General features: G+C 39.4%; 1 protein-coding gene and 1 long non-coding RNA gene across 12 annotated transcripts; one reads left to right on the plus strand and one right to left on the minus strand.

The window, feature by feature from the left end:
- Positions 1-11,268: 11,268 nt before the first annotated feature.
- LOC117409221 (transducin-like enhancer protein 1) lies at positions 11,269-80,040 on the plus strand. 11 transcript variants are annotated; one of them, XM_034014909.3, is made up of 21 exons: positions 11,269-12,050; positions 12,557-12,657; positions 13,270-13,333; positions 13,435-13,479; positions 30,087-30,149; positions 35,147-35,251; positions 50,710-50,917; positions 52,104-52,120; positions 58,043-58,159; positions 58,399-58,452; positions 61,184-61,336; positions 61,664-61,808; positions 62,290-62,480; positions 68,422-68,492; positions 68,969-69,218; positions 74,522-74,769; positions 76,372-76,519; positions 77,055-77,205; positions 77,463-77,539; positions 78,981-79,035; positions 79,307-79,433. In XM_034014909.3, exons 1-20 carry the CDS (start codon positions 12,027-12,029, stop codon positions 78,993-78,995), a joined length of 2,247 nt encoding a protein of 748 aa, XP_033870800.1. In that variant the 5' UTR covers positions 11,269-12,026; the 3' UTR covers positions 78,996-79,035; positions 79,307-79,433. The 11 variants fall into 11 exon arrangements, with proteins under 11 accessions (XP_033870800.1, XP_033870798.1, XP_033870796.1 ...); XM_034014907.3 differs by lacking the exon at positions 78,981-79,035 and having other exon boundaries at positions 11,270-12,050; positions 35,147-35,221; positions 79,307-80,040; XM_034014905.3 differs by lacking the exon at positions 78,981-79,035 and having other exon boundaries at positions 11,271-12,050; positions 79,307-80,040.
- A 41,610-nt stretch (positions 80,041-121,650) lies between these two features.
- LOC131705125 (uncharacterized) lies at positions 121,651-132,624 on the minus strand. Its single transcript, XR_009310202.1, has 3 exons — positions 132,502-132,624; positions 131,529-131,625; positions 121,651-121,725 (listed from the first exon to the last, which is right to left on the minus strand). It is a non-coding gene; the product is annotated as an uncharacterized LOC131705125 (long non-coding RNA).
- Positions 132,625-144,179: the final 11,555 nt, after the last annotated feature.

Below are 144,179 nucleotides of genomic sequence, written 5' to 3' on the forward strand. Positions count from 1 at the left end.
GGTGGGACAGGTCTTCTCCTCTCTCCCTCCTTACTCTTTTCTGTCCCCTCCTCACTCTCCTCACTCTCTGTTAACACCTTTGAATTTCATGCTGTCCAACTAACCTCTCCCTGTCAACTCCTGCTAATAGTACTGTACCGTCCCCCTGGACCTCTCGCTCACTTTCTCGATGAACTCGACTATCTACTCTCCTCCCTCCCCTCTCTGTCTACCCCAACTGTCCTATTAGGTGATTTCAATGTCTATCTCTCTAACCCCAGACACTCTGGATCCCTCCCTCTCCTTCACTCTTTCAACTTCTGTCTTTCTCCATTCCCTCCTACCCACAAAGCTGGCCGTCAACTGGACCTCACCTCCAGGGCCTGCTGCCCCTCCACCCTCTCTGTCACTCCCCTGGACCTCTCTGATCACTATTTCATCTCTTTTTCTCTGTCTCTCTCATCTCTCCCTGCTCCTCCTACCCCCACTGTCACCTCTCGCCGTAACCTCCGCTCTCTCTCCCCCTCTATCCTTGCCTCCACCGCTCTCTCTCACCTCCCTCCTATCGACTCCTTCTCCCAACTCTCTGTAGACTCTGCTACCTCCACCCTCGTCTCCTCCCTCACCTCCTCCCTTGACTCCCTCTGTCTCCTACCCTCCCCTCCCCAACCTTGGCTCTCCTCTGTGCTCTGCTCAGCAAGAACCACACTGTGATCTGCTGAAAAGAAATGGAAGAGAACCAAACTCCCTGCTGTCCTAGACCTCTACCACTCCCTCCTCTCCTCCTTCTCCTCTACTCTGTCCTCTGCTAAATGTTCTTATTTCCAATCTATAATCCGAGCCTCCACTAATAACCCACGTAAACTATTCTCTACCTTCTCTTCCCTCCTAAACCCTCCCCCCTCCTCCTCCCTCCTCTATCTCCTCTGATGACTTTGCCTCTTTCTTCTCTTCTAAATTCTCAGATATTCGCAAACTCTTTAACACCTCTCCCTCCCTCCCAACCCCTACACCCACTGTGTCCCATACTAACTCACCCTCCTTCTCCACCTTCTCTCCCCTCTCAGACTCTGAACTCTCCTCCCTGAACCAGGGCCACAAACCCACCACGTGTGCCCTGGACACCCTCCCCACTCACCTCTTTCAAGCTGCTGCTCCTGCTCTACTTCCCTCCATCTCCTCCCTTCTCAACACCTTTTTTTCCGGTCTCTTTCTGCCTTCAAACAAGCCTCTATCACTCCCCTCCTCAAAAAAAAAACCCTAGACCCCACCTCCCTCCAGAGCTACCATCCTGTCTCCCTCTTACCCCTCCTCTCCAAAACCCTCGAGCAGGCAGTACACCACCGGCTCCCTGTTTTCCTGTCCAACCACTCTCTCCTCGACCCTCTCCAATCTGGCTTCCGCTCTGCTCACTCCACTGAAACCACCCTCCTGTCTGTTACTAACTCACTAAACTCTGCCCGAGCTGCCTCTCTCTCCTCTGTCCTAATTCTCCTCGACCTCTCTACTGCCTTGACACTGTCGATCACTCTATTCTACTATCCTCTCTCGCTGACCTGGGAATCTCTGGCACTGCTCTGGCCTGGTTCTCCTCCTACCTCTCCAACCGCACTTACCAGGTAACCTGGCGTGGAGCAACCTCCACACCTTGCCCTCTCTCAACGGGAGTCCCCCAAGGGTCAGTCTTGGGTCCTCTCCTGTTCTCTCTCTACACCCACTCCCTGGGCCCCCATCATCGCATCTTATGGTTTCGCATACCGTTTCTATGCTGATGATGCTCAGATTTTCCCATCCTGTATCTCTACCTGTCTGTGTGCTATCTCCTCCTGGATGCACTTGCATCACCTCAAAATCAACCTCTCTAAATCTGACCTCCTTTTCTTTCCTCCTCCTCCCCCACCTCTGATCTCTCTATCTCCATGCCTCTGGAATCTACCACACTCTCTCCCTCCTCCTCAGCTAAGAACCTCAGAGTCACCCTGGTCCCCTGCCTCTCATTTTCCCAGCACATCTCCACTCATGCACTTGCCAATTCTTCCTGAGCAACATACGAAAAATCCGACCCTTCCTCACCAACTACGCCACCCAGCTCCTTGTCCAGGCCCTGGTACTCTCCCGCCTAGACTACTGCAACTCCCTTCTGGCTGGCCTCCCGGGGTCTGCCACCCGTCCGCTCCAGCTCACCCAGAACTCCGTATGTCCCTAATTGGGATGATGAGCAATTTATTTCTAGCTTCTTGTCATCTTTGCCTGATCTGAATTCCCACATTTTGATCCAGGGGGGCGACTTTAATTGTTGTCTAAACCCCACTCTTGATCACTCAAAACACAAAATCTATTGCTCCCTCAAAATCCACCCTTGCTATTCAGTCCTTCCTTGATAATTGTGCAATTTCTGATCCCTGCCGTTTCTTTAACCCTACAGCCCGAGAGTATTCTTTTCTTCCCCCACATGTCCACCATACATTCTCCTGCACTGACTATTTTTTTTTTTTTTTTAGATAACAAGCTTCTCCCTTCTGTTCACTTATGTTCTTATGATAGTATTTTGGTCTCTGACTATGTTCCTCTTTTTATAGAACTAGCGTTTCCAGATCAGGCAGACTCTCATCTTCCTGGGTGCTTTAATTCACAGCTACTTTCCGACCCAAATTTTGTACAATTAATTTCCTTACAAATAGATTGTTTCATTAGGACAATACCCCATACAGCTTACTGCTTTGTTTGGCGTGGCACCCAGCCCTATTTAAAATCAGTAAAATCAGACACCATAACGTTTGTAACTCTCCTGGCTAGGCGCTTAATTTTGCTAAATTGGAAGCAAGCAGCCCCGCCCACTCACATCTGCTGGATTAGAGATGTGTTGCATTTTCTCAAATTAGAAAATATTGAGTTTACTCTTCGTGGCTCCACTTAGAAATTTTATACGGCAACCTTTCTTATCTTATTGTGATTGCCTCCTGCTCCCATCCCTTTCTTGATTCTCCCGTTTTGGTTGGCTGATGCTTTCTCTGATTCGCACCTAGAAGACCTACTGTTTCCCTCTGTCATTCTTTCCTGACTTCTCCCTCTCTCCCTTCTCTCTTTCCCCTCTTTTCTCTTATAACTATTTGCTGACTTCTGTAATTGATGGTAAAATGTATCTCTTGTCATTATTATTATAAAACCAATAAACAGAATAAAAAAATAAAAAAAGGTTGGTCGTGATGGCACTGTTATAAATCTTGGCCTCCATGCTGCAGGAAGGGGTCAACAAAATGTTTTGAAGGACCCATTCCATCCACAAAACGCAACATCTCTGAGAGCGTATTGAATACTTTTCGTTTATTGATAGACAAGCGTATGCTTTGCCACATACAACGCTGCGCTGAAGCTGAAACCCACTGCAACTAAATGATGATTCCTGGTCAATGCCCTTGGAGGAATTGGAAGCATTGATTGCACCATTGTTTGTTCGTGGCGCATGTGGTGCCACCAGCCTGTCACTGGACAGCTTCTTGTCCAGTAAGTGGTGACCTTCTTTTTTCCAGAGAAAATGGCACAGAATCGCTTTTGTGAAATTATAATTTTTTTTGCATTTCGATTTGAAGACGACCAGAAGTGTGTGCCTTCAAAATGATAAATTTGCCCTGCAATCGGAAGTTTGGAACCACTTCATTGATAACAGCATTCTCTACTACAAACCGGGAGGGAACATTACAGTGGATGAGCAGCTTTTTCCAACAAAAGAAAGCTGTTAGTAGACTCAATATATGTCTAACAAACCTGACAAATTTGGGATCAAGTTTTGGCTGGCGGCGGAGGTTCAGTCCAAATATTTGGTCAATGGCTACCCTTACATGGGCAAGGATGAGACTGTTGCCCAGTTAACCAAAGGCTGGGTGACAGTGATATTTCAACTAATGAGACCCTATTTAGGAAAAGGGAGAAATGTGACCACTGACAATTTTTTTTTACCTCATTGCAATTGGCAAAAGAGTTGAAGATATAATCAAGCCTGGTTGGAACTGTAAATAAACAAAAGAGACCTGCACACAGCGCTGTACTCCTCTACAATTCTGAAGCACTCTGACTGCACAGAGACCTGCACACAGCGCTGTACTCCTCTACAATTCTGAAGCACACTGACTGCACAGAGACCTGCACACAGAGCTGTACTCCTCTACAATTCTGAAGCACACTGACTGCACAGAGACCTACACACAGAGCTGTACTCCACTACAGTTCTGAAGCACTCTGACTGCACGGAGACCCGCACACAGAGCTGTACTCCTCTACAATTCCAAAGTTTTACAATACAACGAAGTATGGAGTTGACATTTTAGACCAAATGGCATGGAAATACTGGGTGAAAGCTGGGTCTCGCAGGTGACCTGGCCATGTGTTTACAATGTATTGGGTCTCACAGCCATCATCTCTTTTATTCTTTACAAAGAACAGAACGAGGAGAAATGATATATTACATCTAGCTGAAGAACTTCACCAGAAACATTTTGAACAGAAGAGTGCAAAGCAGGTACCCGCAGCTGAAGGTAGAGACCCCGGTGCCAGCCACAAGCGACAACAATGCCAGGTTGCCAAATGCAATAGTAACAAGACTCTTGATAGCTGTGCCCAATGCACAAATGCAGTGTGTGGAAAGTGCACTGCATATGTGGAGAAGCGCAACATTTGTGGATTGTGCAAATATATTGCGATTTGTATATAAAACCCATTTTTATGTTAAAATGTTTGTTTTTTATTTGCATAGTTTCAGTTGTGTATTTGCACTTTTATGTCTGTATATAAACCCATTTATTTTCGTTTTTTTCTTATTTACATCATTTCTGTTGTATAATTTCACATATACATATACTTGTATATACACATTTCTTTTCATATGTTTTTTTATTTGTTTTATTTTATATTTTTTTGCAGTTGTGCTTTATATAATATGTCTATATAAACCCAGTTCTGTTCAAATGTTCATTTTATTTACAGTGTTTCGGTTGTGCTGATGTTTTATATGACGTGCCTGAATAAAACTATGACTTATATCCGATTGTTTGTCCTTTCATTATAATATTTGTATTTAATACGGCAGTCAAATTGACCACTCATGGTAGTTCTAGCTATGCCTATAACTCCGGTAGTTATAATGTTAAACTGTGTTGTTTCTTTCTGTGGTCAATAATTAGTTGTATATATGAATCCCAAGCAGAATTATACAACCTCCTACACTTTGGCCGATTTAAGTTTATGGCCTTAGTGCCCTCTACAAATTTACTGAAGTAAGGCCATGTTGGCCTTGCCCTTTTTGTTGCCAATTTAGAATCCTGTATATGGGCTAATAATATTTAGAGAACTTTAAAGGATTATATAATAAAAACATAAATAAATACATTTCTTGTGTGTTTTGTACAATTCTTAAACCTACTTTAACAAACACTCACTCAAGAATAGTGCAAACAGGAGATACTAAAGACAATCAAAGTAGGCAGAAAATTTGAACCAATGGTCTGCATTGGATTCTGATGTAAAGAAATATTAGTTCATATGTCTTTTGATTAGCCTGCACATTGGAGCTGCCATTATCTGGTTTTGGAATTTAAGAGATAGGGAGATATAGATTATACAGGGTTCGATTAAATAAGACTTCTCTGTGATTCCCTACTGAATAGACAGTTATCTGTAGTTACATTTTGCCTGTAAAGTTGTAAATCATTCTTTAGATGTATAGACAACTGTGTGCTACACATGAGGTGTCAAGTGTTTGTTTCTGAACAGGGAAGGTGCCAGTTGTGACAATAATGAAGTGTTTATACAATCTGTTATCTGAATTTTCCATAGATTTGTTATAGGGGGTCTGGATTGAAGAATTACAGCTCACAAGTGAAAAAAAGATGTCCTGGTATGAACAGGTGGTTTGATTGAATTAACAGTGTCTTAAAGAGGTGGGGTGGAGTTATCACATGTGTTACATTGAGTGTGAGCAACTGCTAGGGGAATTTAGCAACAGGGTGGAGGGTTATGTTTTTATATAGAAGGGACGGCACAGCAAGGACCTACTTCACTGTTGAGATTATTTGGTTTAGTACACAAATAAAGGCAGGGTGCTACAAAATTATGCTTTATGTAAAGAAAACATTAATGGTGTGATGTGGCAAAGTGGTTTGAGGGTACAGATGTAGGAGTGATGCGGTGCACAAGGAAGAGACAGAGAGTGATAATCCAATCAGAAAGTGATTTATTTTGTAATCTAGGTCTAGTGACCTGAACCCTTTGAGTAGTCTCTCTCTACAAAACTCCTGATCACATAATATTGTAACACTAGGTTTCTGTAACACCATTTATTGGTCTCTTGTGCCCTCGGCCAGATATTGACTGAATTACATATAACAAACTGACACAAAAATGTCAACAGTGTTTGTAAACCGGCAAAATTGCTCAGTGAGAAAGAAGTATTAGTAATAATACTGAATTCAGATTCAGATTTAAATTCAAATACATACAATTCTTCCACTGAATCAGATGTCAGTGAGTGTGTCAGTGAAGACATAAGCGAAGAATATTTACCATCAATATCACGTGACAGCGAAGAGGCGGCGCCCATCTCTGTGCATTGCTCCATGCTTCAAGGAGTATCATACGCTGAAGCATTAGACACTCTCACTCCCTCCGCCCCCACAACCTGTTTACCTGGATATGATTTATTCATCTCTCTCTCTCCCTCTCTCTCTCTCTCTATCTCTCTCTCTCGCCTTTTTTTTTGTTAGGATGTGTTGTTTTGGCTGATCCACCCCATTGTTTATTGCCTACATCTTATTTTTTAGTCAAAATCTTTCCCTATGATACGTCTCCTGCACCGGAGACTCGCCTTTTTCCAGGCTGACTGACTTCCCGACCCAGGGAATGAACTGTCAGGCCAACCTGTCCAAAGCCTTTCCCTTTCGCTACTTAGTACCCTCACAGGTCGAGAGGGAGATTTACAACCACAACTCATTATATTTCCGTCACAGTCCCCTATTAGTACTGTCACTCATGACCCCTTGGTAAACGATTGCAACCGCTGCTCCAATCCATGGCTGCCACATCGTTTCCCTTTTGGGTCGATGAGTTAATGTACCGGAGTTTTGCCCCCTTTCTAGATGACCAACTTCCCTTTAACCCTGGGAATGAATTGTCAGGCCAACAAGTTCAGGGTACTCTGTTCCCTTCACTTAGCGTCCTCACAGGTCTGGAGGGAGATTTACCACCAAGAATCATTCTGTTTCTGTCACGTGTGTAATAAGGTGTGGCAGAGAACGAATGGTGCTTGGTGTTAGATCTCCCTCTCAACCTGTGAGGGCACTGTGTAACGGGAACAGAGTGCCCTTAACTAAATGGCACGACAATTTATTCCGTAGGGTAGGTGGAACTTGTTCATTTAGGAAAGGGGCGCAGCTACGGTATCCAAACTCAATAACCCAGACGGTAAACGGTGTGGCATCCGAGGATTGGATGCAATGACAACCACAAGAGACATTAAGCAACTTTATGTTAAAAGCGCTTACAAATCAACCAGTGGTCATATTGAAGTAATCAATAACTGGAATTAATACAAAATAACTACATCACGACTGACAGCTGTTTTCTGCACAGTGACAAGAAGATGTCGTCTGGATATAAAGGAGGTCTATCACAAAACTGTACAGCTGAAGCTGAGCGCTTACCTACGGTTATGCATGTCAAGACATAATAATAATAATAATAATAATAATAATAATAATAATAATAATAATAATAAAACAACAATTGGAGGATGCAAGGATATAAATAGGGGACTTAGCGTACGTGAGCCTTTCTTGGTAAATGGTTAGTGTTGAAAACCTACAAGGAGTCTGTGTGCTGTTCCGTGAACGGTGAGTTTTGTCTTGTGTTTGTTAGTGTTTTGTTAACTGTCGTCTGTTTTTTTATAGACTACCAGTTGCACGATCCGGAGCTGTAGCAAAAGCCAGCATAAACCTGGACATCACTGTCACCCCTGCATTTCACGGAGAACTGTATTACACCAGTTGCATGTATTCACTATCACTAAGAACTGTGTTTGTGTTTTGTGTTTAGTGTTGGTGTGTAAAACTGGACTTTTGGTTACAGGTTAAAGCCGGGGAATTACAAATACCAAGTGATATACGCTGCTGTATAACTCCATCATTATTATTTACAGGTGTTTGCCATAAGGCTCTGGACATTGTTAATTAAATCAATAAATACCCTTGCACCTGGAAATCATTGTCTGTCTGTTTTGTATCCGCTCTGCACTGCACTCACCTGTATTCACTTACCACTTTGCCACATAAGTTGTTTTTTTATTGATATTGTATAGTGTGGAGAGAAGTACTGTACAGTATATGGTAAGGCTTAAGAGAGGACTTCTGAGGAGAGTTAATTTGAACATTTGTTTTTGTAACAAAAGGTAAAGCAACATTTCTTTATTTTTGTTTTTATTTGTTCAACATTGATTCTCCTATTCAGATAATGGTTCAGTCATTTTATTGTGTTTACAATAGTCTACTTGTTTTCAGGGATGGGGCTGCATAAGAGACTAACCCTAATGAGTTCATAGGCAATAGGGAGGAAACTTGTATAATGTTTCTTGGGTGGCTATCATTAGGTATTCTCAATTAAAGTACAAGTGGTTCAAGATTATATGAAATCTAATATTTAGTCTGCTTTTAGGAAAGATGTGTGGATTCATTTTACTGGGCTGTTTAAAATAATACTCTCAGAGGGGTCTTATTGCTGAGTCAGGCATGCCATGGGTCAGAACACTACTTAGTAAAACCAAATAGTCTCAAATGGAAAGGGATCTCTAAATAAAGACATACGCAGCAGCAAGTAAACTTTCTGCTGACCCTTAAGTGAAAGAATGCTTAGAAGGCCTAACATACTAAAGGGACAGGTGGCATTCAGCTGCTGGCTCTTGAGTACTCAGAAAGAAAGAAAAAATAGCTTGAAATGCAGCTCAATGTTTTCATCTAGGACACCTGAGGTTAAACTGCTTGAAACTCAAATCACAGCTTGAAGCTGTGCTGCATATGAAAGCTGGACACCTTCAATAGCATGAACATTGTTGCTGCTCTTGTAGCATATTTTTCTGGCTTATTCCCTAACCCTCCATGTTTCACTGAAATGAAGCAATGTCTCATTTCAAATTTCTATTCACATACATTACGTCTCCTGTTTTTCATATGTATGGTTTTCTAATGCAAAGAGTCACTGGTTAGGAACATTTGTGCCCTCCGTGGAGTCAGCATGTGCCAGCCAGTTCTCTGTTCTTCATGATTATGCTCAGGCCTGCAATGACAATCTCCACCTCAGTCTCCACTCATATACAGTAGCATTCACATTGCACAGGGGAAGCTAGCACATTCATTTTGAAACTGCATTGGATCTGTTTTTGAAAAAACATCCCCTTGTCATCTTGTGATGGGATGGTGTAACTATGGATCTGGCAGAAAAATGGTCAGCTGGTGATGCCACTGTCACATGTCATGATAAATAGCATTTATAATTAGTGCTGGGACAAATATTCGAACAAATATTTTTTGACATGTATTTGGATACAAAAATCACACACATATATATATATATATATATATATATATATATATATATATATATATATATATATATATATATATATATATATAATCAGTTTGGCCACTGTTGGTTCACCGTCACTGGTTAAATTGGACTGACCAAAGTCCAGCAACATCGGGCCAATGCTTTTGCTCATTGGCCTGACGTTTGCCTAATAACACTGAAACAGCATTGAAAGCCAGCCCTGGTTCAATGACATAAAACACCATTGCACCAACACCATACTGCCAACCATGTCCCAATGGCATTTAGCTCATTGGTCCAATAACAATGAACCATCATTGGCTCAACTACAGCTCACCAACCACAACCAATGTCCAACCATATCGACTTACTGCCATCGCTGGCCCAATGCTTGCTGGTTATCTGGCTCTTGAGCATCTATTTAAAAATTTTAGCCAGCAAAAGTAAACATTGTCTTCTCTATGGAAGGCCATCTGGGTCAAAAACGCGTTGTGCTGCTTAGAGCAAGTTAGAATCTCATGGGACAGAAAAAAGGCACAAAGTATTCTTTAAGCCTGGGATATTTTTCTACTTTAACATATTTTAACGTCTTGCTGTAAAATAAAGGCACACACACAGGGGCCACTCCCCCTATTCCTGCTGCTATGCTGTCTCTGCCTGCGCTCAGAGCAATATAATGGCTTTTATTATTTTTTGAAAACAAACGAATATCCAAATGAATATTTTAATTATGAGCAAATATCTGAACGTGAAAATCCTGTGTTCGTCCCAGCACTATTTATAATTAATTGTTTGAATAATTGTGTGGTGATTTGAGGTTCACCTATCCATCCTATATAAATGCAATGGTAGATTTGGTACAAAACAGGCATGTTTCTTACAGTTTCCTATTATGATTCAGCAATCATAATTTTAGGAAGGGAGTTGTAACCAAAGTATTATACTTTGTAGGGAAGATTTACATTTTCTCTTGAGTTGGGTTTATTTTCAATGTATACTATATGCTTTTCATATGTAATTTGTAATATTCTTTAAATATATGGTGTGGCAGTATGGTCCAGTGGTTAAAGTCCAGGACTTATAACCAGCAGTTCACCGGTTCAAATCCCACCTTTGCTGCTGACTGACTCACTGTGTGACCGTGAGTAAGTCACTTATCCTCTGCAGATGAGATGTTAAATCAATGTTCTATTGTAAGTGACTCTGCATATAATGCACAGTTCACAGCCTACCTCTGTAAAGCACTTTGTGATGGTGGTCCACTATGAAAGGTGCTATATAAAAATCAAGATATTATTATTATTATTATTATTATTATTATTATCTGAGAAGACCGAAGAATTCAATTTTCTTGAGATACAGACATCCCTATGCAACAAGCTTCTTAAAGTGTAAACACAAATGTAGCGCTTGCAATATCGAAAATAGGTAACGCTGTATTATTAATCGCCTATCTCTTTAAGAAGTACACGCGCCCCACGTTACTTTGATTGACATTTGAGGATTGTCACTCTCCCACAGACCGACCTTCTCATTCTTCCACGCCAATCTCAGCATTACCGACGTTTCTATTGGTCAGCACACTCTGTTGCTGAGTGTAATCGACAAGCATGGATTCTTATCTAACAATTCTATTGGACAGATACTATAATTACGTCACAGCCCCACGTGGATGCGCAATTTTGATTGGATCCAGTTAGTTTTCAGAGGCAGTCCCATATCTGGTTAGTACTGCGAGTGTGAAACCGCGTGTTAATGTAAGTAGTGGGATAGTGTCGGGTAGGGAGAACTACATTGTTTTTCCGAATAAGATTAGATGTATTTTGCTTTTTTTTTTTTTTTTAAACAAACAAAACATTTTTAACTTTTTTCTTTCTTGGATATAACTACTAAGTACTTTTGTTTGTTTGTTTTAATAATATTATCGGGGGGTCTATTTCCTTGTATTTATGTAAACATTTTAATTTAACCCTCATTGTGGCTGGGGCTCATTGACACTAGATTTTAAGTCGGTGTTGCTGTGGACTTGTACAAAAAAGACATTTCGGTGTGGCATTTTTTTTTTTATCACCTAACTGGATAACCCTGCAGAGAACCGTCGCTGCGTTGAAAATTGTATTCAAAAGAGAGTTAAAGGTGGACTGCTTCCATTGTAGTCCAGTTTTACTACTGCCATTGGACAATCTTTAAAACCAAGGAAGGCCCAATAATATACAACTTCGTCTTAGGGCTGCAACGATTAAGAAACGCTTGTTTTGTTTTGCAAAGGATATATTTATATGTGTGTTTGCTGGGAGGACTCGAGTGGGATTTCTTTCCGGTCTCTCTTCTTTTCGCAATCCAGGATGGTTTTGTCACAGTTCTGAGTTTCCCGTGTGTGCTCCTAAATTTCTCGTGAACCTGGTTGAAATATAAACCACCGAGAACCGAGCTTCAGGAGGAGCTACGTAGTCGAAGAAGATATGTTTCCTCAAAGCAGACATCCCGTAAGTGTACAAACAACCACACAAAGGAAAATGGGGGAACTACCCTTTCTGCCTCACGGTTTCCTTACGAATATTTAACACTTTTTTTCTGAACTGAAAAAAAAAAAAAAATTATAATAGTGAGGTTCATGCAACTAGGCGATGTGTTTCACTATTTATTCTTGTGATGCTAGGTTTAATTTGTTTCGTTAATGATACAAATATTGCCCCCTTATAGTACTATAGCACATTACACTTAGTTTACCTTTTGATTTTACTTGCGTGTGATACGTTGTGTGCTTTCTATTTATTTCAATTATTTACGTTTTTAATGAACAAGCAGCGCGCATATTTTTCTCTCGTAATAACGCAGAATACACATGCTTATTTTATTGTGTAATCGTAGCTGTGGATGTGTAAGTATATCAAGGGGTTTATGTATTTAACCTCATGTAACTCGAATAATATTCTACTCCTCCTCCCCCTCCCAATTTCCTTTCTCTTATCTTTCTACCCACCTTTGACAGACGCCGCATCAGCCTGCGGGACACCCCTTTAAATTTACTATCCCCGAGTCCTTGGATCGCATAAAAGAAGAATTTCAGTTTCTACAAGCTCAGTATCACAGGTGTGTGCAGTTATAATTTACATATCTGTGGTCTACTGCATTTAAAAAAAAAAAAAAAAAAAAAAAAACATTTCGTGTTATTTACAGTCAGGACATTTCGGTTGTTGTCTGCGGTAGGTACACTGTGGTTAAGATAGGAAACCAGAGGGTGGCGTTTGGAGCCAGTTTAAATAAACTTATAAAACAATATATATATATATATATATATATATATATATATATTGTCTTTTTTTAAATGGTGTTAGTTATATAGTTAGATATTTTTGCTTAATCTATTAATGGTTGGTCAGTGACAAATCGTTTGTAGGAATAGTAGGCAAAATACAAATGTTACCAACTTTGGGAAGAATGTAATTCAATATGAGAAATGCAACACATTATACCCTTTGCGAAGTCCTAGTTGATCTGAAACTGTTTCTACCAATGCTCGAATGCGTGATTTAATCAATGTAAGACCATGTACATGTTCAGCAGAAGTATGAACTTGGTGTAATTTAGATTAGGGCTTGTATATATGCCTGTACATGTAAAGTTTAAACAATAAAGGTTATTGTCTTCCTATTTCACACAGCAGTGTTTGTATTTTAAAGAGCTTGTACTTTTTTCTGTTAGTCTGAAGCTGGAGTGTGAGAAACTAGCCAGTGAAAAAACAGAAATGCAGAGGCACTATGTTATGGTAAGTTATCTTTTTGCATAAAATGTGTTTGCTGTAATGCTTTGAGTGTTCGTTTGAGACTACAATACCAACTGATGAATTTCAACATTATTTATTCACAGTACTATGAAATGTCTTACGGGCTCAACATTGAAATGCATAAGCAGGTAAGTTTAACCTCAACACTTGATAGTTAAAGCCAGAACCTGAAAGAAAATTAGGAAAGTTCTGTGTGGACATGTACTGGTGTTGACGTTTCTTTACTTTACTATATATATATATATATATATATATATATATATATATATAGTTAATTAATTAATTAATTAATTTAAACATTACAATAACAAAAAGGGGATGGGGTGGAACAATGCTGTCTCCAAAGCATTGCTTCTTGCAGTGCCAGTGTTGGATAGTCTGTAGTGTGTCTTTGTATGGTAGGAGTAAATTACAAAACAGACAGTGAAAGACAGTTCTCAGGTTGAAGTTCAGAAGGTCTGGTGATTGCTTAATGCATGATTTTGAATTGAGTTGTCATCTTTTGCCAAATAGACTTATGACAGGGTGGAAGTGCTCTGTGGTTATGTTGACGTTTACTTTTTCATCAAGATCCTGGCAACAATGAGTTTTTTTTTAAAGAATTGAGCTTTTTAAAAATTATCGTTGGGTGAGATGCCCAGTTTCAAATGTACAATGCAATTCTTGCTTGATGCATTTGAGTCTCCTCTGAGAACTCTTGTTTCATTAAATTAAAGAGCATGGCTGACTGGCGAAGGACAAGGCAGATTAATTGATTAGTGAAGGCTTCAGTTTTTCTCTGTGCTCAGACTTTTATTAAGCAAATGTACTTTAAATACCCAGTGATTTTCTTTGCTGGCTACTGTTCAGGCTCACAATGCGAGTAAAATAGGAAAGTGTTCAATTGAAGACAGACCAGATGAAACGTTTTAGAAAATGTAACAGTTTCTTACTGTATTTCTACATCTGCTAGAGCTAAGATATCAGAACATAAAGAACATTTTTTTTTTTTTTAAGGGACATTACACCTGTAACAGTGTGTGGAAAGTGTCTTAGTTCAGTGCTATTTTTAAATGTAAGTAATTTAAGAGTTGAGTGGAAACATTTTGTATTTTCCAATCATGTAAATAAATATGTTTGTTGTTTTATTGGAAACTGGAAGAGTATTGTAAATATCCTCTTGAATTTGTATAGTAAGAGATCTCCTGTAGGTAGATGTATGTATATTGTAAGGTGATTTTTGAGCTGTTTGACCTAATAACTGAAAGTGTTCAATTTGAAGGAAAACGTAACTTAGCATACATGGAAGCACTTCAGCAATTGGGTTTGGATAATGTAAACATTCTTGCATTTTGTGTTAATGTATTCCAGGGGGAATGGTATCCACCAGTTTTAGTTATCTATACAGATGAATTGCAGTAGATCGAAGAAAACTCTGATATGTACTATGATACATTCTAGCAGCTCTGCAACCTGCATAAATGCAATCCAGCCTTTCAGGCGATAACAGACAGTGTTGCGGATCCTGTGGAGGCGTGCCGCATGAAGTAATCATAATTTTTATTAACTGGTGACGTCTCAGCCCAAGGGTGTAGCCAGGCTCGGATTGATGCCTTTTCGCTGACTGATCACCAGTGCGTCCTAAGTGCTCATTATGTTATAGAGAGGGCCTTTGCAGCTCTCATTACATTTGACAGGAATTCTCTCTGGGGGTAAACTGGGCATTAGCTAGGCTCCTGGCAGGCTGAAATTATTCTTTTTATGGCATAAGCAAATGCTAGCATTCACTGTGAAGAAAATGTCATTTTGACAATGTCTTTGTTACTAGGAAAACGCTCGGCTGTGAAACTTTTTTTTTTTAACCTCCTCCATGGCAAGCTTGTCTCCTGGGCCGACTCAATGCTCACTCAGCGTGATGGCCTCCTGTGGGTTTGCAGAGCTGTTTCTGAAAGCTTTTATTCAGGCATTCTGCTCATTCATGGTGGTATCATATTCAAAAAGTGTGCTTTCCCATACAGATCCCCATCTAGAAGATGAAAGAGAGAATTCAGAACTACAGTACACACTCGCTATAACGCCCTTCATTATAACGAACCTTCGGCTAAAACGAACCTGACCCCTAGACCCCCAAATCAAAAAACAAAGATAATATAAACACTAGGGGTGCACGATAATACTGGTGTACCGGTATGTAGCTATATTCATCAGGGAATACAATAACCGGTATTTGAACAACAATACCAGTATTTTTGGTTAAATTGATTCAGGGAAACATCTACTGGAAATTGTCATCTATTATCTCGCAAGATAATCACTTCCTGCGAGAACTTGTAATGTGAGCAGTGCTAACACAAAAGAAAATATGGAAGCAGCACACAGAGATTTTGAGCTGCAAAGCAAAGTCACGTGAGAAATCATTTCCTAACAAACTAATCTAAAAAGCATGGCTATATAGCATCAAACATTGCAGCATGTTTATGCTGGCGGTACCACCAACCTTACATACAGTGGTGTAGAGTCTTACATTTTAAAGTACCGGAACGACAATTAAAATATAGATTTTTGTAAAACAAATTATACAAATTCACGCACCCTTGATAAGGGTTTTGAAAGCATCCAGCTGGTAAATGTTGTCTTTTGTGGTTTTGTATTTATTTTTTTTACTATTTTTATCATGCATGTTTTTTCTATTCCTTTAGGTTTATAAGGTCATCTCCAGCACAGAACTTCAGTTACCATGATGCCCTGTATAGTATATCACGTCCGCCCCCCCCCCCCGTCAATTCTTTCTGGAGCTCTGCATCCAATAAAATTACAAATTACACAAACGCTCAGTTATTTTTTATTCGTCACCAATTTAAGAACTGTATCAGTGCAATTTTTATTGTTTTTACATGTATTTTTAAAGACTATCTGCTGACAGTTCTGGACAGTGTAATTTTACACTATATTCTGAAAAAAAACTAAGCAAAGCAAATACTTAAATATTTTATAACATTACTTATTATTATTATTATTATTATTATTATTATTATTTTAAGTAAATGTGTAGCACTTATTTATGCTTTTGTAATATATATATATTACATCTTAAAAGCAAGATCAGTCATTTATTCCAAACCCCGGGTCTCTGCACTGACCGATTTTATATAAAGCCACTTTAAACTCGTGTTTATGGCCAGTCATAGGATGCACTTTTGAAAAACATGTTTAATATAAAATGAAAATAAAGATTTATAATAAAAATGTAAAAATGACATTTAAAATCAATGCTTTTAGAGAATTAAAACCAGCATTGTTTTTTCTGTTTTTCAAATTTAGAGCACATGCACGTATTTCAGAGGATCCAACAAAAATTAGTTACTGGACATTTCATATGTGAGTTTAATTCGTCATATTACATTCTGACAGGTTGATTCAATGGTCCTTTCATTTTGCATTTAGTGTAAGCATTTAAATATGCAGCAGTTATTCCGCTCTTACCTGCGAGTACACAAAGCGTTTCAATGCTACACGGTTTGTTAAAGGCTTTTACAATACAGATTGTGCATGTCCAATCTGCCGTCTGTAGTCACGCCTCTCTGGTTGTCCCACGCCCTCTAGTTTTTACTGGTGTCATCCCGTTGTGTCCCAGACATATAACATCACACTACTGGCATTATGGCCTCAAAGTAACAATGCGCATGTGCAAAGGCTCTGAAGTGCTAGTACTTCACAGAATTGTAAACTTGGGTGCTTTTCTGCAAAGGAGAATCTGCCCCTAACCAATAAGTCATCAGCTCTGCGTGTTATTCTTTCATGTCGCTTCTTTTTGTTTCGGCTGCTCAGTCAAGTGCTGCGAGGCCGAAACAGAGTTGACCGCTTAGAGCCTGGAGGAAGGGCTGCCCTCGGCTACGGTTTTACTGAGTTTCCCACTAAAAAATAAAAAATATGTGAGTAGGGGGTTTTTCCTTACCCGAGTGCTGAGCGGTTCATATTTAGTTCTGCAGGGTACGTGATCAGGCTAGAGAAGCTGGGCTCTCTCCCTCAATGCAGTCATGCTCTGGGGGACAAGCTGTGTCTCGGCTGCTGATTTTCATGAATTTCAATATTTGGGGGATAGGTGGCCTCGTCTTTTTTGGGGGGAGGTGGCTTATAGTCACTTTCTATCTGCGGCACTGGGATGCATGTAACTGTTCATGTATTTCCAGCCGGCCTCGCGCAGGTAGCCGTCGGGCACCCACAGACGAAGCCTCCGGCCAAATTTATCTTTCACTCGGCCCCGAGTGCCCTCCACAGTTCATAAATCATCTTGCAAATGCAATCATCATCATCATTCATTCATAGTGGATTCTCCATGCTGAAAAGGCTTTTCTCACTAGTCTAATGATTTCTATTATGTAAACGAAAGTGGTACCACGTGTGTTATCAGTTGTTTCAACAGTATGAATATAGTTGTCACATATTGTAATTAATGTATAAGATAAATGTTAAACAATTACATTTTGTATTGTATAATTTGTGAATGATTTGTTCTTTTTGAACGGCTCATACGGTGAATCCTAGAAATCGGTTCAGAATTCCATTACATTACATGACATGATGAGTCAAGTTACCAGCCCAACAACTCATGAAATGATTCAGAAATTACTTTTGAATCTACCGATCATTCAAGACGGAATTGTTTTGCTTCAGTGAATCAAACGAACAAATCTTTTGAACCGATTCACCAACTGAATCAAACGAATCGAGTCGGCAAAGAAATTTGAACTGCACATTACTATGCCGCATACAGAACCTTTAAACCCTCTTAAAAAATCTTGGGTTATACACCACACCACTAGTCCAAAACTTAATTACAAGCAGCACTGAATAGCCCGTAGCATAGGAAAAGAGTGTGCTTCACTGAAAAATCTGCAAACATGCCCACCAGCCTAAACCAAGCCATGCACCGCTGGGTGATGCGTAAGCAATAAGATTGTCATCTGATAAGCAGAAACAACTCCATGAACCGGCGAAAAAGTAACCACTGAAACACTATTAGGAGGCAGTGTGGTCCAGTGGTTAAAGTCCAGGGCTTGTAACCAGAAGGTTACCGGTTCAAATCCCACCTCTGCCACTGTGTGACCCTGCTCCATCCTGTGGATGAGATGTTAAATTGGAAGTGACTCTGCATATAATGCACAGTTCACAGCCTCTATAAAATGCTTTGTGATGGTGGTCCACTATGAAAGGCGCTGTAGAAAAATAAAGATTATTATTATATCTTAGCCATTATAGTGTTTTTTAATACATTAAAATGCGCTCACTGCTGTGGAATTCAAGCATTGAATTGACCTATAATACTTTAAATTCCATAAAAATGACAAAGCACAGTTTATATATGTAGATTTTATCAGCATCATTTGCTGTTGAATTCCAGTATGTATCGCAATACATATCGCTATATTGTCTTCAGTATTGCACTATATTGCAATACGGATCCTCAGTCCGACCCACCCCTAATAAACACACACTGTCAACATCCCGGTCTGTATGCACAAGATGCTACCTCTGCAGTGAAGTCAACTCTTTTGTCTTAATAAAAGCGTGTGGCTGTGTAACTATGCCTCTGAAAATGAAAATCATTTTATGTTGCAACAAAGCTGGAAACTACTGTATGTTGATCGTTTGAAAAAAGGAGTAACACAGGCATATCTCTATTGTGGATATATGTTGTCAAAAAGCACTTTTTGTTTTTTTGGATTGTTCAGCAACCATGCGGCAAAGCAAGATTGTTAAAGGAAAAAAATAATAATGGAGGATCTTTGAACTTCATGTCATGTCGGGTTGATTTGGAATAAAAGCTCAGTTTAGGATTCTTGCATGTTGGATTAAGAGGTGGTGCACTTTGAAATGATTCATGTCAGATTGATTTTGAATAAACGTTCAGCTTCAATTCAGGATTCTTGCTTTTTGTACTGCGTTTTAATTTTTTAATGAATAGGATAAAGCAAAGGCAGAATACTGCATAGATGAGGCGAACAGGTACATGTAATTCTACAATTAAATTGATCTAATTTAATTTACTCCAACAGTTTATCGTTCATTTTGATTGTCCTTTCGCTACAATTAACCCCTCAATATAATGAACAAAAGGCTTGGACCACAATAGGTTCGTTATAACAAAGGTGTACAGTATCTTGCTTTCAATAACGTAGGTGCCAGCATTTTGTGCGTAGGGGGTTATGTCCTGTTTTTTGACTGACATCCTAATGTGCCAGGCTTCAGGCTCTTAATTAAAATACAGGTTTGCTAGATTTTTGTTTTGTTATTTACAATGTAGAAAAAAAAATGCCTTTTTATAAATCTATTTCAATTCAAGGAATATTGAAGTACAATTTTTAGTAGTAGTCATTGACCATAAAACGATTGTTTCTGGGTTGTCAAGTGTTTAATCTGCGAACCAAATCAGTTGGATCACAGCTTTTTTGATGGTTTGCCTCCTTTCAAGATTTCCTATAGGGGCAGGTGTGGACATTTGGAGGATATGTCACAAAGGGTTTTAGGGTCACTAGTCTGCATATTGCCACTCTGTTCTAACAGAGTTTAAATGTATTCATGATTTTAGTAGTTTTAACTGTAAAGTTCCATGACATTTTCTGGCCTCAGTGGCTGTGAAATGTGTGTGATTTGTAATACAGGGTGATTAGAAAGCAAGTTTACCACATGCCTTGTAGTAAACTTACTTTCTAATCACCCTGTATATTAGGCTGCATTTTTATTTGTTTAATTTATTTATTTATTTTGGTATCTCAGCCTTATTTCTTCTTGTGGCATGTCTGGATGCTTAGAAATACAAGTAATAGGGGCTCCCGAGTGGCGCATCCAGTAAAAGCACTCGCTAGAGTGCAGGATGCGCTCTATAGCCTGGACGTCGCCGTTTCGAATCCAGGCTATTCCACAGCTGACCGTGGACGGGAGCTCCCAGGGGGCGGCGCTCAATTGGCCAAGCGTCGTCCGGGGGGAGGGAGGGTTAGGTCGGCAAGGGTGTCCTCGGCTCACTGCGCACCAGCGACCCCTGTAGTTTGGCCGGGCGCCTGCGGGCTTGCCTGTAAGCTGCCCAGAGCTGCGTTGTCCTCCGACGCTGTAGCTCTGAGGCAGCTGCACAGTGAGTCTGCAGAGTGTAAAGAAGCGGGCGGCTGACAGCACACGCTTCGGAGGACAGCGTGTGTTCATCTTTGCCCCTCCCGAGTTTAGCGCAGGGGTGGTAGCAGTGAGCTGAGCCTAAAAATAATTGGGCATTTCAAATTGGGGAGAAAATAATAAAAAACTAATTGGCAACGACTAAAATAAAAAAAAAAGAAATACAAGTAATGTATTAAGCAAGGCCTAACAATTCAACAGCTCAAGATGTTGTTTCTTGGTATTTAATTAATTAATGACCTTATTGGACTCCCCTGTGTTTGTATTACTTGTGCAAAGCTTATGAGCATCAGACATTAATAGACTTGCTACACTGAAGAGTTGCTGTCAGCAGGCATTACAGCAATGCCCTTTTATTTTTATCAGCTGTGACTGCTGTCTGCTGCCTGGAATAATTCAGGAGATAAAGCTTCCTGTGTCTAAAGCCTGGGTTGTTTAGGTGTAAGATTAGTTTTTGGTCTGTGGCAAGCAGCCAAAGAAGAGTCTTTGCTGCTAAATCCCATTGATAGACCCTATAAACTGCTACAATGAATGTTTGCATCTTGCCCTTTTCCGTGACAGCTGTGTGGACACCCATTATTCTGCTGACCTGTCTTTGACTGATTTGCCATTCCTTGATTGGTGCCCTAAGGCCATTGTAATAGTTTTTAGCCCACAACCTCATCTTTCTGGATCCATACTGATTATTTTAGAGGTCAACTGTGTATTTCTGTGAAATGAATTCTCTGCTGTATAGGATATTACATGATTGTCTTGTAGCGTTTAAAAATACTTATTTTATAAACAGACTATTATACATTCTAATATACTGAGCATCAAAAGAAACATCACTATTATAACACATTTATTTTCGAAAAAAAACAAGGTATATAAATGATGGACATTGACGAAATGTTTTTGGTTTCTTTTTAATCACTTGATCATTCATCCTTGACCATGACATGCTTGAGTAACTATGACTGAAGCATATGCACTTAATCACCTAATTAGTGAGACAGTTGATTGGACACTGGACGTGGAGTGATTTCAGCTGTTGAATTGCAAGCTTGAATAAAAGCAATAAAGAAAATCACAGAAAAAAAACATGCCACGTCTGTCAAGAGAGCAGCGCCTTCGTGCAATCGGCTTGTTGGAGGCTGGACTAGGGCAGCGTACTGAGGCTTGCCGTCTTGGGTGCTCACAGCCAGCAATTTCAAACCTGGCAAGATGGTATAACCAGACACACTCTGTCAATGACAGGCCACGAACTGGGAGACCATGAGTCACAACACCTACCCAAGATCGATAGATACTTTTGATGTATCTTCGTGATGTCAATTGTTAATCGGCACAATAAAAAGTCACTGCACCTCCTCTAAAACAGAGTTTGTCATTTTTCAATCACATCTAGTGAAGTTTATCCAAATATAAGTGATAAGTTTCTTTTGATGCTCAAATATAAGTGATGCCTTTCTTTTGATGCTCAAATATAAGTGATTCAATTCAATGAACCTGCCTTACAATAAATACATAAAATAGGCCTTCATCACATTTTATTCCTGTAGCTGTGAGATTTTATTTGAAGACAAATTAAGTAGTGTGTTCTCTTTTTCAAGGAGGACTTTTACCAGAGATTAAATATTTAATATGAAGTGGGTTTAAACAGCACAATTAATGACTTCATTTTTAATTTTTTGGGCGGTTTTACAGCAAAAAAGCAATATTGATGCACTGTACTATAAATTGGTTATGGAGTCATGAAAACATTACTTGTTGTGGTTAATTGATTTTGATAACTACATAATATATTTAATTGTTGGTACCAGTCATATAGAACAAGTCTGCATTGTGATTAAAGGGGAGGCAGAAGATTAGAATGGGTTGGATAAATCTGGCTTGCTTTAGTGCATTATACAGATCAAAGGGTTGAAAGCAAATTATAGGCTTTAGTAATACAGGGTTTTGAAGGACAAGGAGATACAAATCTTGGATACTGATTAGTTATGTAATCTAATCCAAAAAGCTTTTCAGCGCTTCAAAATGAATGCTCACAGTTTGATCACTGAAATCCAAACATGATACGATCCAGCAGCATCACCGCTCCATTTGTTAAATACTTTTTTTTATTCAGGTTAAGAAAATGAATTTAGGTCTTTATTTATTTTGCCCACCACCCCACACAAATGTCTTTCATGTTACTGTTTTGTGTCAAGTTAGCACAAGTAACTTAGATATATATCATATTTAACAAAAGCTTTTCATAATAATTATAAAGTAGTTAATTTTATCAGTGGATCTGCACACTTAATACATTTATATCTTTTTGTAGGGTCCTTTGCACCTGTTCTCTGGGCACTTGAGATTGTACAGAGTAATTGCAGGCCCTGATATTGAAGATTTTGATCTCCCTTTTCTCATTGGGTACAGTTGATTTGCTAAAGGGTGCTATAGGTGACCTGAGATTTTTCTCCATACAGGATTATACAATAGTTCCATCAATACCAGAGCTCTACTATCATTTGGAAAACTTTCTACTAGAATCTCATTCCAAGCAGTCTTTTTAAGGGATCAAAATATCTCGACAAAAAGTTGTTGGGATTTTTTTTGTCTTGAAGTAAAAGGAGAGTTGGAAGTAAAAAAAATAAATAAATAAATAAATACATGCATGTGTATAAAGCTGGATCCACACCTGAGCGATCAGTTGCGAAACTTAATTGCATGCAACCAAGTCGCTTATGTGGACGTCCCTGCAACCAGTTGCGAGCAGTTGCGCAACCAGTTGCTTGACAGAGAACTGCTCTACTTTCCAGGCAACCTCCTGAGCGACTTCTGTAGACACAGGTGATCACGTGGCAATTCGCAAACTCTGATTGGTTCTTATAATGCGGACTGCACGGCTTGCATATTAAGAAGCTCTAATTTTAAAAATGTCGGCGGTAAAAAAAAAAAACCAAAAACATACAACAAAAAAAACCTGTTTCCTCCAGTTTTTACGCGGCTTTGTTTTTTTCTTTAGGGAATATGGCATTTAAAATAACAGTTGAAAAAATAACAGCCAACTGTTCCTCGTTAATTACTCGACACATTACCACCTGTGTCACCTCGGTTGTAAAAAAATAAATAAAATAAATACAATTCTAAACTTGTAAACACGGGAGAAAAAAAAACAAAAAACGTGTCAACTCGTCAAAAACAAACAAAAAAAACACTTCACCTTGTAGATAGAATAAAAATGTAAAAAAAAAAAAAACTGTCACCTCAGTTATCATAAAAAAAATGAATCTTGTAGACGCGGGAACCTTGTGGCACAAGTAATTGCTCAGATGTGGACACTGCAATTCGGGAGCAATTGGGTTGCGCAACTGATCGCTCAGGTGTGGACCCGGCTTTATAATGAATGTAGCTCTGTGGTTAAGTATGAATGCGTATAGTTAATGCGTGCATGGTCCTAATGTTTAGAAAATATACATTTTCACGGTTTTCAACGTTTAAGGTATGTGGCACTTACAAGGTGGTAGAGGCATCAATTTCATTGTGGTGCGTAGCCCCCCCCCCCCCCCCCCCCCCCCCCCGATTTAAAATGATGCATTCTGGCACAACTTTGGATGGTTTAAGATCAACAAGAAGAAAAATTGACTTTTGGAGTATCAAGGCCCCTGCAATACAAGACTGTCTGTAAATGTGTGTGGAATTGTGTTCAGTTGTAATATGGGCAACGGCATTCTGCAGCTTCCATGCTCATCGTTAGTCAAGTCCTAATCTGACAGCATGTACTGTAACACAGACAGCTCTTATGATTACAGTTATATGTACCAGTTTATTTTTCAGTAAAAACAAGTTTAAATTGCAGTGCGTTTATTCTGCTATTTGATATTAAATACACCACAGCAAGCACACTGTCATATTTTAGATATTTTCAAGGGCAGTTTATTTTACTGCAGTCAAGTAAGCTGCAGTGCATTTCATTTGTAGTTCTCTAAATATATATTTTTTCTTCTCAGCAGTACACTTTCCAATTACACAGTTGCTAGTATTTATATGCGTTCTGTCCGACCCTAGCCATTCCTAAAAGTGTTGTTGTTTTTTTTTTTTTTTTTTTGCAAATGTCTTTTTTAAATTCTTTTACTTTTGTATTGCTAAATTGGTGTCTAAAGTAAGTTGCTCTTCCGATATATTGCATGATACATTTAGTGGAAAATTTTAAACGAACTAGGTCGACTTCACCTGAATCTTTGTTGTTGATCGGTGTAATGCAAGTTACTGTATCTCACTGCAGTGTATGCTGTGGCTGACAGATCTGGTGTTCATGAAGTTACAACAATGTTAATTAAATCGGGCTTAATAAAGGCAGGAGCCCTGGATTCTTAGCTGTCAAAATTTACGGCACTTTTGTATCCTATCGATGCCTTGAGTAAACAGTCACTCGTTTCTAGCTTTATACGAAAGATGGCCAGTCAGTGTATTGACAAGGCCAGACACAATAGAAAATGGCATTGGGGACAGAGCCATGGGGATTTGCAGTAAATATATTACAGACCACAAGTGAATTGCCAATACTGCTTGTTTAGCAGTTTGCAAGGGCAATGATGGTATGGATTTTTGAATTGGAAGGGAATGTCTATGTTTCTCTCTCTCTCCCTCTGCTGCTGCAGGGTATTGGTGATGGCTGTGTAGAAATTGTCTTGAACTAAATGTAGATTTTGTTTCTGTGTGACACATGAAAGCCCCTGTGGATTACTGAGAGCTGTTGAAGGTGGCAGTGGCGCATAGACAGACTTCCTGCTCCTTAGATGCTGTTTATGGAGCTGTAGCTCAACTGGGCAATCAATACAAATCTTCTTCTCTCTGAGGGCCATAAAGCAGCAAAAGCAGGGTCAGGATAATGAGAGGGCATTTGAAACCACGGGTCATGAGCTTCTCACAAAGGCTGTTCTACTCTTTAGTAATCTGATGGCATCCATTTTTAAATGTTTGCATTATTGCTGACATTATATACAAGTTTGTCTTATTTTAGTAACAGTTGCTCCAAGGCATGTATATTTTTACAACTGATAATTTGACTGCATAACAAAGCCTTCCTTGGATAGGGGATGGAAAGTTATAATTGGAGCTCTCAATCGATTTTTAAAATTTTGGATCGGTTAATTTTTATGTATTAGTTGATTTAATCGGTAGGTTAATCTGTGCACATTTTTAATAAAGGTAACGATATTATAGCAGCTGCATAGTAATACAAAAAAAATAGATAGAATCTTTTTTAATTTTAGTAAATGTAACACATTTTCACAGAACATCAGTTGTTTACATAGCTAGGTACTTGGCTTCCTTCTGTACTTCTGCATCCAGCAGAACCTGAGGCACCGAAGAGATTAAGCTGTTCAGAATCTGACAAGTGACTGCTTAACATGATGTCGTAGTCAGAAAGCAGAAAGTAATTCCACATAATTACCTCTATTTGAAGAATTGGTGCCTTCATCAGTTCAGGTATTTCTGGTGTATACCTCCCATTTTTTTATTGAGTTCTTAAATTGATTTATAACCAAATCGACTACAATGGCTCATTTTTTTTAATTTGTAAAAAACAATTTGAATATTACTTCGAAGTTCTCAATATAATTCTTAATAACTGTCTCTATAATAAGCTATCGCACAAAATTCAGCTATGGTGTTTTATTTTTTATATATTTTTTTAATTCAGCTATGCTTACACACCCTACGATACCATATTTGTCCCGCCTCTGCTCGCATGATTGGGCACCTGTATAACAAGGGGCAGATTTTTGACTCTCCCATTGGTTAAACCTACTAAAGACCTTCACTGTTTGTCCCGCCTCTGCTCACTTATGATTACACTGCTATGAAAATGCAGATCTTCTATTGGTTGATTTTATTATGTACAAAAAACTGCATCATTTTAAATAAAAAAAAAAGTAAAAAAAATCTGCAATCAACTCTTTAGTTGATTAATCAGGGCAGCCCTAGGTATAGTACAAAAGTAGCTGATGTGGTTGCAAGTTACACACGTAGTTAGAAGTATGCACTCTGAAGTTCATTCTGCTGTCATAGGCAGTTGACTATTTTCACAGCTGTTGCATGGATGGGTCCTGATACCACCACTGCATATGCTTTCGTCAGCGATTTACATTTCACACAACAAATACTGCGATTTATTAAAGATCTCCAGCAATGCACTTCAGGGCTTTTTTCTCCGGTGGTGCCGCATCACAATTTAAGCAAAAATAAAATTTTGTAAACAACATTAATCCAGGATGAGTGCATCTGAACACCTGGGCTTGAACTACTTTGCAAGTCGTCATGGAAAGGCTGCAGTTGATGGGGTTGTGGGCTGTGTTAAGAACAGAGTATGGACTGCAGTTTTGGTAAAGAAAGCTATGGTGAACAGTGCCAGTGCATTTGCTGAGTGTGCTAAACAAGTGACAGATAATAACATAAATGGAATTTTTATTCCAGCAGCTGACATCGAGCCAACCAAACAGGTTAGTTAGTCCAGTGGGCAAATGGTGTGTGTATTTATTTATTTATGTATGTATTTATTTATTTATTTATTTATTTATTTATTTATTATTTCTGCCAGAAGTGCTCTACTTTAAAGTGGTGTGTGTGTTATTTATGTGGATAGGCAGTTGCTTACCCCACTTATTGGCCAAGTGTAAATGTCAACTTTAAAAGCACGTGTGGTGTGTGGTTTTTATTTTTGGTTTGATGTAATGTCTGTCACAGTCAACTAATTACCACCAATTAGTTTTTTTGCAGTAGATTTTTTTTTTTTTATTGAAGACATTCAGAGGTACTAAAAAATGTATGATTTGATAATTTTATAAGTAGCCAATTCACAGAATTCTAGCTTTCAATTGACAGTTACAAAAATCTGTGTTCTGAGTAATGTCCGTCACCCTGCTAATTAATCGATATCTACCTTTAACAACTGCATTTGGTTTCAATTCTGGAGTGGTTATCATAGCTGGCAACAAGCCTCGTATACTGTGCAGAAAGGTTCTGGCATAGTGTCCAACTACAGTTTGGAAAACTCCTAAATGTTGTGTGTTTTGTAATGATCATCGCACACGGTTTCACCCATATGTGTTCTCTGTGATCAAGTTGAATTAAAGTGAAAGGTCTGCAGTTTTTCATTGGGTAGAATTGGTTATTGTATAATAATGGCTTGTTGTGGGGCTTTGTTCTGCTTGCATTTTAATATACTGTAAGATTATCATGTCGGTAGTTGGAAGCCCAGCAAGATTCTGCAGCCTGTTGATTTTGAAGGAGGGTCCTGACTTGCTAAAGATGTGAAGACTGAGTCCCAGTGTCTTTGACGACTGCTTTACTCTTGCCAGTTGGCAGAGGTTCAGCACAATTCGCAGCTGCAGGAGGATTGTTTACCCTGCCTGCTGAATAGATGCTGCTTTCAGCCCATCTTGCTCGATATATTTGACCTTTTTTCGGTGGCAGGGGGGTGGAGCCTATTTTACAGTCAACCATTTGTGCCTTCTGTACCAAAGGCTTTTTTTTTATTTTTTAAGAATTTGTCATAACCAGTGGAAATCTGAAATACGTTTGGAAAGGATGATTTTTCTAGTGATGTCACCTACAAGTTAATGTGGCTGTAAAGCTGAGATCTATGTGCCTACTTTTCAATAGCTATTACTCAGGAGGCCAGCAAATTTGATTGGCTGCTACTATTCTAGAAGAATCATTCGATATTGAGAGCAACTGAAAGATAAGATATCCAATTACCCAAATACTTTGCAGGGTTAGCCAACGTTGCCATGGAGACAAGAGTTGGAACAAATTACATTTTAAGCATTGAAATATAATCTTAATGTGCATGGGAATTGGAACATTTGACAGTGGCACTTGGGTGAATTGAATCTAAGCTTGAGTGTATGACAGTGATGTGCTGCTGGTATAAAGTTTCAGTGGCACAGCCTTCCCTTTTTTTGCTGCTGCATTTTTAATAAGGGACATAAGTTGTATATACTTATTTTAATATACCCCCACCCCCTTTCCTCATGCTGTGTTGAGTTAATGTAAGTAAATCGTATTCTGTATTTAAGGTAGGAAGTTTGTCTTTGTAATCCAGAGAAGAGGACCATTTTCTTTTTTCTGTCACCCAATCATGCTTTTCTGTATCTGTACAACTTTTTTCTACCTGCTACAAATTTTCTCCTTACTCAATTTTATGACTTCTGTAACCCAAGCTATCTGGATAAAACTGAGGCAGGTTTTGTTTTATACTTTTAAGTTCCTAGGCTGTCAAAGATGTAAGATACAGATGAATTATGCATTAACTATACAGAACATCAAATGTAATATAGAATGTTGGTTCATTAAAGTGTTTAGTTTTTAATTGGAAACATATTGCAGCCAACAAAGTAATAATAAAAATAAAGGTAGAAAGCATCACGTGTACTACTTAATCATGCAAAACACAGCAGAATTCCTTTGTGTTAATTTTAATGATGCTTAAAAAAGGAGGCAAGCACTTAAGTCGGGGGGCCTGCCAAGGTTGTCATTTGCAAATAAATCAAAAGGCCATTGCTGTAGCAAGAGCTGATAATGAAATTGCTTTGTCATTCTTTGATAGGCCCTGCTTTTAAGCCTGCTATTAAAAATGAATTCAAACATTCAAGAGGCTCTGCATTAGGAACATAAACAATTAAAGGCACTTGAGATGTTCGTGTAAGAGCTGCCAGGCAGATACAAGAGCTTTCTCCTGGAGGTACAGCTCGCAATCTGCCTTGCCAGAGAGCTAAATAGAAAGCTCAATTAGTGTAGCCAGGCCCAGTCAAGCATCTTTCAATGCAAGTTTATCTTTCACCCCCACCCCCCCCGTTATTTTAAATGCAGTGCACTTGAAGTCCATCAATCAGTGCACCATGGCTGTTCACACAGATGGAGCATCAATGCAGATACTTGTGGAGAGTAACTCTTAAGAGATTTTTAATAAGCAACTTGAAATAGAAAAATACATCTTTCATCAGTTCATGGCAAACAATGTACCTTATCTTATGGAGGAGGAGGTGAATTGATGTTCCTGATTCAAGTAAGGTAATGGAAGCAGAATTATGAAGGTGGCTTTGATGCTGCTCCGAAAATCTGACATGCACCGAACATTGCATCTGCACTCTCTTAAATACCTAACTTGTGTGCTAACCAGAAAAGCTGGATACTGAGAGCCCACATACTGTAATCTGTTTTAAGGCTGTGTGCATGTGCTGCTATGCATTTTATGTCTGTATATCTGTTAAACTTGAGCACTGTAGCTAATGAACTAATATTTGAGAAGTATTACTGTAGGTCTTATCAAACCTTAAAATGCTGTTTGAGTATTGGAGTACAATATGTAACTTTTAAAAAGGGAAAGTAGCATTTAGCTTGTAATCCTAGGGAGTAGACACCACTGACTATAGAGAACTAGACTTTACTTTCTGGAGTGGTGTCACTGTCTTATGAATTTCCGTAAATCAATGCCTCTGTGTTTTAAAAAAAAAAAAAAAAAAATCAAGCATTTTTTGATTGGGATAATAATTGGTTTACTTAACACATCTTTATGCTTTGTTTTGTTGACTGACTATTTTCTTTTTCTTGACAGACAGAGATTGCAAAGAGGCTGAATACTATCTGTGCACAGGTCATCCCGTTTCTGTCTCAGGAAGTAAGTCAATCTGTTAATGTGTAATAGTGCCTTTTTTTAAATTTATTTTGGTGTGGGTGGGGGTGGGGGGGGGGATCAGGATTTGTATCACGTCACATGAATCTGAGGAACATCTGATACCATTGCAGCTATACAAGACTCCTGGGGTCAATTGCAGCAAACTAAAATGAGTGTAGTAACTGTGGATGATCCCGTGGTTGGTACGTAGGACGGTAATAAAGTAGTACGCAACTTAATACCAATTGCAATGAACTGCTCCAGATAGACCCCAGCTGCGTACTAAAAATGTTCTCAATTACAACAAACCCAAAATTACTACGGTTGCCTCCTAGAGGATGCTAAAACACTGTACTAACTTAGTCCAGCATTGACTTTAGACTAAAGTTGTGGTATTGTACTAACTCTTGAAACAAATGTGGAGAATCTCAAACTGTTTTGTCAACATTTATGGAACCAAACTATTTCAAATATTTAAAATGATTTGAAGTCAAAATGTTTGCCAAAGTTTAATTCTTCTTCAAATCATAGCCTAGACCTATGTTTAAAAAAAATTAATAAATAAATTCAACTTCCATATATTCTTAATTGCCACGATGCTTGTAATTACACCTTATATCCTATTTGTAATGGTAATGAACGGTAGTTAAATACTATATTGTGGATGGATATTAAAATGAGTGTAAAACTAAATAGGGTGCCGTTCATTATTCAATGATTGTACGACGGCCAATGCATCTTGTGATTGTTTGTTTGTTTGTTTGTTTATTGTGTCCTCTTAGAAATAGTTGTAGGTATATTATTGTGCAGAAGCTCATTAAATCTAATGATGTAATCATTCAGCGGTGTTCAATTGTTTAACAAGCGCTTCCCCTTATAAAGCAGTCTCTTGCCTTTATCTACACCTGCTTTCGTGATGTGAAGCGAGAGACTTTCGTATGCTCGGCGAGTACAGTCTGCCCAATAATATCCACCCGTTATACATGCTGGTGATTTCATTTACACCTTTTAATATGGGCTACATCTAAACAAATGCATTTGTTTTATGTGTGAATTGATTAATGAGGACTAATGACAGTTTAGTTTTTTTCAATTACGCACTTCATTCATTATAATGCTGCTTTATGAAAATGAGATTGTACATTTGATTTAATAGTGCAAAATGTTTGTATGCAATTCAGCCTATTTACTTTTGTGCATCAATTAGTTTCGGTACTTAATTTGCATATGTAACAAAACATAATCTTTAAGATCAAATTAATAAAAAGCAATGTTCTTGGAGGAAAAATAACTCCTAGATGTTTATAATTTTATAGTTATATAAAACAAACTCATATTTTGAACTCCCCCTTCAGTTCCTGTTTGGTAACATGCTACAATAAAGAGCTTAATCCTGTGCTGCATGCTAAGGTTGTGTATTAGCTAGTCCCCAACTTTGTTCTGCATCATTTTTTTGTTGCAATTGATACTAAATTAGTACGGAACTGAGAATGATCCCGAGATAGTGTCATACTAGCCAGTCCGCAGCTTAGTACGCAGCTCTGTATTAAAGGCGGTCACCCATCAGACGTTATGCGGCAAGTGGAACTGTGCGTCAAAATGAATAGAATCTGTACTGTTTGATAAGTAGCTTTCATGTGACAGGCAGCACTGGAGCGGTACAAAATAAATGATTGAATCCTATTTTTTGTGGTTTGACGCGTGTCAACTAGGGCATAGAGCAATCAGTGAACAGCTTCAGTGTACCTGGTCCAGCAGGGTTAAGCAGTATCCAAAATGATGGAGGAAACAATACTACTTGTTGTTAGAAAAATACCTAGAGCTTTGACAAAGGGCATCACAATTACAAAGATACAGATTTGAAAGATAATGTGTGGGAGTCCATTTTGAAGGAACTGGCTAAGCCTGGTATGTATGATTTATTGCCATACGTGCTGAAATATCATCATAGAAGACACTCATAATTTCCACATGTTGTCGAATATGTACCAGTATTCATCCTAGTTTTGCCATTGATAGCAATTTTGAACAGTTGTATAGATCTGGCAGTTTTCAAACCTGTCGCATCGCCTCTGTCTCTTCTGGTGTGTCTGGTCATGTCGCTGCAAAAGTGTCTAGTCGCCAATTAAAAAATCACATTGCGTCTGGTTTGCGGAGACGTTTTTTAAATTCCAAACATCACTGCAATTGACCCCTGCTGATTACTGTAACAGGACTGGGAGGTATACTTCACATACAAAGCAGTACAAAAAGTATGGCGTCTAACTGGCATTCATCAGTGAGTTTTAGTTAAACATTTGTCATTATTTTAGCTTATTTAGCTTATCTTCCTGCCTAAGGAGTTTTCTTATACTTCATGGTAGTATTATGGGGGGTTTCCTTTTATTTTGCCTAAAGAATTGTACATGTCTAACATACCTCAATGGAATTTCTAGAAATTTCTCAAACAAATAATTCTAGTAAAAATTACAAGATTATGTCTACAATTTTTTTTTTTTGCATTTTTTTTTTTTTTGCAAAACTCCAAAAATGCTAACTCAAAAGTATTCATACCATTTGATGCTATGATAATATTTTTTGAGGTGCTAGAAATTTCAACGTGATAATGCAGAACCTTATTCTAGAAAAGTCTAGAAAATGCTGGATTGTAGGTGAACATTTTTAGAGCGTATAAAAGGGTTAGGCATAGGATGATTGCTGTCATAACCAGCAAGTCAAAATGGGGGGGAAAAAGTAAAGTGTTATCTGAAGACCTTAGGCAGAATTATTTATTGTCATAAAGATGGAGAAGGATACAAGACGATTTCCAAGCATTTGAGTATCCCAATTTCAACTATTGTTTCTATTATCAAGAAGTACAAGACTCATGGTACTGTCACAACGCTCCCTCGGTCTGGAAGAAAGAAGGTTATTTCACCAAGAATAAGTAGAAGAATTGTGAGGAAGGTTAATAACAATCCAAGATTGTCTGCAAAAGATATTCAAAGTGAATTGGCTCCAAGTGGGACTGAGGTTTCCATTTCAACCATAGGTCGAATATTGCATCGAGAAAGTCTCAATGGTCATAGACCAAGGAAAAAGTCACTCAAGAAAACGTCACTAGGACAATCGCTTAGTTTGCAAAATGACATTTGAATGATGGATATTTCTGGTCAGAAGTTTTGTGGAGTGATGAAACAGAAATCAAGCTATTTGGTCACGCTGTTACATTTGGAGAAAGTCTGGTGAGGTGTACAAAAAAACGAACACCATACCTACTGTCAAGCATGGAGGTGGTAATATCCTTCTATGGGGCTGTTTTTCCTCTGATGGCACAGGAAATTTAGTTCCACTATGTGGTAAAATGGATTCCCTAGCATACCAAAAGATATTGGCCTACAAAACTTGGTTTAAAGTGCAACTGGACGTTCCAACACGACAACGATCCAAAGCACACATCAAAATCTACTTCAAAATGGTTAAAGAAGAATAAAATCAAGGTTCTGGAATGGCCTAGTCTAAGTCCTGATCCTAATTTGAGAATCTTTGGTATGAGTTGAAGAAGGCTGTGCATAAGAGAAGTCCTTAGAATTTGAATGAACTGGAACAATTTTGCATTTGAAGAATGGTCAAAAATCTTTGAAGAATCATGCCAAAAGCTTGTTGACAAATATCCTAATAATTCAATAGGTTATTAGCTATTAATTTCATTTTCCTTGTCGGGGTATGAATACTTTTTGAATTAGCATTTTTTGAGTTTTGCAAAAAAATTGCTAAAATACAGTCTGCTAGGGACAGTCTAATAGTGGCCTCTTAACACAGGTGGTTTAAGAGGGCCCATAACTTATGAATTTTCTATTTGTCTCTGACATGCTTTCCTGTTATGTAAAGCCAGAAGATGTAATATGAACAAAAGGAAGTATGTAATTTAATAACATTTCATTTAGATAATGCATTTACAAAACAAATTATTTTGTCAACGTAATGAATGCTTGCCTGTCTCGGGTCACACAAAATGTTTTAAATGCCTGTGTCGGCATTTCAGGTACGTGTTGATTAATTGAATCCTGAAACCAACACCAGCATAAGCATACAATCTTTTTCGGTTACTGCGCACGTTATTTTCATAAGTATGGCTTGAATTTTTTGGTGTTTTAATTTCCTTTTAACGGTTTGCCTTTAAGTCTTAAGCTGCTACATCCTAATTATGAGAACATTCTGTTAAATTAGCAGGAAGGAACAACACAAAACGGGCACATTGGAAGCTACCTAGTTCCCAGGCAAGTGCAAGAACAAAATGCAGTAGCATCTGGGGGAAGTGATTTAATGTCATTGCTTGCTCTTGTGTTCGAATAATAAAGGTGAAACAGAATCAGCAAGTCAATCAGGACATCAAGGCAAAAAGTGACTTTGTTTAGTAATTAGCAGCTTAATTAAGATATTAAATCAGCTCAAAACACGTTCACATGAACAAAAATAAAAACCTAAAACTTCAAGCCCTAGTATTTTTCATTTCAAAATACTGTATCTGCGTCTTACTTGTGCAGTTTTTCTGGCACTTACTGTCTTTACAAGTTTAATAACTTTAATTCTTTCGTCTAGGGAGGACCTTTTGTTTATCCACATTTTCTCTCTTCCTATACAAGAGCGCTGTTTTACTGATTATGGATAAAATACTGCTAAAATGGTTACCGTATTCCTTGTGCTACAAAAGATTTTTCTTATAATTTGAGAAACTTGTAGAAATTATACATTTTCGGGTATGTAAACGTTTGACTACAACTGTGTGTGTGTGTGTAAAATTGATATATATATATATATATATATATATATATATATATATATATAGGTAGAGCTCAAAGAGTCAGCTGCCCAACATTTCAATATGTTGTACATATCTTTCTCAAGGGAGCATATGTACAACATATTGAAACGTTGGTCAGCTGGCTCTTTGAGCTATATATATATATATATAATAAATATGAATGCAAATTATCTAAACTATTTTTTGTTTGTTTCAGCACCAACAACAAGTTGCACAAGCAGTGGAGCGAGCCAAGCAAGTGACCATGGCAGAACTAAATGCCGTCATCGGGGTACGTGGCCTTCCAGGTCTACCTCCTACAGTGTGTACAACTTTCTTTTTCTTATTCCTGGGGTTTGTGGGTAAAAATGGCCCTTCCTAGCGGTTTTCTATCAGTATAGTTTGGGGACATGACCCAGTGGTAGGAACAATAGGTGTGCATGCGCTAAAACCAGAGCTATCGGCAGCATGAAAGATCTCCTAAGAAATTTCATCAAATTAGGATATTATCAGTAAACGTATATAAACGAACTGGTTCAGTTGACGCCCTAGCAATGCATTAGTTTGCATGTTAATAATGGAGCCATACTAGTTTCATTATAGTCCTTCTGTCCAACTATTAAAGTGGCTATAGGGGAGGTGATTACCATGAATGTAAAGTAGAAATTAAGAAGGCAGATGATAGGAAGCAGTACAGGTAATTTAGCTTGCACTCCACTTAAACTTTAATTAGGACTGGTTATTAAGACCCCATTAACTAAATCAATCATACTCATTACTCACTTTTTCATTTCTTATTGCTGGGGTTTGTGGGTAAAAAAACACTCGGGTGCCAGTGCAGTTGCCTTATAGTTTCCTCAAGTACAAAATAGTGAAGACTTGGGTTACAACTGATGAATAGACCATTAGCTGGGAGGCTCAGTAGTATTTCTGTTTTCTACTACAGCAAATGTTTTCTCCGTGTATAGAAGTGCAATCTCAGGGTATTGTATAAATTAATTTAACACTTATTTCCCTCACTGGACGAATTAAAAAAACAAATGAAATTTAGAATTTGTGTACAGTAGTCTCCGGCTAAGAGAACACCCCTTGGGAAGCAAGCAAAGTGTTCTTAAAGCCAGTGTTCTCAAGACAGCGTTAGCCACCAGACACAATATAAATAAATAAATAAATAAATATGTATTACTTTCATGACGCACATGCATCAACATATTAAATTAACTGTATAAGTAAAAGAAAAAGCAATAGGCAAGTGTATGTTAATAAACTATAATAAAGTAAGACAAACTAACGTTAATAAACTGTCAAACTAAATTCACACAGCACCCCTACACATGTTAAAAAATGCAGCAGCAATATACAAGACATGCACATTATTTAACAATGGTGAAGCAACTCGCCAGAACTGGAAAGGCCAATTGTTTGGCGACTTGTGTCTCATTTTCAGGGTTTTTTCAAGAGCTCGAACAATTTCCAGCTTTGTGTAGCAAGAGAAACAGCGGCACATTTAGCCGTTTTGGTTACAGGCCATTTTGTAGCGATGAGGTGCACTCGTGGAAATCAAAATACAAAACGAGGCAATGATATGACAGCGCGTCTGGAAAGATTTAATAAACCAATCAGTGTGCCTCAAGTTTTTGCATGATGAAAATTTTAATTTAAGTTTGATGTTGATGAGTTATCAGGTTACAAGACAGTACTATAGACAAACATTCCTAAACATCTTATCTTGTGTGTAAATGCATAGAATTGTTATTTTAAAAATAAAACGCAAAAAGGAAAAACTTTTTTTTTTTAATTTGGATAAACTGGGCAGTAGCTTTTCCTAAGAAAATATGACAGATTGCAGAAATAGAAAAGCAGCTAATCAAATTTGAACCATCTACGGAGCAAAGTAAGTCGTTTTCCAACACTAAAACCTGAGGACATCAGCTTACTAGAGGGAGTGACGACCAAAAATAAAAAGAAAACACCTAAATCCACAAGCTAAACCATGCAGATTGTCCTGGCTTAGATTATGTAAATCATAAGAAGCCGATTTTAGGAACAGATCTGAAGAAACTGTATGTCTAAACCGCTACTAACTTGCTCTATAAAGTGTGGTTCAAGATACAGTTTTTATTTTGTAGAAGAGGAAACGAAAACACAGCTAATCTCTGTTGTACTTACTGATGGCACTGGCCGTGAGTGTCACTCAAACATTAGCATTACAGACCAACAATCACCAAGCTGGTCTTAAAGTGTGTGTGTTATATTATTTAATCTAACTAACAAGACACATTTAAATTGCTTGAGGGTGCCTTATTTCTTTTAATTTTGCAGCTTTGTTTTCTTTCTTTCTAACCAGCTGTTTCCAGTCTTAAGATCTCTAATTATATTTGAGTACAATGGGTTTCATGCTCTGGCACATGCTTGATTTTGCTTGCAATAGTTTGTGTGCATCCTGACAAACTGCAGCAGTGTAAAATTGGGTTGACAATTTATTAGACCTTTGCTCCCCTTCATTGCACATGCAATGTGTCAACCTGTCTCCCCAGGGGAGGAGGCTGCGGGAGCCTGTCTTCTCCTAGCAGCAGCTGTGGCCGAAGTAAACTTTGCCTAATTTGACAGCAGCTGTCTGTATTGTTTTGGCACCTGACCCAGTGGTAGGAACAATAGGGGTGCAAGCTCTAAAACCACAGTAGCGTTTAAGCCAAGACGAGAAGTAGGTGTTTGATGGTTTAGGAGCAAGTTAGCTGCTGCCATGTTCAACTGCTTAAAATCCATCAACTTGTTAGTACATTTGCAGCCATTTTAGTGTACTGCTGATTATATACAGTGCCTTGCATAAGTATTCACCCCCCTCTGACTTTTTTCCATATTTTGTAGTGTTACAACCTGGAATTAAAATGGATTTAATTAGGATTTTTGTCACTGATCTACACATTAGTCCATAATGTCGAAGTGGGGAAAAAAAATTTACATATTTTTCAAAATTATTTACCAACAAAAAACTGAAAAGTCTTGATTTGTATAAGTATTCACTCCCTTTGCTGTGACACCCCTAAATAAGCTCTGGTGCAACCAATTGTCTTCAGAAGTCACATAATTAGTTGAATGGAGTCCACCTGTGTGCAATTAGTGTCACATGATCTCGGATTAAATACACCTGTTTCTGGAAGGCCCCAGAGTTTGTTGGAGAGCATGTCTAAACAAACAGCATCATGAAGACCAAGGAGCTATCAAAACAAGTCTGGGATAAAGTTCTGGAGAAGCACCAATCAGGGTTGGGTTATAAAAAAATATCCCAAACTTTGAACATCCCCCGGAACACTGTTAAATCCATTATTAAAAAAATGGAAAGAATATGGCGCAACCGCGACTCTCCCTAGAGAAGGCCGTCCACCAAAACCCAGTGACCAGGTAAGGAGGGCATTAGTCAGAGAAGCAACCAAGAGGCCGATGGTAACTCTGAAGGAGCTGGAGAGATCCACAGCTGAGATGGGACAACTATAACCTGTGCGCGCCACAAAGCTGGGCTTTATGGAAGAGTGGCGAGAAGAAAGCCATTGCTGAAAAAAACCCATATCAAATCCCGTTTTGGATTTTGTCAAAAGGCATGTGGGAGACTGTGGCGGAGTGTCCTGCCCCTATGGATCTATTTATTATTATTTTTATTTTTGTTTGTGGCACGGATAAAAGCGCTGCGTCTTTTGTTATTGTTTTTTATATTTAAAAACCCTGTGAGGATGTGTGGCTGATCAGCTACTGGTGTCCTGCGTGGGACAAAACAACGCCTCCAACAGTCGGACCAGGAAGTAACTGAACCAAAACAATGGATGGGCGGGTGAAACTGAACGCAACGGCGTTCAGCTGATTTATTAACCAAATAAACAAAACAAAAGATTTAAACAATCAACAAAACACAAAACAAAAAGGCGCGATGGCCAAACAAATAAACAGAAACAAGTATATTTTAAATATAGCAATTGTTTTTTTTGCTTGCTCTCCTGTGTTCTCCCGTACTCTCCTCATTACACTCAACCCCGCAGCACTGACAGCTGCAGGTTCTTATACTCTGGCCGAGGGGTTAACTAGTTGTTAATTATCTTATTACCCCTTGGCTGCAGTCTGCACGCGTTTGGTAAGGATGCGTGACTGTCAGCTAGTTAAATAATCAGTAGCTGATCAGCCACGCATCCTCACGGGGTTTTTAAATATAAAAAAACAATAACAAAAGACGCAGCGCTTTTATCCGCGCCGCAAACAAAAATACAAATAATAATAAATAAATCCATAGGGGCGGGACACTCCGCCACAGAGACACAGCAAACATGTAGAAAAAGGTTCTCTGGCCTGATGAGACCAAAATTGAACTTTTTGGCCTTAGCACAAAATGCTATGTGTGGCGCAAAGCCAACACTGCTCATCACCCTGAGAACACCATCCCCACTGTGAAGCATGGTGGTGGCAACATCATGTGATGGGGATGCTTTTCATCGGCAGGGACTGGGAAACTGGTCAGGATTGAGGGTAAGATGGATGGAGCCAAATACAGGGAAATTCTAGAGGAAAACCTGTTTCAGTCTGCAAGAGACCTGGGACTGGGGCGGAGGTTCACCTTCCAGCAGGACAATGACCCTAAACACACACCCAAAGCTACACTGGAGTGGTTTAAAAACAAGAACCTGAATGTCTTAGAATGGCCCAGTCAAAGCCCAGACCTCAATCCAATTGAGAATCTGTGGCAAGACTTGAAAATTGCTGTTCACCAACGGTCCCCATCCAACATGACAGAGCTTGAGCAATTTTGCCAAGAAGAATGGGCAAAAATTGCAGGATCCATATGTGCAAAGCTGGTAGAGACTTACCCAAAAAGACTCACAGCTGTAATTGCCGCCAAAGGTGCTTCTACCAAGTATTGACTCGGGGGTGAATACTTATGCAACCAACAAATGTCTTTTTTTTGTTTAACTTCTGTGTCACAATAAAAATATTTTGCACCTTGAAAGTGTTAAGTATGTTGTATAAATCAAATGGTAAAAATCCCAATTAAATCCATTTTAATTCCAGGTTGTAACACAACAAAATGTGGAAAAGTCCAAGGGGGGGTGAATACTTATGCAAGGCACTGTATACAGGTCTAGGAGAGAGAACTCCATTCAGCTGTGAGTAATTAATTATTTATATATTTGTCCTACGTTCTACTGCCCCCCTTCATAACGCCACCCTTGCATACCGCCAGCTATTCTCTCTGAACAAATGTCACAAATATAGGAGGCTGTGTGGTCCAGTGGTTAAAGCAAAGCGCTTGTAACCAGGAGATCCCCAGTTCAAATCCCGCCTCAGCCACTGGCTCATAGTGTGACCCTGAGCAAGTCACTTAACCTCCTTGTGCTCCGTCTTTCGGGTGAGACGTAATTGTAAGTGACTCTGCAGCTGATGCATAGTTCATACACCTTAGTCTCTGTAAGTCGCCTTGGATAAAGGCATCTGCTAAATAAACAAAATAATAATAATAATAAAGTGCTATTTTTATCCGTTATAATCGCCATCCCGCTGTCTGCCACCCGCCAACTTCCCAAACCAAGCAAGTGTAAATATAAATCCCTCATTGTAGCACCAGTGAAATAATCATGGCCAATTAAAACAACAAAGTTATGCAGTTAACCTTTGACTCGCTTTCCTAATTGGTTGTTAACTGAACGTTCATACCAATGTCAAAAAAGAAAGTACAAAATGGCGAGTCGACCCTACATTTAACACCAGAGCAAAAGAAAACAAATCTGCATGTGTGCATCTGAAAATAATAAAGCAAGACATTGCAAATGTTTTCTCGCCTAAGTGAGACATACTGTTAATTGAAGGACAAATGGAGACATTGTATTAGATAAAAAAAAATGGCTTACCTTTTTTTTTTTTTTTTTTTTTTATAAATTTAGTCGTCGCCAATTATTTTTACCCCGGTTTTCATCCCAATTTAGCATGCCCAATTATTATCTGTATCCCCGGCTCACCGCTCGCAACCCCCCCGCCGACTCAGGAAACGGAGGCTGGAACACGCGTCCTCCGAAACGTGCTCCTTCCAAGCCGTCATTTTTCGCACTGCAGATCCACAGCAATGCTACCAGACCTATAGTGCCGGAGGACAACACAGATCTGGCGGCTCCGCTGCAGAGCCACAGGCGCCCTATCGGCCACAGGGGTCCCCTGCCGACCTAAGCCCTCCCTACACGGGCAGCGCTCAGCCAATTGTGCGCCGCCCCCTAGGAACTCTCGGTCACGGTCAGCTGTGACATAGCCTGGATTCGAACCAGCGATCTCCAGGCTATAGAGCACATCCTGCGAGGAGCGCCTTTACTGGATGCGCCACTCGGGAGCCCGAAAAATGGCTTACCTTGATGGAACGGGTCGATTTGTTTAACCTGAAAAAGGCTTGATGCAGTCTAAAATAAGTGATGTTTAAAAACCACAGTAAAAATAAATAAATAAACGGTAAGAGGTTTGTTTACGTGCAAGTTTTGCACAAATGAAGGCTGGCTTAAACGAAAGCATCAGTTTTGTAAACAGCAGAAATAGTTTGCTAATACTATTTTAATATGATTTTTTTATGAAATTGTTTGACACATTGAGTGTTTATGTATTTATTTTAATTATTTATTTTTTAATTTTATTTATTTATTTATTATATATATATATATATATATATATATATATATATATATATATATATATATATATATATATATATATATATATATAGACGTGCTCAAATTTGTTGGTACCCCTCCACAAAAAACGAAGAATGCACAATTTTCTCTGAAATAACTTGAAACTGACAAAAGTAATTGGCATCCACCATTGTTTATTCCATATTTAATAGAAATCAGACTTTTGCTTTTGATTTTTTATTCAACATAATATTGTAAATAATAAAACAAATGAAAATGGCATGGACAAAAATGATGGGACCGCTAACCTAATATTTTGTTGCACAACCTTTAGAGGCAATCACAGCAATCAAACGTTTTCTGTAGCTCTCAATGAGACTTCTGCACCTGTTAACAGGTAGTTTGGCCCACTCTTCCTGAGCAAACTGCTCCAGCTGTCTCAGGTTTGATGGGTGCCTTCTCCAGACTGCAAGTTTCAGCTCTTTCCATAGATGTTCGATAGGATTCAGATCAGGACTCATAGAAGGCCACTTCAGAATAGTCCAATGTTTTGTTCTTATCCATTCTTGGGTGCTTTTAGCTGTGTGTTTTGGGTAATTATCCTGTTGGAGGACCCATCACCTGCGACTGAGACAGAGCTTTCTGACACTGGGCAGTATATTTCGCTCCAGAATGCCTTGAGATTTAATTGTGCCCTGCACAGATTCAAGGCACCCTGTGCCAGGCGCAGCAAAGCAGCCTCAAAACATAATTGAGCCTCCTCCATGTTTCACTGTAGGTATGGTGTTCTTTTCTTTTGAAAGCTTCATTTTTTCGTCTGTGAACATAGAGCTGATGTGACTTGCCAAAAAGCTCCAGTTTTGACTCATCTGTCCAAAGGACATTCTCCCAGAAGGATTGTGGCTTGTCAATATGCATTTTAGCAAATTCCAGTCTGGCTTTTTATGTTTCTGTCAAAAGTGGAGTCCTCCTAGGTTTTCTTCCATGGAGCCCACTTTCGCTCAAAAAGCGACGGATGATGCGATCAGAAACTGACGTACCTTCACCTTGGAGTTCAGCTTGTATCTCTTTGGCAGTTATCCTTGGTTCTTTTTCTTCCATTTGCACTATCCTTCTGTTCAATCTGGGGTCGATTTTCCTCTTGCGGCCGTGCCCAGGGAGGTTGGCTACAGTTCCATGGACCTTAAACTTCTTAATATTTGCAACTGTTGTCACAGGAACATCAAGCTGCTTGGAGATGGTCTTGTAGCCTTTACCTTTACCATGCTTGTCTATTATTTTCTTTCTGATCTCCTCAGACAACTCTCTCCTTTGCTTTCTCTGGTCCATGTTCAGTGCGGTGCACACAATGATACCAAACAGCACAGTGACTACTTTTCTCCATTTAAATAGGCTGAATGACTGATTACAAGATTGGAGACATGTGTGATACGAATTAAAGAAACTAATTAGTTTGAAATATCACTATAATCTTCTTTATCTGTGGTCCGACAAAGACACCGGCTTTGACCTTTGCCTCAGACAGCTTAGGGAAAAAGTCTTGAAGGCTGCCGACTCCTTATCTAGAGCTCTGACAAATTGTTTCATAAGGCCCAATTTGATGTGCAGTGGTGGCATCAGCACCTTCCGGGGGTCCACCAGTGGCTCCCACTTGACGTTGTTCCTCCCCACAGAGAACTCGGTCCGCTGTGGCCAGTCCCGCCTGTGGTAGTGCGCCTTGGTGTCCTTGCTGTCCCAAAGGCAAAGATATCAGGGAAACTTGGTAAAACCGCCTTGGAGACCCATCATTAATGCCACCATTTTGAAGTCTCAAAATGCGTCTGCCTGATGCTTGCAGCCTCTTGATGCCATCTCAGAAAAATGCAGATATGTATCCACTTAGGCAGCTAGAACTAAACTGAACTGGTGGGCTTAAGGCCCCTGTATTTATACTACTATTTATATTACTGGAAAGTTCTAGAAATTTCTAGAAGTTACTCCAAGTTTACTCAGCACTGAATCTATCTGGAATGTTCTGGAAAATAGGTAAATTTCAAAATATCACTGTCCTGGTCACAAAAGCAAAGTTTGTGAGGAATAATAGCCATTTTCTATACTTTTGAGGCATAAGCAATTAGGAAATAACATTTTCTACCCAGGAACCAAAAAAATAAAATAAAAATTGTTACACGGTGAAATCACAGAAAATGTGAACAAACATACAGATAAAAAAAGTTTTCAGTATGAAACGTGACACACTGTCAAAATTAAAACATTACAAATTTAGTATCGGGTATGACCTTCCTGAGCAATAACACAATCCTCGCAGCATTGACGCATAGACTTGATCAGCCACTGGATAGACTGCTGTGGGATGTTCCACCACTCTTCCTGTGCAGCTGGTGAAGGTTGGCTGGTCGCGGTTGTCTCCTGTGGATGGCACTGGCGATTTGGTCCCACAGATGTTCTATTGGACTCGGGTCAGGAGAAAAAACTGGCCACGACAAGACCTTGACATTGTTTTCTTGAAGTTGTGCAATTGAAATCCTAGCACAGTTTGGTCATGCATTGCCTGCTGGAAAATCGACACTTCTGGATTGGTTTGCAGGAACGGAAAAACTGTTGCCTCAAGGACTTCGTCAATGTACTGCTGAGCAGTAAGGTTGCTGTCAATCTGCACCAAAGGCATTCTTGTGTTAAAGGGGATTCCTCCCCACATCATCACACTTCCACCGCCCCATGGTTGGCTTAAACAGCGCAACAGTCAGCATAACGCTCACCACGTCTCCGCACATATTGTCTTCCGTCAGGTCTGTGAAGGCCAAAACGGCATTCATCGGTGAATAAAACACTCCACCACTGTCTCTGCCGCCACCTCAGATGTTTTCTGGCCCTCAGAAGACGACGATTTTCATCTCTCGGCTGTCAACATGTTACCCCTGAATGGCCTCCGAGGCATGCAAATAATTTTCATGCAGATGGTGAGCTACAGTCATTCTGCTGATGTGCAGGTTATTTTTTCCAGGAGTGTGTCGTGATGTAGCCACTGCAATCTGAAAACGATTACACAGATGGATCAGTCAGATGTGATGGTCCTGGGCCAGTGTGGTGACCTTCTTTCAAGATGTGGCCTGTCCCTCACAGAGACGGTTTCCTGGTTTCTCTGGACTAGTCTGCTGATTGTTGAAGCAGAACATCTCATTCTTCGAGCAACTTCTCACAGACAGGCCGCCTTCAATCATGCCAATAGCAACCAGGCGATCTTCATTACTCAGGCAGGGCATGGCCGTTTTTATGAAATTGCATGACTTGAGCTCAGTATTTTGTTATTCCAAGGAACAATACTACTCGGATATGTGGATTCCGTGATCCAGATAGTGAGTGGGGAGGGGGGATGTGTGTGGTGTTGTGTGTGGGTTGTTTGCACCGATTCTGACATTAAAACTCAATATATCATAGTGAGATTAATCCTTTTTTAAAATAATAAATGTGTTTATTTTTTTATTTAAATTGTTCCTCTTTCGAATCCACTCTCTTAATGTAAACAATTTAAAGAGATGGCAAGCAATTAAAAAAAAAAAAAAAAAAACTTAGCTGTGGTCTTTTGAAGCTGCATGTTTCTGGTTTGCCGTCTGTGAAAATGATCGTCTGGGACCAGAGGGTATGTTTGAAACCATGACTGCTTCACCTCTCTGTGAATATCACGGTCATATTTTAGTTGTGTGTACATGGTTGGTATTCCTTGGACTGCATCTTTAGGAACATGATTCTGTTCATTTGTCTATACAATTTTTTTTTTTTTTTAACATGTCAAGAATGTTTCCGTTTGGATGACATGTTTTTAAAAAATATATATATTTTTTTCATAAGCAGCGCTGTCCGCTGACTGTTTCTAATTAGAACCTCTGTCACCCATGGCATACTTTTTACGTGAACATGCTAAAGGGCTTTCATTAAGCAAAAGGAAATCAAACTAAATTAATCTGTATTGAATCATCTACCAGCACACATTGAAAGTAATCGTGCTGGCAGTCTTACACAAGTACATTTTTCAAAGCCTTCGCCACCATGGCGAACTTCGTGAAAAATAGTTGAGCCACAAGGGAAAACATTTCGCTTGTGGCGAGTGGCTAGCAGGAACTTGGCTATATTCACACAATTATTGTTTTGAGATTCAGCTTTTATTAGGAGCGCCCCTAAATCACTGTTGATACACCCCACAGGATTTATTTACATATCAACACACTAAACCGCTCACGTGACACTACCTGCAATGGTGCAGTACAAGGAGCACATACAACACAGTGTACAAAAACTTTGGTAGGATCTACAATATCTCAACTAATCTTCTCTGTTGAATAATAAACTAACATTGCTGAAGAGGTTGATCATGATGGATAAACAGTTAGGGTGGATATGGAACGGATGGATTGTGTGTGTGTGTATATATACACACCGTTTAACAGTGTTTAATCAAGTTTACAAATAGCCAGTTTTCTATTATTATTATTATTATTATTATTATTATTATTATTATTATTATTATTATTATTATTATATATATTTTTTTATTTTTTTTATTTAGCAGACGCCTTTATCAAAAGCGACTTACAGCGACTAAGGTGTGTGAACTATGCATCAGCTGCAGAGTCACTTACAACTACGTCTCACCCGAAAGACGGAGCACAAGGAGGTTAAGTGACTTGCTCTGGGTCACACAATGAGTCAGTGGCTGAGGTGGGATTTGAACTGGGGACCTCCTGGTTACAAGCCCTTTTCTTTAACCACTGGACCACACAGCCTCCTTTCTACTGCCATGCCAGTGTGTTGTTGGGGGGGGGGTTGTGTATATCTGGGCACTGTTTGTGCAGGTCTAGTAGAAGATGGATGCATAATAGTGGGCACCAATATCACACTATACCTCTATCCACTGCTTTGGTCAATGTCTAGTGTGACATCCACATGTTTGTTGGGTGTTGGGTGAGGAACTGCATGCAGGGCAACATGAGGGGAAGTGTATATGTATGGTAAATCATGAGTATAATATGATATGCCTTTTAAGAGCAACCAGAATTATCCTGGGTTTAAAAGGCATGTTGTATGCAGACAGGCTAAAAGAATTGAATCTATTCAGTCTTGAACAAAGAAGACTACGCGGCGATCTGATTCAAACATTCAAAATCTTAAAAGGTAGACAATGTCGACCCAGGGGACTTCTTTGACCTGAAAAAAAAAACAAGGACCAGGGGTCACAAATGGAGATTAGATAAAGGGGCATTCAGAACAGAAAATAGGATGCATTTTTTTACACTGTGAATTGTGAGGGTCTGGAACCAACTCCCCAGTAATGTTGTTGAAGCTGACACCCTGGGATCCTTCAAGAAGCTGCTTGATGAGATTCTGGGATCAATAAGCTACTAACAACCAAACGAGCAAGATGGGCTGAATGGCCTCCTCTCGTTTATAAACTTTCTTATGTTCTTATGAATCTATGTCCTAGCATAACTTATGGCATAATAGTCTATTGCAAGGGAGGAAAGGGTGATGGGCTGCCATTGGTATCCATAGTAACATGGATAGGGGGAATGGGAGGACTTTAAGAACTGGACACCCATGTGACAGATGTATGACACAATGATATTGTCACTAGCAAAAATGGTACACTTGTATAGGTACACTTATGAAACTGTTTACATGGGCGAGGTGGAATGTGCTGTGTCAAGTCAGTTTGAGAGGGCAGTACCTACAACACAGGTCAACCAAGAGTTATTGAGTGTCATACTGGATGAGCAACAGAATACAGTTTAATGGGAGGGATGGCCTCACCGTCACAGTTGGGCTGTATACGTTGTTCTGTATTCTCCAGTGTTTTAGGACTATGTTGGCAGATAGGACACTCATGCATTTTGTGAATGTCCATCCTTATGCTGTGCAGATGGATGTCTCTTGTGTTACCTGCAGAGAGTTGTATGTTCTTAACTGACGATGGCTGTCTGTGGTTGCTTGTGTTGCCTTGCCCCTTCTTTTTGCAAAGAATATATGTCAATCCCCCAATGTAACAAACTACTTGGTTATTCTAGGGAAGCATTTATGTAAAGTTGCTGAAATAGTTAATCAAGGCTAATTAGCCAAGTTGTACAGTGTAGTTTTCAGTCTTTTCTTACAAGCGGCACTTTCTTCTTAGTTATTTTTATCAGGGCTGTGGTAATTACCAGCACTGAGCAGTGTGGTCTTTCTGCATCGCCGGCCCCAAGCTGGACACAGCTCTTGCTCTTTGAGCGATGATAGTAATTGGTGTTGGGGCAGACCTGTTACTCGGCCTGCACAATTCTTTTGACAGGTGTCTAGTTTTTAATTCAGGGCTAATGAGCTTGCCCAGTGGACTAAAAAAGCCCTACCAGCTTCCTTCAGTTGTATGTCCTTCTGTTTTGTTTTACAAAGGTTAGGGAGCTGAGCTACTGTAGGAAGGTGATTTGCGTATCAGTTCAGTTTCATAATGAGCTTCAGCACAATTTTCTGTTGAGCTAAAATTGGCAAAAGGTGATGTTTTGCACGTTACATGATTTTGATTTTGGGAAGTCCTAAAGCTCATCCTTAGTCAGTAAAGTCCTAAAGTAAATATTGCTAAAAGTGGTTGTAGCAAACACAATTACACATCATGCTCTTGTTTTTCACTATAAAGGGTTCAGAAGAGCAGTTTTGAAAGACACGCGCCATGGTAAACATGTGTCTTCCTACTAAAACGTGACATCTGGTACTACCAGGGCCAGATTAACCCATCACAGGGCAAACTTCTGGGCCCCTACCTTTTATTATATGATTAACAACAAATAGCCTATTTTTATTTTATTTTTGCAACAGATGTACTTTTCATTTGTTATTCTGCACGGTTTTGATCAGAAACGGTCAATTATGCCGAATTATAGTGCATTAATGATGATGAAAGTTTCACGCACTGCTCTGAACTGAACAACTGACTGAATCTGACAGAAACAGTTCAATTGAAGGCGGTGTACTAAATACATTTTAAAATACATTCAGAAAAACCTGAAGCCTACTTCAAATCCCATAGCGGAGCTTGATAATCACCTTTCCTGAATTTACTGAACAAATATACAGCAGTTTGAATATGGACAAGAACACCATATGTTGATTGTTATCCAATTTAAAAAAAAAAGTGATACTTCTAAATACGAGGGTGCTCAAACTTTTGTCCGCTAACTGTACTAGGTCTTCTATAGTCCACACACCTGTATAAAACAAACATACCTGTACATTGTCATGTAGTTAAATCAGGGTTGCCAACCTTGTAATTTTTTCTTTTTACGGACACATGCGTTAATTAAGCAAATAACATCCAAGCATGCTTAGGGTCATGTATAAAATGCTAGACAGGCTTGGTTGCCTATAATTATGGCTAGCATGGCTGCCAGAGGAGACCTCAGTGACTTTGAAAGAGGGGTGATTGTTGGGGCGCGTTTGGCAGGAAGCTTCAGTGACCAAGACAGCTCAACTTACTGATGTTTCACGAGCAACGGTATCTAAGGTGATGTTGGCATGGAACTCCGAGGGAAAGACATCATCAGCAAAGGGCAACAGTGGACGGAAGTGCATACTCCAGGATCATAATATCCATGTATTCATTCGAAGTGCAAGGTAAAACAGGCGAGCAACTGCAGATCAATTGACTGCAAATTTCAACCTGGGGCGCAAGCAACCAGTTTCATCAAAAACGGTCCGCCGAGAACTCCACAGAGCGGGATACCATAGTGGCCCAACGCCGTATTAAGTAACTTTACATTGGTGTTTCCATTTTTTGTCCACTACCTGTACATTATATAATAGGCTAGTTTTGTGTACTTACATTTCTTTAGGTCTTATTTACTTAGTCATACATGGACACATTTGCAGACTGGATTTGCTTCATTGGTCTGAAGCTGGTGCTGTTTTTAACAGCAGTCTTGACAGCCAGAATTCTTTCCAGAATGTCTGTAGACAGTTGATTTCTTAAGTCTGTTTTTAAAAAGGTTCAGCTGAGAGAAAAAAACAAATTCTAATACTGCAGTACTGTGTGGCAAAGCCAACATATTAATAGCAAACTTGGCAAGTGTAGGAAAACGTGGCTCTCTGCTAGGTGTAGACAAGAGTGCAATTTTGTGCCAGTTTTCCTTCAGCTGCCAGATCCCATCAAGTAAGTCTCTTTGGTACTATGTAAATTCCATTTTTAGGCTGTCCAGCATATTTCCAGTAACAATCTGTGGTAAAAGCATTGCAAGCTGGACAATGTCCATTAGTTACAGTGGGATTACCACTGGCTCTGAAACTGCCGGTTGATGCTCAGAGGGTCCGGGTTTTACTAGACTTTACCCAATGCCAAGTCCATGTACTGCCAGATGTAAGGTGACTTTTTTAATTGGATAATTTATTACACATACTATTTTCTTTAAATTCATCGGTTCTCATTTCATTTTCAGCGATCTGATTCACCAAATAAGTATGTGTAATAATTAGAATTACAACACGTACTAAAGTCAAATTATGGCCTTCCATAGCTACCTGGTTTTTCACACTCTCCAATAAAGAGAGTGTTCGTTCTTCAGGGTCGGGTATAGGGACAGTGTCAGATTTGTAAGAAATCTTTCTAATGCCCCCCCTTTGCCGCTTGCATTCTTTTCTTATGTTCATGCTTTGCTGCCCCTGAAAGAGACATTGTTTGCTGTATTCCAGCAAAATCAAACTGACTGACCTGAAATTTACTTGTGTCAGCGCACAAAACTGAGCGAGAGTAAGTTCCTGGTCAGCCAGTTTGATTTTATGTGAACACAAGTGAGATGCCCTGCCTCAGTTGAAATGTCAGTGAGTGAAGTTCTTCCAGTTTGCGTGAAATTCATTATCTGTTTAAGAAAATAGTTTTCATTTTCGGCCCCTCATGACTTTGGGCCCTAGGCAGCTAGTTGTCTTCCAAACAGAGATTTCTTTATCCTAGTGCAGAACCAGTTATGTTTTTAAAATGAAGATGAATGTATTAAAATGTGTTTCTTTTACAACTGTTCATTTGACACCTATAAAGTAAATGGATCTCCTTTTGATTGTTATGCATGCAAGATCACAAATTACCATACTCTTTTTACTATGCCCATGTGTGTCCCAGCAGCAGCAGCTCCAGGCCCAGCACCTGTCCCATGGCCACGGCCCCCCAGTGCCTCTCACCCCCCACCCTTCAGGACTGCACCCTTCGGGACTGCCCCACCTGGGCAGCAGCGCGGGCCTCCTGGCTCTTTCTAGTGCTCTTGGTGGGCACCCTCATCTGCCAATTAAGGATGATAAGAAAAACCACCACGACTCAGACCACCACAGAGGTGAGAGGCCATGCAAGTTTGATTAGGACCTTTTGCAGTTTGAACCTCTTGACTTCCCTTTTTTTATTTAATTTTTTGTATATATAAATATTACCTTACGCACCTGCTTGAAAATCTGTAAGACTGTTGAAAAAAACAAAGTATGGAATATATTTTTTTACAAGTTTAAAGATTTTTTGGGGGAAAAGGGGGTGTGGTTGTACCTTTTGAAGGTGGGGGAGATTCCAAACAATGGTTTGCACTAGAATTAAGTTTTCTGTTACAGTGTTTTATATTAAGTGGACCTGAGAGTCCACTTTTCTCTGTTCAAAACACAAATCAGGCTTTCAAAAGACTGTGCAGCCCTGCTGAAATAAGTTTCCTAAAGGCAGAGGTTGCACATGTCTGCATTTTTGAAAGCCTGGTGTGTGTGGTTTTTTCTTTTTTTTTTTTTTTAAATGGAAGTGCAGCAGGCTGGCTGAACTGAAGCAGATCTGTGAACCAGATGTGAAGGGAAAGCTGTGACCATTTGTGAAATCCTAGTTGTCTATGCTTAATCTCTGCTCTCATTAATGAACTTAACGTGGCTAAAAGAATAAATAAGACATAATTAGTATCAGTGATATTTCAAGGCTACTGTGAATATTTCATAGACTAATATCGGATCGTCTTTGGAAATGGTCAGGGCATCACTTGTAATTTGTAGTTAAAATTACGTCCTCATGCATGCTTTCTTTGTTCCATGCTGTGGCTTTAGAATATATGAAAATGGTACTAATGGAAAGATGATGACATGTGAGCCTATAGTGTAAGGACATCTGTTATGTTTTAAACTTGCAGGTTATGTGAACCTAATTTTGTGCTAATTTAAATTGCAAAGTCTTTATTTTTTTTGTGCAATGAATGACCAGCAATTGCACTTTATTTATTATTAATTCATTGAACAGTAATTTTATTGAGTTATTTCCTAGGGGAAGGAGATAGGTATGATAAACTGTAACTATACTGTTATTAAACCGTAAGTGTAAAAAAACATTTTCAGGAAATTGCTGTATCAGGAATGTGCAATGATTTCTATTAATAAAATCTGCTTAAAAACTTGAATTGGCTTGTGTTTCTAATTCCTTTTTTTCTTTGTTTTCATTTATTTTTGCACCTTGTTACTGAACAACCATGTTTGTGCTTTTCTTGGTTACTGCGGAAACAGAGAAAGAACCAAGCACAGTAAGTACACTAATATACTACTAATGCCTTAAGTTCACTAATCACTCCCACATAAGCGTATGTTTAGCAGGTAACTTGAAATGATGCAATATTTGTTGCCTGTAGTTACCCCTACTGTACCCATCACATCTATCTAAAGCAGGTCACTGTAAAATTAAGCGTGTGGGAGTATTTGAAAATACTGTACTGGGACATGGTCGCTTGGTCTTGTTGGTGGATTGCAGGCCATTGACAACATATGTAAAAAATATATACAACAGAAGAAGGAACATAGAATACTTCATGTGGTTGTTTTGCACTGAAATGTAGAGTAATTATAAACAAGATTTGTAGTGCAAACCTGCAGTGTATAGATGTTTTTAGGTTTGTGATTTTAAATAACATTAGTTTACAGTAGGCAAGCAATCAGCCCCCCCCCCCCCCCCCTCCACATGAATGTATTCTTGCAGAAAAGGCTTTTGTACTAAATAGCATCCATGTGCAAATAACATTTTCAGTCTTACCTTCGGGTTAAATTATCTGAATTTAATTAGAAATTCATCAATCATTCAAACTCTACCAGTTTGGTCCTGACACCAGTTTTTTTTTTTTTTTTAAAAGACGGCTTCACGTTACAAAGCATTTGATGCCCATTTTTGCTTTGAGGATTTAATGGCAAAATCTGTCAGGTATTCATTTATCATGTGCTCTCTGACCTGTTTTCGCAGCACATTGTGAGATTATAGAAATACAAATGTTCTCAAAAGTGCTGCCACATTAAACTCCATTGTATCACAGGGCCTTAGAGGCATTTGCCCTAAAAAGGGTGGTATGGTAATATCACACTTGTCCTGTCTCTTTTACAATAGGGCAGTTGATGTGAATTTGCACATGTTTAGGCACCAAATGTTGATTACACTTATGGACAAAGCTCTTTAGAAACATGTAAAGAAGCATATTGGTTTTTCCTTATTGCAAATTTGGTGGGTGGGAGGGAGGAGGAGGAGAGGGATGGAGGGGAGGTCCATGTAAGCATGACTCGCCTAGCAGAGTTTGTATAGAGCAAGGACAGTAGTGTATCAAATCCAGCTGGGGCATCTAACAAGAGTGAAAAATAAAGTTTTCTGCCTGAAACGTTCTGCTTGTGTGGTTTGTGACACGGGCACTAATGCTGCTTGTAATTGAAAGGCTGGAATTCCAGTGCACAAGGTAGACATTTCTGTAATCATGATTGTAGCGTTACAGTTAATACAAATATCGCCTCCACCTTTTTCACTTGGGTTGGGAAAATAAACTTCCTGCAAATGTCATGTTCAGAGGCTAAAAGCAGTCGGTCTCATGATATAGCAACCTATTGAGCTAAAATTGTGCCTTTTCTTCATTCCAAAAAGCTAATTTACATAATCAAGTACACAAATGTTTCAATTTGCACCAGGTGCAGCTTCAAATCAAACAAATTGTTACAAGAGCATAATGATTATCTAATTGTTTAAATGTGCAGCGTAGAAAGTTATTAGTCAACAGTGCGAGTTCAGTGGTGCAGAAACTGCATTATGCCTGGGTCAGGCTGTTGAGGATAAATGAGCTGTCGGGAGCTCCCGGCCTGTTTCTCAGACATGCTTCCTTTATTTCATATGAGTTGGAGAAAAGTATTGCTCCCCCCGGGCCACCTGGCAAGGCAGCTGAGAAAACGTATATAAATAATGGACATTATATCCACGTAGAGGAGTTCGGTTCACACACACACACACGCACTGCATTCATAATTGTTTTATTTATTTATTTATTTCCCACTGATTGCTTTTTTTTCTGTAATTTTTGTTGGCAGGAACGTTACCCCAAGAGCCAGACTGCCTGTTTATACACAGTCTGGCTGCAATGACATGAAGTTATGAGATATTAAGCCTTTCATTCTTCAAATCCAGATTTAAGGAAGTTTTTTGTTTGGTCGTTACTTTAGTAATAAAACTGTCACAGCTCTTGTAAATTTATGACTGATTTATGTTTGGGGGAGTTTAGTTATGTAGAATAGACGCATTAAAGATGTAGTATTTCTACTGAGCAATGTAAAGATCAAATAACCTTTCACTATGACATTACACATTATTGCATTGGTTAAAGACAAGCAGAAGTTATAGTGTACATAAGGCATGGACACAGGGCATCTTACTTGAAAGCTGGCAAATAATAATAATAAAAAAAATAAAGAATTAAATTCAAATGGCCAACTTTGAAATCTGAGTGCAAAAGCTGTTCAGAAAGAAAAATCAGTAAGTTGAACAGACTAGAAGGCTAGCATGTTTTTAGCAGTTATAATGCAATGTTTGGTATAAAACTGCTGACAATGTTATGGAACAAGATGCTCTTTAGCCCTTTACCTTCAGCAAAATGATACATGAATTGGATCAAACATAGAAAGTTAGCAACCAACTAGATATAATTATTTTAATAACTTAATTTACACTGCTACCCACAATTAACTTACCAACTTTTTGTTTATCTTCTGTTGTGTATCTCTAGTGATTTGTTCTGACTTGTTGCAATATATGTCTGTGGTATTATATTTAGGAATACACACAAGGAGGACAATCATACATTTTTTCGTAGATAATATTTGATAAAGTCCATCCTATTTGTTTTGTATACAACCATTGAGGTGGTAAGTTATTTGCAGTGAAAATCAATCTCAAATGTATTGATTTAGATGGAAAATGTATTCAAATCCTACTTCCCAGTAAGCTGCTACAGTAAATGTTTTACAAGAGTATATGCAATAGATGTTTGAATTAAGATTCTAAGAGCTTTACAGTACCCTCAGGCATGGGCTTAAATACCGGCCTTTAAATTGCCTGGTCCTACAGTGTGGGCAATCTCTTGGCATTCATAAGTGTAAAGGTTTTAAACCATTTGCAAGTTGAGCTGGTATTGAGAGGGAATTGTGTTTTTCAAGAGCGGTAGAGACCTTCAGGTTAACAGTTGAAAATGATCAACACAAGGTATTGAGAGAAAAAAAAAATATATATATATATATATATATATATTCGGGGGGGGGGTCGGGTCGGGGGGTGTGGGGGTGCAAAAGAAAACACCCATTTAATGGCAGATTTCTATTGTTGCTTGAGTCTGAGTGATAAATCGCCACCTCGGTGATGTGTTGACTAACATGATATGGCCTTAAATAAACCTTGCCTACAGTATAGTACTTTGCCCTCCCGAACCATATTTTAAATGTGTATATATTAAAATGACGGCTAAAATTGTCACCAATTTAAAATGCTTGGTGAAACCTCTAAACAACAGCAATGGGGTTGAGTTGGAGGCACGAAGTGAAGCCGAGTGCCTTCATACCAACAAAGCCATAAAAAAAAAAAATTGTATATTCTTCCGCTTTGGAGAAATAATAGTCTATCAGACATGGTTAAACTGGAGGTTTTCAACATTTCCAACAATAAATCCAATAATAGAATACTATTTTATCCCAGCTGGTATAAAAGTAAGTAATTGTAGTCCTGTCCAGCTACTTACCTCAAATGCCTGCAGCTAGTTGCAGGCTTTGCAGTGTGCTAGGCCACGACGGGGGATAACTAGCCAAAACGGCTAAAATAACATTAAAACATGGCTAAAACGTAGCGATTTTATATATATATATATATATATATATATATATATATATATATATATATATATATATATATATATGCATATACACACTGCTTTTACACCGATTGTAAGTCGCCCTGGATAAGGGTGTCTGCTAAGAAATAAATAATAATAATAATAATTTTAGGGAGAATGATCAAGATAAATAAGTGAAGGCACAATACAGTAGTAATAAAAAACTATACTCAAGCTCTCCGTTGCAAGTTTAATACATTGTGTATTGATAATGTATTAATGAAACTGTGATTGGACAAAAATAAGTTCTGCCATGCATTAAACTATATTTATGCACGGTTTAAAACCCCTCAGCAGCCAATCAGTGTGCATCTTCCGAACATTCGTTTTATAATATATATTCACTTTAGTCCTTTAGGTGTCAATGGCATGTAGTTTGTCAATTCTTCTTGTACAATAAACTGTAGTGGGTTAGGGTGTCTGAAGATGGAAAATTGCAATAATTAAAAAAAAAAAAAAAAAAAAACAGGTTCAGTATGCACAAATGGCTTTTATAGGATGAAGTAGTACAATGGCATTCTATCTAAATTCAGTAATACAGTACATTCATTTTCTTGGTACTGCATAACTTTTGCCAGATACAGCTAATCTTGCAGTACTGTACGGATGCATGCCTGACGGGTGGTGCATGATGTGAGTTACGGGGGGTTCACAGCATTAAAATAGTTCACATGAACTACTGTCTGTATTCCAGGGAGCTGTACCTTGGGCTACCAACTAGTTGTAAAGGTAATCAATCAGTCAGTCTTTTTTTATACAGTGCCTTTCACAGTGGACCGCCATCACAAAGTGCTTTACAAGATACAGTGAAAAACAATGCATAATACATTAAATACAAGGCTAGGATGTGAAAATTCTAGAACATTGTGGATTCATGTGTCGTATAGAATCATGAGTATAAGATAGTTAAAAAAATAAAATAAAAAAAAAATGCTGTGAGTTAGATTACATTTCATAGGGAGTCTTGTCTGTGTTCATGCAAGAGAGACCTCTGGCAACCTATTGGGCTTGACTGGCCATGAATGAAAGATAGCTTAGTATACTGTTACTGTCCCAGAAGCTGACAGACAACTAGTTGGTATTCTGTGTGTCGCTCCTCAGGACTTTAAATATTGCATGTATTTCTATTTATGTGCTGTACATGTAGAGCTTTAAAACAGTTGTCTGTCTCTCTTGTCATCCTAAATCATTATTTACTAGGATGATTTTTGCACTTTAGATTGGCTTTATTTATTTAAATACAATGAATTCACAGCTATTAAAACAAAATGGCTGCAGGACTGTAAAACATGGTGTAAGAGTATTCTGGCAGCCTGCTTTCTCCCTTTTTGTTTTACACAATTTTCTCTTCCAAATGAGGGTTTAGCAGAACCTTGTGTGAAGGTTTTTTCACACAACTTATTCAGTATTGTTCACAGCATTTAACACATCACTGAACAAATTGCCCCCTTGGATATGCTAATCTTGCACTTAAAAGAACTCATTGTAACATGTTTTAATCCTTTAGCCAGAGATGGGAATCTAAGGCGTGCTAAATTGTCGTGTGACCTGAAACATAAAAATTGCTTGTATTTCGCGGGTCAGTGATCATTTTGTGAAATCTTTTAAAAAACGCACCCTGTTCATCTTCGTCTTGATGTGGAACGTTGCTATAGATTTCCTTTTATTTCTGTTTGCTTGCTTATCAGCGGCTTTGTTTGCAGTTATTTAATCACATTTCACTGTGAATTTTTTATTTTATGTATAATATATACAATGTATATTTTCCTATGAAACCATATGGGACCTGTGGAGTGGTTCTGCTATATTAATGACTGTTGGTACAAAAATATTATTATTATTTATAATCTCTTTGTGAAACCAGGCTAAGCTAGTTTGTTGTTTCTCTTGAATTTCCTCAATAAAATAACAGGAAATGTGAACTATTTTGATCTTTCTTGTTGCAATACATAAACAGCTTCTGAGCTGAGATATTCCTGAGGAATCTGTTCTCTAAGCACATTGATTTTTGAATAGAAGACAAGTGAATAGTGACTGACCTGGAGTTTGAGTAGTTTGGCTTCACAGTGAATAACAGCCCCCCTCTTTTGATGGACTGGATTATAGGGGAATAAAAGGCTACGCCTCTTGATGGGTTAAATTATATGGGAATGGAAAGCTATGTAGGTGTCACATTTCTAAAGAGCCTTTCACATTTCTTTTTTAATGAAGGAGCCCTGAACAAATTGTTTTTAAATAACACTGACTTTTAAATTGTGTCTTTACTAGAGTAATTCCTTGATGGTCCCCGAAAGTCTGCGAGGCTCAGATAAACGTCGCAATGGACCAGAATTTACAAATGACTTGAAGAAAAGAAAAGTTGAAGATAAAGATTCGAGCCATTACGTAAGCAAATTATTTAGAATTTTACAGAGCTGCGTTATTGAGTTGATCTGCTACTGTAGTTAGGATAACTTTTTGTTTCATTTTTAGGACAATGTTTTTAATTAACACCAACTAGTATATTTGTGTGTGTACTTTTGGTTTCTAAAATGCGATTTGTAGCTGAACTAATCCATACGCAAAGTTTTTCCAGCTATTACTGTTCTAACTGACTGTTGCATAAGAAGTGTCTCTATTTACAGGACAGTGACGGAGACAAAAGTGATGACAACTTAGTAGTTGACGTTTCTAATGAGGTTAGTTGTGTTTTTTTATTATTTTTTTATAAAGAACCCTCATAAGTGGGTTTGTGACATCTCTATCTTTGGGGTAGTCCGAAATCAATATTAAGGGGCATATTACAGGACAAATATTTTAAATTGGATCAGGGGTGTGCAATTTGTATCGCCTAACGCCCGGGACAAGAAGATTTGTGTGAGGGTCAACAAAGTTTTGCCGTTATACTTTGTCCATCAGACAAGTAGTTTAGTTTATTTTTTTTTATTTTATCCTATCTTCGTTCTGTTGCTAGAAAGACACATCGTGTATATTTTTATAGCGAGCCACACAAGTTTCTTAAAACTGAATTGCAGAAGTATTTATGTCCCACCCCTATCACTGCTGATTGGCTAGATGTGGAAGAAGCTGATCTTTTATTGGTTGCAAAGAACCCCAGAAATGGCTGCCTGAGAACTTCCGTCAACACCCAGACTAATCTTTTAAGCTTAAGGTATTACCGGTATTTAAATTGTTGTGTAATCTTAAACTAACAGGAGTTTAATTATAATAAGCAGCCTATAATGTGTGTACTTGTTGATGTTTAAAAAATAAATAGAATTGTGGAAGTTTACGTTTAGAAGCATTTCAAGAAACTTTCCCTGGCAAATGTAGTATATAATATATATATATATATATATATATTTTTTTTTTACTAGGCAGTGTTGTATGTATTGATTCAGTGGAAAAAGCAGGCAGAAGCTATTTTTATATTTGAATAACGCCCTCACTATGTTGAAGTGAGGTGGGATCACAGGGAACCTTTTGTGTATCTTGAAGAATTTAGTGAACCTGTCAAACTACAAGGCTAGATCTGCCCCTGTTAATCACCAATTGATTGATTGTGTTCACTGTTAAATAAAACCAAAATCCTACAAGTTATATTCTACTTTTTTTTGTGTGTGTTTTGTGCGACGGGAGGAGGCAAGTAGATTCTTTAGCATTTTGTCCCTTGGACATCCAAGTGTGTTTTTTTTTTTTTGTTTTTTGTTTTTTTTAAATTGCACACCCCTGTAGATATTGTGTTGAGTAATATCAGCATTTGTCAGTATTGGTTTCATCTGTCCTCGAGGACACTTGAACATGATACTTGAGCACCATTCATTGCCAGCTCCTGGTTACCAGCCAGACTTTGCTAATAGCAGTGAGTATTTTGTGTTACTTTACCACCACCCCTCCCCTTTCTGAAACTAGAAACTTGCCCTATCCCAGAGGAAAGTGGCCTCTAGCATGCAGTGCTGTGATCTGGATTCTTATTGCATCTATGCCTTCTATTCCAGCCATTCAGAGCTGGAATTTGAACCTGTGACCTTATAGCTGCAGATGCACATCACAGAGCTGTGTGTCTACATCTTGATCCTACTGGACTGCAAAATAACAAAGGTTTAAAAGCCTGATCAAATATGCCATGAGCTGGAACCTAAATCGGATCAAATATGTGATGAGCTGGGACATAAAACCATTAAATGCTAAAGTTAGGTGCTGCAATTGTTTGCTGTCAGCGTTGTATAGTGTTCTAGTATTATATTTGGGTTTATATGTATCGTAAGTAATTAACACTGCTGGCCTTGTCCCCAGGTGGACCTCAGAACAGACTGGGACATAGTGGACTAAAAGTAAAAAGGATCACTTGCCTTTTGGAACATTAGTCTTTCTTAGCTGTAAAGGACTCAAATCGCTTTAAGTTGTATGAGGTGGCATTTCTGACAAGTGTGTCAAATACGGCTATTTGAAGGGTCATGTTTTGGCACGTAAGGAATCAAGTTGCGGCGCAATGGGTCATGGTTGGCGAGGGAGGGGTCAGGTTATGCTGCGCGAAGGGTCGTGTTTTGGCAAGGGAGGAGTCGTATTATAGTGCACAAAGGGTCATGTTTCGGCGTGGAGGGAATTGGGTTTTAGCACAAGGGATTATGAGATATAGAGCTCAGGAGAAATGTTTTGAGTCAATGGAGCCATGTCACATTTTGCAGATTTTTCGCTGTTTAAAAAAAAAAAAAAAAAATGCATCAAACTTTTTGCTCAAGGTCTCTTGAAGAAAACTGCAACATTGACAAATTATAACGGTACGTAATTATAAAAAATGCTATTTTCTTATCTTGTCTGTGAAAATGTCAGTCATTGTATGTGCAACATGTTAGTCTGTGAGCCTCAGTTGTCATTTGCAATTTGACTGAAGTATCTAGTGCAAAATAAATATTTATACCTGTGAACACTACCAAGTGACTGTAAAGACCTCCATATTCCTGAGTAAATAATGTGATTGAGGGTGGGGGTAAGCTCGGACCATCGCCCCGTTACAGCACAGTAACATGACCTTTTACGCACCATATTTGACACACTTTTGTCTGAAACGGTACCTCATACAGTTGTGCTATATTTCCAGAAAGAAAGCTCTTTAAAAAAAGTTTTCTAATGTATGTAAATCCAATTCAAATAAAGTGTGCATTGATTCATGTCTAGAATTGTTTAATGACTTAAACAATGCTGATTTGAGTTTAGCAATGGCTAAGATAAGTCAATTGAAACATCCCTGGTTGGAAAAGAAATGAAAATTATTAAATAAATGATTGAAACCCTCATGGTGATTAGCCTCCTGGCAAATGTAACGTCTTCTCTGAGATCAAGCTGATCTAAGACTGAGGCTGACACCTGTGATGGAAGCTACTTCTTTAGGCTGTGTCTATAATAAAGTCTGTGCCGTTACCCTTCCAGGACCCTGCTTCACCACGAGGTACTCCTGCTCACTCGCCAAGGGAGAATGGTGTGGACAAAACTCGCCTGCTGAAGAAGGATGCTTCCAGCAGTCCAGCATCGACAGCATCCTCAAGCAGCTCCTCGTCCCTCAAGTCCAAAGAAATGAGCATGGTAGGTAGCGTCCGTGAAGCCAGGCTTGTGGCTTTTTTAAAAAAAAAAAAAAAAAAAAAAAGGAATCCTAAGGCCCTGGGAAAAATGACAATAGTTGGTGACAGAGGTTCAGTTCTTGGCTAGGTGCTTAAACTGTTACTGTATATGGCAAGGTTCCAGATCCTGATGGTGTGTGTGTATGTGTGTTAATGCTTTCAGCATTGTGTGAATTTGTGAAATTTTGTTTGCAATCAATGGTACCTGGTGCCTAGCATCTCAGCTGCTGTAGTGATACATTCTGTAATATGGTTTGGATTAAATATAACTCTGTTTGTTTACTGATTCCAGCATGAAAAAGCCAGTGCGCCTGTGTTAAAATCCACTACACCAACTCCTCGCCGAGACGCGTCCACGCCAGGCACCAGTGCCACCCCCAGTCTGCGGCCCAGTCTAAGCAAGCCTCCATCCATGGAGCAACTAGCGAATCATTCTGGTAAGTATTTTACACCCAGTCATACTTTATTATTTTTTATCGTCAAACTACTTGTGAAACTTGTAATTTTATTTTTTTGAGCTAGTCAAATAGTCCAGTTATGAATCCCTGTTTTGGCTTTTTGTAAGCATTCGTACACGTTCCTCACTAATGTACCTCATACAGTGAAAGGGGAACCTGCTCTTGGGGCGACAAGGCAATTTAGTTCTCCATGTGCATTTACTCAGGCCCCTTTTTAGAGCAACATGCATTGTTTATTTTGAAATGGTGTCTTTCCACTTAAACAGGTGCATCTAATTAAGTCCCAGCTTAATTTCCACTTACATCCATGTTTTGAATTAGACCTGTGCACTTCAGCTTGCCTTGATGAGTAAATAAATGCAATGATGAGTGCCGCACTTCAGATAAACATTGTAGATACATTTTCTTAGCTGTAATGTGAATTGCAAATATTGTATTATTAGTGATTGTATCTCTTCAGCTGCAGGGTTGAGGGCTCCTTTGGCAGTCCCAGGTCCCTATCCTGGTCCATTTGGTATGGTGCCCCATGCTGGGATGAATGGAGATCTGACCAGTCCAGGGGGTGCTTACGCCAGTCTCCACAACATGTCACCTCAGATGAGTGCTGCTGCAGCTGCTGCAGCAGTGGTAGCCTATGGACGCTCCCCCATGGTAATTTTATAATTTTTGGAAAGCATGCATGTTTTGTAAGGGGGAGTGAAAATTGTGAATAAATGCTCACTAAACAAGTCATCTTTTGGTTTTACCCCTCAGTAGACCTGCAGCTAAACTCTGTTCTGTGAAGTTGTTTGAATTTAAATGAAAAAAAGTAATTTTATGGTTACCAGCAACATAAGCCAAACACTTTCTGCTGCTTTTGTTTTATTGGTTGAATGCTTGAACAATACTTGAATATTTTGAACGGTCAAATACTGGATTTATATCGTGGTTAATAGTATCCTTTTATATTGAGTGTGAATTTGTAGTAAAAGTATGGTATGCATTGCATGTAGGGGACAATAATGAAGCTATTATTATTATTATTATTATTATTATTATTAATATTATTAATAATAATAATAATAATAATAATAATAATAATAATAATAATAATAATTTCTTAGCAGACGCCCTTATCCAGGACGACTTACAGTCGTAAACAAAAATACATTTCAAGAATCACAGTACAAGTATTAATACAATTAAGAGCAAGATAAAATACAATGACTTCAGTTCTAGTAAGTACAAGTATATGACAAAATACAATATTGGAGCAGATAAGTGTTAGTGATAGTTACATCAGGATACGATTACATGCAAAATACTACAGATTGAATAAAACTTACAGGACAGTACTCTGTAAAGTACAGGATTAAATGCAGTAAAATAGGGGGCAGATAAGTGCAAGTAAAGCGCATTAAGGAAGAGTGATAGTGTCCAGAGGGAAAAGAGTTCTACAGGTGCTGTCTGAATAGGTGAGTCTTGAGGAGGCGCCGGAAGGTGGTCAGGGACTGGGCAGTCCTGACATCTGTAGGAAGGTCATTCCACCACTGCGGGGCGAGGGTGGAGAAGGACTGGGCTCTGGAGGCAGGGGAGCGTAGAGGAGGTACAGCCAGTCTTCTAGTGCAGGAGGAGCAGAGAGTTCCAGTCAAAAGCAGTTGTGTGTGTGTGTGTGTGTGTGTATATATATATATATATATATATATATATATAAACTGCTTTTGAAAGCAGTTAAGAACATAAGAAAGTTTACAAACGAGAGGCGGCCATTCAGCCCATCTTGCTCGTTTGGTTGTTAGTAGCTTATTGATCCCAGAATCTCATCAAGCAGCTTCTTGAAGGATCCCAGGGTGTCAGCTTCAACAGCATTACTGGGGAGCTGGTTCCAGACCCTCACAATTCTCTGTGTAAAAAAGTGCCTCCTATTTTCTGTTCTGAATGCCCCTTTATCTAATCACCATTTATGACCCCTGGTCCTTTTTTCTTTTTTCAAGTCAAAGAAGTCCCCCGGGTTTACATTGTCTATACCTTTTAGGATTTTGAATGTTTGAATCAGATCGCCGCGTAGTCTTCTTTATTCAAGACTGAATAGATTCAATTCTTTTAGCCTGTCTGCATACGACATGCCTTTTAAACCTGGGATAATTCTGGTTGCTCTTCTTTGCACTCTTTCTAGAGCAGCAACATCCTTTTTGTAACGAGGTGACCAGAACTGAACACAATATTCTAGTTGAGGTCTTACTAATGCATTGCAGAGTTTTAACATTACTTCCCTTGATTTAATTTCAACACTGCTCACAATATAGCTGAGCATCTTGTTGGCCTTTTTTATAGCTTCCCCACATTGTCTAGATGAAGACATTTCTGAGTCAACATAAACTAGATCTTTTTCATAGTTCCCTTCTTCAATTTCACTATCTCCCATATGATATTTATAATGCACATTTTTATTGCCCGCATGCAATACTTTACACTTTTCTCTATTAAATTTCATTTGCCATGTGTCTGCCCAATTCTGAATGCTGTCTAGATCATTTTGAATGACCTTTGCTGCTACAACAGTGTTTGCCACTCCTCCTATTTTTGTGTCGTCTGCAAATTTAACGAGTTTACTTACTATACCAGAATCGAAATAATTAATGTAGATTAGGAATAGCATAGGACCTAATACTCATCCCTGTGGTACACCACTGGTTACCTCACTCCATTTTGAGGTTTCTCCTCTAATCAGTATTTTCTGTTTTCTACCTGTTAACCACTCCCTGATCTATGTGCATGCATTTCCTTGAATCCCTACTGTGTTCAGTTTGAGAATTAATCTTTTATGCGGGACTTTGTCAAAAGCTTTCTGGAAATCTAAATAGACCATGTCGTATGCTTTGCAGTTGTCCATTTTCAATGTTGCATCCTCAAAAAAGTCAAGTAGGTTAGTTAGACATGATCTCCCTTTCCTAAAACCATGCTGGCTGTCTCCCAGGATATTGTTACAATATAGTTAATTTTCCATTTTGGATCTTATTATAGTTTCCATAAGTTTACACATAATAGAAGTCAGGCTTACTGGTCTGTAGTTACCTATTTCGGTTTTGTCTCCCTTTTTGTGGATCGGTATTACATTTGCAATTTTCCAGTCTGTCGGTACAACCCCTGTGTCAAGAGACTGTTGCATGATCTTGGTTAGCGGTTTGTAAATAACTTCTTTCATTTCTTTGAGTACAATTGGGAGGATCTCATCTGGCCCAGGGGATTTGTTTATTTTAAGAGTTCCTAGTCCCTTTAACACTTCTGCCTCTGTTATGCTAAAGTTATTTAAAACTGGATAGGAACAGGTCGACATGTGGGGCATGTTGTCCGTGTCCTCCTTTGTAAAAACCTGTGAAAAGTAATCATTTAATATATTTGCTATTTTTTTTTCTTCATCTATTTTTTTGCCATTTGGGTCTCTTAGACATTTAACCTCCTCTTTGAATGTTCTCTTGCTGTTATAATATTGGAAAAACATTTTGGAATTGGTTTTAGCCCCCTTAGCAATATTGATTTCTATCTCTCTTTTGGCCTTTCTAACTTCCTTTTTGACTTGTGTTTGCAGTTCCAAGTACTCTTTCTGTATGCTTTGTTTTTGGTCCATTTTAAATGCTCTGTAAAGTGCCTTTTTTCGCTGAATATTTTTTTAAATTGATCTATTAAACCATTTTGGCCATTTTGTTTTAGATTTAGGTTTGTCTACTTTTGGTATGTAATTGTTTTGTGCCTCTAGTACTACATTTTTAAAATACAGCCATCCTTTTTCTGTGGATGTTTTCTCTATTTTACTCCAGTCTACTTCTATTAGTCTCTGTTTCATACCTTCGTAGTTTGCTTTTCTAAAATTGTAAACCTTAGCTTTAGTCATTACTTTGGGGGTTTTAAAAAATACTTCAAATGAGACCATGTTGTGGTCTGAGTTTGCCAATGGCTCTCTGACCTCCTTTTTAGTTATTCTGTCTTCATTATTTGAAAAGACTAAGTCAAGGCATGCCTCCCCTCTAGTCGGTGCCTTGACAAATTGTGTTAGGAAGCAGTCATTTGTCATTTCCACCATTTCAATTTTGTCCGTCGTGCCCCCCATCGGGTTTTCCCATTTTATATGGGGGAAGATGAAATCCCCCATTAGTATGGCTTCTCCTTTTCTACACACATTTCTAATGTCATTGTAGAACAGATTATTTTGCTCTGCGTCTGAATTTGGCGGTCTATAGCATGCTCCTATTATGCCTTTTGGATTTGTGTCCGTTATTCTGACCCATATTGATTCAGGTTGTTTTCTTCGTCCAGATTTAACACCTGGGCTTCAAGACTATTTCTTATGTATAGCGCTACCCCTCCGCCTCTTCTGTCCTGCCTGTCTTTCCTATATAGTGTGTACCCACTAATATTATATTCGTCTCCATCACTCTCAGACAACTAAGTTTCTGTAACACCTGTCGCATCGTAGTTACTTGTTAGTGCAGTAGCTTCAAGTTCTAACATTTTTTTTTCTGAGACTTCTAGCATTAAGATAAATACAATTAATAGTGGTCTTACCTGAGTTGTTGCCCTTGTTTTGATGTGGTCTCCCTTCTGTTTTTTTTGTTTTCTCCCCCCTTCCTTTCTAGTTTAAATGCTTCTGGACCGCCTGAAGGATCCTTTCTCTGAGTAGATTGGTTCCTTTTCTGTTTAAGTGCAGTCCGTCCTACCTGTATAGATAGTCCTTGTTGTAGAAAGTGCTCCAATGTTCAAGAAAGGTGAAGCCTTCCTGTGTGCACCACGATTTCAGCCATGCATTTTGATTTTGTATTTCCAGCTGTCCATATGGTCCTTTGCAAGACACCGGCAGTATCCCAGAAAATACCACAGTTTTGGTCTTGTCTTTTAATTTCCTTCCTAGCTCTCTGAATTTGTTTTGCAGATCCTGGCCTGTCTCTACCAATGTTGTTTGTACCAATGTGGACGACTACTACCGGGTCGTCTCCTGTTCGTTCTAGGAGCCTGTCCACATTCTCAGTGATGCGCTTGACTGAGGCTCCTGGAAGGCAGCACACTGTTGTAGTAAGGGGGTCCAAACTGCAAACTGAACTTGCTGTGTTTCTCAGTATGGAGTCCCCAACAATCATGACCTCCCTTCTTTTTGCTGCCTGGCCAGCACTGTTTATAGCGTCCTGGGTGTTGTTTCTTTCATTCTCTTGATGTTGGTTTTGGTCATCTAAATGTTGAAGTGGCTCAAATTTGTTGGCTGTCTGGATTTCTGGTGGTTGTGTTTGACGAAGTTTCTTTTTTTCCCTCCTTCTGCCTGTTTCGACTCTCTTCCATCTCCCTGGTGGCTTTCAGTCTGCTAGGGGTGCAGACTTCCATGAATTGTGGGTGTGTCAGCTCCTCAAGCGCCTGTTGCTGTCTCATTTCCTCCAGCTCCTTTTCTAGCAGGCTTATTCGCTGAAGCAAGTCCTGGATCGTGCGGCACTTTACACAAACTTGGTTGAGCTCTGTTGGGTTTTCTCGGATTTCCCACATCATGCAGTTGTCACAGATTACTGGCTTGAAGACCATGTTTTTTTTTTTTTTTGTTTTTTTTTTAGTTTAGTGTAGCTTCTGCAGCTGTCAACCTGCTTTCAAACTGCTTCTAACTGCGTTGTACTTGTCCACTCGTACTTCTCACACGCTGTCGCTTCCACACGCTGTCACTGGGAAGCCTGTCTGCCTTTGTTTGTTTTTGTGCTGCGTGCTCCGCTCCTCCCCAGTGTCCCAGAACGCCGCGGGATTTGAATGAGCTGCTCCGAGTTTCAGCTTATCAGAAAAATACACGCAGCTGCAAAGTTGTAAAAGTCCTAAATAAAACAAACCTTATTTAAAAGGACCAAGGTGAGCTGCTCTGTTTTATTGGATTTCCCCTAGGCAGGTTTTCTTTTTCTTTGCCTGAAATAAATTATTGTTGATTGGGCTATCAACAACACAGTTTCCAGTTCAAGGAGGCTGTGGTTTGGGTGTTGGTTTTTATTGGACTTTTACAGTAAGAAGGCTTGATCTCATTACTATAAAGAATACATTGTAATGCTTTTGGCTCTTTCTGTTATTGTAGTAGTAGGCAGTAGGTAATCAGGATTTCAGTAGGTAATCAGGATCATCTACTCCCCTGGTTCCAGTTCTTTCTTTTCATGACTCCATACCCAAATGGTTGACTAACCCTTGTCCTTCTGGGGAGGATTTATTAAAAAATAAACATAAAAATTGATTTCTTGGGGCAGACAACCAATTTAAACATTGTTTTTTAAACACCCTTCTTTATTTGCTCTTGTATCTAGGTTTACTTTTCAAATTGTTCTGAAATGAAAAACATACATCTACATTGTGTATTTAACTCTTGCTACAACCCGTTCTGTGCACAGCTGCTTTGTAGAGCCATGATGAGTGGTATTGTAATTGTGTACTAGTCTGCAACTTGATTTGTAAAGTGGACATTTTGCTTGCTGTCTGTATAAATCAAAATAGTTAACTGGAGGGGTGGGATAAAGATATAGGGGCTAAGAAATGCCACGGGCAGATGGTTATTTCTTGAGGTGCTTTCGGATTTATGAACAGTATTTGTTTGTTTTGGTATTAGGTTGGGTTCGACCCACATCCTCACATGCGAGGAATTCCTCCAAATCTGGCAGGCATTCCTGGCGGAAAACCGTAAGTAAACTTCACTTTTAAAAACAAACATTTGCTTTATTTTTGGTGCTTTTATTTATGTAGACTGATATTTATTATGAGTTTTTAAGTAAGGTCTGCAATGTGAGCAGTTGTAATTATGGGCTCTTTCCAATAGATTGCTTATAGTTTGTATAATAGTAATAATATCTCATTGATGATGGAGGAAACCAATGCCTTTTTCTTTATAAATGTACAACTGCACGTAATGCAAATGGAAGTCTCCTCTTTGCTTTGTAATGCACCCATGTTATTAACTCTTATTGAAAGTTTACATTTGTGTACAGGCCAGGAAGGACATGTCATATCTTGCTTAACTAGTTACTTGCTGCTTCTTAGATGGTTCCCATCATGTGAAAAAGAAAATTACAACAAACCAATCACACTAGAAAAGTACAGTACAATATACAAAAAACTATTCCATAGTTGCTGATGTTTCCGACTTGCCTTTCACACAGAGCATACTCGTTTCATGTGAGTGCGGACGGCCAGATGCAGCCTGTGCCCTTCCCTCCTGATGCTCTGATTGGTCCGGGGATCCCTCGGCACGCCCGTCAGATCAACACTTTGAGTCACGGAGAGGTGGTGTGTGCAGTTACCATCAGCAATCCCACTAGACATGTGTATACTGGTGGCAAGGGCTGTGTGAAGGTCTGGGACATTAGCCAGCCAGGCAACAAGAGCCCAGTGTCTCAGCTGGACTGCTTGGTAAGTGAATAGGACATACTGTTCTGGAGCAGTCACTCCTTGGAGACTGAACCAGGAAATGGTGGCATTGCCTGGGTGGATAGACACTTTATTCGCAAATAAGTAAGGGGCTGCTGGTTCTGTTTTCTGTTGTTGGACAACTATACAACTAGGCAACTATTTATTTATTTTTCTATGCACTGTCTTTTTGAATGTGTTCTTTTGGAGAAAGATGAACCCAGACATTTGTTACTAGGTTGAACTCGTTAGTTATGTATTTATTTTTTTAAACTTCTCTCGCTACATAATAAATACAAAAAACCAACCAGTACAGTTATATGATCTGTCTTTTAAATTACAGTCACATAAAACACATTTAAAACTTCACACAACATAAGAACATAAAGTTTACAAATGAGAGGAGGCCATTCGGCCCATCTTGCTCGTTTGGTTGTTAATAGCTTATTGATCCCAGAATCTCATCAAGCAGCTTCTTGAAGAATCCCAGGGTGTCAGCTTCAACAACATTACTGGGGAGTTGGTTCCAGACCCTCACAATTCTCAGTGTAAAAAAAGTACCTCCTATTTTGTGTTCTAAAGCCCCTTTATCTAATCTCCATTTGTGACCCCTGGTCCTTGTTTCTTTTTTCAGGTCGAAAAAGTCCCCTGGGTCGACATTGTCCATACCTTTTAGAATTTTGAATGCTTGAATCAGATCACTTCATACTCATCTTTGTTCAAGACTGAATAGATTCAGTTATTTTAGCCTGTCTACATACGACATGCCTTTTAAACCTGGGATAATTCTGGTCACTCTTCTTTGCACTATTTCTAGAGTAGCAATATCCTTTTTGTAGCAAGGTGACCAGAACTGAACACAATATTCTAGATGAGGTCTTACTAATGCATTGTTAATTTTAACATTACTTCCCTTGATTTAAATTCAACACTTTTCACAATATATCCGAGCATCTTGTTGGCCTTTTTTATAGCTTCCCCACATTGTCTAGATTAAGACATTTCTGAGTCAACATAAACTCCTAGGTTTTTTTGCATAGATTCCTTCTTCAATTTCAGTATCTCCCATATGATATTTATAATATACATTTTTGTTGCCTGCATGCAGTACCTTACACTTTTCTCTATTAAATGTAATTTGCCATGTGTCTGCCCAGTTCTGAATGCTGTCTAGATCATTTTGAATGACCTTTGCTGCTGCAACAGTGTTTGCCACGCCTCCTATTTTGTGTCGTCTGCAAATTTAACAAGTTTGCTTACTATACCAGAATCGAAATAATTAATGTAGATTAGGAATAGCAGAGGACCTAATACTGATCCCTGTGTTACACCACTGGTTCCCTCGCTCCATTTTTAGGATTCTCCTCTAATCAAGCAGGTTAGTTAGACACAATCTCCCTTTCCTAAAACCATGCTGACTGTCTCCCAGGATACTGTTACCATACAGGTAATTTTCCGTTTTGGATCTTATTATAGTTTCCATAAGTTTACATATAATAGAAGTCAGGCTTATTGGTCTGTAGTTACCTGGTTTGGTTTTGTCTCCCTTTTTGTGGATCGGTATTACGTTTGCAATTTTCCAGTCTGTCGGTACAACCCCTATGTCAAGAGACTGTTGCATGATCTTGGTTAGCGGTTTGTAAATAACTTCTTTCATTTCTTTGAGTACTATTGGGAGGATCTCATCCGGTCCAGGAGATTTATTTTAAGAGCTCCTAGTCCCTTTAACACTCATGCCTCTGTTCTGCTAAAGTTATTTAAAACTGGATAGGAATAGGTCGACATGTGGGGCATGTTGTCCATATCCTCCTTTGTAAAAACCTGTGAAATTTAATACATTTGCTTTTTTTTTCTTTGTTGATTTTGCTATTTGTGTCTTAGACATTTAACCTCCTCTTTAAATGTTCTCTTGCTGTTATAATATTGGAAAAACATTTTGGAATTGGTTTTAGCCCCCTTAGCAATGTTCATTTCTATCTCTCTCATGGCCTTTCTAACTTCCTTTTTGACTTGCGTTTGCAGTTCCAAGTACTCTTTCTGTGTACTTTGTTTTTGGTCCCTTTTAAACGCTCTGTAAAGTGCCTTTTCGCTGAATATTTTTTTTAAATTGATCTATTAAACCATTTTGGCCATTTTGTTTTAGATTTAGATTTGTCTACTTTTGGGATGTTGTTTTGCGCCTCTAGTACTACATTTTTAAAACAACAGCCATCCTTTTTCTGTGGATGTTTTTTTCTATTTTACTCCAATCTACTTCTGTTAGTCTGTTTCTTACCTTCATATTTTGCTTTTCTAAAATTGTAAACCTTAGCTTTAGTCATTACTTTTTGGGTTTTAAAAATCACTTCAAATGAGACCATGTTGTGGTCTGAGTTTGCCAGTGGCTCTCTGACTTTTGTTTTAGTTGTTCTGTCTTCGTTATTTGAAAAGTCTAAATCAAGGCATGCCTCCCCCCTAGTTGGTGCCTTGACAAATTGCGTTAGGAAGCAGTCATTTGACATTTTCACCATTTCAATTTCGTCTGTCGTGCTCCCCACCGGGTTTTCCCATTTTATATGGGGGAAGTTGAAATCCCCCATTAGTATGGCTTCTCCTTTGCTACACACATTTCTAATGTCATTGTAGAACAGATTATTTTGCTCTGCGTCTGAATTTGGCGGTCTATAGCATGCTCCTATTATGCCTTTTGAATTTTTGTCCATTATTCTGACCCATATTGATTCAACGTTGTTTTCTTCGTCCAGATTTAACACCTGAGCTTCAAGACTATTTCTTATGTATAGCGCTACCCCTCCGCCTCTTCTGTCCTGCCTGTCTTTCCTATACAGTGTGTACCAACTAATATTATATTCGTCTCCATCACTCTCAGACAACCAAGTTTCTGTAACACCTATCACATCGTAGTTACTTGTTAGTGCAGTAGCTTCAAGTTCTAACATTTTGTTTGAGACTTCAAGCATTTAGATAAATACATTTAATGGCTGTCATACCTGAGTTGTTGCCCTAGTTTAAATGCTCCTCAAAGAACAACATCACATACATACACAGGGCTTCTTCAAATAATGATACAACAAAATTGTTAATGACGATGGAAAGTCTCTGATCTAAGTCCTACTGGCAATGCGTTCCATTCTGAAACTGCAGAAAAAAATAAAATAAAATAAAATAAGATTTCCTTCCAGTAGCACGTCTTACCATCGGTATTTTAAAATATTTGGTACCACAAACATTTCGTAGCCTGTAATCACAAGTAAACTCCTGGAACCGACTACTCAAACAGGCAGTTTGTTATGTGCCCCTTTAAAAAGAATCTGATTCCAGTGAAAGTTTCTTCTATTAGCAGGTGACACCAAGTTTAACCTGGAATACAAGGTACAGTGATGTTCTAAAGAAGTACTCTGAAGAACAAATCTACAAATCCTGTTAAACACTCTATCAATCTTCTTCAGCGACTCCTTACTAGCAGTCATGTAAATCACATCATTATAGTCCAGAATAGGAAACAAAAGTTGCTTAGCTAATTTAAACCTTGCAGTGACACTAGCCATACAACAATCCAAGTCTTCTCCCAGTTTTACTACATATTTTATTTTGTGTTTTTCAAATTTAAGGGTTGTATCCATATTGACACCTAAGTGTTATTATTATTTATTTATTAGCAGACGCCCTTATCCAGGGTGACTTACAATTGTTATAAGATATCACATTATTTTTACATACAATTACCCATTTATACAGTTGGGTTTTTACTGGACCAAACTAGGTAAAGTACTTTGCTCAAGGGTACAGCAGCAGTGTCCCCCACCTGGGATTGAACCCACGACCCTCCAGTCAAGAGTCCAGAGCCCTAACCACTACTCCACACTGTTGCCCCTAAAAAGTAAACTCTCTTTAAAAGTATCAACTCTCTCTAAAGGTGTATTATTACAAGTAACAATAATACATTTGGAATTATTATTTTGTATTGTTTTGTTTTTTTTTTCATTTAAAATCAAACCATTTTTATCATCTGCATACATATGTACAGAACTTTTACTGCAGACAGTAGGTATTTCATTAATAAAAATAGAAGATAAGAGGCCCAAGAATTGACCTCTGAGGGACACCTAAGGATACAGGCATAAAATCAGATTTCCTCCTGTCAAAGACAGCAGCTTGAGAAGGTTCTGATAAATATGATTTAAACCACAACAATGTAGTAGCCGGAACTCCAAGATTTATTAATTTATTAAAGTATTCTATGATTAACTAAATCAAAGGCCTTTTGAGAAGTCAATACAAATAGCACCAGTTATTTTCTTTTTCTCTGTAGCTCAGTATATATCATTTGTTAATTTCAGCAATGCTGTCGTTGTCGAAATGAGCTTTTCTAAAACCAGATTGATAATTAGTTAATAAATTATTTGTTGTTAAATAATCAATCAGTTGAATTTGGACAATTCTTTCAATTATCTTTGATACAACTGTTAAGACAGATATTGGCCTGTAATTGCCCGGAACAGGAACATCCCCACTTTTTAAGATTGGAAATACTAGAGCTTGTTTCAACTGATGAGGCATTGCACCAGACATTAGTGACATGTTAATTAACATAGTAAGTGGACTTTTCAGGGCATAAGCAACAAACTTAAGGAGTTGTGGTTCTATCCCATCTGCACCTGCTGTTTTAGTAACATCAATTTGCGTTAAATGTTTTATATACTTTGCCCTCGCTTACCGGTTTAAATTTAAAACATAACTCTTTGCCATGGTCAGTAGAAGTTACAGCAGAAGTTTAATTTACCTCAAATTATATGGAACGTTCATTTTAAAGAGCACCAGTATGTCAACTACACAATTTAATGCAGCTTCAGTACTCCACTTTTCTTTTCTCTTTTTTATATAAAAAGAGGGGAGTGGGTGCTGGAAGGATTACATAGCTAACAAACAATGCTGTTCTTGGATTTGATTGCTCTGGTTGAAGTATCTGCTCTTTTAAAGCTCAGTTCCAGATAGCTAGCTACAATTGACCAGTCTGAGCAGGTTAAGGGCAAATAAAATAGATAGCTTGCAGAGTGTGTTTATTTAAGAAGGCTAATTCACACAATAATAGTCACATAAATCACAGTGTGATTTATTATTCCACTGCCAAAATTAAACTGTGCCCTTGATCTAGTAGCATTTTTTATATTCCCAGTATTGATGGTAAAGGGCCTTGAAAGCAGCGTGCTTTATAACTAAAAAGGGTACTCTAGTAAATTACACTAGACTGGCATCTGATAATGAGATTTATGGAAATGTTGATTGTTTTGACAAACCTGTTACAGAACAGAGATAACTACATCCGCTCCTGTAAATTGCTGCCTGATGGATGCACCCTGATTGTCGGCGGGGAGGCCAGCACATTATCCATTTGGGACCTGGCGGCTCCCACCCCACGCATTAAGGCCGAATTGACGTCCTCGGCTCCCGCCTGCTATGCTCTGGCCATCAGTCCCGACTCCAAGGTGTGCTTCTCCTGCTGCAGTGACGGCAACATCGCAGTCTGGGACCTGCACAACCAGACACTAGTCAGGTGAGACCCTCTACACCACCCAAGACAAATATCTAGATATCTGAATGCTAGTTAACAGCTGATGGAGACATGTTGGATAAGGTTTTGTTAACTCTTTTTGCACCAAATAGGAATATGTAGATATAGCAACTATCCGTGGCTGGGAATAGTACAACTGAACATAAATTAGGGACTAAAAGCTACTTGTGTTCCAAAACTTATATTAGTGCATCCAGCACTCAAAATACGGTTTTGGGTCTGGGAGTAACTTACCCTCTAGTTTTAACACTGAGAGTAAAATGTATTTTCAGGGGGTAAAATGCAACATTACCTAGAAGTCATGAGTAATCTCGATTTAAATACAGTACTGTACAATCTTTAATGGTAATGAGGTAGGAATTAAAAAAGAGCCTTCCATTTTAACTGCAATGTTACTTTGAACTCTGTACAACAACTACACGTGTGTTCTTCAAGGTTCTTTATCGGTTTTCTTTTTAGTGCGCATTTTGGATTTTTTTATGTGTAAAAACAGCAGGTATGCAGCCTCTCTGCACCGCTGAGTGCATCTATGTGTAAATACGTCAAGTCATTTTCAATTCTGCATCTTAAATTCCAAAAAGTTTATGATGTTTTTTTCAGGGAAACTCTTTTTGTGTGGTTGTTAGTTTGAAAAGCAGTCAAGCAAGATTTAAACCTATGGACTCTGAACAGCCTATAGGCCTGTGGCAGGCTAACTAAATAAACAAAACAAAAGATTTGAACAAAACAACAAAACACAAAACAAAAAGGCGCGATGGCCAAACAAACAGAAACAAGTATATTTTTAAATATAGCAATTGTTTTTCGCTCGCTCTCCCATGTTCTCCCGTACTCTCCTCTGTACACTCAACCCCGCAGCACTGACAGCTGCAGGTTCTTATACTCTGGCCGAGGAGTTAACTAGCTGTTAATTATCTTATTACCCCTCGGCCACAGTCTGCACGCGTTTGGTAAGGATGCGTGACTGTCAGCTAGTTAAATAATCAGTAGCTGATCAGCCACGCATCCTCATGGGGTTTTAAATTATAAATAACAAAAGACACGGCGCTTTTATCCGCACCGCAAACAAAAATACAAATAATAATAAATAAATACATAGGGGCGGGACACTCCGCCACAAGGCCATATGCTAAATCATATGCTGTAGTTTTATCCCTGTTTTATATTCACAATGTACCATTCACTTTTAGCCAAAACTTAAGTTGTAAGTAATATTGTTTACTTTTTTTTAGATAACATTCTCCATCTTATGGTCATCATACTTGTCTGTAAATGATATATGGTCATTTAATAGTTTAACATTAAATCCATTGATTGGAACTATATAAAATAGATCAATAGATCATCATAAATATTTTCTTTTCATTTTTTTTCATGCACCCTGGTTTGCTTTAGTCACACCTGGAAAATGTTTACATATTGTAAGCACACTTCATGTTGTAGCAGAATTTGTTTATTCAAATGCATCTCCAGACATTGGAGAGAAGACATGTTTTAAACCGAGTCCAAAACTAACAACATTACTGTGTTTACCTCCAACTTGGACAGGAAATCTTTTTATTCAGCTGTTATTTATTTTATCAGGCAATTCCAGGGGCACACGGATGGAGCCAGCTGTATTGATATTTCCAATGATGGCACCAAGCTGTGGACGGGAGGCTTGGACAACACAGTCAGGTCCTGGGACCTCCGAGAAGGAAGGCAGCTGCAGCAACATGACTTCACTTCCCAGGTAAGCTAGAGATCAAGGTGACGGAGAGTTTAATAGTAATGTACCTTGCCTTATCTTACAATGTAGGGGGCAGTACAATTGTTGTTCTAAGAGTATTGTTTTATTATTTTTTTGGAAATACGAATGAAATCTGCTGGCCTTTTGCATATGGAATAATAACAAACAAATTAAGTAACTTTGGTGTCATTTTGAAGCCTAAATATTTTACTAAGCAATGTATTTTAAGTTGTTAGAAACAATAAAATACAGTATTTGCAGTTGACAAGAATAGATTTAACTGTTTCTTTGGCTTAGCTATGTTATTAAAGGGCTAGTCTGCTCTTAAACTTTACCTTAGGCGGAATTATATGAAAAACATCTCAGCCCATTCTACACCATCAATAAAAAAAATGTCTAGCATATTGAAGATCATCTTAAAAGTCTTAACACCGTATCAACTTGGATAATGTTAAATTGTTATGCTAGAAAGTTTTGAAATGTTTTAGCTACATGATTTTACAATGACTGGATTGGTTAATGCATTGTCTTCTTTTAGATATTTTCCCTTGGGTACTGTCCAACTGGAGAGTGGCTGGCTGTGGGAATGGAGAGCAGCAACGTTGAAGTGTTGCATGTGAACAAACCAGACAAGTACCAACTGCACCTCCACGAGAGTTGTGTACTATCATTGCAGTTTGCTTACTGTGGTAAGAATTAGCAAGCTGACCCAAATGTTCCTGCATTATGTTTTCAGAGTGTCTCTGAGCACTTGAGCACTGTGTACAGAAACATCTAGCCAATTAATATATTTCTTACAGCAGTGTTTGCCAAACCACAGCAATTAAACAGGCATCAATTTGTTTTTACAAGCGAGGGTTTGCGAGTGATTTAAATTTGTGTTGGTTTTTATTAGACTATGAGTAATTTTGATTAGCTTGTTTGTTCTGCTTTTTTATTCCAATAGGTAAGTGGTTTGTGAGCACTGGGAAAGATAACCTGCTGAATGCTTGGAGGACACCCTACGGAGCCAGCATATTCCAGGTAAGACTTTCATAATTTGGGATCTATCTGGAAGGCCTGTTTGTTTAAAAGCTGTAGTTAGCAGACCTGGGATAAATATTGATTTTGAAAATTAAAATATTTCAAGTTTTATTTGATATGATTCTAAGTATAAATATTTAAAATGTTGGGAATATTTATAAATATTCAGATATTTTGATTTCTGTTTCAAATATATTTATACATGTTTTACAATAACATGAAACATTACATTTTATATTAATCTTTTTAGTATTAGCATTTATATTTACACTAAATATTATCTAGTTACGCAGCATGCATATTTACTGTTTCAAAACATCTATAACTTGAATCATCATATGATTTAAATACTACTGTTCAGTATGGCCTATCCATATTGCTTTCCACTGCTTGTTTTAAAGACCCTCAAGAATGCTAATGTAATTGCGTAACAAGCACCTACCCTGAGATGCACGAGGTTTGAGGCAGATTTCACTGAGATGCCAACTTGTTGTTTACAATATTTATAAGTGGCTTTTAATTTCAGAGGCATTGTCTGGTATAATGAAATGCAAAGCAGCCTTAGATCTAGGAAATAACATGTTGGAAACATAAGCAAGTAATATGTGAGTGACTTGAACTGAAGACAGGCAGCTTATAAGACAGTGTGGTCCAGTGGTTAAAGTCCAGGGCTTGTAACAAGAAGGTCACCGGTTCAAATCCCACCTCTGCCACTGACTCACTCACTCACTGTGTGACCCTGAGTAAGACACTTAACCTTGTGCTCCATCCTCTGGATGAGATGCTAAATCAATGTCCTATTGTAAGTGACTCTGCATATAATGCACAGTTCACAGCCTACCTCTGTAAAGTACTTTGTGATGGTGGTCCACTATGAAAGGCGCTATATAAAAATAAAGATATTTTTTAAGATGTTTGAGAAGGTTTTCAAATGAGGAGACCTGTTAGTTTTTACAATTTCAAAATAAACCAATTACCCAGGTGAAGAGACAAGAGCTATAAAGTGAGGAGTTAACTTTTTAAATACAGGTAATGGTTTGTTTTGTGGTGCTCATGGCAGGCGGCTTTTAAACATGCAACTGTTGAGACATGATGAGGAGAGATGGAAATAAACAGTTATATTTTCAGAAGTGTTTCTTGATGCAAACAACTGGAACACACTTTTTTTTGTAATTAAAGCTAATTATTGCACGTTAATGTCTGCTTATATAGATACACTTTAGCAGTAAAATAATTGACTATCTGTCATGATTATTATAGACATTTTCAGAATTAATCATCTGTAAAACTTGGCATGGCGAGACAATTCAGCAGTAAAATATCAATTTACTTTTAATTTGGAGTCTACCCATCTATTCATGTCCCACAGTGGCATTGGGGCTCAGCTGGTTTTCTCATGGCAAGATTAATATGCCTACAGTGTCTGTCTCCTTTTCATTAGGAGCCATCAGACTGAATGGAAATGTAGGTCCCCAGTGGCATTTTTTTCTAACCAGGTATGATTAAACCTGCAACCTTCATACTGGCAGACAACCTGCCCTGCAGTACTTATTTTAGACTGCCGGAGGGGTTGAACCTGTTATCATGAGATTAGCAACAGGATCAAAGTGAGACTTCAAATGACTATAAAGAGGCAGAGTGCTTTTTTAAAAAGATCACACTAAGTAAATGGCTTCTTAAAGGTTCACAAATAATATATATACTGCCATCCAGAGCTTTTCACTTATTCATATAAATGTATATATCTTTTTGTTGTTTCATTCCCAGTCGAAGGAATCGTCCTCCGTGCTTAGCTGCGATATCTCTGTGGATGATAAATACATTGTCACAGGCTCCGGGGACAAGAAGGCCACCGTCTATGAAGTCATCTACTGAATACCAAATGCTTTTTTGTACCTTATACATCTGGACTGGGCCAAAGCCAGGATGCTCCAGATAGATTAGGACCCTGTAGCTTTCTGGGAGTGCAAACTGCTCACTGTGATTGATTGATTGGTGATTACAGCCAAGAGACACACAGACATACAAGACACATCACTTAGGTTTGGGGGGTTCGTCATGTCAGTGGACTGGACAGGAGAAGGTCTCAAAGAATTTCTGAAGAAATTAAGATCAGGACTTGTTCTTTCTAGATATTGGGAAGAATGTGAATGCCTTTGTGACCTCAAACACTTGCTATTGCCTGAGTCTGTGTTTCCTATTCTTTCAGCAACTATTCTGTCTAATTGTAGAACAGTGGGTTTCTCAGATTAACTTGTTCCTTTTATTTTATTTTATTTTTTAATTTTTTTTTTTCATCTTGTGATAAGTTTTTGTATTTGTTGAAGGTCAAACATCTGTACAAATTGTAAATATTTGGTTTATTACAGTAAGGGTTTTAGTAACAACAATGTTTTGTATGTCTTTCTTTATATAAAATAAAGTAACATATCAAGGTTGAAATACTATCTAATATAATTTAATGGATTCATCTACACAATAAATGTTCTTTTTCTAACAAACGCTTCTTGTCATTAAGGTTTTTATCTAAGCTACTACAAATTGTACAATTGATTTAAAAGTACAGTATATAGACTGTACATGACTTGTATAATGGGGGAATCTAGGTGGTGTATACCAAATCAGTTTTGATATTAAATTAGTTTTTGTTTTATATAGATGATTGAATAGATACTCCCTGAACAGCTTAAGTTCATTTTTCTATAAGTATCTACAAGAACAGTGTAAAACAAAAAAAAAACTTTATAAGCAAGGTGTGTTCTATCCAACAACGCCTTTATTTCTATGAATACGGGAAAAGTGGTCGTTTTTTTTTTAGAAACGACAACACATGTATAATGTATGTTCGATGCATTAAAACATAATTTTGTAGAAAAAGGGACAAAACTATATTTGACATTTAGAACATTTGGAAGTTAAAATTAACAAATTATCTAATGTATTCTTTTCAAGTAAATTATATACAGTATTAAGAAAAAAGGTACTGTATTAAATGAATCTGTTTTAAAGTTGCAATATCCAGTTTCTGCACACAAACCTGACTGTTTCCGCCCTTTTTAAATTTTGCTATTTTTAATATAGAGCTTTTCTTTCAGATAGATTAATGGATGAGATATCTAAGTACTAGCCATGATGACAGAACAGGTGCACTACACAGGGGTAGATCTAAATAAGGGTTGCCAGATTTCTGACACAAGAAGCGACCTTATTTATTTATATATAATTAAAACTTGAATTATTATTTTATTACTCTGTTACTAGTAAGTCTACTAAGTTTCATTCATTGTGTTGAGTTTGAAAAGTAGTCGGACTGACGGACCCAAATTTAAAGTTGTAAACCAGATTCATTCTACTGCGTCTTTTTGAGAACTTGTACTGTATGATAATTTATAGCACAAAATAGACCTCAAAACCACTCAGGGATGCTAGATATTTATTTGACACACAAGTTAAACAGTTCTACCTAGAACTGCCACGTGGGTCAATGTGACCCATGCATTACAATACATGTCTTTTTTTTTTTTATATATATAACTTAAGATATTCTATTTTTTTGGTTGTTAATGCAGCAAACAAGACACGCCCCCTCCTCCTAGCACACGTGTTTGTTTGTTTTTATTTCAAGTCTTTCTTTGTTTGTAGACTGACTACGAGACAGAGATTGCTATGATGGTGAATTTGTCAAGATGCAAACTCAGTGAAAGTCTAGCTGCTTATTTTTCAATGTACCTGGAGACATCAATCCTTAGTTTTGTTCCACAAATGCAACTGGGAATATATCAGAAGGAAATATTTAATCTTGAAAGTTGTCATTTTGATTGGAATAAGGCAAACTGCACTCAGATGCATACAGCAAACTGAAATGACAGGTACAGCAATGTATGTGCCTAATATGAAATGTATATTGTATATTCTTTTTTATATTACAATTAGAAAAAAAACACATTTTGGTTTTACAGGTTTGTATGTACCAGTTTAAACGTGTTTACACAATAGTGTTCAATGGAACTGTGTGTTTACAAATCAGGTCCTGGATGCAGGCACAGTCAGCTTGGCAGACGCGTACGCTCCTCCATAGAGTACAGTGACCCACGTGGCGGTTCTAGTGTTAAAATACATTTTCATATTTAGTGTACAGTAAGCAGGCAGATGCGGTTTTCTGCTTTCCTTGCAGACACTTTTTCAGAAGTTCAAAAGACCCCGCTTTCACTGAAAATGGAGTGAAGGACTGGAAAAATCTAAAGAAAAAACTTCAGAAACATTCATAATATGGCACCACAAACAGTGTTCTTGTGAGGGTTTGGGCAATTTATTTATTTATAACTGTGTTTCTTGCCATGGCATGACAAACGTTAGGTTACTTACTGTAAACTTGGTTCCCTGAAAGAGAAGATGACCACCAATGACATTACCTATGGAATATGCCTGCCCATTAGGTAGGTATCGCTGAGCTCTCTATACCAGAGCTGCCGATAAGCCCCTTCCTGGGATGATGCACTCGGTCCCGCCCACCGAGGGGATAAAACTATCATCCAAAGGAAGCCATTTCTCTTTTTACATCGAACCCGTGAGGGCGACCGATGTGACCTCGCATTTGGTGGTCGTCTTCTCTTTCAGGGAACCAGGGTTATGGTAAGTAACCTAACGTTCCCTTTTAATTTGAAGACCACCACCAATGACATTACATATGGGATAATGTATACAAGAGCCGTCGAGAGGGAGAAGGAACGGCAGCATATAAGGGAGGCACAAGCACTGTCTAACCCAGAGGTTGGCGGTGTGAACTTACAACCTCAAGGACCCTTGTGCTGTCAGAAGGCAAGGCAGGGTCTACCACATTAATGCGGTAGAACCTGGAGAAAGTATGCGGTGTAGCCCAGCTAGACATAGTACAAATATCAGACATCGAGGCACCTCTGAAGAGGGCCCAAGATGTAGCCAATCCTCTAGTGGGTGCAAACCAGCTATTATACACAGTCAAGACTGTATCCACAATCCAATATGACAGACGCTGCTTAGAGAGGGTCTGTCCTAGGGTCCGTGTCCTGTGACAGACGAAGAGCTGGTCAGATTGATGCAGAGCTCTTGTCCTATGCACATAGCATCTCAATGCCCACACTGGGCAGAGGAAATGTAATCTCTCATCCTCCGTTGAAGCAAACGGAGGTGGGTGGAAGGACTCCAATTACGCAGGCGAGGAGGGCGCTAGGACCAGAAATATGCTCGTTACGGTTTTCCATGCAAGTGTCGAATAAAATGTCGCTGCGAGTAAAAAATAAAACCACCTCTAGCGAGCGAGCTTGTCATTCGAATAAAAAGTTCTTAAAATCGACTTAATCTGTTTTCCACAGCATTTGTCGCATATATTTTCTTATTCGCATAAGTTTTACCGAGCTTAAAAGTTGGATGGAAAAAGGCCTATACTTTGTTGTTCAATGACGCGTTTGGTCGCGTGACTGTACAGGACCACACTATCTCATGGGATGCAGTTTCTCATGCTACACCGGCATTTCAACTCCAACTCCCATGGCTCTCTGTCTTGCAATGCGGTTACCCACACATGTGACACGACTGCCTTGTCACAATACCGTTTAAATGTTGATCAATGTGAAGGAATCTTCATAAAAGTACTATATATTGATGTTCAGTTCAAATTTGCCGTTTTGTCATTATTCTGAGACAGAAAAATGCCAAACCCTATTATAGTGAACACCCTGATATAACAAACATTTCTCCAGGTCCAGTGGGGGTTCGTTATAGTGAAGTTAGCCTATATATATATATATATAAAAAAAATATGTGTGTGTGTTTTTTTTATTTTTTGTTTATATTGTAAAAAAATCTAGGGAAGCAGCAGTGAGCCTTTGTAAAAGCCTTTTTTTTTTCTTAATTTAAACTACCCCGGTGTTCATTTTCACTGATTTAGGATTTTTTTTTTCTAGCTTAAATTAGTCTGGTATGGGTTTCCTTGCATTATGCTTAGTGACCCATATCAATGACCTCATGAGGCACAGTTCTTGTTTTTGAGGGGGAGAGAGATATTTCTTGAATGATTACATAGACATTTCCACTTGGGAATACTAGTCTTCTGTGGTGGCTGTTGGTCACAAAGCCCATTAGTTTGCTGCTGTCTTGTTTACAATGAGGTTACTGCTGGAATGCTGAGCAGGGGAATAATGTGAGGGTTGTGACTGGATGTGTCTGGAGGGAGGACCACACTTGTATACAAAGAGACTTTCACATGCTTCAAGGTCAAGTGTATGATTTTAAACAAAGACCTTTTAAAACTAAATCTCTCACCATGTTTGCAGCTGAAGAAAATTCTTATTAATCCATTAGCCTTGTCTATTTTGTATATGGGAATAAAGAGTGTAAGAGAAACTTTGAGGGACATATCATTTCTGTGTATTTAAACTACTTTAGCAATAGTCACTGTTTGTAAGGAAATGTGCAGTGACTTTGTTTTGCTCACCTCTTACAAGGAATATTTTCTAGTACATTTCTTACTCACATTTTCAGCCATAGAGTCTCTCTTAAAAGGCTGATGTTGTTTACTTTTTGGTATAATGATGGCTATGCATGCCTTATTTCCCACTTCATGGAAACTGTGCATGTGTTTGCCGAAAAACTAAAACACGGCATTTAATCCTTGAATTACTTGCTTAAAAGTTTCCTTACCAAAAAATAGAAAGTGCATGTAAATGGTATTGTTAATGTCAGCTTTGGGCTTTGATGCTTTAATAATACCATATGTAACTTGGAGTATTATTATTATTTGTTTATTTAGCAGACGCCTTTATCCAAGGCGACTTACACAGACTAGGGTGTGTGAACTATGCATCAGCTGCAGAGTCAATTACAATTACGTCTCACCCGAAAGACGGAGCACAAGGAGGTTAAGTGACTTGCTCAGGGTCACACAATGAGTCAGTGGCTGAGGTGGCATTTGAACCGGGGACCTCCTGGTTACAAGCCCTTTTCTTTAACCCCTGGACCACACAGCCTCCTAATTTTGTAATTTTGCCTAATTAATATTGCGGTGTAATTGGGACTTGGAGACGTCACGGTTATAGTTTTAAATGTTTAGGAAGATATGAGATGTCAAAGAAAGGTTTTGACTTCTTTGTAAACAGCCTCTAGATTTATGACATCCTTTAGCATTTACTACTGTGTGAGTCCAATTGTATAATGTTTTATATCATATTTGGTTTGTTTTTATTAATTCAATTCAAATCTTTATTATTTAACCAGGATTTAGAACGCATGGGGATGTACATTCAATTTATGTATAGTAACAGTATGTATAGCACATCATACGGTAAATTGAAACAGCCCATTTTGTCTTCAAACACAATTTGTATAATGCAAAATTGGGAGTCTTATCAATGGCTACTACTGGATTTTTTCCCCCCAGAGAAGTTGGTTGGTTGTTCAAATGTATAATAATAATTTTAAAAAATCAACAGTTCACTGACACAGTGAGGAACTGTGTGAACAATATTGGGAAAAAAATCAAACATTTTTAGTTAGACTGTATGTCAAGTCCCTGACTCTCATATAATTCAATACTGATAGTCATGAAGTAATTCAAAACAAGTTCCATGCAAATATTTTTTCAAATATTTTGTACAGCTGCTATATAACATTATGCACATTCTTTTAGGCTGCCACTTCTAGTGTCCTTATTTATTCAACAGATGCATTTTATTTTTCTTTCCAACATGGACCGTGGCATTGTAAACTAGACTCACAGTCTAAACATTTCATTTGATTATGTATATTGCAATTATACTGTTACATTGATGTTAGGGTCTGCTGTAGCATGTTAAGGAGAAACAGTCCCTGATGATTTTGTCCTACCTAACTCATGGGAGCACCAGCCACTAGAACCCTGTGGAATCCCCTCACGGAGATTGACAACTTTGCACAGACAGCACACAAACCTGCTCTATACTATATGATTCACCTTGCACAACACACAATCTCGCCTTTACCAGGTGAGCCATGCATGGCTTGCATATATATATATATATATATATATATATATATATATATATATATATATATATATATATATATATATATATATATATATTTATTTATTTTTATTTATTTTTTCTTTGTGTGTTAATAGCGCTATGATGGATGTCAGTTGGTGCACATATGAAATCTAGTTGAAACCAGTTTTGTTTAGTAACAACGTCAAAGCAAACAGTAAGTTTCAATCTTTATGGTTTCCAATTTTCTTTATTGCAACGATAATTAAAATATATTGTTGAATACCTTTAAAGGATTAGGCCAAATACTGTATATATATATATATATATATATATATATATATATATATATATATATATATATATATATACAGTGCTGTGAAAAAGAATTTGCCCCCTGTCTGATTTTCTGCATTTTTGCACATTTTTCACATTGTATTTGGTCAGATTTTTTTTGTGGGTTGTAGTAGTATATAGAGTCTGAGAGAAAAAATGAGACCAAAGTTTGGTGCTTCTTTCATTTGTTTGGTGTGCAAGGTAATCAAAAATGCAATCTTCAGGTGTGAAATTTATTGCCCCCTAGTTAACTCAACCCAATTAAAAGGATAATTAGGGTTAGCTGTTTGATTACTTTGGTTAACAACCAGGCCTGATTTGGGCCAGCCCTGCCCAATATAAATCTGACTAACTTTGGCCCTTACCATCAGAGTGAAGTTGTCAGCACACAGGTTCTAGAGGCACATCATGCCACGAACAAAAGAAATTCCTGAAGACCTCCGGAAAAAAGTTGTTGATGCCTATCAGTCTGGAAATGGTTACAAAGCCATTTCTAAGGCTCTGGGGCTCCACCGAACCACAGTCAGAGCCATATTGTCCAAATAGAGAAAGTTTGGGACAGTAGTGAATCTTCCCAGGAGTGGCCGTCCTGCCAAAATCTCTCCAAGAGCAAGGCGTAAAATCGTCCAGGAAGTCACAAAGAACCCCAGAACAACATCCAGGGATCTGCAGGCCTCTCTCACCTCGGCTAAGGTCAGTGTTCATGACCACCATCAGAAAGACACTGGGCAAAAATGGGATTCATGGCAGAGTAGCAAGGCAGAAACCATTGCTCATTAAGAAGAACATGAATGCTCGTCTCAAGTTTGCCAAAAAGCACCTGGATGATCCTCAAGAGTTCTGGAACAATGTTTTATGGAAAGATAAGTCAAAAGTGGAACTTTTTGGCCGACATTGGCCCCGTTATGTCTGGCGAAAACCAAACACTGCATTCCACAGTAAGAACCTCATGCCAACGGTCAAGCATGGTGGTGGTAGTGTCATGGTTTGGGGATGCTTTGTTGCATCAGGACCTGGACGCCTTGCCATCATTGAAGGAACCATGAATTCTGTTCTGTATCAGAGGATTCTTCAGGAGAATGTCAGGCCATCTGTCCGTGAGCTGAAGCTGAAGCGCAGCTGGGTCATGCAGCAAGACAATGATCCGAAACACACAAGCAAGTCTACATCAGAATGGTTGAAGAACAAGAAATTTAAAGTTTTGGAATGGCCTAGTCAAAGTCCAGACCTAAACCCCATTGATATGTTGTGGCAGGACCTGAAACGAGCAGTTCATGCTCGAAAACCCACAAATGTCACTGAGTTGAAGCAGTTCTGCATGGAAGAGTAGGCCAAAATTCCTCCACGGCGCTGTGAGAGACTAATCAATAACTACAGGAAGCGTTTGGTTGTAGTTATTGCTGCTAAAGGTGGCGTAACCAGTTATTGAGTCTAAGGACGATTACTTTTTCACATGGGGGTATTGGGTGTTGCATAACTTTCTTTAATAAATAAATGAAATATGTATCAATTTTTTGTGTTATTTGTTCACTCAGGGTCCCTTTTATCTAATATTAGGTTTTGGTTGAAGATCTGATAACATTCAGTGTCAAAAATATGCAAAAATGCTGAAAATCAGACAGGGGGCTGTGGCAGAGCAGGGCTCTGCCCTTAGAAATACTGGCAGGGAAGGAGTTAAATTCTCCTCCCTGCCCAGATTGATTGTGTCAGGTGGGAGCAATCAGTTAATTAATCATGCAATTAAGGATCCAGCCACAGGGGATAAAAGCCAGGGGAAAGGCCCTGGCTAGAGAGAGAGTTCCAGAAGGAGAGGAAGCAACTGTTTGTCTGTGTGTGTTGTTTTGTAAGTTTCTGAATCCAGTGAAGGCAACGCCCAGCCTGGAAGCCTTATTCTTGTAAGTTTTGTTTTGTGTATTTTGTGTTTAGAAACCTTTTTGTTTGGCCCTCGTGCCGATTTATTTTGTATTTTTGTTTATTAAAAAAACTTTATTTTGAACTTTCACACTGTCTCTGAGTCTCAACCTCTGTCATCCTTGTCACAGGGGCAAATACTTTTTCACGGCACTGTATATATATATATATGTGTGTGTGTGTGTGTGTGTGTGTGTGTGTGTGTGTGTGTGTATATCTATATATATATATATATATATATATATATATATATATATATATATATATATATATATCTCTATATATATATATCTATCTATCTATATATATATCAAAAAAACTCACATTCCAGTTTTTGTTTTTCCTTTAACCGTTAGGAAGCAATAGTATCCAATATCTTCCTATATTTGTCATTTATAGCAGGCAGAGAAGAATCATTCTGTTGTCTTCTGTATCACAGCATAACACAATTTCAATCCGACTACTAACCTACTACTTTACTATACTGAGGTTTTTTTTACTGTGTACTAATTAAATACAATGGGTCCACTGGTGAACATAGCCGCTCTCCATGCATTCTTCCAACTTTCTTTGTGAAACAGACTTTATTTCGTGCAATACTAAGACGATTTCTCTTTCTCTTCACACTAACACGTCTTCTCTCTTCAGGCTAACATGGTGTCTCCTCGTCTTCGTGGGAGGGGTTTCTCTTTTATAGTCCCAATAGACAGGCAGACGTCAAACAAGCTATCATTGGTTAATTGTCTGTCACTTCCCTTTTTTTCGCGCACAAAGTCCATGTCCTCCTTTCCAAAAATCGCAAAACTGAGGATCATGGGCAATGAAGTCTATTTGAGACCTTAATACATTTTTTGAAATGTATTTTAACCGAGACGCCATACAATAACCACAGTGGCATTTCCATCGAGGGTTACACTCTGAATTCTCGAATGCATTCCCGAATAGACTGTCTGCTGTCTCTTTTTCAGTCATGGATCACTACACAGCCCCGCAAGCCTCTGATTTAATCACGTAAATCTGATTATCAATTAAAATTTGAAATCTCTATTCACCTCACTTTTCTTTCTCTGCAGAATCGAATTCTCGAATGGTGTCTGGACTGGACAATCTGCCTATCATGCACTGCTGCCGCAGCATGCTACCGCTGGCCGGGCATACAGGCTTCTGAAGCTATTATCCTCTCTGCATGTATTGCCACAGCTGCCTCCCATGCCCTCTCCTCCCCCACTACGACTGCCGCAGCTCCCTCCCGTGTTGTGAATTTCTCGGTTTACTATGTACTGTCGCATCCGCCGTTTCTTCAGCCACCAACTGCCTTTAAAAACCAAGATTTCTCGCTTAGAACCTGTCCCCTTACACGCATCCGCCATCACAGCAGCATCTGTCACTCCCGCTACACCCCTGCAGTCCAGCAGAAAGAAAAGCTACTTGGTGAGCATAAACAGAAATGGCTCCTTCAAAAGCTGTTTGCTCAGGGTAATCAGAAATTCTGTGCTTTGCTAGGGAGAAAATGTGATATTGGTTGTGAGAAGTATTTACAGGAGCGGCCACCCTGCTCTGTGTCTGCCCTGCTATGTGTTCTGTCAGCAGTCTGTGTTCTGCAGCAGTTCTCTGTGTTTACATTAACATCACGACTCCGCCGGTCTGTCTACATTAATTGTGGCAGCATGTATTCACGACACCTTGTTCTGGCTTCCAGTGATTCTCTCTGCAATCTGGTAGTGGGATGTCTTTTAAGGTTAGAAATTAAAAGGTCAGTTCTGTTGTCTGTCTAAATGCTTGTTTACCTCCTCCTCTGGGAGGGCTCAAATGATGGCTTACGTGGTGGTGCGCGCACATTGAATCATGGGATTGTTTGTCTTATCCTGCTTGCTGTGTGTTTTGGGTGTACTTGTTTGTTCAATCCCGAGGCTGCCAGCTCGGCCCCCGCTGACCTATTCAGGCTCCAGAATTAGTAGCAACACATTCATTCATACTAAAAAATTTCATTACAGCCGCGCCCCTTATGCTCACGACTATGTTTGTTCTGTCTACATTAATTATGGAGTGGCAATGCTTTGTTACCCACAACTCTGTGTGGGCTCCAATAATGGTGCCTGTAGGCATACTCACATTGAAATATGGATGCGCGCATTGAATCATGGGTTTGCACGATTGAACCATGGATTGGTTGTCCTATCCTTGCTTTCACTATGCTCGCCCGGTGCTGCAGCTCCCATTTATTTTCACTGCTGCCAATATTTCACGTTCATGTCATCTCGTTTTACATTATAATGCTCCCTATGCATTCTGCTGCCCTTGACCAGGCAATTTATTAAGCAATATTATTTTTCTCTTTCAGCAGTAGCCATAAACTCTCAACTGAAGTCGAAAGCTACAAGCCCATTGTAAGATAAAAGATCACTGTCACGGGTCGACCTCTGGCTGCAGAAACCGGCAACTTGAAGTTCAAGCAATACACAGTTATTGCTGTGTGTGGTTTCATGGGGCTCATTTACAGTATTTCACTGTCTTAAAATATCTATCTGAAGGCATCACATTGGCTCTGACACTCCCAGGGTGGGGGATGGTAAACCTGCAGGGACTCCTTCCCCTCATTGCGCAACAGTGAACCCTACTGGCCAGACACTGAGCACATTCAGAATGGATAAAAAGCAGGGCTGATCTCTGTTCTCTGGGATCGGTAACCTGCCCACCTCTGCTCTGGATTGCTCAGCCTAAAAGTGATTCTGGCTTTAGGCTGGTGAGATTGGAGGATGCTCGCATGCCCTCGGAGCGTTTCTGCTGTGTGGGGACTTGCTGCGGTGAGCAGAAAAAACATATTTGGACATTCCAAATTGGGGGAAAAGTAAATCAAAATAATAATTGGTCACTCTAAATTAAAAACTAACAAAAAAAGATATATCTTATGTCCAACATAGTAGTGCTAGTATGCCCGGAGTGGGGACCATCTCTCTGACGGGACCAGAAGTTTCCTCCCAAAAAACGCTTTTTTTCCCTCTCCACTGAACGGTGAGATTAATCTTTAATTGCCTATCCAAAATATATATATATATATATATAATATATATATGTTCAATTTTTCATTGATTTGCATTGGTGGCACAGTTGCGGGGTGCCGGGGATCCTTTTGTGGGGGAAAGCGAAGCTGACTTCCCACTGCTAGCTTCGTCCTCCTCCAGGATGGTTCTCAGCTAGACAAGGGAGACCCCCCAGTTAAATCTAACTCTCTGTCGTATTCCTATTTTCTCACCTCTAGGTTCCCCTTGGGGGAAGTATCAGTTACTCGGTGATAGGTTCGGTCTCAATTCCATGCGGGCAGCTCTCCGCGAGCTGAGGGGAATCTCCTTACTCATATCTAAGTCACAAAGCACATCTCTCCTATTATCAGTTCCCGAGGTTTCTTTCTTCTCGCAGCCCTCGCTCATGTCCAGTGAATTATAGGGACTACACATTGATATGCACAATATTATAAGGGTCTGGATACAAAACAGCATGAATCAGAAGAGAATGTAACCATCTTATATCGTCTGGGTTCCAGATTCCCCAGTGTTGTCATTTTCATGTAGAATGAGAAAATGTACTATGTTCGGAAGACATCCTGATGATATCTGCAGTCAATTTTACATTTTGCACATTATGAAAAAGGGTGTGCTAACTAATTAAGCAATAGAACCCATCTGGTAAGGCCCGTCTCATGCCATTAAATGTCCTGAGCCGAAGGTGAGGGCATTTAACATAACGAGAAGGGTGTTACCAGACGGTAAAGCCCTCTTCATTGGGTTCTATTGCTATTAGAAAATGGATACATTAATAAAAACATTTAAAGTTTTCTGTTTGTTTTTTTTTTTTTGTGATTTTAGTACTATGTTTTGTGGCTACTGAATACAAACATTTTCCTCATTATTCCACGAATAATACGGTTTGCTTAGAATTCCATGTGTGCTCTGGTAGCCTTTGGGCTTCATTTTCTCAGTGGTGGACAATGTTGTGCCCTGGGTATTTCCAACTCCATAAATAATACCTTAATACTAAAAAAAAAAATCTACTTACATGTAGCTGTTCTTTAGTTCAGGTACTCGTTCACAAGGGCGAACATTAACTGTTTATTAACTGTTTGTAAAATATTTAAATTAATAAAAGTACTGGTAACTTCTTATTTTTTTTATTAGGATTTGAGTGTAGGTTTGTATTGTGTAAATGTAAGTATAAGCTACTGTTAGTTCCTAAAATTTATTTTTAAAAAAAAATCGTAATTAAAAATATCTTGTAGCCTGTGTGTTAATGCTGTTCGTGTCGTTCAGTAACTTGTTCACAGTGGAAAGTGTATTCAAAGCCTCTTCCTGGCTGAGAAGAGAGCACCGTGCCTGTATTATTATTATGATGTGCTGAAATAAAGTTGCTGAAAGTAACTGCATCCAGTTGTTTGATTTCTTCCAACTAGTCATTCAATCCGGAGACTAGCTACTACTGTGGTTACTGTATTGCCACTGACAGGAAACACTATTCTCAATTAAAAAACAAACAAACAAACAAAAAAACGTTATTTGTTATACCTCATTTAACTAGATAGAATGAGCATATAGGACAGCGAGGAAGCTGATTTTGTGTACATTGACAGACAACATTCAGAGGGCATGTACAAAAACTGAGATTTTCTGTCCTCAAGCAGAAAAAGGTCAAATCCACGAGTACTGTATTTACGTATTTTCCGGCGGATTGATTTGGAACAGTGATTAAACATAATTTGAAAGAGAATGAGGTCCTTTACCAGAGATTAAGGCCCATATATTGACCAATCAGATTCAAGGAAATCTCTGATCCTTTTTCTAAAAAGACATTAAAATCCAATATGCACCTCTACACTTCACTGAAACAGTCTTCATATTATGCAAACCAGGTTTGGATAAAACTCCTGGGTAACACCTTGAGGAAAAACACAAAACAAAACTTAATACAGTATTATTAATTTGTTAAAATAACATTGAATAAAACAAAAGCCATTGAGATATAAAGAAAGCCTGCAGTATTGTGACTTTCCAGGATTGGCCATCCCTGTTATTGAGAAAACCCTCCCCTCCTGCACCTATTTGAATTACTAACACTTGTTGCCAAGGGTTATCCAAATTCCTGTATTGGCAGCATACTGAATGAACTTTGCAATTTAAATGTGAAATTTCTAGCTACATTTGACATGTTTACATATACATACATTTCCAGAGCATTACAGAAGCAGTCACCTTCCATGAAAATGAAAAGGCAATTGCAATTCTTAATACTGTATCTATTTTTACCTGCCCCATTTCCCCTACTACAGTGTTCAGAGTGTGTGTACAAAATCAATAAGAAAAACACTACATGCATATTTCATTTTGTTGAATCGTTTAAAGCAATAAACAAACTATGTTGCAGTCAAATCATGTAGCAACTGTACCATTATAATACATATTGGTAAACATAACACTGATGTTGGGCTAACCCTCATTTCAGAGTCTGTTATGTCGCTAGCATCCCCCTTAGTGTCAACACCTCTCTGAAGCCGTCCGGGAGGGATTTCAATCAAACCGTGGGTCTGATTTATACTGCCCAATTAAGAGATATTTGTTACAAGATGATTTGCAGTTATAACAAATGAAGTAGAAAACGGGGAAAAAATTGACCACGAAAAAGTGACTCAGATTGCTGGATGATTTTCCACTGGTATGGGGTAAAATAGCACAAGGCTGTAAATGCTTTCTTACGCAGATTACTAGCTAGGTGGCAGAGAAGCAATTTTTTCCCCATGTGGCCACCCGCTGGCTGTCAACTCCAGCTCCTGTCACAGCCTATTAGCTTCCTGAGAAAACTGGTGGGAAATTGCCTGCAGATTGCAGGAAATTGCATCTCCAGGCCCTAAAAAAATGTGCAATAGCACACTGGCACTCCCGGAGCTGCTATTAATTCCATACAAAAAAATGACCTTTGGCTCAGTGGGAAATTACTTTGATAGGAGGAGTGTGCAGTCCAGGTTTATGTGCAGTTTTATGTAGTGCAGGGGTGTACAATTCTGGTCCTGGAGGGCCGGTGTCCCTCCTGGCTTTTGTTCCAACTGTGTTCTAAATTACTTAATTAGACCAATAATTGGTCCAATTAAGTAATTTAGGGCAAGGTTGGAACAAAAGCCAGGAGGGACACCGGCCCTCCAGGACCGGAATTGTGCACCCCTGATGTAGAGGAAGTGGCTGGGTAAAATGGGGGGGGGGTACATCTTACCAGGAGGAGGCACCCTCTTGTCAAGATGTTTTACAACATTTAAGAATGCATTTTTTCTTTGCGGTTATGTACAAAAAAAAACCCCAAAACGTATTAACTGTTATTATAACCTCATTGATACAAAGCAATGTGCTTGATGAGCGTTTGTTTCACAATTAGCGGGTAGACAATCAGAAGGAGAGGTGATACCTTTTATTGGACTAACTAAACAAAAATTAATCACAAGCTTTCAAGTCATAATACTTGTCTTTGTCTATCATTTCTGCACTGATACGGCTACTATTTCACCTATCAACAATTAGCAGCAGTGGCGCTGGAACAATTTTTATAATTTTTCTCCCATTGCCTTTAAAACATGTAATGCAGAGAACACAATCACTTTCCTTAACATAGTGCAGCAACGACCATTTTTCAAACCAACCAGACGGGTGAATTTTTCTCCCAAAGCACCTCGCAGAGAAATTGTAGTCTGGCTTTGTTTGAAATTGCTGATCCAGCGGCTCCTGTATGGCTGCGATCACTGCTGACTGAGATGGACCCCTGATGGGAGTTTCCTTTACAGGAATAGGGCAACTTGTGTTGTTAGTATTGCTCCACAAAGCAGCACCCGATAGCAGCAGGTGTGATGAGCTGATTTTGGCAGGTGGTGCCGCTGAAGAATTTACAAAACAATTTGATATTCTTTGTTGGGACATTTTCAATAACCATTCTACTGTATACAAACTCCTAATGCGTTCCACCTACTAACCGACTTGTGAGATTGCAACCCATGGGATTTATAAAGTATCCCGCCCCTGTTTGACAGTCAGCGCTAATTGGTCTATTATCGTTTGTGTTCCAAAGCAATGTAAAAAGGCGCAGTGCATTACACACACAGCTCATAAGATTCACGAAGCTAGCAGCATTTACCATTGCACCAGCAGGTGCACAGCAGCCCAGTAGTTCAAGCTGCCGCACTCCCAGCACCCATGATTAGCAGGGAAATTTACCAACAAATGAAATGGATCCCCAATGGAAGTGCCAATATAAACAATAGAAGCCAATTTAAATACACTGAAGCTGTTTAATCTAGAAGTGTCATCCAGATGTTAAAATGTATTGTGAATGACACTTTTGTTAACACTTATGAATTTATCACTTCATTGTGATGACATCATTAATTTCCACTTGTAGCAGCATGCCAAGTGACTTCAATTATGAAGTAATTTCATTCCACTAACTGTGATTGGTATAGTGGTAGATTATATTATGTGATGGTGGACATGGAAAATGCAAGAATTATTAGAGTGGACAGAACCACAGAAGCTAGTGCTTTTCTTAAAAACAATTTCCAAACAGCACACTATGTTTTTTTGTTTATCCACCTGTGACAGGGTAGATGAGTGGTGACCGAAACCGAACCGAAAAACACTGACACCAGGCAGTACTGCAGTTCAAAGATGCGGCGTGCGCCGTTTATTCAAATAATACAAAAAGAAATAAAATGTTTCAACAAAAAGAAACTTGCTCACAGAGCGAAAATTAAACAGTAAACAAAAACAAGTCATGAACACAAAATAATAAATAATCCAGGTCAGGCTGGGCAAATCGCCTTCACTGTTCTTAGATTTTTTTTTTTTTAAGTGTTGTTTTTCTCTCGCTCCTCTTGCTCCCACTCTCACTCCTAACACACCCACCCCATGTGTAGAGAGCTGCAGGCTTTTATGCAGGTGACCATCTCCTGATTAGCAAACAAATTAATCACTTAATTAATTCGGGAGATGGCCACCTTCTACACGAGGTTTTTAAATTACTGTGGATGGGACTACTCATCCACGCTACTAAACAAAAACAAACATTTGGCTCATTTAAATACATTGCTAAATAAATTCAAAAACAATAACAAAACACACGGCGCTGTGTCGACACACTGCCTATACCTTTAGGATTTTGAATGCTTGAATCAGATGACCGCATAGTCTTCTTTGTTCAAGACTGAATAGATTCAATTATTTTAGCGTGTCTGCATATGACATGCCTTTTAAACCCGGGATAATTCTGGTCGCTCTTTTTTGCTCTTCTTTCTAGAGCAGCAATATCCTTTTTGTAACGAGGTGACCAGAACTGAACACAATATTCTAGATGAGGTCTTACTAATGCATTGTAAAGTTTTAACATTACTTCCCTTGATTTAAATTCAACACTTTTCACACTATATCCGAGCACCTTTGCTGCTGCAACAGTATTTGCCACTCCTGATATTTATGTGTCGTCTGCAATTTTTACAAGTTTGCTTACTATACTAGAATCTAAGTCAATAATGTAGATTAGGAATAGCAGAGGACCTAATACTGATCCCTGTGGTACACCACTGGTAACCTCGCTCCATTTTCAGGTATCTCCTCTAATCAGCACTTTCTGTTTTCTACATGTTAACCACTCCCTAATCCATGTGCATGCATTTCCTTGAATCCCTACTGCGTTCAGTTTGAGGATCAATCTTTTATGCGGAACTTTGTCAAAAGCTTTCTGGAAATCTAAATAAACCATGTCATATGCTTTGCAATTATCCATTGCCGATGTTGCATCCTCAAAAAAATCAAGCAGGTTAGTTAGACACAATCTCACTTTCCTAAAACCATGCTGACTCTCCCAGGATACTGGTACCATATAGGTAATTTTCCATTTTGGAACTTATTATAGTTTACATATAATATAAGTCAGGCTTATTGGTCTGTAGTTACCTGGTTCGGTTTTGTCTCCCTTTTTGTGGATCGGTATTACATTTGCAATTCTCAACTTTGTAAATAACTTCTTTCATTTCTTTGAGTACTATTGGCAGGATCTCATCTGGCCAAGGAGATGTGTTTATTTTAAGAGCTCCCTTTAACTCTTCTGCCTCTGTTATGCTAAGGTTATTTAAAACTGGATAGGAACAGGCCGACATGTGGGGCATGTTGTCCGTATCCTCCTTTGTAAAAACTTGTGAAAAGTAATCATTTAATATATTTGCTATTTTTTTTCTTCGTCTATGATTTTGCCATTTGTAGCTCTTAGACATTTAACTTCCTCTTTGAATGTTCTCTTGCTGTAATAATATTGGAAAAACATTTTGGACTATTTTTCTTAATTGATCTATTAAACCATTTTGGCCATTTTGTTTTAGATTTAGATTTGTTTACTTTTGGGATGTAATTGTTTTCTGATTTCTATTAGTCTCTGTTTCATACCTTCATAGTTTGCTTTTCTAAAATTGTAAACCTTAGCTTTAGTCATTACTTTTGGGGTTTTAAAAATCACTTCAAATGAGACATATGGTGTGGTCTGAGTTTGCCAGTGGCTCTCTGACCTTTGTTTTAGTTATTCTGTCTTTGTTATTTGAAAAGACTAAATTGAGGCATGCCTCTCCTCTAGTCGGTGCCTTGACAAATTGTGTTAGGAAGCAGTCATTTGTCATTTCCACAATTTAAATTTTGTTAGTATAACAGATTATTTTGCTCACCGTCTGAATTTGGCGGTGTAACAGGGGAGATCTGTGCTGACTCTCTGGCGTATGCGGGGTTCTGCAGGAAGAGGGCTGCAGTCTCCTAAGATCCGCCTGTCAGTCATGACGATGACACCGAGAGGTGGGGAAGACGGTGTGTTGACTTTCCTTTCTCCGAGTTGCTGAGAGGCGGGCCTTGGGGGATTGCTTGGCCCATAAGAACTGCGCTTGGTTGTGCATTCGGGGGGCTGGAGAGAGGATACCCCGTGACGCTGGAGAAAGACGTCAGTGTAAAGAAAGAGCAGGCAAGCACGGCTGAGCGAGACAGCCTGCCTTAAAAGAAACCAAAAATAAATAAATAAATAATTACATAGCTGAGGGAATGTGTGTAGTTATACGGGGAACTCTGGACACCCTAGTGTATAGAAAATAGCGGCACGTAGGTCGGAGGCCCGTATTGACCGACTTAGCGGCAGTGGGGGCACTACGTAAGCAGCACTTTTTTTTGTAGTTTTATTACTGTGTTTTCTTTTCCCTTTTTTTGTTTTCATTATTATTTTTGAGCACTTATATGTGCATTGGACTAAATACCAGTATTGGTAACCTGGTGGTCCTGTTTACTGTTGCCAGTATTCAGGCCACGGACAACATCGCCCTCTATGGGTAAAAATAAATCAGTGCGTCTGAGCGGCGTTACAAATAAAACCTTCTGTCTCCCATGTGTGTCAGTGAATTGCCCACCACCCTTCCACAGGTGGTCTATAGCATGCTCCTGTTATTATGCCCTTTGAATTTTTGTCCATTATTCTGACCCCATATTGATTCTGCATTGTTTTCTTTGTCCAGATTTAACACCTAGGCTTCAAGATTTCTTATTTCTTATGTATAGCACTACCCCTCCGCCTCTTCTGTCCTGCCTGTCTTTCCTATACAGTGTATACCCACTAATATTATATTTGTCTCTCAGACAACCAAGTTTCTGTAACACCTATCACATCGTAGTTACTTGTTAGTGCAGTAGCTTCAAGTTCTAACATTTTGTTTCTGAGACTTCTAGCATTTAGATAACACATATAAGAAAACCCAGCTGTGGATTCCTGAAATTTCCACAATGTCTTACCCAGTATGTGCATAGAACTTTTTTATGTTTAATAGTGATTCCTGACTCCAATCTTCATTTTGTGATAACCATAAGTTAATATATTGTGTATAGGGTGTCAGCTTCGCTTCACAATTTTGTTTTACACAAAAGTCTGCCATGTAATGAAATATACAAATACTTCTGCCTCTTTATACTAAAGTTGCTATAAATGTACGTTATATATAGTACATTTCATACTGGAAAGTGGATTCTTAGATGTGTCATCAGAACTATATATATATATATATATATATATATATATATATATATATATATATATATATATATATATATATATATATATTAACCCTATTAAAAACTCATCTATTGTGAGATGACAAGAACACAAATATGTGTAGAGGAGAGTAAATAGATTAAAAGGACAAGGAGGTGTCTTTCAGGCAAGTCTGAGCAGGACAGGCACAGCTGTGCAGGCTGTTAGTATGCTGTTATGGATGATTGCAATGTAAACATGGCATATGTTTGTTAATGAACCAGTCCATAATGAGCATAACCTTCAATTGCAATGATGCAGCATCTTGTAATCTCAGCAGAATCAGACCGTTTGAGCTTTGAAGAATGGTCAGAGAATTTTGTTGGAAATTGTAGGATATGTGTTGAAAACACAAATATTGGCTAAATATGTCTTAAAAAAATATTTATTTTAAAAACTCATAATATTAGATTAAGGGCATGTGTCAATATAACTAAATATGTATATATTTTACAAATATTTCATAATATGGTTATGAAAGAACAAGCATCACATACAAGTTTTATACTTACTGTATACACAATAGAAAGCATTATACTTCAGAGAGCATGATTTCATTACTGAATTATTAGAACACCATTTCAGAAACGAACTTGTTTAAAGTAAACAGAGCAAAGAACATAATTCCAAAAAAATGTAATATGTATTACCTTCATAGATGTCACATTGTCCTATATGAAACATGCACACGTGAATTTGATTTGTAATGGTATTATTTTCATAGCATTTTTTGCTTCTGGAAATGTATGTTCTTTTGTATTATTTTTATAATATGTATTGTTGTTTTTTTCTGACCTATTCTTTTAGTCATTTTCATCATTTCCAAGGTCAAATTAATAATTAGTCACATATGCATTACATTACAATTGTTGCATTACAGCCTTTTTGTCAACCCATCATAGAAAATCTGAATTGGTTTTAATTTTAATGGTCCATAAAATAGCTGTGAGACTTCAGGCGGTTGATGTAAATCATCCCCAAGGTAATGACAATGTTAATCTGCTTGACATGCACATTTCTTGTTTTCCATTTCTTGTGTTTTTTTCTTAACTATTTACAAAATTATGTTTTCTTTGTACATTATAAATTCAATGGGAAATTCCTCTTAAGAAATTGTAAATACAAAACCTATATTCTGAAGTGTTTGTTTTACAGTATATCGGTTGGGTGAGCAGTTTCTCTGACTGAAGCTAAAAAGCATGAATGAAGCAGGCCTAATGGTTGATCAACCTGTGAGGTCCATGTGTAAGCCATGTGAAAGACGGTTTGATTTTGTGTTTCTTTACAACCCCCTAAGCAGTAGTAAAGCTGAAAATTGGTCTATCACACATTCCTTGCATTGAATGATAGCACAGCCAAATAAATCCTTCAACCTAAACTTTCAGCATATATTTATTCAATGAAATGCACCACATTAGGTAAATTGCATAATGTTTGGGTTTAGAAATGCATCTGGTTTGCAGTGAACCATTGATTAGTTAATTTGTGAACCTATTATAAATGATCTCTCTGTGTTCCCTCTGTGAAAGAGAGTGACACTTCTTAACAAAACAGGGAGCAATATTGAGCACAGCTGTCGGTTTACACTGGAGGTAAATATCTGCAAATATTTAGTAGCTTGTTCTTTCAGTTCAACTCTTCACGCAAATTAAATGTTATTGTTATTGAAACTTTCAGTGAGAAACAAATGTATTTAGTAAATATGAAGTGGTTACAACTATGCACACTCAAACAAGCCATTTGAAAACCATCACTTAAAACAAACCTTTATCTGCAACCATAGTGGCACATTATCTCAAGACCCATGGGGATTACTAATTCAAAGAGCTGTGCAGGTGCTCACATTTTCTGAGTAATTCCCTTAAACATGTTTTCTGTCAGACATTATTAAATAAAGCCTATTTAAAAGATGTTGATTTCACAACAAGAAAAGTTGTAATTCCCCCATCTGTAAAACTAAGTACAAGATGAGGAAAAATGTCAATTGGAAGTGATTATCATTTCACCCAGGGTGCTTTTGCAGAAACTTTTATCCTAGATGAAAAAAAAAAAATCTTGGTAAATTATAATAAATCTGGTATTTCAAGCAATATTATTCAGATTGCAAAATAGTAATGAAAATTACGTGTGGTGTTCGATGGCCAAAGTATAATATTATAAAATAACAATATAATCATAGGCGCCTACTTTAAAATTTCACACATAGGGTGCTAGGGGGGGTGTGGCAGGGTACACCTGTCCCTGTGCATATTTTATGTTTTGTGTTGTGTATTATTTAAAATGTGTATATGTAGTTGAGCACAGGTGTTTAAAGTCAGCAAAGAAGGGTTAATTAACTTCCCTGCCCAAGCAGTTCACGTGCAGACTGTGCCTGGACTCGATTGAATGATTAACAAGCAGTCGAGCCCCAGCTCAGCTGCATAAGAGAGGCACAAATTGCTCACTCGGGGTTGTGTGTTCAGGGAGTAAGAACAAGAGATGTGAGTGAATATATATATATAGATGTGAGTGAATATATATATATATATATATATATATATATATATATATATATATATATATATAACAATTGCTACTCGCACTGGCTATAAACCAGCATGTTTTTTGATATATATATATAAGCGCAATTGGTACTCATGCTGGCTATAAATCAGCACATTACTTGTTTAAATGTGTGTTCTGTTTGTTTTGGCCAATGAGCCGTTTTTGTTTTGGAAAGTGTTTTGTGTTTGTTCAAACGTTAATTAATAAATACGCGCCTCAGCGCCTCATCCCAGTAGTACTGTGTCTGTGTATTTCCTGGTCTGACATCACCGACAAGTCATCTGGGTCACAGGGTGGCATTGCTACTTCTATGCAACAGGCAAAATAACAACTGATGAAAAACATTTCTATGCCATGTAATGAAATAAGCAACTTGTATTTATGCTGGGTTCTAATGCAAAGGTTTAAAAAGAGACTCTTAGTTGGCACCAACAGGGATTTCAGTTCAGATGCTAAGAGTTAAATTGATGTGAAAACCTTAAGTAAATGCAATTCTAAAAAACATTTTGTGGTTGTATATTCTTGCTGGTTCAAAATATTTTATTTTATAGAAGGTAGATATGTGTACATTATAATTTCATTTTTTTACATTTTTTTTTTACCATAACAATAAGTATGTATTTACCTTTTGACTTTTTAATGTTGTTAACTGGGCAGTTTAATTATTTTTTCAGCACTTTGTCTATGTAACCAAAACCAAAATATAAGAAAACAAAACTTGCCACTCTGGGCACTAACTAAACTTTTCTTCAGTTGCTCTGACTCAGTCTTGCTCGAGCTAAGCTCATAGCAAGTAAAAAATAACAGAAACAGTTCGTACTGATGTCTTGGACTGCTTGGACTTCACTTCGTGGCCCACTGTAGACACGGCACAGTTTTTCCCAGCACGACAATAATTGTAATACTCCTTACTTTATTAACATCAACCCGTAGCCTTGGAATTGGAAGCTTTTGCTTAAGCCATCGACACTCGCACACTTTGCTTTGCTCTGTCTTCTCACTGCTATTACTACTCCTGCAATTCACCATGTGCCTCACTTACACTGCTTACACTCCAGTCTACTCTCCCCTCTAGCTACTGCTGCGCTTCCTTATATATCCCAGGATCCATGTCACAACCAACCACCTGACTTTTTACCCATGGGACATGGAGTTCATTACTAATACAGCAACTAACACCAACACCGGTCTTTGTTTTGTTTTGAATATACAATATGTGAAAGATATAATTCTTTGGCTGCGCTATTTTTATTAAACAGAAACAAAATAAACACAAAACAAAAACCTAACTCCGTTTTGGAGCGCTTACTAAACAGGTACTTTCCCTGGCTAACTTGCAGGACGGCTAACCCGTTTACCTGGCACCACAGAACACACACGCTAACACAGCACTTACTTTTCTGACTGCTCAGAAGCAGAGCACCTCATCTGCCTCCTTCTACTCAGCAGCCTTGAGCAGACTGACTGCTCCTCTTAAATACCCTGCACCTGGCTCTAATTTACAATAGCTACCAGGTGCAGTGGATAATTAATAATAAAACAATTAACAAAACTAATTAACTAAATACAAAAAGGTGCCATTTTTCCTTCAGGGAGGTTTTAACCCCCTCCCTGCTGTCTCACACAACACACTGCCTTACAATATATATATATATATATATATATATACAGTGCCTTGCGAAAGTATTCGGCCCCCTTGAACTTTGCGACCTTTTGCCACATTTCAGGCTTCAAACATAAAGATATGAAACTGTAATTTTTTGTGAAGAATCAACAACAAGTGGGACACAATCATGAAGTGGAACGAAATTTATTGGATATTTCAAACTTTTTTAACAAATAAAAAACTGAAAAATTGGCCGTGCAAAATTATTCAGCCCCCTTAAGTTAATACTTTGTAGCGCCACCTTTTGCTGCGATTACAGCTGTAAGTCACTTGGGGTATGTCTCTATCAGTTTTGCACATCGAGAGACTGACATTTTTGCCCATTCCTCCTTGCAAAACAGCTCGAGCTCAGTGAGGTTGGATGGAGAGCATTTGTGAACAGCAGTTTTCAGTTCTTTCCACAGATTCTCGATTGGATTCAGGTCTGGACTTTGACTTGGCCATTCTAACACCTGGATATGTTTATTTGTGAACCATTCCATTGTAGATTTTGCTTTATGTTTTGGATCATTGTCTTGTTGGAAGACAAATCTCCGTCCCAGTCTCAGATCTTTTGCAGACTCCATCAGGTTTTCTTCCAGAATGGTCCTGTATTTGGCTCCATCCATCTTCCCATCAATTTTAACCATCTTCCCTGTCCCTGCTGAAGAAAAGCAGGCCCAAACCATGATGCTGCCACCACCATGTTTGACAGTGGGGATGGTGTGTTCAGGGTGATGAGCTGTGTTGCTTTTACGCCAAACATAACATTTTGCATTGTTGCCAAAAAGTTCGATTTTGGTTTCATCTGACCAGAGCACCTTCTTCCACATGTTTGGTGTGTCTCCCAGGTGGCTTGTGGCAAACTGTAAACGACACTTTTTATGGATATCTTTAAGAAATGGCTTTCTTCTTGCCACTCTTCCATAAAGGCCAGATTTGTGCAGTATACGACTGATTGTTGTCCTATGGACAGAGTCTCCCACCTCAGCTGTAGATCTCTGCAGTTCATCCAGAGTGATCATGGGCCTCTTGGCTGCATCTCTGATCAGTCTTCTCCTTGTATGAGCTGAAAGTTTAGAGGGACGGCCAGGTCTTGGTAGATTTGCAGTGGTCTGATACTCCTTCCATTTCAATATTATCGCTTGCACAGTGCTCCTTGGGATGTTTAAAGCTTGGGAAATCTTTTTGTATCCAAATCCGGCTTTAAACTTCTCCACAACAGTATCTCGGACCTGCCTGGTGTGTTCCTTGTTCTTCATGATGCTCTCTGCGTTTTAAACGGACCTCTGAGACTATCACAGTGCAGGTGCATTTATACGGAGACTTGATTACACACAGGTGGATTCTATTTATCATCATTAGTCATTTAGGTCAACATTGGATCATTCAGAGATCCTCACTGAACTTCTGGAGAGAGTTTGCTGCACTGAAAGTAAAGGGGCTGAATAATTTTGCACGCCCAATTTTTCAGTTTTTTATTTGTTAAAAAAGTTTGAAATATCCAATAAATTTCGTTCCACTTCATGATTGTGTCCCACTTGTTGTTGATTCTTCACAAAAAATTACAGTTTCATATCTTTATGTTTGAAGCCTGAAATGTGGCAAAAGGTCGCAAAGTTCAAGGGGGCCGAATACTTTCGCAAGGCACTGTATATATATATATATATATATATATATATATATATATATATATATATATATATATATATATATATATCTTAATATGAATTATGTTTCTAACCAGACCAGTTCATTTTAAATTTGTAATTGTTAGAAAAGACAGAAACCACTAGTTTTCCAGCTGGTTAAGGTAAAGAATAGTCAGCACCTGTTTCATTTAAAAAGCAAGCAAAGCTAACAGAATAAGCGAATAAACAAAAAGAAACAAACAGCTTTATTTTTTAACACACATAAATAATTTATCCAGATGAATGAAATTTTAGGGGTTACATAATTAGCTGATTATTGATGTTTGTGTGCAAGTTATCTAGCAGAGCACCTGGAGGAATTCCTCTTGTAGTGTGAGCTGGAGCTGTGCGATATGAATATTCCTGTCATGTAAACAGTAAATATAATCAGCCCCTGGCATTTTAGGCTATATTAATTAAGAGATTTTGCATTCAATATTTGAAGCGCAGGAGTGTTATTTGTTATGATGCTGATAAAGAGAGTTCCCTTTCAATTCGAAGATGACCAACAACCATACTTTTGGGATATGCCTGCCACAGGTCAGGTATTCACTGAGCATTTTATGTCAGAGCTGCCGATAGGCCTCTCTATGGAGTGATGTCCTCAGTCCCGCCCACCGAGACATTAAATAGTCACTCTGCGGAGACCTCACTCTCTTTTGCTTCTCACAACCAGGTAAGGTAAGTAAGATAGGTATAACTAACCTCTTCCAGTTGTGTGATCGACTTTTTTAAAAGAGCTCTTTCTTTGAGTTTTCTGTAGTTCCCTGGCAAATTATTGCTGGAAGTCAGATTGCCACTTCCCGGGAATCAGGACTCGTCAGCTGAAGCCTGAGTTAACGCTGCGCAACGGCACTCTATTTTAAAATATAAAAACTATACATTTCCAACAGCCTACATCACCTGGTGATTGTAGTCTGCTTTCACTAACCTTGCAGCTTGCTGCCTGTGTTTTCTTTTTTCTCTGCCCGAGCAGCTTTAAAAAAAAATAGAATCAGAGAGAGAGATGCTATCCTCCAGCTCTGCTGCACCTGCTGTGGAGTTGAGGACTCTGGGCTACCTCGGCGCACACACTTGCTGTGCTCAGCCTAGTCTGCCCCTAGGGGTTGCTGATTACTATTGAAATACTGCTTCCCAAAAAAAAAAAACCCTTACACTCAGCTTACTGTTGAGTGTCTGTGTGTGTTACTGTATTGCAGTTTAAAAAAAAAAAAAAAAAAACATGTCCTGCAGGGTGAACTTCCCCCACAGAACAAACACTTGCTGTGTGTCCGGTGCTTGGGTAGGCAGCACGCCTCATCTGCGCCTCATCTGTGCAAATTCCAGGGATAAAACTCTGCACAGTAAGGGGCTCCTGAGTGGCGCATCGAGTAAAAGCACTCGCTAGAGTGCAGGATGCGCTCTATAGTCTGGATGTCGCGAGTTCGAGTCTAGGCATTCCACAGCCGACCGTGGACGGGAGCTCCCAGGGGGCGGTGCACAATTGGCCGAGCGTCGCCTGGTGGGAGGGAGGGCTAGGTCGGCCAGGGTGTCCTCGGCTCACCGCGCACCAGCAACCCCTGTAGTCTCGCCAGGCGCCTGCGGGCTTGCCTGTAAGCTGCCCAGAGCTGCGTTGTCCTCCGACGCTGTAGCTCTGAGGCGGCTGCACGGTGAGTCTGCAGAGTGTAAAGAAGCGGGCGGCTGACTGCACACGCTTCGGAGGACAGTGTGTGTTCATCTTCGCCCCTCCCGAGTCAGCGCAGGGGTGGTAGCAGTGAGCTGAGCCTAAAAATAATTGGGCATTTCAAATTGGGGAGAAAATAATAAAAAAAAATTATTGGCAATTGACTAAAAAACCCTGCAGGAGCGCTGGGACTGGAGCAGTTCCCGCTCGTGGAGTCCACCATAGCGGCTCTGGTGCAAGCCCCCCAGTGGGCGGCCTGTCCATGGACCCTGCATGCCGTAATGCGCAATGTAGGATCACAGAGGTCTACCTCAAGAAGGCTTAGGCAGCCGAGGCGCAAGTAACGCGCCTTACCAATACAGGAGGTCTTTTGACAGCCTACCTGAATGGCATGCTGCAGTTTGTTGAGCTACCCGAACCACTAGCTTCAGAGCTACGCCTAGTCTCAGGTACGCTACTACAGATATCTGGCCTCCAAGGGCAAGCCCCAGGGAGAAGCCTGGCAAGCCTTACTGGACTCACCTATCTCCCCTGGCCATACTTTCGGGACAGTGGTTGAGGAACTACTGCAACGCTCTCATAACGCGTCTCGGCAAGTGGCTGCAATGCTCCCCTCCCGTGCCCCGGCACGAGACAGGGGAAAGTGCTCGCGTCCGGCGGTTACTAAGGTAACCCGGACAGTCCCAGTCCCAGTCCCCACTGCTCCACGGGGTGACCTGAGGCATCGCTTTCAGGCCTCCACAGCGGCTAATACAGGCAGCCCCCAAAGCAGGCTCCACCCCAGCCTCAGCAGCCCCAGCAGGGCTCCTGAATGCCTGCGACCTCAGACCCACCCCTTTTCACAACACCAGCTGCAATACTGGCTCAATTGCACCTCATACTCTTGGGTGCTCGCCACCATACACAACAGTTACGCCCGGGACCTCCTTCCTTTCGAGGGATCATGGTCACATCCGTGAGCAACCCTCTCCAGGTCTTGGCTCTCGGGCAAGAAGTAGAAACACTTCTTTGCAAAAAAGCCATCTGTCTCGTAGAACACACCTCTCAAAGAGAGGGGTTCTACTCAAGATACTTTCTGGTGCCAAAAAAGGACCTGAGACACCTCAACGGGTTCTTGAGGGGGAGGAGGTTCCAGATGGTCACACTTTGCCACATCCTCCAGTCTGTCCGGCAGGGCAACTGGTTTACAACAGTGGACCTGAAGGACGCGTATTTTCACATTCCTATCTGTCCTGCGCACAGGAAAAACCACCTAGCGCTTCAACAATTCCTCCCTGTGCTCCAGAACAGACAATGTCCTTGTCTGCACGGACAACATGTCAATAGTTGTGTACGTGAACCACCAGGGAGGGCTTCGGTCCCCAGGGTTACACTGCATAGGCTTTTGGCTACTCATATGGGCACAGAAGCACTTACTATCCCTCCGGGCTGTCCACCTCCCGCGAGTGGTAAACTGGGCAACAGACCTCCTCTCAAGGGAGGGCAACTGTTAAAATGGTGTCTCCACCCTCAGGTGGTGCAGCACATTTGGGAATGCTTCGGGAAGTTTTTAAAAAGTCTAATGCTGGCACACTGTATCACAAAATGACACAAAGATCAAAAAAAGTCCAAAGCAAAAATATGTGCAAAAAAAGTGACAAAGTGCTCAAAAGTGCTAAAATGCAAATGTTTCAGTGGCCCCCGCATCAGTGCATAATACTAAACACATGTTTACCATTTATATAGTCTCAAATCATTCCTGTTAACAATATACATATAAATCCAATTTGTGATTAGACTGGCAACGGCAATCAGATCATTATGACAAACGAGTTACGTATTAGAACACAATACATTGATTTAATCAGAAATTTTTAACTTTTTTTTAAAATTAGCATTTTAATAAAAAATAAAACATTTTTATAAAGCCATATTATCAGTTTTAGACATATTATCAATTGATGAACAATGGACCCAATTGTTAATTTGGCAAACAGCAGCAATCCGATCATCAAGGCAAGTTGATTACATTTCAAAGCACAACAGAGTATTAACATTTGTTTGTTTTAGAAAAAAAGTCAAAAGACATTTATCAGCAACAATCCATCTTTTACATAGACCCAAGTCCATAGCAATATATGTTACATGCTGAAATTTATATATACAGTATAAATATATATTATTTATTTCTTAGCAGAAGCCCTTATCCAGGGCGACTTACAGTCGTAAACAAAAATACATTTCAAGAATCACAGTACAAGTATTAATACAATTAAGATCAAGCTAAATACAATGACTTCGGTTCTAGTAAGTACAAGTATATGACAAAATACGATTCAATATTGGAGAAGATGTCAGTGATAGTTACATCAGGATACGATTACATGCAAAATACTACAGATTGAATAACACTTGTGGCAGATTACAGTAAAGTACAGGATTAAATGCAGTAAAATAGGAAGCAGATAAGTGCAAGTAAAGCACATTAAGGAAGAGTGATAAAGTGTCCAGACGGAAAAGAGGAGTTCTACAGGTGCTGTCTGAAGAGGTGAGTCTTGAGGAGGCGCCGGAATGTGGTCAGAGACTGGGCAGTCCTGACATCTGTAGGAAGGTCATTCCACCACTGCGGGGCGAGGGTGGAAAAGGAGCTGGCTCTGGAGGCAGGGGAGCGTAGAGGAGGTAGAGCCAGTCTTCTAGTGCAGGCGGAGCGGAGAGGTTGAGTGGGGGTGTAGGGAGAGATGAGGGTCTGGAGGTAGCTGGGTGCAGTCTGGTCAAGGCATCTGTAGGCGAGTACAAGAGTCTTGAACTGGATGCGAGCGGTGATCGGGAGCCAGTGGAGTGAGCAGAGCACTGGAGTTGCATGGGAGAAGCGAGGCAGAGAGAACACCAGGCGGGCAGCGGAGTTCTGGATGAGCTGGAGCGGACGGGTGGCGGACGCAGGGAGGCCAGCCAGGAGGGAGTTGCAGTAGTCTAGGCGGGAGAGTACCAAGGCCTGGACCAGGAGCTGGGTGGCGCAGTTGGTGAGGAAGGGTCGGATTCTTCGTATGTTGCTCAGGAAGAATCGGCAAGTGCGTGCCAGAGTGGAGATGTGCTGGAAATAAGAGAGGCAGGGGTCCAGGGTGACTCCAAGGTTCTTAGTGGAGGAAGAGGGAGAGAGTGTGGTAGATTCCAGAGGAACAGAGATAGAGAGATCAGAGGAGGGGGAGGAGGAGGAGGGAAAGAAAAGGAGGTCAGATTTAGAGAGGTTGAGTTTGAGGTGATGCGAGTGTATCCAGGAGGAAATAGCAGACAGGTAGAGATACGGGAGGGGATGGTGGAGTCAGAGGTGGGGAAGGAGAGGAAAATCTGAGCATCATCAGCATAGAAATGGTATAAGAAACCATAAGATGCGATGAGGGGGCCCAGGGAGCGGGTGTAGAGAGAGAACAGGAGAGGACCCAAGACTGACTCTTGGGGGACTCCAGTTAAGAGAGGGCGAGGTGTGGAGGTTGCTCCACGCCAGGTTACCTGGTAAGTGCGGTTGGAGAGGTAGGAGGAGAACCAGGCAAGAGCAGTGCCAGAGATCCCCAGGTCAGCAAGAGATGATAGTAGAATAGAGTGATCAACAGTGTCAAAGGCAGCAGAGAGGTTGAGGAGAATTAGGACAGAGGAGAGAGAGGCAGCTCTGGCAGACTTTAGTGAGTTGGTGACAGACAGGAGGACAGTTTCAGTGGAGTGAGCAGAGCGGAAGCCAGATTGGAGAGGGTCGAGCAGAGAGTTTTTGGACAGGAAAGCAGAGAGCTGGAGGAGTACAGTCCGCTCGAGGGTTTTGGAGAGGAAGGGTAGGAGGGAGACAGGACGGTAGCTCTGGAGGGAGGTAGGGTCGAGGGTAGGTTTTTTGAGGAGGGGAGTGATAGAGGCTTTTTAGAGTTAACAGTGCCATGGGAGGATGCTGTGGATGAGGCGTATGAAAGGAAGAAACCTTGGTACACTCAACTAACTGCTGAAGCAGAACAGCATGGATGGAGAGTCCAGGTTTACCCAGTGGAGGTGGGTTGTTGAGGATTTGTGGTACAATCCACAACCCAGTTTCTCAGAGATATCGTATTCAGTGGTCAAGAGTTGTGACGCATAGTGAATAACTTATCTGAAGCAGCAGAGAGGAGCAGCAACTGGTTCTGGTTGAGATGAAAAGATTCTGGTTGGGGACCTCAAGCACAGTAGAAAAAAAAAAAACATTGATTTAAAGGAAGTAAGCTGGGCTTAGCTGAGTCGGGGACAGAGGGGGGTAATGCTGGGATGCCAGAATCACTGTCGAGCCCTCTAAGGAATCGACAAAACACAAGGATGGAAGGTGCCCACTTGAAGACCCCAGAGAAGTACCCTACTCAACTCAGTCCAGACAGTTGTCATGCTGATGCGCTAGGGAGGCCGCACTGTGGTTGATCCCACTGTGGTTGAGCCAGCATTGCAGCCATTGTGTGTGCTGATGCGCAAAGGAGGCAAGATAGGCTGATCCCTGGAGCCAGCATTACACTTCAGCCATCAACACCAGGCAGAAGGATCTCTACATCATCAGATGGATCACATTAGTTTACAGTAAAAGAAGTTATGTCTTAGTTGGTGCTTATCTTGGCGAGAGCTAAGTCCAATATCAGCATGAAGTTTTAACACCTACTCTCATGTAATGGAAATCATAAACATACCAGTCAAACAAGACTGTAAAGTATACATTAATTTGTATATTTGTATGCTGGTAGGAACTCAAAACTAGTTTTTGACCCTTAAAACTACACAGATTACACACAGTTTTGTCTTTCTTTTTTTTCTTTTACACAGGAACAAAAGTTTACGAAATTGTATCATTTTGACCAAGTAGCATAATCTCCTTGTGACTCAGTCCCTCACAATTGAAGAAAAATAACATAACCGAAACATAAACTGTGGCATTTCAACAGGATATTAATTAATGTCTAATATAAAAGAACCACCTGAACAGGCAAATGGGCTCACACCCACACATTTAAACATTTTATTTTTAAAACAAAACCCTGACATTTTTCTTGTTTTTATACAATGACTGTAGTTCTCATTGGTATCTATGTGTATGTTTTTACTTTTAAGATTATTGTAAAACCTGAATTAAACAGATGACGGGCTGGATCCTTAGCTTTCCCTTTTTTTCCCTGAAATTGTAATGGATCATAGATCATGTAAATATAAACATCCACTGTGGAGGTATGATTTCCATATATGTCAGCGTGGTTACAACTGACTAACCACACTGTACTTAGGAGGCTGACAGATCATTTTTAATTGAAAAAAAGTGCAATGTCCTTGTGAATGTGGAACATGCAGGACATTACTAACTGAATTGACTATTAGAAACATTTAAATGCAGTAAACATGAATAATAAATTGCATTGTTTTATTAAAAATATGTATGCATTTTTACAGGCCACAGATTGTGCTTAAAAAGTAGCTACATGAATCTGTACTGCAGTAAATTACAGTATTAATACTGTATACTTATATGGTTTCCTTCTTCGCACCTTCTTTGTTTTGACTTCTATGGTATATCTGTGACCTAGCCTTAGAGTTAAGGCTATTCAGGGCTATTCATAAATTGTGCAAACAAGATCTGGTGTTAGTACAACAGTTCAATGTGTTCGCCAGCAGCATAACAGTCTGTAGTCTGCTAATTAACTTTGTGGACATGCTGCATTAATGTCCGTAGGGTGACCATATGGCTGAACGTTCACTGTAACAGTTTAGTAGGAGAGTTTCTGTTTTTTTAGCTTTTTCTTTTCTATATATGATGAAAGACTACAAATACCAGAATGCATTGGAAGGAGAGTTACTATCTAGTGAACCTGGGGCCATATTGTTACCCAAATGTCTGTAGTGGTTGCATTTTCACTGTGCATATTGGCTTTCAATTGCTCAATGATCCATTACTTGCTTGCAACCCCACAACGGCTTTGATGAAAATATTGTTTTCATCCCTTAAGTCTTATCCCAGATAACAAAGATATATAGCACACTTTGTTCAGTTGTCCAATGTCCCTTCTCTCTATATAGAGATTTTCCAATTACAAACCCACAGCTGTCCATTACCAGGGTTGGGTTGGCTAGAAACCATGAAATGTTTCCAGAGAAAACAAAGAGAAAATTCCTAATGGCAGAAATGCAATACTAAATAATATTATGTTGCATTATAGACATTTCAAATGACTTTATTTCAATAGTGATTAAAAAAAGAAATATATTTCATGAGCAACAACAAAAACCTCACATTCACTTGGATTTACCAAAGAGTTACAAGTTAGAATACTGAATTAATTATATTACAAAAACAGTTTATTTCTAAGCCACTCATTAATTGAAACTAGAAAATCCCCATCTGCTATTTCTTTTCCATAAAATCCAAACTAAGAGATCCTTTTGATATTAACAGAGGCAAGTCGAGCTGTGAAAATATTGTACTGACAAAGCACCTGTTTGACTGATTGCGGCTTATAAATTCAACTAAATTCCACTTTTCCAAGAGATTTCTCCTCCCATGTAATAGATTCATTTTCTGTTGAAAAGAGATATGGATTAAAAAATGGATTGCCAGTCATCTTTAAAGACTTTGAAAGAGTGATTAGCTTTTTATCTGAAATGAAGCTAAACAAGCAGATTGCATTCTGACTCCCTTGACAGCATGTTTGAATTTAGGAGCCATTAATAACTACATAATTCCCAATGGCAAGCTTGATTAGTTTAATTATACATGCACATTTTCTAGCTGAGACAAAATATGAACATTATGTAGATTAATGAAAATCTTGAAGGAACCTCTCTGTCTCTCTTTCTTTTTTGTTGCTATTGTTGTGTGATGAGAATGATGACTGTCTCTTTGACATCTGAAAGGGGGGACCTGGCAGTTTATTATAATTGTAAATGGTGTCCATTGTGCGAGTACTGGAACAGGATCAGAACACAAAAGAATCAGGCTGAGGAAGGCAATTTAAACAATTGTTTTTATTTGGCAATGTATTGCCCTGTTCCTAATCACTAGCTGACTGATCAAGAAAGGCAGTTGGGATTTGAGGGGCAGCTGGTGTGTAAATAAACAGATGAACAGAGATGGGACAAATTAATCAAAAATGAAGAGACAGAAAAGTGCAGATGGTGGTACCGAAAGGCCCTGAAACCTACAGTACAGCAAAGTCGATTTTAGATAGACGGATACGAATGAGTAAATGTTTCTGTTAATTGCCATTATTAAAATTAATTTACTGTTCTGTTAACGGATTTAGTGAAGATATATGGTTTCATACTTGAGGAAACGCATCTGTGACAGGGTGGCTGAGTCGTGACGTCAGGCCAGATGCAGGAACCAAACAAAACTGACACCGGGGAAGTACTGCAGTTCAAAGACAAAAGACACGGCAGTGCTGTTTATTTAAATAATACAAAAATAAAATAAATATTTAAAACACAAAACACAGTGCTCACAGAGCAAAATAAAAGTTCAAACAAAAACAAATCACGAACACAAAATACAAACTGCATAGGTCAGGCTGAGCTATCGTCTTCACTGTTCCTATACGTTTTTCTTTTAAGTTTCATTTCCTCTCCTCTCGCTCTCTCCGCTCTCACTCCCAATACCCACACCGAGGGTAGAGAACTACAGGCTTTTATGCAGGTGACCATCTCCTGATTTAGCAACAAATTAATCACTTAATTCGGGAGATGTCCACCTTCTGCACAAGGTTTTTGTAATAGTGGATGGGGCTTCCCATCCACACTACCAAACAGTATGAAACAAAAACAAACATTCAGCTACACCGTCACTAAACAAAACAATAACACAACCCACGGCACTTCGCCGTCATGTATACCTTTAAATAACAAATACAATAATAATAATAATAATAATAATAATAATAATAATAATAATAATAATAATAATAATAATGGGTGGCACGGTGGCATAGTGGTTAGCGCTGCTGCCTCACAGTGCCAGGGTCCTATGTTTGAATCCGGCCTAGGGTACTGTCTTTGTGGAGTTTGCATGTTCTCCCCATGTTCACGTGGGTTTTCTCCGGGTACTCCGGTTTCCTCCCACAGTCCAAAGACATGCTGTCCAGGTTGACTGGTCACTCTAAATTGCCCTCTGTGTGAGTGAGTGTGTGTGTGGTGCCCTGCAATGGAATGGCGTCCTGTCCAGGGTGTAGTCTCGCCTTGCGCCCTGTGTATGCCGGGTTAGGCTCCGGCTCACCACGACCCTGTAAAGGTTAATGATAATGGATGGATGGATAATAATAATACGACTACTACTGCAACAACTAAAACAAACAAATGCAAAACAATACACTGCACAGGGGCGGTGGGGTACCCCGTTCTAAAAATAAATAAATAAATAATGCATTTAAACAGCTGGGCTTTCTACTGCCCTGCTATATACCCCCCCCCCCCCCCCCCCCTTGTGCAAAGCACATTTGGCCCCAATGACCACCTCCCCCCTCAGTCTCAAAGTCCCGGAAGAGGGGGAAGCAAGGTGTTTCTGGGGGCGGCCATGGTGGAATGTCCACCGCCCCCCACCTCTTCGTGGCTAACAGCTCCCTCTTCCGGGGCTCCCGCCACACACTATCCAGCAGCAGAAATGCTGCGGTGGAAGCGGATCTCCTGACCTCCCCCCCTTCTTCCTGGCCGGATGCTCCCCTTTTTGGGGCTCCAGCCACCCGATATCCGGCAGCGAAACTGCTGCGGGGGGAGCTGGTCTCCTGACCTCCCTCCACTTCTTCCTGGCCAGAAGCTCCCCTTTTTAGGGCTCTGGCCACCTGATATCCGGCAGCGAAAGTGCAGCTGGGGAAGCTGGTCTCCTGACCTCTCCCCCCTTCTTCGTGGCCAGAAGCTCCCCTCTCTGGGGCTCCAGCCACACGATCTCCGGCCGCGAAAATGCAGCTGGGGAAGCTGGTCTCCTGACCCCCGCCCCTTCTTCATGGCCAGCAGCTCCCCTTTGTGGGGCTCCGGCCACCGTACTTCCTGCCGCAAAAGTGCGGCTGGGGGAGCTGGTCTCCTGACCTTCCCCCCCTTCTTCATGACCGGCAGCTCCCCTCCGTGGGGCTCCGGCCACAACACTTCCTGCTGCCACACAGGACCGGCCTTAACCCCAGGCAAAGCAGGGCCCTCAGTGACCCCAGGCGAAGCAGGGCCCCTTGGCGGCCCCAGGCGAAGCAGGGCCCTCGGCGACCCCAAGCGAAACAGGACCCTCGGGAGGGTACGGCAGCAGCAGCGGACCCTCGGGAGGCAACGGCGGCAGCAGCAGCGGATCCTCGGGAGGCGACGGCAGCAGCAGCGGACCCTCGGGAGGCGACGGCAGCAGCAGCGAACCCTCGGGAGGCGAACTCGGGAGGGGAGCCCCTGGCCATGGAGGCGGCAGCGGGAGCTCCACTTTTCCCTCGTACCCTGTAACTGTAAATGCGGAGCAGCAGGCAGCCCCAGGCGATGCAGAGCAGCAGGCAGCCCCAGGCAATGCGGAGCAGCAGGCAGCCCCAGGCGATGCAGATGTGGCACTCCTGAGCGGAGCGGGCGTGGCATCCCTGAGTGGTGCGAGGCAGGCATCCCCGAGCGGTGTGAGGCAGGCATCCCCGGGCGATGGCGATCTGGCATCCCCAGGCGGTTTTCCCCCTTGCACTGCTCAGCAGCCTATGCAAGGGCAGCTGTGGACCGCCAGCCTCCTGTTCCGGTCTGTCCTGTCGTGAAGGGAGAGGCAGCTCTTGCTCCTCTCCCTCGGGTGGTGGTGGTGGAGGCAGAGGCAGCTCCTGCTGCTCTGCTCCTGGCGAAGGCGGCAGGGGCTCCTCCCCTTCTGGCTGCAGCGGGGGAACCAGCAGGCATGCTCCCTCTGCTGGTGGCGGCGATGGAGGCGGAACCAGCAGGTACTCTCCCTCTGCTGGTGGAGGTGGGAGCGACACACAGTCCTCCCAAGGTGGAGGAGGTGGCACCAGCAGGTATTCTCCCTCTGCTGGTGGAAGCGAGAGCGACAAACATTCCTCCCAGGGCGGTGGAAGTGGAACCAGCAGGTTTTCTCCCTCTGCTGGCGGAGGTGGGAGCGACAACCTGTCCTCCCACGGAGGTGGAACCAGCAGGTATTCTCCCTCTGCTCGTGGAGGCGGGAGCGACAAACAGTCCTCCCAGGGCGATGTAGGTGGAACCAGCAGGTATTCTCCCTCTACTGGTAGATACCTGAGCTGTGGACGTTTGGCCTTCCCCCTCTTAGGCTGTGGACGCACCGACTCCCCCCTCTTGGGCTGTGGACGCACTGACTCCCCCTTCTTGGGCTGTGGACGTTCAGGCTCCTCCCACTCAGTCGCAGGATGTTCGGGCTCCTCCCTCTCAGGCGCAGGACGTGGCCGGGTCTGGTCCACTGCCCAGAACCACTCTGCAGTGTCCCCCACCAGACCCTGGTTCCATGCCTCTTCATACTGGGGGTCCCCGTAAGGGCAGTCCTCCCGGACGTGCCCAAACTCTCCACAGGCGCCACACATGGGAGCCCCTTCCATCCTCCACTGCTCCTGTTTGGCTGCCCAGTCCGGGGGCCCAAACTTAGGTTGCACCCGGGACCACCACCTCTTGCTCTGCTGCTGCTTCTCCTGGCAGCCCTTTCTCCTTTTCCCTCCCATCCTCTCTTCTCACTCTCCTTTTCACTCCACATGTAACAATCAAAAAAATGAAAAAAACTAAAAACTGCAGTACCCTCTTCTGACCTGAGTCCAGGAGGCGCTGGACACCACGCACCATTTGTTTAAATAATACAAAAATAAAATAAATATTTTAAACACAAAACAAAGTGCTCACAGAGCAAAATAAAAGTTCAAACAAAAACAAATCACGAACACAAAATACAAACTGCATAGGTCAGGCTGAGCTATCGTCTTCACTGTTCCTATATGTTTTTCTTAAACTAAAACAAATAAATGCAAAACAATACACTGCACAGGGACGAAGGGGTAACCTGTTCTAAAAATAAATAAATAAATAATACATTTAAACAGCAGGGCTTTCTACCGCCCTGCTACAGCATCTTTCAGTGATGCTTGTTAATGGCAATCATGTGGAATATTATTGTGATCAGCTCCTGCGGTGTGTCTTCATAGTTTAATTTCATGATGAATCCCAGCATGCTGTCTTTTCAGAAAATATAGAGTTTAATATCAGTGTTTTTTGTATTGGACATACAATGACTTTCATTACATGAGAGTAGGTGTTAAAACTTCATGTTGATATTGGACTCAGCTCTCGCCAAGATATGCACCAACTAAGACATAGCTTCTTTTACTGTAAACTAATGTGATCCATCTGCGTTTCCTTCCATCTGATGATGTAGATATCCTTCTGCTTGGTGTTGATGGCTGAAGTGTAATGCTGGCTCCAGGGATCAGCCTATTTTGCCTCCTTTGCGCATCAGCACACACAACGGCTGCAATGCTGGCTCAACCACAGTGGGATCAACCACAGTGCGGCCTCCCTAGCACATCAGCATGACAACCGTCTGGACTGAGCTGAGTAGGGTACTTCTCTGGGGTCTTCAAATGGGCACCTTCAATCCTTGTGTTTCGTCGACTCCTTAAGAGGGCTCGACAGTGATTCTGGCATCCCAGCATCACCCCCCTCCGTCCCCCACTCAGCTAAGCCCATCTTACTTAACTAACTTTACATCAATGTTTTCTTTTTTCTACTGTGGTTAAGGTCCCCAACCAGAATCTTTTCATCTCAACCAGAACCAGTTGCTGCTCCTCTCTGCTGCTTCAGTTCTTCACTATGCATCTGAATACGATGTCTCTGAGAAACCGGGTTGTGGAGTGTGTCACAAATCCTCGACAACCCACCTCCCCTGGGTAAACCTGGACCCTCCATCTTCACTGTTTCAGCAGCTAGTTGAGCGTACCAAAGTTTCTTCCTTTCATACGCCTCATCCACAGCATCCCATGGCACTGTTAACTCTACCAGGTGAACAAGGCATGCTGATCCAGACCACAAGACAATATCAGGTTGAAGGTTAGTGGTGGTAATCTCAGGTGGGAAAATAAGCCGTTGTCCAACATCTACCAGCATTTTCCAGTCTCTAGCAGCTTCCAGTTGTCCTAGACGAGTTTTGGTTTTAATACCTTTTCTTGGTGGTTGCTCCCCTGGATGGAGGAATGTTGTTCTTTCTGTGTCATATATTGCTGACATTGGTGGCAATCTGTTGGTCATGCTGCGCATGTCTTCCAATGCTAAGGCCAAACATCGCAGCACCTGGTCATGACGCCAAGTAAACTGTCCTTGGCTAAGACCCACCTTACACCCTGTCAAAATGTGTCTTACTGTAGCTGGCGATGAACACAAAGGACACCACAGATCTTCTCCTACCCATAGATTAAGGTTTTGTGGTGATGGGAAAACATCATATGTTGACCTGATGAGGAAACCGATCCTGCTCCATAGATCTCGCCAGCCGATCTTGTGTTGTTCCACACTCTCCCATCTCATCCATTCTCCTTGCTTGGCCTGGGAACCTGCCTTACATGCCTCATCCTCTCTTCCTGCTTTTGCACATCGTTGACAACTAGCTTCCTCCGCTGAGCTGGGGCTGCTTTGTGCCATGTAGGAGGAGCTAAAATGAGACCAAGGCCTCCTCTTCCATGCTGTACTTGCCCCATGATATCACTGATAAGAAGGGCAGCCTTTGCAACTTCCACAGCTTCCTTTGTTGCCCACTTTCTTCCAGTTCAACACAGGTGCTGCCTCCCTCACACATCTGTCGTGTGACTCTACCAATGTCATTTCCAATCAAACCTTGGTGCACTTAAACTCCTCGGATAGAGCTGGCAGCTGCAGTATCCCTTTACCATACAGTCCCACTCTACTGAGGCAGCATGGAAGTCCTAACCATTTCCTGACGTATGAACTGATTAACGCTTCCAGCTTCTCTACTGTTGTCAAGGAAACCTCATACACAGTGAGTTGCCACAGAAGTTTTGGCAGTAGACCAAACTGAAAGCATCAGAGTTTAAGTTTGCCCGGTAAAGCGCTGCTGTCTATGCTCTTCAATCCTTGCACTGCTTGTTGTCTCACTTCTCCCACACAAACTGTGTCCTTTAGGTCCCCATCATACCATCTCCCAAGACTTTTGACAGGCTTCTCACCATTAATGTAGAACCTCTTATCCACTATTTTACCTTTAATTATAGAGATGCTCCTTGACTTAGCGGGCCCATTCAATGTTGTTGGTTAGTTTGCCCAGTAACGGATTAGTGCAGGCTACTGTTATAGTCATGATTGTCATGTCATCCATGTATGCTCTAATTGGTGGCAGTCGCATTCCAGAAGCCAAGCGTTCTCCTGCCACTACCCATTTTGACACGGTAAAAGCCAGTGGAGGAATGGTGCATCCTGCCATTATTGCCTTCCACATTTAACAGTGAAATAGGATGAAACTGACCAATACTCGTAGAATCATTTTCTTTGGGTATAAAGACCCCACCTGTTCGGCACCATGCTCTTGGTAGAACCTGTTTTTCTCATGTTATTTTCATCAATTATACTAAATGTATAATTATTTTAAGTATATTTGTGTTTTGAATAAATATGAAATGAATGAATTTACCAATTGCTTTTTCAATTTAATCTACAGTATAGTCAGGGGTGAAAATCGTTTTAAAAACTGGTGCTAATTATCAAATACCGCCCCCCTCACAACTTCGCACAAGACACAAACTTTCTCTCCTGTGTATGTGGATGAGTGTGGGTGGATCATGTGAGTAGTCCAGACCCAATGAGAAACCATCATCACCTATGGTTGCTAAGGAATAAAAAAAAAAAAATTAAAACATGTCTACTGGCACCAGTGAGAAACTATCATCATCTACAGTTGCTAAGGAATAAAAAAAATAAATAAATAAACATGTCTACTGGCACCAGAATTTAATGTTGCTGATGCTATGGTCCATATGCATAAAACTTACCGTCTCCTTTATCATTCCAGCATAAGCTGTGAGATAGGTGTGCAAAGGGGCACAACCCTCCCAAAGTAAAGCCTATGTACATGGAGTACATGCTACTGTACTAATAGTTGTATAAACACAGAGATACCATAAACTCCTACGAAGGCACGCAGCAGCGTTGGTAGCGTGATCATGTGATTATTTCAAATGAAAATTATTTCAAATGCGTGTCAGGCGCGTCAGGTCCAATTTATTTTCACACGCGCAGTTAATTTTAGACGCGCTGATTAAAAGTATTTTTTTTCACAGTCAAACGGGTTTAAAAGGCCCTACATATCAACAAAGCACTCACTAGGCATCTCCAGCCCCGCCCCACCCTTTCGTTCGCTATAGCTTTCACATATGCTAATAAATAATAATAATAATAATAGTCGTACATACCGATCGATCATCTCCTGATCACTCGTTTTATCACCAAACTCCTCAATAATGCATTCCAAGTCATTATTTTATTACTATAATATCTCAAAAAAGCTCTGCAAATGTCTGTGATATTCTCTGAGCGCTGATGCAGTACCATCCAGCTTGTTTCCTTATGACCGACCCTATCTGATGCCAGGGTCAAGTATGACTATTCATGAGATACGCCCTTTTTTTCGGCTTGTCTCGGCTCCTGTCGCTCCCACTCGGCCATTGAATGGTTTTCTTAGATTTTTCCGGCGAAAAAAAACGACTAGAAACCCGGATAGGAATAATTGCAATGTCGGACCAGGTCCAACATAGGACCGCAAAGGGTTTAACTTTGTTTAATTAAGTTATTTATTTTAATTTAAATGTTATCCAGAAGATATGGATAAGTGGATAAGGCTTGAACCTTGGCGAAATGCTAATGACTCGAATGAACAAGGCCAGTCTCTTTCATGCACTAGGTGTTTCTGAAATGTTTCTGAAACATGCGAGGATTCAAAAACAAGTAGACCTACTAAAATGCTGCTGCCGCACCCCCAGTAAAATTTTTTAAAAAAAGATGTTACAATGGTGTCAGGATGTGTGTGGTGTATAAAGAAGTGAAGGTACAAACAGGTTGTTAAAATTACAGAAACAGTTTTAATAAAAAGATCCACCCCCTGTACCAGCAATGGTGTGGGGGTCAAACAGCGGGTTTTCAGTCCCAAATAAAAAGGTTTCACTAATAATAACAAAGTACAGTAAACCACAAGGGCACGGAAAAGTGCTCAGGTTAAGGTACAGGTTGCAGTAGTGCTGTGCAGAGGTAGTGGTGTTCCGGGATTTGTGTGCTGGCTCCTTGGCTGCAGCTTCCCAATCGCTACTCGTCTGCAAGACAAACAAAACAAAGGCACAGCACTCACAGCGTTAGTGTTTCAGAGTAAGGGGCCGTACTCCCAGTGTGGAGTAGTGGTTAGGGCTCTGGACTCCAGACCGCAGGGTCATGGGTTCAATCCCCAGTGGGGGACACTGCTGTTGTACCCTTGAGCAAGGTACTTTACCTAAAAATTGCTCCAGTAAAAACCCAACTGTATAAATGGGTAATTGTATGTAAAAAATAATGTGTAAAAAAAATAATGTGATATCTTGTAACAATTGTAAGTCGCCCTGGATAAGGGTGTCTGCTAAGAAATAAATAATAATAATAATAATAATAATAATAATAATAATAATAATAATAATTGTGTCCCCTTTGTACTGCCAAAATCCTCTGCCTGATCAGCCCAACGCCACGGTCTATCGAATCGCCACGTACCCCCCAAGCTGATCACAATGGAGTTGTTTAGCCGTCTTACAGCTACGCCCTTTCACCACGATGCCAGACTTCCGGTTCCGTCTTACCATCGAGTCGGCCCATCCCTGTGAAGGCATACCACCAACTTTACCTAGCGCCCTTCCTGGTCGGGAGGTAGAGTTACAGCTCAGATTCATTCTCTTGTTCACAGGTGGGAAAAAGACATTTTCAAGAGGAATGGATTAAAACGGGCTTGTCTTTGATGAAGGGAAAAATAAAGTTATTTGCAAATTCTGTTCTTTGTGCGAGAAGCAAAATATGTTTACATTTTTTAATGAAGAAAGAACAAGCCTTCATCTAGGTAGGTTTTGATAAGTGGAGAAAGGCAAATGAGTGATTCTGAAATCACAAAAAAAAAAACATGTGCCACAGGGAAGCAACATAAAAAATTAAGTAATTCGAAAGCGGTGTAACTGTCTGCTTTCAGATGTGAGACCACAACATGAAACAGATGACACAAGCCCGGGATGCTCTTTTTGCTATTTTTACAAGCATTACCTATCCAGCTTGACAAGGTTTAGTGGTTCGTGGCCATAGTGACTTGAATTTGAATTTAATTCAGCTACTAAATCTCCAGAGTCAGGATAACATTACATTGAAGCAGTGGCTTCAAAGGGAAAAGTAATTCAAATGGTTGTCGCTTGATGTTCAAAATGAAATTATGCACATCATGGCCCAGGATGTCTTGCAAGCAATTGTTGTTGATGTGAAAGAAGCCAATTTTCTTCCTGTTGTGGTTGATTGACCAACTGAGCTTATGAAGAATGCATGGGACAGCTGTGAAGATTTTGCAGGGTTTTATGGAGTTGAATGCACCAATTCAGAGATGCTTTTCTCAGTACTTAACAACACTTTACTGAGGTTAGGTATTTCTTGGTCTGACTGCCGTGGACAATGCTACGATGGGGCTGCCAACATGTCAGGGTGTGTATCTGGTTTGCAGATAATCCAGGGTCGAGCCATGTTTGTGCATTGTAATGCATACTCTCTGAATCTGGCATTTCAAGATGCCTTTACATGTGTGCTTGATGGTCGAGACATTTTGAACCTGATGAAAGACTTAATAGTGAGGATAAAGGGATTGGCATGGTTTGAATCGTTTCATACTCAAACAGATGGACAGGGCAAGGTGCCTCAAGGATTACACCCATTGTGCCCAACAAGATGGACAATGTGGATTCAAAGTCTAATTGAATTTCTGACAGATTTTTTGAATAAATCAACTGGAGACGGCACGAAGAGCAGTGGATTTTTGAAATACTTGCAGACATTTTTTTTCACATTGCAAAAACTAGTTGAAGTAATGGGCCCAATTAAGGAAAATAATACATCTATAAAAAATCCAAAATTATCTCCAGCTGATATTCTTTCCAGGAAATGCAGCAATGATGCCTTGAGAAATTCTTTGAAGAGATAGTGTGATGTTGAAAATCAATTCACGAAATTGGTGATCCAAAATGGTCACAAAGTCAACATCCCCCAAAGAGATTAGAAGGGTCTGAACCCCATTAAAATTTTAACGCCCAAGGATTTATTTCGGCAATTAGGTAGCTATCTCACATGTGTAAGAAACAGATTTTCATTTGAGGGGTTTCAGCAAGTGACAAAGCTGGAAAATATTGATTGCCATTGTTAATTCTGTACAGTGCAACAGAACCCTTACCAACACAATTGCTAGAGTTGATGTTGATTCAGACTGATTGGCTTTGCATTTAAAGATGCTGGTTGACATTTGCATTGATTGGAAAATCACTGTAAATCAATGGATGACATAAGAAACCTGTTGATAACAGAGCCCAACCTCCAAGGAGTTTTGTGTGAGACTGTAAACTTGCTCAAGTTTTTCTATACTTTGCCCATGACAACATGCACAGCAGAACAATCTTTCAGTGGCTTGCAACGCCTTAAGGACATGTGCTAAGGACATACGTGGTATGTCCAATTGAAATTCATGTTTTTTTCACTCGGGGTCGCTCATTGAGGATATATTACATAACACATTCAGTCATTGGCTTTAATTTCACTATATTTCACTGACAAAATATATTTAATGTGACGCAGTTATTAAATGTAATTTACAGCCCATTTGAACGCAAGCGGTGGCTATGTTTGGCTTGTACTGTGAAACATCCCGAATGAATTTAAAACAGTCTGTGCGTAACTTTCGTTTTCTTTTCAATGAGGATTGATAATAAAAAAAAGTTTACCTTTGATTAGTAGCTGTTTTATTGACCTATGTTTCATGAAATTAGCAGTAACATCTGCCTACTGTATTTGACTACATCTTGTTTTGTTATGACGGTAGAGGAAGATACTTCCTGCTCTTGGCTGTCATCACATGACACCATTGTAATGTATCACGTGTGTGGGAATGCTACAAGTCTCGATTTTTTTTTTTAAGGTGCGATTTGTTTAGGGAAGGGTGGTTTTTCATTTTCTACTTAAATCAAATTTGTTTTTCTCATATCCCTGTTTCATAAAATCGTTTTTGCTCCATAAATTAAAAAAAAAACAAAAAACTTTACATTATTATAAAAAATATATATTGTACTGTCATTTGTGAGGAGGACTGGCAATAAAAATTTCTTTTTAAAAAAAAAAAAAGAATAATTATCTCCTCTCCTCTCACAACATAATAGGATATAATTGTATTATCAATTTTCTACTGTGACAGCATTGTATATTTCAGATCAGATTCTTTTTCTTATTCTGCATTTTGATTTTTTTTCAGTTTTTTTTTTTAACTGTTTTGATTAGTATTTATTGATTTATTTTAGGTTATATATTTTCTACAATTTTACAGTAATTAAGGATTTGGGGGAATACATTTGGAGGGAAGTCCAGCAGTAGTGAGGAAGAGGAGCCAATGGTCATTGAGCCTGAGCCCCTACCAGAACAGGGTACAGTAGGTCCTGGACCAAGGGGTGGTGGATTTCAGCCACTCTACAATTGGACCCCCCCTAACAACATCCAGCCTCAAATTCCACCTTTTTCTGGTACACCTGGTACTAGTTGTTCATCACTGATGACTTTGAGTATTTGGTTATTCAGACCAATTTGTATGCCAGCACAATATGGGAGCAACCTGGGGCGATATTCTAGGGTACGCAAATGGGTCCCCACTAATCTAATTGAAATGAAAAAGTTCTGGAGTTTATCCCTTCTGATGGGACTGGTGAATAAACCTAGAAATTATTTATATTGGTCCACTGACCCTGTTCACGCTTGCCCAATTTTCCCTGCCACCATGAGCCGGGACAGGTTCCAATTAATTTTACATTTTTTTACACTATAATGACAATTCTAATGCTCTCCCAAGGGACCATCCTGAATTTGACAGACTCTTCAAATTTGCATCCCCTTCTCGATCACCTACAGAATAAATTTGAAGAGACAGCATGGGAGTGACATCGTGTGTGAAGTGCATCGTTTTAAAAGTGCAGAGCAGTTAGAAGCAGTTAATTGCTGTCATCAGAAAATACATTAATTGGGAAATTAATGCAGCTTAAATTCTAACAGCTGCATGTCTTTTTCTGAGCACAAACTGAAACTCAAAGTGCAGAGCAGTTATAAGCAGTTTGAAAGCAGATTGACAGCTGCAGAAACTCAACTTAAAAACTTACAAATGCACCTCTAACAGACTGAAAGCCACCAGAGAGATAGAAGAAGGTCAGAACAGCTGGGTTCAGGTAGGCAGAAGAAACTTAGGCAAACACAACCACCAGAAATCAAAATATCCAACAAATTTAAGCCACTTCAAAATTTAGATGATCAAAACCAACATCAAGAGAACAAATGGAACAACATCCAGAAAAACTATTAACAGTGGTGGCCAGACAGCAAAAATAAGGAAAGTCATGATTGTTGGGGACTCCATTTTGAGAAACACAGCAAGTCCAGTTCACAGTCTGGACCCCCTTAATACAACAGTGTGCTGTCTTGCAGGAGCCTTTGTCACGCACATCACTGAAAATGGGGACAGGCTCCTAGAACGAACAGGAGATGACCCGGTACAAAAACAGGCCCGGTAAAAAAAAATCCCTGCAAAAGAAATTCAGAGAGCTAGGAAGGAAATTAAAAGACAAGACCAAAACTGTGGCATTTTCTGGGATACTACTGGCACCTTGCAAAGAAGCATACCGACAGCTGGAAATAATTAATCTAAACGCATGGCTGAAAACATGGTGCACACAGGAAGGCTTCACCTTCCTTGAAAATTGGACCACGTTCTACAACAAGAACTATCTATATAGGCGGGTAGGACTGCACTTAAATAAAAAGGTAACCAATCTACTCGGAAAAAGGATCCTCGAGGAGGTTCAGAAGCATTTAAACTAGAAATGAAGGGGGGAGAAATCAACACAAAAACAGAAGGGAGACTACATCAAAACAAGGGCAACAACTAAGATAAGACAGCCATTAAATGTATTTATCTAAATGCTAGAAGTCTCAGAAACAAAATTTTAGAACTTGAAGCTACTGCACTAACAAGTAACTACGATGTGATAGGTGTTACAGAAACTTGGTTATCCGAGATGGAGATGAATATAATATTAGTGGGTATACACTGTATAGGAAAGACAGGCAGGACAGAAGAGGCAGAGGGGTAGCGCTATACATAAGAAATCGTCTTGAAGCCCAGGTGTTAAATCTGGAAGATAAAAACAATGCAGAATCAATATGGGTCAGAATAATGGACACAAATTCAAAGGGCATAATAATAGGGGCATGCTATAGACCGCCAAATTCAGGCACCAAGCAAAATAATCTGTTATACAATGACATTAGAAATGTGTGCAGCAAAGGAGATGCCATATTAATGGGGGATTTCAACTTCCCCCCATATAAAATGGGAAATCCGGGTGGGGAGCACGAAATATGAAATTGAAATGGTGGAAATGACAAATGACTGCTTCCTAAAGCAATTTGTCAAGGCACCGACTAGAGCGGAGGCATGCCTTGATTTAGTCTTTTCAAATAACGAAGACAGGATAACTAAAACAGAGGTCAGAGAGCCATTGGCAAACTCAGACCATGAAATGGTCTCATTTGAAGTGTTTTTTAAAACCCCCAAAGTAATGACTAAAACTAAGGTTTACAATTTTAGGAAGGGAAACAGAGACTAAAAGAAGTAGATTGGAGTAAAATAGAGAAAACATCCACAGAAATAGGATGGCTTTTTAAAAAATATAGTCCTAGAGGTGCAAAACAATTACATCCCAAAAGTAGACAAATCTAAATCTAAAACAAAATTGCCAAAATGGTTTAATAGATCAATTAAAAAAATATTCAGAGAAAAAAGGCACTTTACAGAGAGTTTAAAAGGGACCAAGAACAAAGTACACAGAAAGAGTACTTGGAACTGCAAACACAAGTCAAAAAGGAAGTTAGAAAAGCCAAGACAGAGATTGAAATGAGCATTGCTAAGGGGGCTAAAACCAATTTCAAAAAGTTTTTCCAATATTATAACAGCAATAGAACAATTAAAGAGGAGGTAAAATGTCTAAGAGATAAATAGCAAAATCATAGATCAAGAGAAAAAAAATAGCAAATATATTATTACTTTTCACAAGCTTTTACAAAGGAGGATACGGGCAACATGTCAACCTGTTCATCCAATTTTAAATAACTTTAGCATAACAGAGGCAGCAGTGTTAAAGGGACTAGGAGCTCTAAAAATAAACAAATCCCCTGGGCTGGATGAGATCCTCCCAATAGTACTCAAAGAAATTACATTTACAAACCGCTAATCAAGATCATGCAACAGTTTCTTGACACAGGGGTTGTACCGACAGACTGGGGAAATACAAACTACAGACCAATAAGCCTGACTTCTATTATATGTAAACTTATGGAAACTATAATATGGAAACTATAAAATGGAAAATTACCTATATGGTACCAGTATCCTAGGAGACAGTCAGCATAGTTTTAGGAAAGGGAGATCGTGTCTAACTAACCTGCTTGACTTTTTTGAGGATGCAACATCAACAATGGATAACTGCAAAGCATATGACATGGTTTATTTAGATTTCCAGAAAGCTTTTGACAAAGTCCTGCATAAAAGATTAATTCTCAAACTGAAAGCAGTAGGAATTCAAGGAAATGCATGCACATGGATTAAGTAGTGGTTAACATGTAGAAAACAGAAAGTATTGATTAGAGGAGAAACCTCAAAATGGAGTGAGGTAACTAGTGGTGTACCACAGGGATCAATATTAGGTCCTCTGCTATTCCTAATCTACATTAATGATTTAGATTCTGGTATAGTAAGCAAACTTTTAAATTTGCAGACGACACAAAAATAGGAGGAGTGGCAACACTGTTGCAGCAGCAAAGGTCATTCAAAATGATCTAGACAGCATTCAGAACTGGGCAGACACATGGCAAATGACATTTATTAGAGAAAAGTGTAAGGTACTGCACGCAGGCAATAAAAATGTGCGTTATAAATACCAAATGGGAGATACTGAAATTGAAGAAGGAATCTATGAAAAAGACCTAGGAGTTTATGTTGACTCAGAAATGTCTTCATCTAGACAATGTGGGGAAGCTATAAAAAAAAGGCCAACAAAATGCTCAGCTATATAGTGAAAAGTGTTGAATTTAAATCAAGGAAAGTAATGTTAAAACTTTACAATGCATTAGTAAGACCTCATCTAGAATATTGTGTTCAGTTCTGGTCACCTCGCTACAAAAAGGATATTGCTGCTCTAGAAAGAGTGCAAAGAAGAGCGACCAGAATTATTCCAGGTTTAAAAGGCATGTCATATGCAGACAGGCTTAAAGAATTGAATCTATTCAGTCTTGAACAAAGAAGACTACGCAGCGATCTGATTCAAGCATTCAAAATTATAAAAGGTATTAACAATGTCGACCCAAGGGTCTTTTTCGACCTGAAAAAAGAAACAAGGACACAGGGGTCACAAATGGAGATTAGATAAAGGGGCATTCAGAACAGAAAATAGGAGGCGCTTTTTTTACACAGAGAATTGTGAGGCTCTGGAACCAACTCACCTGTAATATTGTTGAAGCTGACACCCTGGGATCCTTCAAGAAGTTGCTTGATGAGATTCTGGCATCAATAAGCTACTAACAACCAAACGAGCAAGATGGGCCAAATGGCCTCCTCTCGTTTGTAAACTTTATTATGTTCTTATGTATCTGTGGATGAGTCCTTCCTTCTATTCAAGGGGAAGCTCATTTTTAAACAGTATATTCCAATGAAAAGTGCCAGTTATGGGATTAAACTGTACAAACTGTGTGAGAGTTCCACTGGGTACACTCATCGGTTCAGAGTGTACACAGGGAAAGACTTAGGCACTTTGTTCTGCACCTAACTTATCACATGCTGTCGATTTCACAAATGCTACAGGTTAAAGACAGGTATCTATTTCTGGTCAAAGAAAATACCAAGTACCCTGGAAACCTGGAGTGCACATTCATCAGATTGAGCCACCTGGCTGCACCCCATGGTTGAAGGCTTGAATTTCAGCATGGTATCACGGGAATCACACATTTTCCAAGTTGCTCCCACATATCTGCAACTTTCAGTGCAGGACACCAAGCTACTGTATTTTTCACCCAATTTAGAATGCCTGAAACGCTACAACAATCTCTAAAGAAGTGGGTGTCAGTGACCAAAGCACTATGTGTCGCATTCTGAGTAGTTCTGCTTAAAATAAATAAATTTTAAAAAAAGTAGTGCTGGATATTTTAAGTGTCGCAAGACTTTATTCTCTCGTACGTGATTCTCGGCCACTATCTTCAAGCATTATAGAAACTCAGTACACTGCAGTATAAGCAAATAGTTTTGAAAAAAAATATGATATTAAGTCTATCTAGGTGTTGTTTTGCAAGCGGTGACTTTTGCTTTAACTCTTAAAACTCAGCCCCATTCATTTTGGGGCGCCAGCACACCGAAGGTCACGCACTACGCACATATTACTCAGGCACCGTAAAAGCCACCTACCTGGTCATGGCTTGTTTAAAAGTACAGACTCCGGGCTTTCCAAAGACGTATTCAGTGTGTGTATGCAGTACCTCCTAGCCAGAACTACGACTGCCTGTCATTTTATACCGACACTGCCACCATCTGGGAGTAAAGCAAGGCCAAAAACAAATAGTGCCGTGTATGTTCCCACATGGGCATGCGGAGGGATACACTATACTACTGTCTGCACTGTCCCTCTCAGCCAGGCCTCTGTTTGGAGGAGTGTTTTGAAAGGTACCACATGGTACATGAGTACTAGAATGACTAAACCCCAGAACAAACTACCATGACCAGTAACAAATGTAACAAAAGGTACTAAAAGTTACTGCCATGCAGCAACATTAACTTGTGGAAGGGGAAAGTTCAAAGTGACCTAGTCTCAGTCTAGGACCTATAGACACCTGACAGACTATAGAAAGTTGCACATATTTGGTATTTCTGAATTCAGGACACTCAGAACAATCCAGAAACAGTGTCTTTTTAACAGTGAAACAAAAGCTGTTAGATTCACAGGTCCAAATATAAGGAAAAAAAGTGACTTTTACGATATGCAGTGACATTACCTCAAAATTGCAGAAGGACTATGGGTAACACCCCATTGACACATAAGGTCATGTTACCCACTTATAACATTTATATCTTGTGCATTTTCAGAAAATATATACTTATATAGACTTATCTTATTCTTTGATGGAGTAGTGGCCATTTGAAATCAGGGTGGGTACAATAGACAGCAGGCTGCATTTTTCAAAGTGGACAGTTCAAAGTGGCCTGGTATCTGTCTAGAGCATGTAACCCCCCCAAAATGAAGATCTCCACATAGGCACAGGCACATCCAGCATCTTTTCTACATTCTTACACCAAACATTAGCATTTTAGGGACTAAATGTGATGCAGGTGTATACATTTTATTTTGTTTACAATAATAGCTGTATTTTTTGGTCACATGTCCAAATAAACCACAAAAACTTGGCACCAATAGAAACTTCAGAGTCTGACAAAAATATTATATATATATATATATATATATATATATATATATATATATATATATATATATATATATATAGTTTGCCTGGGGTACCTGAAAAGGAACAGAGTAATTTTGATGTAAGCCATCAAGAATGTACATTTCTAATATTGTACACATGTTAGTGGGAGTGATAAAACCTGACTAAGAGATGAAGGCACAAATAATTAAGGGAGGAATGTGATCAAGACACAGGGAAGCAACATGGTTTTTGGGGAGTCTGAACAGGAGAGAGTTGTGCAACGGAGGTCTGATGCTTTGCTGCCTGCAAGTGAGGAAGACAAGCTAGCTAGTAAACTTAATAAATCGCCTACCTGTAAATCGGCCCGTCGTCAATTGTACTGGACTGCGCTGGAATCCCTGTTCCTGTCCAGATCAGATCCCTTGCCTGATTGAAGCCGACAGCTTCAACTTCAGAGAAGGGATTGGTTTGTGAGTAACTGCTGTGAGCAGGCCCTCAACACTTGCTGATACAGTTAGTGAAAGAAAATGAAATAAATTGTGAACTGCAACATAGACTCTTCCTTATCTAGTAAGAGTCGGGACTGAACCATAGTCTACTTTGATAGTATCCTTTAATTTAACATTCTTTGCTGTTTCTTTCCCCTAACCTTGTTAGTCAGGTTTAGCTGAGTGGAGGCATCACCATTTGTTGCTTGTATGGTTTGGTTCCACTAGGCTAAATTTTCAATTCTTATAGGACAGAGAATTTGGAGAGGTAAATACACCACACGTACCCTATTGCTTAACTCTATAGAATTGTATGTAAAAATAATGTGATATCTTGTAACAATTGTAAGTCGCCCTGGATAAGGGCGTCTGCTAAGAAATAAATAATAATAATAATAATAATAATAATAATAATAATAATAATAATAATAATAATAATAATAACCCAGGTCCCATAGCTTTCCCTGAAGAGAAAAACAAGCATCTGGGAGAAGTGAGGTCACATCAGCATAACTGTAAGGAATGCTGTCGATTATAACTGTTTTGAAGTTGACCTTTTTCTCCCCTCAGAGTAATAACTACACTTTTCTTTACAGTTCTAACTAGATTGGACGGCTAAGCCATTTACCAATTTCAAAATACAAATACACACAAAAAGGTTTACACACTACCTTTTTTTCCCTGGCTTTACACAAAGCCTTTTTTTCTCTTTCACCAACAGCCTCTTGACTTCCCACAGACTGCCCTGAACAAACATTTCTGTTCTGCTTTATACTGTATGATCCAGTGGGTAAAGAAACAGGCTTGTAACCAGGAGGTCCCCGGTTCAAATCTCACCTGAGCCACTGACTCATTGTGTGACCCTGAGCAAGTTGCTTAACCTCCTTGTGTCTTTCAGGTGAGATGTTGTTGTAAGTGACTCTACAGTTGATGCATTGTTCACACACCCTAGTCTCTGTAAGTCGCCTTGGATAAAGCCGTCTGCCAAATAAACAAATAATACATTTAGAGCCAGATGAACCTCATCCTGGCTCCCTCCTGTGGCATTCTGGGGGGTGTAGTTCTTTTGCCCCTCCTGGACTAGATTTTTCTCTCCTCCCCCTAATCTGCCACATATGTTATATTAATTTAGTATTTACGCTACACCAGGGATAAAGAAAGTTAAAGAAGTGCTCTCCCAAAGTTCTTGACAAGTCAGCACTTATGGGTGCCAGTAATAGTGTTTAATGGGACAGTAATTCATCGAGTGATGCATAAACACCATTTACTGTCAATAAACATCACTCATCATGACGTTAGAATAACTTGCCCTTAGAGATCAATTTTCACATTAACATATTATTCATGTGATTCATAAATCTGTATTGTGCCGTTAATTGACACTTACCGGCATCATAATTACCACGTGCCTCAGACCAGGCGGACAATGAGATACGCCTTAACGGTATAATTTCCTAGCATCTGTGTTTAGGAACATGTATTTAAGCCAATGGCAATAAAAAAAAAAAAACATTTATGTTTAATTATCCAATAATTAGGTCATTTAATTATTTAATTATTTGTAACACATACCATGCATTGTTAATTCATCTGAAGAAGATAGTCTACTTTCTGTTTGGTTTGTAGCCTGTTCAAGTCCTGCCATATTTTTTAAGCCACAGACCCTTATATTTCAGAACAGCTGGCCTGCGTTGACAAGTACGTCTTCTTTTAATACTGCGAGTTACTGGGGGAGTGAATGTAGGTTTTCTTAACCTCTCACTCACATCCAGCACCTTTAGTACAGGAGTCCATTGCTATACAGACACCATTATGCCGTACATTCTGATATGCCCCCGATCATAACCAATTTAGTGTGATGCTAGGAACTGCATTATCCAAAGAGACCCACAAAAAAAAAAAAAATGACTGTTATACTGACTGGATGAAAATAAACACAAGAACAGATACAAGTAGCTACTAAATCACTAACATTAAGAACATTATTAAAAGAGGTGGTATAAACTAATATTCTAGTTTAAACCAGAGTTGCAATGAGTCACCAAAATTGGGACTCGAATCGCGTCATTGGGGAGTAAAGACTTGAGTCGAGTCTTTGACATGCCAAGCTCGAGTCGAGTCACCAATCTGGCTCGAGTCACTTAGAGTCATTAGTTCTGACCAGTGCTTAATTTGTAAAGAAAGAGGTGCCGGGGCGCAAGCAATGACAATAATACCATTCTTAAGAACTGCACATTCAAAATCATAACAAGTTTATTTGAAAGAGTATTGTATGTACTAGTGTTAGATGTTTACATTCACATATTCTGCATCATATACAAAGTAGTCCTATTTATTGCCCAGAGGGCGGACTACACCGACTGCTCAGTGGAGAAAAAATTCAGTTTAGCACCTCTATAAAGGGGTGCTAACAAGACTGGGCAATAACTAACAAACAGAAAAAACGGTCAAAAAGGACTGTAAATTAAATAAGCAAAACCAAAGGGGAGGTGGTACAGAGCACACCCCCTAGAGCCCACTGGTCAACAAAGGTGGCCATGTCGCCAGCGGACTCCGCGTGGGCGTGCTCCAACTTAACCCGGGATCGGACAAGGGCCCCGAACATGGCCCCACAGTCAAAGAGACCCTCCCCGATCATCTTACACTTCCTGGTCTTGTAGATGGCGAGTCTAGCAAGAGCCAGGAGCAGATTCACGAGGAGGTCCCTCTTCTTGGTGGAGCCATGAACAGGGTGCCCGAATATGAGGAGGGTTGGGGAGAAGTGCAGCCAGAACTGCAGCAGGAGGTTCTTTAGCAGCAAAAAGAACGGCTGCAGCCTGGCGCACGAAAAATAAATGTGGCTTACCGACTCGGATTGACCGCAGAAAGGGCATGCGGCGTCCGAGACGGTAAAGTGACGCAGGATCTCTCCTGACGTGAGCGCTCCGTGCAGGACCCTCCACCCCAAGTCCCCAGCTCCCCTGGAGACCAGCGGGGAGTACAGGGCCTCCCACTGGGGACATATACAAAGTAGTAGTACGTGCAGAAAAAAATAATTAAAGGCAACCGCAGGACAAATAATAAATAAATAAATAAATAAATAAATAAACAAAAGCCTGTATACATGTTTTGTTATGGTTTTGCATTGAAATGGTTTAAAAAAACAAACAAATTAAAAGGCATTCCGAGGACTCTAGAAGGACGACATTGATTAAAAAATAAATAAAAAACACACCCCAACATGAACGTTGGTTTGACCCACGGTCTACACTATTATCAGTGATGCGTATGCAACGGAAGCCGCTGGTAGATTGCAAAAACGTTTAATTAAACTTAGGCTAGGTAGTTGTTATCTTAGTATGTTTTTATTCTCTATTAATTAAATTATATTCATTGAAAAAGGCAAGAGAGAACCAGATCGTTATTTTTTATTGTTTTGGTTTAATATAATATAGCAGGCTAATGTTCCTATTGAAGTAGGCTACCATATTTTTTTTTTCATTAAAATGTTGTCGTTGTTCTTTGTTGAAATTATTGTTCAGTTTTTTTGTATAGTGTTCAGCTTTTTTTGTTGTGTAGTACTCATTTAATCAAACCAGCTAGTGTAAGAAGTTGCTTGTATCATTCATGATGTTATTCAAATCAAGTAAGCTTATTTGTGTATAAAAAACAATAGAGTTGCAGCCAGTGTCATCTTACTTAAAAGCACTCAAGTTGAAATCGTAAAATAATTTAAAGTAGGCTACAAACGTAGCAGCAGACTGTCTCTCTTTAGTGCAAACTTGCAGACTTGATACAACCGTGTTGAGAATTTAAAAAGAAAGCATTTTATGAGATTTTTAACTAGAGGTACCGGGAATATGACTCTGTACGCCCAGAGGTTCCGGGGCAAATTAACCACTGGTTCTGACAGTTCAAGATATCTTGAGATTTAATCAGATTAATTTTACAGGACATTGGCAATCTGTACACAACAAAAACTGTTAAATACAAAATTAGGATGCACAATAATGTGGTCATACTTGCCCCACTTATGTTCACCATTAAAAGTCCACAGTTTCTGCGTTGTTTTTTTGTCTTTCCATTTTAGTGAATTTGATTCCTTGATCTATTTATAAACACATTTTGCCACTGTATAAAGACCCATTTCTCTGTGCTCAATTGGGTTGGGTGTTTAGCAATGAATGATGCCACAAAACAAAGAACATATGTAATATTTTCTCAATTCTCAACACTGACACCCCCCCTTATAGTTTTGTTTCAGATACATTCAACAAATGAAAGGAAATTTGGCATTTAATTTTATGCTGAGATATTACTTCAAGGTTTTAACACATAAGAGACAAATAGAAAAATAAAGAAACTGAGGCAAAATTTTATATAATTCACAGGTAACATAGAATCTGTGCTACATATCTCTCCTCTTAGTGTTAAATGTCAACTAGACATTTTTAAGTAACAGATACTATTTCACAAAAGCACAAAACATAATTAGAAGGTGTCTGTTAGAGTCCTAATGGCATAACAAAACATAATACTGTACTGAAAAAAGAACAAAAATAAAATTAATCTTTTAAACTTTCTCTCCGGTCACATCTTATACTAAGTCTTTAACTAAAGACTTTAAACATAAACCTGTAGTTTCACAGACCCTGATTAGCACTGACCTTGCACTACCTAATATTAGTTTAGGTAAACTTCCAAATGTTTGTAGTTTTTATTAGTTTGCATTAGCTTAACAAATGTGTACTGTAAACAATGTTTTATTCAGAATTGGATTTAAAGGGAAATTTAAAAATAGCTAAAAAGCACAAACTCCCTTAAGAAATATGGTGTCCATAAATAAATTGATAAAATATATACAATCATACATACATTAAATAAAGAGAATAGTGAGCACCAAATACTTCCCAAATTATATACTTTTCCAGTTTTCACTAGGCAACATTTTACTTATTAGAAACATTTTAGATGCATTCATTACCTTTATTTGTGTGCTAACAAAACCTGAAAAGTAACTCCTAATCAGTGCTTTTTCTGCCGTGTTGTTGAATTTGCCCTGGCATTATTTTTTTAATTTATTTTTTAAATCTCGAATATCGACTACTCATTTTAGGAAAAATACCGCTGTTGAATTGTGCCCGTGTTTAATTAATTCAGATTCTCATTTTAGCTGTTAAAAAAAACTAAAAACCTACTGGTAAAAATTATACATTGTTTACACTAGCATACCTGAACCAAACCGGGACGGCTCTGTGCCAGCTTGGTGTGGTTCTGCTTCTTCGGCTCACATTTACACTAGAGAGAGCGAACCAAGCGAATAACGTCACGAATAATTAACGTGCTGAGTAGCAAGATCCGAAAGACGGCGAGAGACAGTGAGAATGGCGGTTGCTGTGCTGTGGCGGATCAAGATGTTTTCGTTGTGTTTTTTTGCATCTTTGTGTTTTATCTGCTGAATAACACGGTTGAAATGCATCGAAGGATTGAATATGAAAAGAAAAGAAGGCGGCAAAAAAGGTACGGTTTATTTTCTTTTTTTTATTAAAAAAAAAAATTGAAAACACAGTCGGTTGTATTAGCAGCTTTGTTGTAATTTCTTTGTTAGCACCTGATGTCCGCGTTTGACTAAAAAAGATTTAAGTTTAAGCTATTTTTTTTTTCTTTTACTGCAGTTACAAACACTCGCTTTAAACCTGTTAAAAGATTAGCATAACAACAAGAAATACATACCACTGTTTATAAATGTAAAAAGAATTTTAAAAAAGTTACAGAAGGAACAATTTATGACATAAACATTAATAGTTGTGCTCCTATCAATTAAGCATAGAAAACAATCATAGTCATAGGAGTTAATAACATTATATTTTCTATTTATATTGTGAGATTTCTATGTGTATATTGGAATATTTGTGTAGGTAGGGATTATGCTTAAAATTAATTACTGATTAATAATGCAAATATTACTCACAATGTTTTTGTGTTTTCAGAATTTAATATAATTAACCAATTTATTATAATTTTTCCTAGAAAATCCTGCAGTATCGGATCCAGTGCAAAAGGCGACGTTCAGTATGGACACACATTTGATCAACAGATTGGTGGGAAAGAATTGTTGGGAACTTCAGACGCCCAGTGGCTTAACAACTTCAGAAGGTCACAGGAAACTTGAATACTTATGCCAAGGACTGACACCCACACTCCAAAGATCAGATACAAAATTCTGCTTGTGTGTCCCTGTGCATAAAACTAGTAGCTACTGCTTTGTGGAAGCTTGCAACTAATTCAGAGTTCAGAAGTGTGGGGCACCTATTTGGGGTCAGCAATGCAACTGTATGCAGATGTGTGCAAGAGTTTTGCATGGCAGTAACCAAAATATTCTGGAACATATCTGGATGTGATGTGGGCTACTACATTCTTGGTGATCCTGCATACCCTCTCCAGAGGTGGCTGATGAAACCTTTCTCAGACACCGACAGGCTAAGTGGGCAGCAGAGGCAGTATAATTACAGGGTGAGCAGAGCAAGATCTGTTGTTGAGAACGCATTTGGGAGGTTGAAGGGCAGATGGCGGTGTCTGCTGAAAAGAAACGACTGTGACGTTAACTTAGTAAAGAGAATGGTTTTGACATGTTGCGTGCTTCACCACATTTGTGAAAAACATGGGGAATACTACAGTGATGATTGGGCAGCCACACTGGAATTAGCACAACCTGTACATGTGTTACCAGAGAGAGGGGTGAATGAAGGGGCTGCTGTACGTGAAGCTCTTGTTGATTATTTTAGTGCTGACGTGAAATACTGATTAAAAAGAAAGATTGGGCTGCCGTCCTGGAATTAACACAACCTGTACATGTATTGTAGGGATGACATGTGAAATACTGATCTGTATTTTGTTACCTTTTCTGAACTGTTTAATGTTGCAAAAAAGAATAAACATTCACAAATTGGTTTAACAGAAATATCTTTATTTGTTGTGTGTACATAAAATATAATTTATATAAACCATTTCTACTGTATACTTAAAAACTATACATTAATAATGTATTAACACAAAACATGCAGGATTTAACTTTATATAACATTTAGAGAATATTAACATTCAAACATAAATATGTTAATATTCTGTAAATGTTATATAAAGTTCAATTCGGCATATGTTTTGTGTTAATACATTATTAATGTATACAGTTTAAGTTCATACCGTTAACTGTTCGTTATTAATCTACTGGAATATCTTTGGCATTTCTTGTTAGCAAAGCCTCTCCAATTCTTCCCAACACAGATATTAGCTGTGTGTTCAATGTCGTGGATGCTTCCCTTTCCCGTTCCCTTTGCTCCCGGTCCAACGCCATTTGCCTCTCGCGAAAGTCACGCTCAGCCTGCATTTGCACTTGCATGAAGTCCATGTACTTTGTATCAGACTCTCTCATGGCCTTAACCAGTTCAAGTACTGGAGTAGGTGGATCAACCCTTTTACGCTTTTTCCCTGAAAGAAATGAAAACACAAACTAAACAAATTAGTACCGTTGGTTTACCTGCCACAGACCGTGAAATAGTTTATTTTCTAAAGTTGCTTAAAATTAAACATGAAATAACCCCCTATAAAAATGTACCTTGGTACTTGTACCACTGGATTTTGGAAAAGGGTATGATGGCATCAGTGTGGAAGTACAATGGTATTGTATAATATATGTAGGCCTATATATCCTACCTATACCATCAATGTACAATGACCTATTATGGTACTATAATGTAGTACAAACATAATAATACAATGGTATATAGTGTGATGGAGTATACGTTCACAACACAAACTTGGAGGCATTAGGACCCTGGGGTTGAGGAATCTATACTCCATCTTGGTGAAGGAGCTGGTGGAACCAGCAGACATATTGCTAAAGGCCTTACAAAATGGGTTAATTATTATTATTATTATTATTTATTTCTTAGCAGACACCCTTATCCAGGGCGACTTACAATCGTAAGCAAATACATTTCAAGTGTTGCTTAATTGTTTGGGTAATGAAGGGCACCTGTGAGACATAGATAAAACAAGCATATGGAAGAACCATGAGGGAGGATAGAACAAAGAAGAAAGACCAAACGCTGAGGTAACAAAACTGAATGGATAGTTTGTTTTAGGGTAAGCAGAATTAGCCTGCCCCTGTTTAGTTCGGAGGAAAATAAGTGTTTAGTTTAGGACCCAAAAAAATAAATACAACCCATGGAGGGTAACGATACAGTACTACTGTTGTCGGTGTTTGTTATTTAAACATACCTGGTAGTGGGTGGAAGACTATACAATACAGTCATAGAGTGTAACCAGAAGCTAGAATTCATGGTACCAGCGTCTGCTAAATAAACAATAATAATAAAACAGTGGTCAAACTGCAATCCGTGCCAGCTACTTCCTACAAAAGATGACCCCGACGATGACGAAGCTTACTTGCTTGCATTTAAGAGGACAGCGGAGAGAGAATCCTGGCTCAAGGAGCAGTGGGCAGGCATTGTGGCTCCATTTCTGAGCGGGGAGGCCCAAAAAGCTTACTTCGACCTTGACCCTGTTGTTGCGGCTGACTACTCGCATTTAAAGGTGGAAATCCTCGCAAGAGCACAAAGATTTCATGCTTGGAGGTATGAGGAGGGCAAACCATCCAGGTCGCAGTTATTTGACCTCATTCACTTAGCTCGGAGGTGGCTGAGACCCGAGGACCATGGCCCATCCCGCATTGTAGAACTGCTGGTGTTGGACCATTTTTTGAGGTGCTTGCCACCCCACTTGAGGAAGTGGGTGGCCCAAGGGGACCCCCAAACAGCTGACAAGCTGATCGGCCTTGTTGAACAGCAATTAACTGCCTGGGACCTTGCACGGCCCCAACTGCCCAAGTCAACACGGAAACCCTGGATCCCTGGAAATACCGGTAGGACAGAAAGGGGGCAGGGGAATGCTGAAGAGTGGTCAGAGGCCGGGAGGGGATTTAAGCCCTTTGAGGAAGGTTTGGCTAGAATGAAGTTTAGTTGTAAGGAAGTACAATGTTTTGATTGTCATGGTTGGGGACATATAGCCTGAAATTGCCCTAATAAGAATGAAACTGAGTTTATGGAATGCCACCTGGTCAATATGGTTAGCAATTTATTTACTGCCTCTTCCAAGAAAGAAGAATATGTAATACCTGTAAATATAGAGGGTAAAGATACCATGGCTTTATTAGATTCTGGCTGTGGACAAAGTTTAATTTCTGCAGACTTGTGGGGGAAAGCTACAATGAAAGTTGGTTCAAGAGAATTCACCCTCAAAATGGGGGTCTTACCAAGGCTACCGTACCCCGTAATTGTAGGGCAGGATTACCATGATTTTGATAACCTATTACAGGCCAGGGAGATTTTGATCTCTGAGGAGCAGCCAGGGACCTCTAGGGTACAGAAACTGCCATTGTCAGAATTATTTCCGTTTGAACCGGAAATACTAGGGGAACCTGGGAAAACCAGGAAAACGCGTAGTCAAAAAAAAGTTCCAGGTTAAACCACAAAGGCTTCCAGGGGGGAAGTGGACTGATAAAAGGGCCCCCATTTCCCAAGACACATTGAGTAAAACAGGCACCAGTAAAAAAATGTTTCCAGAGACTGAGAGTAACCTGGAGGTAGAGTGGGAGGAGTTACAACTATCTCCCCTAAATTAAGAAAGAGCAAGTCAGTGATAATAACCTCCAGTATGAATTTAACCAGGTGGTAGATACTGAGGAGGGTTATTGGGGAAAATCGGGATAGGCAAAGGGGGCCTAACTTCATTGTTAAGAATGAATTACTGTACCAGGTTATTAAGACTGATGATGGAGAATGGCTAGAACAGTTAGTGGTACCGGAGCTCTTTAAGGAAATAATCCTTAATTTGGCCCATAGTCATTTGCTTGGGGGCCACTTGGGGGTGCATAAAACTAGGGAGAGTGCTGAGGAGGTCGTATTGGCCTGGAGTTTATAAAGAATTAGAACAGTTCTGTATTGCCTGTCCAAATTGTCAATTGGTGTCTCCACTAGTTACTATTGCCGGTGATAGAGGTTCCATTTGCAATGGGCATAGTTGGACCCATAGAAAAATCCAAAAACGGTTACCAATATATGTTAGTAATTCTAGATTATGCCACTAGGTACCCTGAGGTTGTGCCGTTGAGAAATGCTAATGTTAAAAATATAGCAGTCACCCTAGTACAAGTTTTTGCAAGGGTGGGCCTACCAAAGGAAGTAATTACTGATCAGGGAACTCCCTTTATGCCTGTACTGTTCAAACAGCTGTTACACATAAAGAGCATTAACACTTCAATATACCACCCCCAAACAGACGGCCTAGTGGAGAGATTTAATAAGACTCTTAAACATATGTTAAGGAAAGTCATACATGAGGACGGGAAGGATTGGGATAGTCTCCTGCCGTACTTAATGTTCGCCATTAGAGAGGTCCTACAGGCTTCAACAGGGTTTTCGCCTTTTGAGCTCCTTTATGGCAGACAACCAAGAGGTGTCTTAGATATAGTGTGAGAAGTCTGGGAGGAAAAGCCCGTTGTAGGTGAAAATGTGATTGATTACATTCTATCAATGAGAAATATAATGGAAAAAATTCAAAAGTTAGTTTCTGAAAACTTAATAAAAGCTGAAGAAAACCAAAAGAAAGATTATAATATAGGCGCCTGCTCCAGGGAGTTTGCAGTGGGAGACAAGGTTATTGTCCTATTACCATCCCACTTACACAAGTTTTTGGCTAAGTGGCAAGAGCCTTACCAGATAGTCGAAAAAGTGAATGAAGTAAACTACAAAATCTTTAAGCCAGGGAAAAGAAAATTATATCAGACTTATCATGTTAATCTATTGAAACCCTGGGAAGAGAGGGACCCCCTAGTAGGAGTAGTACAACACAAAGAGATAGATCTGGGACCGGAAGTTACACCAGGGGTAGAGAAGGACACTCTAAAAATGGGGGAAAATTTGACAGTTGAACAAAAAGCAAAAATTAAAGCTTTGATTAACAGAAACAGGGATGTATTTTCTGCGTTACCAGGGAGGACTAATGTGGTAGAACACAGGATTCTAACTCCTCCAGGGATCCGCGTACATACAAAGCCATATCGGATCCCAGAGGCAAAGAGGTCCGAAATGACAGAGGAAGAAAAAAAAAAGTTAGAGTATGGTGTAATTGAAGAGTCAGTTAGTGACTGGTGCAGCCCTGTGGTCATGGTACCAAAATCAGACGGTACAGTAAGATTCTGTATTGATTTCAGGAAGGTAAATGAAATATCGAAATTCAATGCATACCCAATGCCAAGAGTTGATGAGTTACTTGAGAGGCTGGGCAAGGCAAAATTTATAATAACACTCGATTTAACTAAAGGTTACTGGCAGGTTCCCTTATCAGCTCCGTCTAAAGAAAAAAAAGCATTTGCAACAATAGGGGGCCTATATCAATTTACGGTGTTACAGTTTGGACTACAACAACAACAACATTTCATTTATATAGCGCCCTTCATAACAAATATCCCAGGGCACTTCACAGAGGGAAAAAAGAGAGTTATACAAAAGCCAAATCAAATAAGTACGTCTTAAGACGGGTTTTAAAAATCACTAAAGATGGCGCACCAGCCACTTTCCAAAGACTAATTAATCAGGTACTACGACCCCATAGGAAATTTACAGCAGCAAACCTTGATGTGGTAGATTCAGTGGAGATTGGGATTCGCATGTTGAAAGGCTTGAGGCTGTCCTGACTTCGTTAAGGAAAGCAGGATTAACAGCTAACATAAAAAATGCGCCTTTGCCTGTCAAGAAACCAAATATTTGGGGTTTTCCTTGGGACGAGGGTTAATTAAACCACAACTAAATAAGGTGGATGCTATTATGTCTTGTGAACCCCATGTTAACAAAAAGCAGGTTAGAGCCTTTCTAGGGCTAATAGGCTACTATAGGAGGTTTATTAAAGATTTCGCCACTAGGGCAGTACCTCTAACAGAATTGACAAGAGCTTCAAGGCCAAATATGGTAAAGTGAACAGCGAAAGCTGAGAGAGCATTTAAAGACTGAAATCAGCAATGCGTTCCGGTGTTGGTAAGCCCAGATTTTGACAAACCATTTGTGTTACAGATAGATGCTTCAGAGGTTGGATTAGGGGCAGTTTTATCCCAAGTTTACAATGGGGAAGAACATCCTGTCCTATACCTCAGCAGGAAACTCCTGCCTAGTGAAAAAAATTATGCAACCATAGAAAAAGAAGGTTTAGCAGTGAAGTGGGCAATAGAGGCCTTGCGCTATTATTTATGTGGGAGAAAATTTACGCTGGTGACAGATCATGCCCCTCTACAGTGGATGCATAGACAAAAAGATAAAAATACAAAGATAACAAGATGGTTTTTAGCGTTACAGCCTTACTGTTTCGAGGTGAAACATAGGACAGGAAAGGAACATATTAACACTGATTTCCTGTCAAGGTTTCCACAGACAAAGCAGTTTGTATGCCCAACCCCACGGGATCGTGCAAAGGGGGAGGGTTTC

The sequence above is a fragment of the Acipenser ruthenus genome, chromosome 2, assembly GCF_902713425.1.
Source record: "Acipenser ruthenus chromosome 2, fAciRut3.2 maternal haplotype, whole genome shotgun sequence".
Taxonomy (NCBI): domain Eukaryota; kingdom Metazoa; phylum Chordata; class Actinopteri; order Acipenseriformes; family Acipenseridae; genus Acipenser; species Acipenser ruthenus.

Excerpts from the sequence above, each read along its gene's own strand:
- LOC117409221 (XM_034014905.3), top strand. The coding sequence starts at position 12,027 with ATGTTTCCTCAAAGCAGACATCCC. Across the intron at positions 13,334-13,434 it reads TGCAGAGGCACTATGTTATG|TACTATGAAATGTCTTACGG; the intron begins GTAAGTTATCTT and ends ATTTATTCACAG. Across the intron at positions 58,160-58,398 it reads ATAAAGATTCGAGCCATTAC|GACAGTGACGGAGACAAAAG; the intron begins GTAAGCAAATTA and ends CTCTATTTACAG.